Source organism: Trachypithecus francoisi, unplaced genomic scaffold (genome assembly GCF_009764315.1).
Source record: "Trachypithecus francoisi isolate TF-2019V2 unplaced genomic scaffold, Tfra_2.0 Lachesis_group5, whole genome shotgun sequence".
In the NCBI taxonomy this organism is placed as follows: Eukaryota; Metazoa; Chordata; class Mammalia; order Primates; family Cercopithecidae; genus Trachypithecus; species Trachypithecus francoisi.
Genome location: NW_022681470.1, coordinates 22,319,272 through 22,463,450, shown reverse-complemented (window position 1 = coordinate 22,463,450; position 144,179 = coordinate 22,319,272). Strand labels below are relative to the sequence as shown.

Genomic DNA, 144,179 nt, shown 5'->3' with positions numbered 1-144,179 from the left:
CAGCCGGAACTCACATGAGTGTAAACAGATGAGTGTGTGGTGAACACTAATGAAGCAGGATCATCCTCCTACACTGCTATCTACATAGGGGTCTAGGCTAGCCAGGCATGGGCCCAGCAGTGACAAGATATCAATCTGTGTGGGGCTGTGTGGTTTCATCAGCAGCCCCATGTGGCAGGGGCTACAAGAGATGACAGCAGGAAATGGGAGTGCGGGAGGAGGGGCTGCTGAACCGATCAGATTTCTCAATTATTTCTTTGTGCTAACCAATTTGGGCTGAGTGAGCACCTGGGGCTCTTTAGTTTTGGGGGAGGAGATCCCAAGAGAGGTGAGACTGGCCATCCTTCATTTTGGGCAGGTGGCGACTTGAGTGATTAATGTGCATATGAAAAACAGATATCATTTTATTTATCTTCCAAGCTGATGGAGCAGGTCATGCCAGTCACATTAGTTTTTAGAACAAAACAAAACGAAATGAAAAAAAAATAATATGTATGGGTCTGTGGTGGTGTTCATGTGTGTTGTATGATGGGGGAGGTGGCTGAAATCCCAAATCAATAAGGTAATTGAGTTACTTCCTCCAAGTGTTTAAGGCTATTACTTTAAGTGAACACAGGGCAGTTGACTGTGTTTGCTTGACTGTAATCAGCTTTGGGCTCATTGGGTATATTGATCTCTTTCTATGCTACTTGGTGTTCTCATTGAAATACCAGCAAAAGTCTTCCCCTCCTCCTCTCCTTTCTCCCCTCCTTCCTTCCTTCATTCTCCAGGCTTCCAAAAAGCAAAAATGCATTTTTTTTCCTACGGGCTAGGCTCTAAGTTTTCTGTTCCACATCATCATCTCTTGTTCTAAAAGCAAAATTCAATTTTCCAAGACTCTTTACACTTCTACACACACACACACACACACACACACACACACACGGCCTCTGTGCTCAACAATGTGCTTTTTAATATAGAAAAAAAAGCAAAAACAACAGGTCCACTATAGTCCTGCAGTATCCTCGGGCAGGGAAGCCATTCCCAATCCAGCAAGAGACATTGTCCTCATTGAGGCGGCTCTCCAGCTCTGGGAGGCTCACAATCCCAACCTTTGTGGTGACCAAAGAATTGTGGCCTGTCCCCTTCCCCTCGGACTCCACCCTACTGGCCCCCAAAGGTCACTGACAGTGATGTCATGGAAAAGCATGTGCTCAGAGAGCCTTTACTCAGAGGAAGCCCTGGAAGCTATTGGCGGGTGGCTGAATGCTGGTGGAGTTATCCTCCCTTCCGCCCAACCCCCAGCCCCAAGCCCTGGAGAATGTCTTCAGCTTGGAGAGAGAGCACTGAGGGAAGGAGTCCATTTGGACCTGAGTTGCCCAACTGGGAGATTCCACAGAGAGAGTGTGGGCAGTCCCCTTCTACACTCTCCATGTGCACCCACCCAGGCGACAATGAAGACTATGCAAGCTGGGCCCTGATCCCCTCTCCAGCCTTTCATCTACTTTAACCCTCTTTTGCACAGCTGGATTTTGCTCCACTTTTTTGCATTCATTTGCTCTATCCAACCCTCTTTTCCTCCTCCCTTCAGCATGAGCAATACCTACATAAGCATATGTGTGTGTGCACGCACACACACACACACGCACGCACGAACACATCCCCCAGGGTTCCCCATTAGCCTAGCTTTCTGTACGTGTTAGCCCTATCTCAACTCCAGGCCAGAAAAATCCAAGCAAAGCCTCACTGGAGCAGCGTCAGCAGTGCAGTTAACTAGAGCCTACACATGTCCCTTGCCTGTCAAAGATAGTTTCTACTTAAAGGCTCAGGGGGCATGGAACTCATGGGGTATTGTAGAGAGGATCTCAAATAAAACAAAATTTACATTAAAGTTGCATTGACTGAAGACTTCCTATGTACCAGGACCTGTCCTAGGTATTTCATATATATTTCCCACAATAGTTTCACCCACTCCAGGAAGGAGGTGTCGCTACTGCATTTTAGTGCTAAAGAAGATGAAGCACAGCAGTGAGGCCAAATGCATATGAACAGGTTTGAAACCAGGCCCTTTAACTCCAGATCTAAGACTCCCTTTACTACCTTGCAGTTCAGAAACTGCAATAGGTAACTAGGATCATTTACATTCTAGAAGGGGAAGGCTATGCAAATGTGTGTGTATGTATATGGGGGTGGGGTAGACAGTTTAAGGAATCTGGAGCCCAGGTAATGGGTGAAACAGCAATATCATTATGTTTTCCTTTAGTGCTTTCCTCTCTGATACATGTCTGTGCTTTTTGGGGATCAGGGTCTTTCAGCTGAACTCTGCCCAAGGCTCCACGGTGGCTCCCACCACCCCACTATTCTACTGCCACCAGAAAAGAGATTTGGCTTCCAATCTGGCCCCAGACTCCTTTCCACCCTCTCTTCTACTGACTCCTCTCTGCTTCCCTCCCCACTCACTCCACTGTTTATTACTTACTATGCCTCAAACATCCATATTCTTTAGGACTCAATCCTTTGTATTGGCTGTACCCTTTGCCTGCCATATCTCCTCCCTGCTACCCTTTTTGGTGACCTTCTATTATCTTTGGAATCTCAACTTGTGACACTTTCCCTTAAGCTCATCCCCTTTGTGTCCCCATGACACTTTGCATATCCATCTATGCATTCCAAGTCTGATCAGAGCTGTGTTTGAGAAAGTTCATTGTATTGGTAGGTGGAGGTTGTTAGAGAAGAGGCTAACGGCTGGGAGAACCTTAGGAGTTTGTTGCACTCATTTCGGGGAGAGAGGAATTAAAGCAGGGGATGCAAAGAAGGGGCCTGCCTGGGTTGGGGAGAGTTCCTGGAGATTGAGAGTACGAGGCATGGAGCTGAGTTTGATTCTAGGGGCAGATTAAGAGAGGCTACCACCTGCCCAAAGTGGGTTTCAGGAAAGTTTTGCCTCACTGCAGGAGACTTTCCTAGAAGACCTTTAGAAGACCCTTTCAACCCTTTAACCGATTTCGTTATAATTGTGGCATTCTTCGGGTTGCTCAGAAGGCAGAAGCTCTAAAAATAGAAAGCATTATTATTACCGATTAAATTTCTTTCCACCTACGGAATTTTCTGAAAGTAATAAGAAGAGGAAGCCTGAGTCTCTGCTTAAGTGTTCGGGGAGCAGAGATGTATTGAGAGGTGATGAAAGAAGAAGGAGGGTGTGGGGAAAGGGAGGCTAGGCAGGTAAGATGGGGTTAGGGTAAGAAAACACTGATTGAACCCACTGATGAGTAAAGGGAACTTTCAGTAGGCACTGACTTTTCCAGAGAGATGCACTGCATGTTAAAACAATAGAGTCCCCCTGAGGCCCACCATCTCAGCTGTAGCAGGTCCAGGCTGCCAGATGGAATGGGGGTTGCCCCTGTCTCTGCATGGGGGCAATGCAGGAATGCTCTCCATAACTCTGACAAGCGTGCAGCCTCCAGTGTCTTCGCTCTCTGCTTCCTGATGTATTTCTAAAAACCCATCTGCAAGGCTGCCTACAGCCTTGCAGTTTCTGAGGAGGGCACCCATAGTGACTAAGGACATATAAGATCACATAAAGAGATGATTTGGAAAATATCCAATTTTATATATGTACTTATTAATTTTTTTGGAAAAGAGGAGCCTTCAAATTGAATCAGCATCAGGTCCTACAAACTTGGATTCAACCTTGTGGCTCTATTAGAATATTTAGAATGATTTTAATGCCTCTTTCTTTTCTTTTCTTTTTTTTTTTTAAGATGGAGTATTGCTCTGTTGCCCAGGCTGGAATGGAGTGTGGTGTGATCTTGGCTCACTGCAACCTTCACCTCCAGGGTTCTAGCTATTCTCCGGTCTCAGCCTCCCGAGTAACTGGAATTACAGGTGCCTGCCACCATGCCTGGCTAATTTTTGTATTTTTAGTAGAGACGGGGTTTCACCATATTAGTTAGGCTGGTCTCGAACTCCTGACCTCAGGTGATCCACTCACCTTGGCCTCCCAAAGTGCTGGGATTACAGGCGTAAGCCACCGTGCCCAGGCTAATGCCTCTTTCATATGACACAAAGAAGTCCAAGTTACTTACCCTGTGTTTCCTGTATCTTCTCTTCTTCCATACGGCTTAGTTCATTGTCCTGGGTGCCCTCCCCAGTCATCCTTGCAGAAGTGTTTTCAACAGCATGAAATACATCAGGACACAGGCTTGAAACTGGGTTCTGCTAAGAACTGACTTGGGCTACTTGCTTCTAAAATTAAATTATTCCAAATTGCTATTTGTTCATAGGTTAAAAAAAATGGTTGAATAACAGCATTTACACATGGTTCAACATAATAATTCCTCTATTTTCTCTTCTACAATATGGAGATAATAAAGCCTGTCTCACCTGATGGTGGTGAGGATGGAATGAGATAATCTATGTAAAGTGTCACTTCCTGGCATGTGGTCAATGATCAATAAATGTTAGCATTTGTTAGTAGTATTAGTATTAATAGTTGTGGTTCTCCAAAGTGTCATCCTCTTTTCCCGAGCTAAAATCAAGTTGTCTCTCTAATAGTTAAGAAGGGGAAAAGCTATGGGGAATCATCACTGAACAGAATCGCCAACACATTCATTGTTGTCCTTAGGCTCCCCCTTAAGCTGCAATTTGTATCTCTTTATAAAGATAATAATAGCTAATATTCATCTTATGCTTTGTACTATGTGCTTAACACAAATGAGCTCATTTAGCCACATCAGAGCCCTCAAGGATGGGTATAATTATTTTCCTCACTTGCCTGAGGTCGCACAGCCAGTGAGTGACAGTCCAGATAAGGCCAAGTGTTGCAAAGTCTGATTTTGACCACTAAGTCACATGACCTTTACCCAGCTCGCCTTGCTGCAGAGTCTCTAGACCACTTTAGTTTAGACCACTAAAAATGATGGGCTCCTCTTGAGCCTGTGGCCAACTACAGCCCTATAGGCCTATGCTCCATAACACCTGGAAGGGTGCTCACGGGAGGGAGCTCCTGGAGGTTGCTCCTTACTCTACGGCTTTTCTGTTCAAACATCCTTCCTCTCAGAGAGCTCTGTGGCTGAGTCCCTTGGCCCAGAACTTCTGTTTATTTACATTTGCATATTCTTCACTCACTATTTAGTTAATTAGAGTAATATATGCACAGAGTCATAAGTACCTGAGCCATATAGAACAATATAAAACAAGATTTAAAATTTCCTTTTCCCCCTCACCTGTCTCTAGGTTTAACCATTTCTGTTTCTAGCTCTTTGGTGGTTATGTCCAAACTTTGCCTAAATGCTTATACTGCTTTTTCTTGGGTTTTCAACTTTAAACAGTGTTTATTTATTTTTTACTGTAGAAGAGGAAGAATTTAACCATTTATAGTAGCCTCCTGATTTTGCTTTTGCTTTTTTTTGTTGCCTACCTATGTGATTTTAAATAATATATTTAATTTATATTTTGAAAGACTATCTTTTTCGATATCTCAACTTCAGACAGTATTTCCTAATTCTGCACTATGAAATAAGAAAATCACCATTTCTCCACAACCTGTTAGCTGTTCTGTCACTTTTACATTGTTTAGGTTGACAATATTTAAATTCTATTCTGTAATTACCATTAAGTCTTTGTGTTTTGTGTATATGTTGATTTTATAAGTTGGAAATCAATCAGTATTTACATTATGATTATGTAATTAGTATTCTCTTCAGAACCAAGTAGTGCGATTAGACACACAGAGAGGATGCAATTCTATGTTGTTAAATCTCTTTTATTCAAGAGGGGGGTGCTCTCAGAATCAATGTCATATGTGTTCTGTTTTCATACACTCTACTCATGCTCAGAATCCTGTTACAGTTTCATTTTTGTATATTTAGACCATGATTTTCTTTTATAGCTCTTTGTTAATTTTCCTGGTGTTCTTAACTGTTTTTCTTTTTTCTTGCTTACAAAATAATGCTATTATTTCACCTTATCAGTAAGGTCATCTAGCTTCTTGTTCCAGTTACTTGTTAAAGGAAATTTTCTTGACTCTTGAAGACATTTTTCTCAAACAGCTCTGTTCTCTTTTCTAATTTTCTTGGTTACTTTCTAGGTGGCCCTCCAGAGAATTGCCACTCCAGGATATCAATTCATTTCCCTCTGGTTTACTCTCACTTTTTTTGGATCCCAAGTTCTCCTCTTAGATGTCTGTTTCGTTTGGTTAGAGTATGCTTTCAAATGATCTTTACACAAGGGTGCATTAGAAGTTAACTTTCTGGGTCTTTGCATTTCTAAAAACTCATCTACTCCCACCTCCTTGATTGGTTTGGCTAGAATTCTAGATTTAAGATGATTTTTTCTCTGATCATTGACTTCTAGCATATAGTTTTAGTAATGATGGTCTGATACTTGCTGCTTTGTAAGTGACCAACTCAATTTTTTCCTCTCTTAGAAACTTTTAGGATATTTTTTATTCTTGGTGTTTCTATTTACCAGGGGATGTATTTAAATGTGGACCCAGTTTGTATTTTTTTTGTAAGCTCCAGGCATGTGCTTGTTTTTCTTTCTTTTTAAAATTATTTTCTCTCTTCCATTTACTCTGCACTCATTTTCTGGAACTCTCATTGAATCAATCTACGGCATTGATTCTCTATGTTGCTTAACTTTTCTCTGATATTTTCTATCTCTATGTCCTTTTAATCTGTGGGTCTGGAGGATTTTCTTGAATTTGTCATCTAGTTGTTCTATTGATCTTTTTCTTTAGCAGCTGCATCTTTAATGTTCAATAACTCTGTTTTGCTCTTTGAATGTTTTATTTTTACAGCACCAATTTTTGTTTTTGGATGTAATATTTCTTTGGCTCTCTCTGAGCACACTAGTTAGAATTATTTTAAAAGTTCACTTCTATTTGGTTTCCCCTGCAGTCAGTGTTTTATTTGTTAATCTATATTTATTTGTGATGGTGATTTTTCTCAAATACCTAGTGATCCTTGGAAGTTTATTTATATTTTTTGAATGAAAGAGTAAATTGATTAATTTCTGAAGCCAGCACAAATTTGCTTTGTGGATGTATAGTCCTGTTTTCTTACCAGGCTTCTTTACTAAATAGAAGACAATGAAGGTCACAAAGTTTCTGCCCTCATGCTATTTATAATCTTAGGAATACACACGTCATATACATAACAGAATCAACAAATATAAAACTCTGATAAAAATTATGAAGAGAAATAACAGGGCTTTGTGAGGGAGTATAGCAGATTTGGGATAACTTTTCTAAGGAGGTGACATTTACATGGAGGTTTAAGGTGGCTTGGAGTTGCCTGAAGAGTGGGTGTAACAGTCTTCTAATCAGAAAGCATAGCATGTTCAAAGGCTCTAGAGCAGGAGAGAGGATGGTGTGTTCTAAGCACTGAAAGGAGGCTTGTGTGGCTAAGATGCAGTGATTAGGGCAAGAGTATATGAGGTTAGAGTTAAAAAAAAAAATAGCCAGGGGCTGGGTCATGGGAACCTCGAAGATTAAGTTACAGGAAGAGAATTTATTTCTCAGTGCAATGATAAATCATTAAAGGGCTTTAAGCATGGGAGTAATATGATCAAATTTATGATTTATAAATACTGTTCTGGTTATTTTGTGGCTAATGGAATGGAGGTCTTAGCAGTAGAAGCAGGGAAAGAAGTTAGGGAGTTTTTACAGAAGTCTAGGCAAAAGATTATGATAGAATAAGGTGAATACATCAGAGATAGAGAAAAGTGACAGGATCAAATGGTGGATAAGAAATAAGGAGCTAGGGGGAAGTGGCTTCATGAATGACTCTTAGATTTCTGGCCTGAGTAACCTAGTTGGGTCAAGATACCATCTGGGGCTAGCAGACCCTGGGAAAACCAGGTTTGCAGGAGACATCGTGAGTTTAGTTGGGTATGTTAGGTGTGAGATGATTATGAGATATCCAAGTGTCAATGTCTAGTGGGCCCCTTGACACTTGGATCTAAAGAGACTTGTGCCAGGAAGGACAAGTGAGCCTACTTCAGGAAGGGAAGGGAATGGTCAGTTGTGTTGGGTGATGTCACGCTAGTAAATAAACATAGATAAGATTTATTCAAGTTTGAAACAAAGGGATTTTTTTATGACCTTGGAAAGAGTGGTCCTATTAGAGTGAAAGCATAGAGGCCAGGCTGTGTGGGTTGAGAATGAAGTAGAAGGTGGGCGTGAGGGTTGCCTAAACAACTCCTTCAAGGGTAGCTGGGAAAGGGAAGAGAGGGCAGCTACTAAAGAACCGTGTCACATAACACAGATTTCCATATCAAAATTATTCATTAGACTGTGCACTCCAGAGAGCAGGAACCATTTCTTCAACTTCTTTCATCCTCTGGGCCAGCACAGTACCTGGCAAATGGTAGTTCATTAAACCATATTTATTGAACCTATTGGAAAATATGAATCCTTAACAAAGAGAACCATTCTATTGCTCGACAGCATGTAGAGCTGGTTCAATGCTTAGCACCCCCTGTTGTTGTTAAGACTGATGACAGATCCAGATGACTGCAGACTGTTGATAGCCATGGCTTGTATAAGTTATCCCTATCAGCCTGATCCCTTGGGGATTAAGCTGCTGAAGGTTCTGCTTGGGAAAAATCAAAAGGATCCAGTGGATGTCTTGGTTAACTCCAGGGACTGGTTTTAGGGTTGAACTGTCCTCTCAAAATAAGAATAGCTATAGACCTTCCTTATATTTACTGAGCACCTACTATGTATTGATCACTGTGTCATGTATTTTTGTACGCCTTAAATCTGATTTTCATAGTTATCATCCATATTTCATAGATGACAGCATGAAAGCTCAGAGAGGATAAGTATATTTCGGATATGGTTTGGCTATGTCCCTGTCTCATCTTGAATTGTAACTCCCACAATTCCCATATGTCATGGGAGGAACCTGGTAGGAGGTAATTGAACCCTAGGGGTGGGTCTTTCCTATGCTATTCTCGTGATAGTGAATAAGTCTCATGAGATCTGATGGCTTTAAAAATGGGAGTTTCCCTGCACAAGCCCTCTCTGCCTGCTGCCATTCATGTAAGATGTGACTTGCTCCTCCTTGCCTTCCGCCATGATTGTGAGGCCTCCCTAGCCACATGGATCTGTAAGATCATTAAACCTCTTTATTTTGTAAATTGCCCAGTCTCGGGTATCTTTATCAGCAGCATGAAAATGGACTAATATAATCTCCTATGTATTGTAAATAACTGAGTCAGGATTTGAACCCAGGTCTTCTAATTTCACTGGGCATACACTTTATGAAGGTTAGAAAATTAGCAGGATAGAGGAAGACCAAGACAGGCCATAATAATCCAAAAATCTTGATGGTATGTCTTTTCAGTGACTTTTGAGGGACATGAAGAGCAGATAATTAAATGATCGGGGTGGGAGGGAGTATAGAAGAGATGAGGAGGAGGAGGGACCACTGAAGGGTTTGATTCATTGATGGGATGAGATGTCTCATGTAATTCAGGTGAGTGGGCCTCTGAGGAGCTGTATCCAGGGATGCTCATAAAATGTTGGTTTTGTGCTCCAGCCTTTTTTATTTTTAATACATTTTGTTGTGTATGTTTAAGGCACAGAACATGATGTTATAGGATACATAGAGATAGTAAAATGTTTCTATAGTAAAGCAAATTACTATATTCATCATCTCACAGTAACCCATTTTTTTTGTGGCCAGATCAACTAAAATCTACTTATTTAGCATGAGTCCTATATGCAGTTCAATTTTATTACCTAAAGTCCTCATGTTGCACACTAGATCTCTAGGTGTGTCATCCTACATATCTGTAACATCTCCCCCATCTCCCCTACTTGCACCCCACTTCTGGTAACCACAGTTTTGTTATCTCTGTATATTTGAATTTTTTTTTTTTTTTTAGATTCCACATATAAGTGAGGTCACGCATTATTTTTCTTTCTCTGTCTGGCTTATTTCACTTAGCATAATGGCCTCCAGGGGCATTCATGTTGTGGCAAAAGACAAGAGCTCATTCTTTTTTAGGGCTGAATAGTATTCCATTGTCTATATGTACCACAGTTTTTTATCCATTTTTTCTATCAAAGGATGCTTAGGTTGTTTCCATATCTTGGCTGTTGTGAATATGTTATTGTGAATATAGCTTGGCTTCAGTGAACATGATGGTGCAGACATCTTTATGAGGCAATGGTTTCATTTCCTTTGGGCATATTTCTGGAAAAGGAATTGTTAGGCCACATAGTAGTTCTATTTTTAATTTCTTTAGAAAAGTTCCATAATGTTTTTTATAATGGCTGTGCCAATCTACATTCCCATCAGTGGTACACAGAAGTTCCCTTTCTCCACGCCCTTGCTAACATTTGTTGTCTTTGGACTTTTTGATAATATTTGGCTTCAAACTCATGGTGTTTTCAGGGAGGTGAGGATTCCAGGCTATTTTTGTTTGTTTGATTATTTGTCAACCGCTCGCTATATGAAATAGAATGTATGGAGGAAATGGGCTGTGACTTGTGATATACCAATGGCAAAATGAAACGAGTCAAAAGATTAAAGAATATTTTTGTTTAAGATTTAAAAATATTTTGATTATTTTTCTCATTGTAAATGTAATACATGGTCATAGAAAATTTGTTAAAATATTGAATACTGCAAAAGAAAATAAAAATCACTTCAAGATTGTGTGGCCTAAAGTTCAACATTGTTCAAATTCTGTTATATTTCTTTCCAGACTAAAGAATATTTTTGAAAAATCCAAAGCTACATGAAACTTAGATAAAATATTGAAAGGAATGATAGGCAGTTCTCTTTTTTATCTGCAGGCATATTTGTTCTTATACTAATGAAGGAAAAGAACAGTCTAGTTTTCCTTTAAAAATTCACAGAAAGAGGATATGTATAACCACCCAGGGTACTACCTTCCTATGGACCCTACAGCCTGGAAGCCAGGAAACTCTTTCAGTTTCCTAATCTAAATCACTCTTCTTTTTTATACCTACCTCCTTTAGTCCTGGCAGCAGTAGAAACATCTATGAAATAAACACACAAAATAGTCACACCCAACTTGCCTTTGAGGCAACTAATATTTACCAAAAGAGCTTAAGCCAAAATATAAAACCAAGAAGGAACTAAACTGTCTTCATTACTGTGATTGGCTCAGGACCTCAGTTATAAGTGAGGAAACAGCAGGAGGTAAAAACCAAAGCAAAGGTTAACTAGAAGACATTTAATGACCACATGAGGAGGAAGATCTTTTAATAACAGAATCACAAAAAAGTGTCTGTGAACCGATGTGCTTCTCTTTAAAAAAAAAAAAAAAAAAAACCCAAAGCTCTCACAGCTGGCTGGTGGCACGCTAGGTCCTATCAGACTCTCTGGCAGAAACTAATATGTCTAAGTGCCCAGTCCAGTGTCTGAAACATAGAAGGACTCATGAGGCATGACATTTTTTTTCTTTGCCCCGTCCAAGGTGCTTTTCATTGCACCAACACCCTTCTAAGCTGTGCAGCATGTCCTCAGATGGACCAGTGGTATTTAATAAGGTTATGAAGCTTCATGGCATGGACATTGGCATTGGCGTTGACATCTTCATAGTGCACAAATTTTCTGGTTCTCCACGTTGTAGGACTTACGAAAAACATCTTCAATCACAAGGCTGTTTCAAACAGTTATGAGAGAACTCGTTAAAATAATCCATTGGTGAATACAAAAAACTTGGGTTTCTAATTTTTTTAAATCACAACCTGGTTTTATCCAGACTTCGCATGTGCTTATGTGTTTAAAAAGCCATGGGAGCTCTCAGCTTAAGTACATGGGGATCTCAAATTGCAGTAGCACCAAAAAATCTGGAAATGTTCGAGAAATCCCTCAGATAGTAGGGCCCAGACAGGAGAGGCCGCTCTGAGAGACAGGAACCAACAATATTGTTTGTCCATTCCCTCTGGTGCTGACTCTATCTATCCACATTTGCGTTTTCCTCCACTCCCATCCTGTGTGCATCTCCACCCCCTTTTCCCATCTGCAGGCTCCCTATTCTTATCAAAAGCTGCTCCTCTTCTCCAGATCATGTAATGCCCGTTACCATAGCACCCGGGTACTTCACATTATTAAGACAATCTCTTTATTAGTAAGGCGGTTCCTCCCAGGAAGCCAGGAGCCTTGGAGCCCATTTGACAAGATGATGAACCTGTGTCTTGGAGGCTTAGAGATTTATCAGGGGGTCAGGACAGGCAGATTCAGAGAACTTGGACCTCATGCTGCACTCCTGGCCCACACCTCACTGCTTAGATAGGGACTGAGACTCCTCACAGCCATATTTCACTTCGTCGCCTTTTCCTTTTCATCATGCACTCACAGTAATTATGCATGTTATTACACTTCATGTTTTACAAAAGGCTTTCAGATACACCCCTTCTTTCAATCCTCACAATTTCCCTGTTAACTAAAAATTTTATGTTCGTTTTAAAGGCTAAAGAAACTGGAAACTGACATTTAGAGGGCCCTAACTACTCAAGATCATATAGATACTTGGGGCAAAGCTGGGACTCAAAACCAGACCCTGCACTGTCTCTACAACCACTTCTTTAATCCTAGACTACCAAACAGATGAACAGATAGATAGGCAGACAGATAGAGAGACAAAGAACCCTATACTTTTTACAGAAAGAGTGCTTAGTAATTATCTGTTGATTTATTGGAATAAATGTGTTTTCTTTTGAATCAAATGTGATTCCACTGACTCACCAACACATGCCTTAGATTACTTACCCATTAGAGGAATAGGTTTAACAGCTATTTGTTTGAGCACCTAATGTGGACAGGGCACTGTTGAAAGTGTTGGGAGAATATAAAGGGTGTCCTATATCACCTATATTCTTAAAGACAGTGAAGAGTGGATGAGACAAACACTGTGCACACAAAGCTATGATTGAATGCAGAGTGTGATAAATGTTATTCATTTATTCACCAAATATTTATTGCCTATCAACTATTAATACATTCCAGGCACTGGGAATTAAATGATGAGTAAAAGAGGTATGGCCTTGTCCCCATGGAGCTTCCTATTGTGGAGGAAGGCAGGTGTTAAACTACTGGTTAGACAGTTATTTAATTATAATTGTGCTATGTGCTGGAGAGGAAGAATGCATGCACAGTAAGAAACCTGTGTGGAAACACAGGTGCCAACTTTGGCCAGGATGGGAGGATGTGGGACACAGCTGGGAAAGTTTCCTACGCAGGAGACTTTGATCCAGATTGGTGGGAAGACACGCCTGGCCCCCAAGAAGGGAACTGGGCTCCCTGTCTCATTATAATTATGCTAAGCCCTTGGTGTGGAGGCTGAACATCAGCTAAAATGCAAAAGCAAAAGGCATGAGGAATGAGTTTTTAGTAGCAGCATGTTAAGTGATATCAGTCTGTGAGTATGCTTCACATTGAGAAAATTCAAAGGTTTCACAGCTTAGTAGCTAGTTGCAGATCAGAAATAGAGGTACATGGTGCTGGGGGCTGGGAGGTGGGGATGAGAGCTCAAGAGCAGGGAGAGACAGAGAGACAGAGAAAGAGATGCACAGGGATACACAGAGGAGAGAGAGATGGAAAGCAAGATAGAAAGAGGCAGCGACTACCTAGTTAGGAAGGATTAGGGAGAGGAGCATTTAAGACGCTCAGAGAAGGATGAGATGGGATTCATCTAATGGGGTGGGTAGTGGGGAAGATGCTATTTCGGGACGGGAAAGCAGTTTGAACAAAACCCGGGAACAAGGAATATGCAAAGTGTGTATGGGAAAGAGTACATGTGCACTTTTCTAGACACTGAAATGTGCTCAGTCAAGTGAGGGCCAAAGGGCATGGAGAAATGAGATGAAACCCAGCGTAGATATCTCTGTGGGCAAAGGAGAAGCCATTAAAAGTCTTTGGCTTAAGAGCCCAGCATAGTGGCATGGGCCTGTACCTCAGCTACCCCTGAGGCTGAGGTGGAGTAGTTCGCCACAGGCACATGCCACTGTATGCGGATTGCAAGAGCCCAGGGGTGCGAGGCTGTGGTGAGCTATCATCACACCACTGCACTCCAGCCTGGGTGATAGAGCAAGACCCCATTTCTTAAAAAGGGGAGAAAAAAAAAAGGTCTTCAGTACTAGGAGTCCCATCAGAGCTGTGCATTACGAAGATTAATCTGTCAGAAGTGCACAGGATAGGATGGGTGGGAGAGGTAGGAAGGAAGGGTGGCAGCCCCTCCACCTCCCTCACTGCGTCTTCCTGGTTTGCCACGGACAAACTGGTCAATAAATCGAAGTTTTAAAATAGTCCTCTGCCCACTCTTTCACAGGAAATGGGTGATTCATTTTTAGCGCTGTTCATTATTGCTTTTCTTAATTACCAGGCAGGACTGATCCCTCACTGGAGTATGGAGAGAGCACATCCCCGTCCCTCAAACTGTCAGGAAACCATGGCTGTTCAAGAACTACTTATTGAATTTCCTCCCCTTTTGCTTTCGCTTTTGCTTTTGATGGCCTGATGTCTTTGGAAGCTCTCTTCGTCTGCCAGGCTGTCAAGGAGAAGTCTCCTCCATCACCATTGCCATCTCCATTTCTGATTTCACACCCTTTCAGTCTTGGCTGGCTGAGGCCTGCCAAGGATCTGGACCACAGGTGTCTGTGCAGGACCAAGTGGCCTCCTGTGGAGGGGAGAGGGGGTGCAGCATCAGCCTCACATACAGACTTTGATTTGGCGTCAGAAGGGCTCTGGCCCCTAAATGTCTGTGTCCCAGCCTGCTGATGTGTCTAAAATTCCACCACAAGAGTTGCTGATGTTTGGGCCATTTCAGAAATAGCGTAGCATCCTTAACAGCTGCTTGTGGGTGAGGTCACAGGCAGCCAGAAAAGCCTTCCTCTCTGCCAAAGAATTGTTTCTAATCTTGACTCCACTACTAATAACTGTGACTTAGGAAACTGGACTAAAATGGCATTAATATCGACTCTTCAGAGTAACCGGAAGGCATCAACAAATAATCTCTGATGCTGTCATGTGGCATACCAAGTTCACACCTGGCTTTCTGTAGATACCATTCTCTAAGGCCGTGATTCTCACATCATGCTCATGGGTGGGAATCACTTGTGGAGCTTGTCGAATGGACGTATGTCCAGGCATACTCAAGCCCCAGATTCTGATTCAGAGAGTGGGAACAGACCCCAGAAGTCTGTGTGTTTAGCCACCTTCCAGGTGAGACTGATGTAGATGGTGCCTGGAGACTTGGAGCCACCCTGCTGCAGGTGGAATGTCTCAGAATTCATCTTCCTCTGCCTCCCATGGATGATACTACATGGTTGATACCAGCCAAACTGGGTCTAGTTCCTCTTCAAAGGCGAATATAATACACTAAACACAGAACTTTCTCAAACTCTGATATTGCTAAACATTCTATGTCCTTCTCTACCTGCACCCCCTACCAACCTTTTCCCCAATCAACTATTTCTCTACTTACAGCTATGTATATTCATTCTCACTACTGGACAGAGTTATCCAAATGCTGGTGGTTGGTGTGGCTTTCTCTCAATTCCTTCCAAAACTAAATGCCTTCTGGCCTTTTGGTATTAGCTGCCTGGAAATAGGGGTGGTTACAGAAGGGATTATGCAGTGTTTGGCTTTCAGCAGAAAGAAAACTATGTCTCTATTGAACACCTACTCAAAAGGCTTTCCCTGCTACAGAGGAAATCATTATGGCAAGATAAATTCTCATGTCCTAATATCCAATATCATTTCTGACTGTAGCCTTCTTGAATTCTGCTTTAACAAAGTTTTATACCCATTTATGAATGGGCTACAAAAGCATATTATAAATTATCAGGTGTTATACATGTAGACAATTTCATTATTTAGTTTATATAATTGCAAGACCTTCTTATGATGTAAATGCCTCAGAACAGAACAAGGTCGGTTTTGTCTAAGGCCTACCTTGTGACATCTACATGCTTTGCTCAGTGAATCTTTGGAGGGGGTCACATAGTGCTTTTCCTGCCATACAAAACCCATTCTCAGGGGCTCTTAAATGAAAACCAAGTCAAATAATGGACATTTGCCCTTGTGTAAATATAGCTGTACAAGTGGTGGGGGCCTTTGAGTTGTGCTGAGGTTAATGGTGAGGCTCCTGACGTCCCTGTCTGCCCCACCCTGCTCAGCTGCCAGCAATGATAATCGGCCTCCTGCAGTCACTGGATGGTATATTTAGAGCCTCTCCCCAAGAGTAAGTGGGATCTCAAAATAGACTGCTTTGCCTGTGTGTGATTGGGTTGCAGCCTCCAAATCTACACCTGAATACATGAATACATGTAGCCAGTAGCCAGTACACAGTGGTTCTTAGTACATGTCCGTTCAACAAAATCCAAATGGCAATGACTTGGTCTTAGAGGCTGGGCTGTATTTTAAAATTTCCTCCTCTCTCTCTCAGGGACTGGAACGGACTTAACTGAGCTCTAATGCCGACATCTACTTCTTTGGCTGGGATTCCTTGGATCTGGACCCAGTCTAGATTAGAGTGTCCCATATTTGCACTGCTGTCTCCTCTTTAGAGGGGACCAGATGTTTTCCCCTGGTCTCAGCCCTATTCTCTCAGTGTGGTCACAGTTGTTCTGTATTCTGAGAGCTCCCATGGGCATTGCAGCTGTGGTTGAGTTGTTTATGACAGAAAAGCTTTTGTGATCATCATTTGTCTGGGAACCGAGAGATGGCGGCATCTATGCAGTGGTTCCTTCTACCTTGAAAATTTTGTAACTGGGGTTACCTAATTTGGAGTTAAGGGTAATTATGTTACCCTTAACTCATAGCTTATAGCTCCATAAGAGCAGAGATAGCATCTGCCCTGTTCATTGTTGTAATCTCAGCATTACAACAATTACAATGTTGTAATTCAATAAGCATTTATTAGGCACTTACTGTGTACAAAGCAAAATGCTACATTCTTTGACAATATAAAGATGAATATATGATTGTCCCTGAACTCAAAAGAAGATTCCAGTTTAACAATTAGTTTTGATACCAAGGGAAATTAAATTCATGCTGTAATGAAGATGTAAGGATTTTGAGAGAACAATGGAAGTATTAACTACTTGTAAGGGAAGACTTGATAGAGGGACTGGCCTTTAATGAGCAAGATTTTGACAGCAGAGGCAGTGTTGTGGGAGCATGCTATGAGAAGGACACAGTGCCAGGAAACCTCAAGTCAGTAGATTCTATGTCTGCACAGCAGATGGCCATAGCCACCATATCTCCCGCTAAGCAAGAGCTTCTTGGGTTCATAAGCCCCAATTGTGTGTATTAGCAGATGGGAAAAGTGGATCTTATTAGTTCCTTGGAATTATCCAGGGAAACAGTTTCTCATTTTCTCCTGATGGGTTTTTCTTAGCTTGTTATGAGAATATTCTCTTGCTGCAAGTCAATGGTTCACAAACTCATCTGCACATTGGAATCACTGGGGTTCTTTTGGTAGTTCCAAAACCCAGACCACAATCCCACATTAATTGAATAATCTCTGGAGGTGAACATGGGTATGAGTAATTTTTTAAGCTTCCTGGATGATTTCAACTTGCAGACAAATTTGGGAATCATTTCCTTAAGGCAAATTCGGTCAGTTGATTTCACCAGTGACTTCAGCAACTAGCTATGATACAAACTTATAGTTGGTTCCTAAGCCACGTATGACACATTTTAGATTTAATTTGTGCTTTTGGACAGGCCTTTTGTAAACGGCTCGGTTTTGGATCATAGATGAAACTGTTCTAATTTAAAGCTAATCATCAATCTTTCTGATTTAGGCGCCTCATTTCCATCGTCAGTGAGTCTTAGTCATCAAGACTGATGTACCACACTAATGCCAGCATTGAACCTGTCCACATAGGAGTCTGCTTCCAGGAAAAGGAGCTCATGAAAATGAAAATTAGGCTGTTAAAAACTATTGGAACCTAGGAACGGGAACACTGACTTCCTCATGCCCAGTGCCCTGGAGATGACATGAGGACATCTCAGCATAATCAACAAACTTTTATTCTTTCATTCATCATGTATTTACTGGGTTTCTACTATGAGTTAGGTTCTGGTGTTAAAGGCTTTAGGAGCTACAAAAATGACTCAGACTCAGTTGCTAGTCATCTAGTAAGAAGGTTTTTCAGGTGCAGTCATGATAATCATACAAGAAGGAACATATTGAGAGACACAAGAATGGTGAGTTACTTGGGGGTGTCATAGAAAAATGGCGAGTCATTGATCTGACCAGCAATGAAGGTGAGGCAAAGCCAGAAAGGATGATTTTCTGGCAGCACAGAGCCCAAAATTGACACGGGCATGTCAAGCAAAGAATCATGGGTGAGACAACGAAACAATGGAACTCACTGGGGGTCGGGGGTGAAGGGTAAGAATGTTCAGAGCTCCCATGTTAATGGCCAGACCATGGTTAAACCTCCCATGTTAGATGGTTCCGATCTCCCATGTTAGATGGCCCAACCATGTTGGATGGCTCATGTTAGATGGCCAGACCATCTAACATGGGAGATCTGAACATTCTTACCCTCCAGCTTCTTGGACACACTGACTTCACTCCCTCCTCAGGGCTGTTAGACCAATTGTTCTCTCTTTCTGGTCCACCCTCTCTTCATCCTCCTGCTTTCTTCCCCAGATTGGATCATACTCATCCTTTAGATCTGAGTGTAACTACCATTTTCTCAAAGAAGTCTGCTCTGACCTTCCAATTTAAATGAGATTCCCCTGCTGCAATCTTTCATCTCATCCAGTTGTTTTCCTTCCTAGCTCTTATCATGGTTTATGCTGGTATATATGTGTCTGTGACTATTTGTTTAATATCCATCTCCTCTATTGGGATGCATAAGTTCCATGAGGTCAGGGACTATGTCTATCTTTCCCTTTAGTATATCCCCACTGGTTGTCAGATAATAAGTTCTCAGTAAGTGCTAGCTGAATGATAAGTGCGTAAGTGATTAACAGCAAAGACAAAAAAAACTATGTATAGGAGAAACCCCATCCCCATTAACATAAACATAGATAGGAAACACATCATTAATGAAAGAAGGATTGTGATTTCACGAAAGACACATTTACTAGATGGCAGAGTTGGGGACCTAGCTTTTATACCCATTTCTTTCACTACCTAGTTGTGAGACTAGATCCAAAATCCAATTTGTTAGAGTAACTGTCTTTCATAATCTGATTTCATAGTCTTAGTCTCAAATTGCCCATTTATAAAACTGGGGTAACAAAGCCTGCCCTATTTAAGTCTAGTATTGGGGATAGCACATTGAAACTTAATGTACTATTATGTAGGTAAGGTATTACAAAAATATAAAAATATTAATACATAATATTAGTATGGAGATATTTGCATCTAAATTCTACAGCTAATGTTTATTGGTCATTGTCAAATGGATGAGTTTGGTTTTTCATTTATATTTGCTGCAAAATACTATTTTATATCACCATGGGACAAAAGAAAAAACAAGAGCAGATGTGAAGCTATATACTTTGATTACCAGGGTGAATATAAGATATTATTGGCCGAATTTGTGTCAAACAGTCACACATACTAGTCAAAATCCAAGCTCTTTTCGTTTACTCAAAGGCACTAGTGGCTTTGTAAAAGTAGAGCATATTATTTAAGAGGACTAGATAATTAGCCTTGACAAGAAGTAGGCCAAGAATTCCTGTGAATGAATTAGCTAATTCCTACTATAGACATTGAGCATTTGGTCTTTCACTTGACATCCTAACGAGAATTCAGTAACAGCTGGCGACACTGTAGTGACCGAAGTCACTGGAATTGTTTGAGAAGGGCTTAGGTTAGAAATACCAACCACTTAGGATAACGTTGTTGTATCAATAGTGGTCTTAAGGAAGACATAATGGTGCTAAGAAAAAAAAAGTGGGTTAAAAAGAAAAAACCGGCCGGGCGCGGTGGCTCAAGCCTGTAATCCCAGCACTTTGGGAGGCCGAGACGGGCGGATCACGAGGTCAGGAGATCAAGACCATCCTGGCTAACCCGGTGAAACCCCGTCTCTACTAAAAATACAAAAAAAACTAGCCGGGCGAGGTGGCGGGCGCCTGTAGTCCCAGCTACTCCGGAGGCTGAGGCAGGAGAATGGCGTGAACCCGGGAGGCGGAGCTTGCATTGAGCTGAGATCCGGCCACTGCACTCCAGCCCAGGTGACAGAGCAAGACTCCGTCTCAAAAAAAAAAAAAAAAAAAAAAAGAAAAAACCACATTCATATTTCTTGATCTTATAGCAGAGCTTATGGTTTGTTATGGGATATTAAGCCATATGGAAAGTATCATAAGAAAAGCATACTGGGGTACTCTTTGGCATATTGTTTTTGACATATTTAATTGTGTAAAGCATTTTTGATACAAAAATATTTGTTGAGCACCTATTGTGTGTTTTAGCACTTAGGTGAGAAAACAAAGACACATAATCTGTTATCACTATATTTGAAGAGTTAATGTTATGAAGATAAGACATATTCAAACGAAAGATAAATAACCATTCCTTGCCATTTCACTGGGGATGCCTCAAGGCCATACACACTAAGTGTCACCTGAACACACTGGACAATAAGTTTTGTCAGACCAGGTTAGGGAGACATCTTTTTGGATAAGTGTGGTCATGGTGGGAACTGGGCTGGAACTTGAATGATAGGTAAGAATTTTAGAGATGAGAATAGGCAAATGGGTATGAACAATGAACTATGTGTTAGTCCTTTTAGTGTTGTCATAAAGAAATACCTGAGGCTGGGTAATTTATAGAGAGAAAAGGTTTAATTGGCTCACAGTTCTGCAAGCTGTTAAAAAAAAAAAAGCATGGGGTCAGTGTCTGTTCAGCTCCTGGTGAAGCCCAGGAGGCTTTTCAATTGTAGATTTTTTTTTTTTTTTTTTTTTTTTTTTTTTTTGAGACGGAGTCTCGCTGTGTCGCCCAAGCTGGAGTGCAGTGGCCGGATCTCAGCTCACTGCAATCTCCGCCTCCTGGGTTCACGCCATTCTCCTGCCTCAGCCTCCTGAGTAGCTGGGACTACAGGCGCCCGCCACCTCGCCCGGCTAGTTTCAATTGTAGATTATAAGACACTTGCTTCAGATACTACTATGGAGAAAATGGACAATTATGGAATGGGTGATGGATCAGTCTGCATCAAGTTTTAAAGTTGAAGGTGATATTGGAACCCATGTAGCTCTGCTCCATCATTTCACAAATGAGAAAAAGGACAGGAGCCACAAAATGACTTGCTTAAGTGATGGTGGAAGACAAAGGGAGAGCCCGTGTGTCACATGGTGAGAGAGGGGTCAAGAGAGTGGAGGGGGAGGTCCCAAACTCTTAAACAACCAGATCTCCTGTGAGCTAACTGAGCAAGAACTCACTCATCACCAAAAGGATGGCACTAAGACATTCATGAGGGATCCACCCCATGATCTAATACCTCCCACTGGGCTCCATCTCCAACATTAGGGATCACATTTCAACATGAGATTTGGATAGGGAAAACATCCAAACTATATCAAACTAGAAGTTGGAATGAACATACCGTACCCCTATTGTGGGCAAAACAGCCAGATCCGAAGGAACTCTCAGAGAAAGGGAAGAAAGAAAACCAGGAAAATATTAATTCTTTGCATTTGTTTTACAAAGCCATTGTATAGAACTTTGCAGTGTAAAAATGAGCATGTGCCCAACTCTCGTCACATATCATTCACAAAATCAAAACTAAAACCAGAAACCTTAGTAAGGCTGGCAGCATGGATGTTTTTCCCAGAGAGTGTGTATCCCAGTCCTTGTGATTACTACCCCAAAGCACTTTCCTCTACATAGAGCTCACATGATAGGCTGAGACACGCCACACACAGTGAGCCTTTTCCATGCCAGGTTAGGATTTGGTTTTTCTTCTGTAAGGAAAAGAAATAGACAATGTACTGAACTTAGAAAAAGGTGAAGAAAGAGTCTATCTGTTGGTGGATTAACCAACAGATCATCTTGACAATGACCTTGGACAAGTCTGTAGACTGTGAGTTTTAAAGAACGGTTTTTGAATACTTGAGTACGTGGAAAAACCCTTGCAAACACAAGTTCACCAAAAAACCAGTTTAAGTAACTCATTTCCTTTTCTGACATGCATACAATAGAAAACTGTAGATTACAAGACACTTGCTTCAGATACCACTATGGAGAAAATGGACAATTATGGAATGGGTGATGGATTAGTCTGCATTCAGTTTTAAAGTTGAAGGTGATATTGAAACCCAGGTAGCTCTGCTTCATCATTTTACAAATGAGAAAAAGGACAGGAGCAACAAAGTGAGTGAATTAAGGTTACATCCTCTTCCTCCTTGACCTCCTCCTCCTCCCCATCATTTGCATCAAATTAGATTACATGTATCGAGCATTTAGTATTTATCTGGCATATTTCAAGTGCTTAACATGTATTGACTCATTTAATCCTCACAGTAGCCCTATAAGGTAACTGAAGCTCAGGGAGATTTAGTCATTTGCCAGTATTATGAGACTGTAAGCATGGGAACAGGGATTTTTACCCAGCAAGGTTGGCTTGTGAGTTGGTGCTTTTACTATACATATAGCCTTTCAAGGCCATATAACTAGTGAGTAGCAGAGCAAAGTGTCTAAGGCACTAATGAATGGACTTTTTAGGATATAAGATGTTGTCTTTGCTATGTCCATGTCAACATTTTTATCAATGAGTTGAATAAAGTATGAAAAAGCAGTTCATCAGATTTTCAGAAGTCATGGAATAGGGGTATGAATAAGAAATACTTTGTACAACAGAAGCAGGATCCCAAAAGATTTGGGATGATGAAGGAAGCCAAAAAGTTTTAACTTCAGAGGAATATAGGAAGCATTTCATGTAGGTCCCAAAATCAATTGCCAGAGGATGGGATGAAGAATGTATATAAGAGAACACAACTTGGGGGAGGTAGGGGTGGGGGAGATTTTTATGAAGTTGGTTCTACATAAATTAACATGCAGAGCTGCCCAGCTAATGCAAGTGAGCAAATGGTCCTCCTGTATTCTACATTACTTATGTCCACTGGACTCTCATCCCAGCAACAGTCAAGGCAGTTTTGGGCTCTCCAAAGTTCTTTACAGTGATGGCCTGGATCTTTCTTCCTCCTTTCTGACATGCTTTTGCTCTGATTCCCCATTTTGACCTCCTCCTTTGTCGTCATGACTTTGTTCCTGTCTCTGCCTTTTATTCTACGCTTTTGTTTTGGCTTCTCCTAGCATTTGAATCTTGATTTTTTTTCTATGGGAGTCTGAGTTGACTTGCCTCTTTGACTCTCTATGTCTTGTGCTGAATCAGGAGAAAATCTCTTATCATTTTTCCAGCCCGTCAGAGCTCAGCCCATGAAACGGACCTTCAGTGAGTATGTTGACAGCATCCCATCACCCTGCCAACACGTATATCATGAGGAAAAGGTTTGGACCTTATCCAGAGGATTGCATCCAAGTCTGGCCAACCCCCTTCCTCACTGTGAGGGTATCTATGTAAATTGAAGTACATTATTAGAAAAAGGATAGGTTGGTAATAGACATGAACACTTGGTGATACATAGAATTACTGAAAGAGCCAGAGATGCTGAGGGAAAGGGGGATTATGGGCACAGCAGATCAATCTCAGGATATGCAGAGGATCCCACTGTGAAAGACTTTTTTTGTCTTTCAGGCTTCTCTTGTGTGGCCCCTGGGAGCAGTCTAGCACCTGTGGGCAGAAGCTGTAGGGAAAAAGAGCAGATTTTATCTCTATAAGAAACTTTCTTGTGGTGAAAACTGTCTAGAGATGGAATGAGAAAGTGGTGAGCTCCCCATTATTGGAGGTGTTCAAGTATAGGCTGAGCGGTGACTTGTCATGAAAGTTCTATGACAGACCCAAACGTCAACGAGATGCTTAGATTCTTTGATCTCAGGTCAGTTCCACACAAGACAGGCTCTGGGTCAGTGAGGACCCTGTGGTGTTTTTGAACAGGTGGCAGGATAACAATGGTATATGAAATAAATGCAGAGAAAGACCTTCACATCAAGCCAACCCCTCCTCCCTACCTGTAAGTTTTCCACCTGAGTGAGCTCTGGCTCCAACTGCACTTGTCAACCTCCCATTATTAGAGCACAGATAAATGCTTCAGGCCACCCAAGCAAGAGAGGCCCACCTCAACTTAAGGGCTGCTCTATTTTAGTTTTCCGTAGCTGGAGATTGATTGAGTATCACGCTTTTCTAATCTTGGGCTTCTGAAAGGGCCCTATTCTCAATTGAACCCTACCCCCTCCTCCTTTCACAGATCAAATACCAAGCACATTGGACAGATAGAAGCTCGAATGAGAAAATACATTTTAATAAAACCCCATTGATTTTTGTGGATGCAAGTCAAGGAACAGGCACCTAAAGAGTCTTCCATCCCCTGCCATCTCCCCCTTCTCTCCTGACCTACCCCGGGAGGTCATACATCGATTGGCTTCCCAGATAATAGATCGTGCCACCCGGCAGGGACCTCTGGGGACGCGCCGGGAGCTGGAAAAGTCGCACGCAGCAGCCCAACCCTGAGTTAATCAAACTAGCAACAGGATCTCAAGCAGCAGCGACGGCGGTGGCAAGAGTAGCGGTGGCGGCGGCGGCGGCGGCAGCATTATGCGTGATTACTGACAGGCACCAGCTGCTGCCGCCACAGCCGTCTCAAACGCACTATGTGGACTCTCCGATCTAGAGGCAGATTCCTGACTAATCCCAGAGGGCTGGCCCAGCCTGTGCTCTCCGGGCTGCTAGGAAGCGATGACCACTCTTGTTAACCCAAGTTGAAGAAAGCCAGGCTGTGCCTGGGAGCCGGGAGAGGCTGTACTATTTAGAAGCCGCACAGGAGAGGAACATGAACTGAAGAGTAAACATGTATGGAAATTATTCTCACTTCATGAAGTTTCCCGCAGGCTATGGAGGTAAGTATCTCCCTTGGGCTTCACTGCTTGGACTTGTATGAGAGACTGAGAAGAAATTGGGAAATACGAATGACTGGATTAGTATTGAATTAAAAGGAGAACATATATGTTTATATGCATATATAGTGTGTATATAGCGTTTCTGTGCGTGTGTGTGCACGCGTGCATGAGAGAGGAGAGGAGGCGAGAATGGTCGGTAGGTGAGGATACATTTGCATATCAGAATGAGGATATGGGGATATTCTAAGGAGAGAGTAAACCAACATGCTTGAGAATGTGTCTGAGACAAAGATAGAATAAGAGCATTGTTATAACCCAGTGTGTTTGTGTGGGTGTGAAAAGTGGAAGAGTTAACGGGGAATTACTATGATGTTCCTATTAGCCAACTTGTAATGAGAAAAAAATGTGATTAAAAAGGTTTTGCCTATCTTGAGGGTTCCTGGGATACTTTGTAACAAGGGCATGATTGTTTTACTCAAAAGCAGATTTCCCTGTAATTGGATTTTTAAAAAGAAAACATAGTGTTTTAATTTGTTACTGTGTTTTCCTTTCCCTGTTTTCTTTCCTTTTGATTTGCTAATAGCCTCTTCTCTCCTCCCCTGCTGCTGCCCCCAATTCTATTGCAAGGGTTGCTGCAATCACTTCCACTCTAGGGGTAGAGATCTGGGGATGGGGGGTTGGGGCTCTTAGAGAATTGGCAAACTGAAGATTCAAGTCACCGTGCCAGGCAGGGCAGCCCAGTCACACTTCACAGAAGCTTCCGGAGACTAGGTCCTCAGGCTGCCTTAACGCCCTAGCACATCCGTCCCAAGGATCCCTTGATTCAGTGACAGAAACAGTACAGCCGCCCAACTCTGAGTAAATGGAAGCAACAGCTGACCAACTGGCCTCTTGCTTGTCAGTTGGAGGCATGTAGCTTATGTTGCTGGGAGCCAAAGGAAGATTCTGGCAGGCAAGACAAAGCAGAAATTCTTATAAGGTCTTGAGAATTGAAAAGTCCCTGCTCTCTGGACTTCCTCCGTGGACCAATTCATCAGAAGCCTTGGGAGTAAAGCTTGCCTAACTCAGCTGGGCAGAACCCTCTGGGAGGCATGGTAAAACACTGCAAGGTAGAAGCGATCTCTGTCACCAGGAGGTGTTAGACCTGGGAGTTTGCACATTCATTCAGGGTAGTTTTTATGAAGCAGGCATGGTGTTGGGCTCTGGGAACACAAATGTGAATAAGACACAGTCTCTGCCCTTTGGGACTGGGGCAGGTTTGTTACACAGACACATTATAATACTGCATGGTGTGTGTAATAGCAAACGCCTGGGTAGGTTGTACTTGGACTTGAGGTGAGGGCCATGGAAATGCTCCCGAGGTGATGTTCAAGTTCTTTGGGCCAGTCTGATGACAGAGTGAAAGCGGTGGCCAATGCTGTGTCCTGGGCATTTGATCTCTAGTCTATGTTTGGGCTCCAGATGTGAAAAGCCTCCTCAGTTCCCACCTCAGTCCCATTCAGAGCTGAGAATTGCTTTTTCCTTTACATCTTAGTTCATTTGTGAGAGGTGCATGCTCATTTTTGGCCAGATTCGTGGGCCTCCCAAGGTCTGTGAGACTATGGCTTCATTAATGCCAAAGAACCCTTGTAGACAGTTGGGTGAATAAAAGAGTTGAAGCTAGAAATATTTAGGGAGAGAACTAAAGTAAGAGCCAGAGAAAGAAGATTTAGTTAAAATTCCATGGGGGCTGGAATCTTGGAATGTTAGCATCCTAAGGACCTGAAACAGTGTCTTAGGTTCTCATTTTATAGATGTGTAAAATGAGGCTCAAAGGAAGGCAGGGACTAGTCCAAGTTTGCATGAGGCTGAGCTGCAGAACATTTCCAGAAAACCCCCTTACTCAAATTTATATTATTGCTTCAATATAGTGAAAAGAGCACGAGGAGGAGGGGGCAGGAAGAGGTAGTGTACTGAGTTTGGTTCCCAGTTTTTCACTTACTAGCTGTGTGACCTTAGGCAAGCTAGTGAACTTCTCTGAGCCTTGGCACCTTTCTCTCTAAAATGGGATTTATAATCTCATCCTTAGAGTATTGTGAAAATTAAATGAGCTAGCATGTGAAAAACAGCTGCTACAGTGTTGTCCATATATTTGCTACCTAATACAATATTTCCTTCCCCTCTATCTTGCTCAGGGACTAATACACAAAATAGTTAAAAATCAGACATTATTGTACAATAATAAATATGGAATCTGGGAAAATAAAATTAAATCCACAAAGACCCTCACATTTTGCTGGCATAGATTTTCATAATTGTGGGGGCTCTGGTATTCAGTGTAATTAGATTTCAGATAGAAGGAAACACAGTGGTTCAGCTATGGAAGGAAATAGTTCAGTACAGCATAGGGAACTTGAGGGGAAAGGGTCATGTAGGTTGTCTACATGTCTCCTCTAACGCTACTTTTCCTTGTCATTCTTGAGGGAGGAGAACAATTATTTTGTTTAGTTCTGTTGACGTTTTCCATTTTGTTGGCATGCACCAGTTTAAGAGGAGGCCTAAATGCTGAGCCAAAGGACTCCACGCCCATCTGCAGGGAGGTCTGTTTGAGAACTTTCTGTGAGGAGGGAGAGGGATAGAGGAGGACTCACCAGCAGGCATAGGGGAAATTGCAGGATCAGAGTGGACGTCACCTTCGGCCTCTAACTTCCCCTGCCCCAATGCAGCAAGTTGCACTGCACTTATTAAAATATTTGGTGTATAACCGCCTGCCCTTTACATATTAGCACATGGAATTACAGAGGGTCCCCATGATTTGTATAAGAATCTCCAGGAAGGAAGGTCATCTTTTGGAAATAACACCAGAGATTTGTGTCTGGGACCACGCTTACCAGATGTCAGAGCATCATCTGACCAGTGAACAAGAGATTGCTCAGACTGGCCAAAGTGTGGTGGCTACCTGGGTGACAGTGGCTCCACAAAGGTGCCCAATCCCCCAGCTTTGGGCCCTACCATGTGATGATGAGAGAACCCTTCTCTTCTCCTTCTCTGCCAAGTCCAGGGTTTGCCAGCTGCTCAGTAATAGGTTTGTTTTTCTGGGATGAGACAGTTGCTGCCTCTTAGAAGATGGCAAAACAAAGCCTGTAATCCCCCCATCCAATTGTGTAGTAATCCTCAGGGTGAGAAGGAGATCAGGGAGAGAGAGGACTTCTCCCATTTCATTTAACAAACACACTGTAACACTAATGCTCACTGCCATTGTAAGCACTTTACCAGCCTCGGCTCATGTAATCCTCATAACAACCCTAGGAGTGGGTACTGTTACCATTGTTCTCATACTCCTTTTAGAGATGAAGAAACAGAGGCATTGAGAAGCTAAATAACTTGCTTAAGGTCTCATAGCTAGAAAATGACACAGCCAGGGATTTGAACCCAGGCAGACTAGCTCCCAGAGTTCACACTGCTGAGCTGCCTCTCACAGCTTCTGTGAGTGACACATTTGTTCTGCAAAGCCAGGGGCAGCAGCACACCCCCAGGGAGCTCCTCGTGCCCCAATCCGACCTCAGAAATACAGCCTCAGCACTGACTGGTTGTTGCAGACCCAATGGGCTGGTCATTGAGGAATAAGCTGCATGATAGGTTAAGAGACACTGAAGAGCAACAGTGATCTCTGCAGAATTAGTTGGTGGCTTCTCTTGGGGACATACTGATTTACAAAAGACCTGTCCAACTGACCCTGGCCATTCATGTAGAATAATTGCTTTTTCACCTGAAAATAGCCATAGAGAAGGGATTGAGTTGGACGTGCTTGTATGTGTGCGTGTGCATGTGTGTGTATATGCTAGAACATATTTTTCCCCTCCACAGATAAGTGGGTGGCTAATTGGAAACTATCGTGGGCATAAGTGGTTAAGGTTTATGTGGAAAGTAGTAACTGTTTATGAGATTTAGGAAGAAACATATTTAGTATAAACTATTTTCTAAAACATTTACAATCTCACCAAGATATAGAGAACTGAATAGCAACTGGGGGAAGAAATTGTGTAAAGAGTAATCTAAATGCCCCACCTCTTCCTTCCCCTCATTATGAAGCTTCTAGGTCTGCAGAGAACTTAGCCACCAGCATTGGATGGCGGGTGTGCCAGGGGCTCCCAGAGGAAGCTAGTGTTTTCTCCTCTTTTTAAAAGTAGAAGACATAAAGGCCCAGGGAATGAAGTGAATTTTCTAGAATGCATGGGCTTTGATGGCTCTCATGAGATTGACTCAGTCCTGGCTCAGTGATCCTCAGAAGAAAGTGAAAATACAGGTTGAGTATCCCTAATCCAAGCATCTAAAATCTGAAATGCTTCAAAATCCAGAACTTTTTGAATGCCAAGATGATGCTCAAAGGAAATGCTCATTGGAGCATTTTGGATTTCAGATTTCTTGATTATAGATGCTCAATTGCTAAGTATAATGCAAACATTCCAAAATAAAAAAAAAATCCTAAATCCAAAACACTTCTGCTGTTAAGCATTTTGGATAAGAGATACTTAATCTGTATCAACTCATTTCATAACTACAACGCCACTTTAAGGTCGATAGTTTTATTATCCCCATTATACAGATGCAAAAACTGGGGGACAGAGAAATTAATAACTTGCCAAAGGGAATTTGGTTACTAAATGATACAAGTGGCATTCGAATATGAGGAAAAGCAGCAGATCCAGATTTTAATCCCAGCCCTACCATGTACTATATTGTACTAGTCTGTAAATTCTTATAGCAGTTATCCAGCACAGCCCTTCCCACCCCTTCCCAATTCAATACTTGGCCTCTCCCAGGATTTTGACCCTGGGCCTTTCTCACTAGAACACTCCACAGTTTGACTCCAGCTCCTCACAAATTCAACTCCCAGTTTGGGTTCCCATCCTCAGGGCTCCCAGCGCAGCCTAATCTTCTTCTCCCTCCTCTTTCCACAAAAGAGCCACTCAGACACCAGGGATTAGCTAATATGCATTTCTTTTTCTTTTTCTTTTCTTTTTTTTTTTTTTGAGACAGAGTCTCGCTCTGTCGCCCAGGCTGGAGTGCAGTGGCCAGATCTCAGCTCACTGCAAGCTCTGCCTCCCGGGTTCATGCCATTCTTCTGCCTCAGCCTCCCAAGCAGCTGGGACTACAGGCGCCCGCCACCTCGCCTGGCTAGTTTTTTGTATATTTTTTTGTAGAGACGGGGTTTCACCGTGTTAGCCAGGATGGTCTCGATCTCCCGACCTCGTGATCCACCCGTCTCGGCCTCCCAAAGTGCTGGGATTACAGGCTTGAGCCACCGCACCCGGCCTGCATTTCTTATATTTGAATTATTATGAGCATTTTCAAAGGGACTTTCACATAAACATGTAGGCTGCACAATACCCTGGGATGGAATGGGAAGGTATTTTATACCTGTTTCACTGGTGCAAAGCTTTACATTTTAACAGATGTAGAAAACAAGATGTTAGACATTAAATTTCCAGTGAATGGGGAGCAGAGGGAAACTTTCTTCTGATGGGAAGGACACCTTCTCTGCTACAAAAGCCCTTTCTGGCTTCCTCAGTGGGGAAAATCAAGGAACATGTTGGGGAGTGGAGAGCATGTAGAAGAGGCCCTCCTTCTGCCCCTGGAGGCTCAGCCCTCTCAGCCTCTCAGTGGGAATGTGAGAATGAAAGTATGCATTAGCTGATGGGTTGATGCTGCTGCATGCTTCACGCAACCCCAGTTCGGACCAGCTGGCTAGCCTTTTGAAGCCACACAGGGCAGTTCCACCTGGATTCATGCAGCTCCCAGAGAAGGGCTGATGAGCTGCTCAGAGTGGGAGCTGGGGTTGCTTCTAGTACTTGAAGGAAGGGGGAAGGAGAGAGTGGCATCCCTGCCTCTCTCCCTCTCCTCCACCCCCCTCTTCCCCTCCCTCCCACTCCTCCCACCTCCCTTCACCCCCGCCTCCCTCCCCTAAAATCTGTAATGATGGAGGTAGTGAAAAGCAGGGAAAGATTGATAATCAGCCTCATTATTACCAGCATTATATATAATTATAGCAAAACCTCACTCATTTGGATCAATTGAGAGAAAAATCAGTCTAAATTCGTGACAAGTTGGCAGATTACTTTTAAATTACAATTTTATTACTTCTAAGTAACACATGTGAATAGTTTGTGTTTCAAGTACCACAAGCTAATGGTTACTCAGTGGGGATTTTAGAAAACCTGCTTTAAAAGATTCTTTTGTAATTAACACCCCGTTAATATGCTAATGTGCTCCTACCATGCTTTTCAAATTGCTTGAAAACGTATGTATCTTAAATAGACTCAACACTTTTACCATCTTATTTGCTCAACAAACATTTTTTATTATTGTTTTGTGAATGAACAAACACAAATTAGTTTATACCGTGACCAATTTAGTCACCAGTCTCAATTAATTATGTTGTAAATTAATAAGACCATGTTGGTTGCTTTTGTTTAGAAACCAGACTTTTAGAACTTGAAGAACCACCTCATTTTATGGAAGAGAGGTTGAGAGACTTGCCCAAGGGCACACAGGCAAAAACAGTAGGTCTTCTGGCTCCTGGGTCCAAGATTATTCCATCTGCTACATAATGCCTTACGTTCCCAAAACTCTTTATAAATATGTGCTATTTATTTCCATACCAATCACTGGGTTATCAGTCAAAAAATATTTGTTGAGCGCCTATTCTGTGCCAAGCCCTGTGCTTAATCCCCATATAATGGGGATAATAAAACTACCAGCCATAAAGTGGTATTGTAGTTATGAAATGAGTTGATACAAGTTAAGTATCCCTCATCCAAAATGCTTAACACCAGAGTGTTTTGGATTTGGGAATTTCTTTTTATTTTGGAATATTTGCATTATACTTAGCAACTGAGCATCTATAATCCAGAAATCTGAAATCCAAAATACTCCAATGAGCATTTCCTTTGAGCATCATCCTGGTATTCAAAAAGTTCTGGATTTTGAAACATTTCAGATTTTAGATGCTTGGATTAGGGATACTCAGTCAGAGTTGAGTCAATCTCAGCACTACAGATAGAGGGGCCCCTCCTGGAGGCCACCGGCTATTTCATTCAAACTTCAAACTGACAGTGTAGTCTGTAAGGCAGAAATTATTCCCATTAGACAGATTAGGAAACTGAGGTTCAGAATGATAAAGTGGCCCTTTTGAGGGCTTGCTGCAAATTGTTATAGACCTAGAATCTGAGTCTAGTCTAGCAGAATTTCTGTGAACATTTCTGCATATAATTAATGACATTTGCTTGCACACCACCTTTCCCAGCCAGCACCAAATTATAGACCTTGCTGGTACAGATGGATATTATGCCATCCCTAACAAATGAGAGGCTCCAGGGGATCCTGCTAACGAGGACCGGCTGGCTGTCCCTTTAAGCCAATTCCTTATACTGGTACATCATGTACCAGTTAGTCCATGAAGGCAGATGTCAATGAGTGTTTGAAGCAGATGCCAATGAGGGTGCCCCCAGTTCTCTCCTCGTTCTTGAAGTCCTTGAACATCAATTATGTGCACACCCAGCTCTTGAATCCATGACCTCTGTCCATTTCTCTCTCTGGATTTCTTGTTCAGATAGGCTCTCTCTATCTGAGTGAGGCAATTTCTATAGATTGTCTTCTAAAGATGGCAGTCATCTTAAAATACAGAGAACTATATTCCTAGTCCCATGTTACCACTGGGTAATATTCAGAACATGATCTGTTCTCAGGTTCTAAATCCCTGAATTCTTTGAATCCATTCACTTAAACTCAGCCCTAAGAAAAATTTGCAGAAATAATTAATCTCCAAATGTTTTGAAGGCGTCAGAGCTTGTAACTAGTTTATACATTCTGCCAGGACAGGGAATGGGCTTCATGCTCTTGGTGTCTTACACAACCCATGTACAAGCAGATGCTTAGCCAGGCATGCTGGCTGACTGACTGACTGGCATTCTCCATCAGTCTAGGACGTTCTTCCCCTCCTCTCCAACCTCTGCTCTCCACATCGCTGGGGCTGTGCAAACACGGATACTGTGAGCCCTGAACCCTCCAGGAGGCTGCTTCCCCATGACACTAGTGACCAATAAAGAGAAAAGGAGGAACAAAGGAGATGTTGAGTCACAGAAACGAAACCCAGGCAACCAGCCTATAAGAAACACTTCAAAATACTCATTAAGCACTTTGTTTCCCGTTCCTCTGACATCTTTTAAATGCTTTTTGAATTAAAGATGATAACAGGCCTCTTCACTTTTCAAGTTTGGATGTTAATTCTGAAATCCCAACAGGAGTTTGGGATTGACCTTTAACCTTGAAACTCTTGTTGTCCCCCACTTCTGCCCCCATCTGGTTACAGTAGCTGATAAAAGAGGCAAGGAACTCCAGGTTCTTCCATTTGCATTTGAGGAAATGGGCGGGGTGGGGGGGGGTCAGGACTTCTCAAGGTCACCGCCTGGGGCGAGGGTCTCCTGAAAATGATAGGAGTTGGAAGTCCCAGGTCATGGCTCCCTTTCTGTCTGACCTCATGAGTGCCTGCCCTGGGATGATGTGTGAAAACATAATTTTCTGAAAATGGTGCTCCCTCCGAGGCAGAATCCATGTCTTATTTACTTTGTCAGCATCTCATAGTGTGCCATCTGACACTTTAAGAACAGGCCAATCTCCTCTAAGAAAAAGGTACATACCAAATTCTAGCTAAATTTAGTGCCATAGTCTCCAGATTTTCTGTAGAAAAGGGAACTAACTTGTATTATGTGTTTATAATTTTCCAGGCTTGATTTTATTTAACCCTCACACTGTGGAAGGTTAACCCTTGTGGTTGGTAGCATTGAGCTATTTTACCAAAGGGTGGGAGGAGGACTCACTGTGGCTCAGCCCCCTCTACTCCCTTTCCTGCCACCCCAGGTGGCTCCAAGGGGACTCAGGGGAACTCAGTTTGAAGACCACAAACAGCCACAGGTCCTGGGCAAGCCGTACCTGCTTTCCCCAGTGTCCTTGCTTGTAACTGAGGGGTTGAACTCGATGATCTGCTGGCCCCTGTGTGTAGCTTTGACAGTCAATCCAGCTTGGTGACAGGGAAGCTGGAGGAAGAGCAGTGTGGTGCTAAGGTGTTGAGGATCACTACTAACTGAAGAGCAATCAGAAACGGTAATGGTAATAGAACTTCTCCAGAATGATCCCCTAGAGGTCTGCAAGCTTATTGGAATGCAGCCATATCTGTGTGCCTTAGCTTACACATTGACTGTGGCTGCTTTCACACTACAAAGGATATTGTGAGTAGTTGTCACAGAGACGGTACAGCCAGCAAGACTGAAATGCTTACTGTCTGACCCTTGAAAGAAAAAGTTTGCCAACCTCTACTCCAGAATGCAAAATCAGGTTCCACATATTAAAATAAGTTGAGGTCCACCTGGAAAAATATTTTAATCCTTGTTTTATTAGCAACTTTGGGGGCCCAGTCCCCTGCCCCCCACTCCTAGTCATTTTGTTCATTTGCTGCAATTATGTGTGTTCTAAAGGAAAAGAATGCATTATGATCCATAAGTAAGTTGTAAAGAGCATAGGGTAAGAATTGAGTATCTTAGTTGTTCTTACACATAGTCCACCCATTTCGGGCTTATCTGGGCTTACCTTCCACTATCTCTCTTCCACTCTGGCAAGTGGCAAGCACAGTGCAGGAGTTCAGCACAGCAGCCCTGGCACGAGACTGCCTGGATTTGGATCCTGGCCCTGCTTTTTACCAGCTAGAAGGTCTTGGCAGTTTGCTTAATCTCCCTGTGGCTCCACTTTCCTGTCAGTAAAATGGGGATGAGGATACTAATAGTACCTTATTTCCAAGGGCCCTTGAGAATATTAAACAAGATGATGCATGCCATGCCCTTGGAAGGGTGCATGGCACATAGTAGATGCCTAATAAATATTAGCAACTCCAAGCTGAGTATCCCTTATTGGAAATGCTTGTGAATCAACATATTTCAGATTTTGAATCTTTTTTTGATTTTGGGATATTTACATTATATACTTACTGGTTTTGCACTCCTAATCCAAAAATCACAAATACTCCAATGAACGTTTCTTTTGAGAGTCATGTCAGTGCTGAAAAAGTTTTGGATTTTGAAACATTTTGGATTTGGGATTTCTGGATTAGCGATGCTCAACATGTATAAAGTGTTTAGAACCATGTCTGGCTTGTGGCAGTTGCTCAGTAAATATTAGTTATTGTTATTGTTACACAACAGAGGCAGTGACAGTCAGTTGTTGGTTGAAGTGCCTGTGCCTGGCAATCTCCTGCTGACCTTGCTGAGCAGCATGTCTGTGTTAAGAGTCGAGCCGGGAAAGGATATATGAGTAAATTTGCTACAGACAAAGAAAAATAAGCCACGTGTCTGAGCATCCTGTGATTGCTGGGCTTTCATACCATATCCCTCCCTTGGAGGAACAGAGGCAGGCTTTAGTGTGTGACACTTCCACTGTGGGAGAGATCAGAGTGGGACAGGGCCCCATGATGCTCCCGTGACTTCATATGGAGACTCCTGACTCTGAAAAATGCCAAGTCTTTAGCTCTGTCCCTTTCCCCATGGGTGGGCATTAGCCATTATCAATGATTCATTACAAGTTTCCATTCCAACCTGAAGAGGGTTGCTAATGGGAGAGCAAACTCTCTACCCTTCCTGGCACAGCAGCAAAGGGGTGGAAACACCAAGCCATTTGCTACCTTGTCTGGCCAGTCAGAAAAACTGCATGCTTGACATTTTGCTTTTATTGGCTGAGGATGAGGTTGCTAAGCAACTTCCTTACCTTGGTAAGAATTCTGTAGTTCTAAGTACCCTGGCTTTTGTGTCCCCTTTCTCAGTAAGTCTCTCTCTCTCTCTCTCTCTCTCTCTCACACACACACACACACACACACACACAGACACACACACACACGCAATGCAATTCATTGTTTAGAGATTGGGGTTCTGGTAAACATCAGGGACATTGCTTTCTTATGCAAATAATTTATGTTGATAAACTTTATACCTAGTTATATACATTAATTAACAAAAAATTAATGACTTCATAGTCTCAGGAGCTCTCAGCAGTCCTCTGAGTTAGGCCTATTTGTCTCAATTTATGAATGAGGAAACTGCAGTTTATAGAGGTCATGTTCCTTGCTCAAATTTACATAGGTGGAAAGTGGCAGAACCTCAACCTAGAACTCTTTGACTTCCGAGCTCTTGTCTCCTCCTTAGTCCTGCATCCCTGAAACTATATTGCCATCAATGAACACAGGAACTTTTGGAGTCATTGTAGAGTTATGCACTCTACAGATTCCCTTCTCAGTTTTGGCTCCTGGTGACATTCTTAGCACCTTTAATTGGAATGCCAAATGGTTTGAAGGCCTAACATGGTCCAGTTGATGGTGACAGGTACCCCTCAGCACCTGGTCCAGACTCAGACCATTCCAGACCACCAACACCTGCACTTCTTTCTTTTCAGTGCCAATGAGCCAGGTCCTACCCAATGCTCATGAAACATTAGTGCTGGAAGGGATCTTACAGGTCACTGAGTGCCAGCTCCTTACTGGGGGAAATGAGACCCAGGAGGATGCAATGCTATTCTTGGGTATGTTACCAGGAGAGAAGAAAACCTTTTGAGGAACTCCACTAGCGCTTTTTCATTAGATAAGTTATTTTGCAAATAAAATCATTGCCTGAGCAAAGAGAATGAACTCTGCAGCCTACAGACTTGATGCATTTTCCAGGCATCTGGCATAGGTGGCTGGAAGATCAAGAGGGCACAGGGGAAGGCAGGGAGCAAGGTTGATGGGATGCCAGGGCCAGGGGTCACATCACAGAGTGAATTGGACTGAGAGACTGGATCAGGCCATTTGTGCTGTTGGTATCTTGTGCTACAAGATACCTCAGACTAGGTAATTTATAAATAATAGGAATTTATTGCTCACAGTTCTGGAGACTTGGAAGTTCAGGATTCCGAGTGGGTTCGTGTCTGGTGAGGGCCACTCTCTGCTTCCAAAGATGGTGCCTCACATGATGGAAGGGATGGAAAAATGGACAAATGGCGTATCCTCTGATGCAGAAGAGATGAAAGGGTCAGGCAGTTCACTGAAGTCCTGTCTTATAAGGGCATTAATCCCATTTGTGAGGGTGGGGCCCTCATGGCCTACTTACCTCCAAAACGCCCCACCTGTTACTACTCTCTTATAGTTTAAATTCCAGCACAAATTTTGGAAGGACACATGCATTTAAATCATTGCAAGGACCAAAAGGGAGCATTAGGGAAAACCTTGACTTCAGATTTGGACTAGACTTATCCTAGGCTGAGGGCTAGACAGAGTTTACCCTGGATCAATTTGCAATAAACACCACTCATCCTTCAAACAGGAGCCTGCCTACTTGCAGCTGGTGCTGAAGGGAAACCTGTCAGTTTTCTGCCTAGTTCGTAGCTTAACCAGAAGGCTCTTGATGGGGAAGGAAAAGAAATAAGATATAATCAGGTATCTGGAAAACTTGTGGTGCCTATTGATATTAGCTATAGTTTCGATGGGGCTGTGGGAAAAAAAAAAAGGAATGAGAGAGGCTGACAAAGACATCATAGACAGGTATGCATTAGTGTCTATTTGGGAGAATAGATGAATTTTCCATTGAGAAACACTTTTGTCATAAAAGTTATTGTTTTCCAACTTGTCTAAAAGCAAAGTTATTTATTTCTAAGAACTACTGCACTTTGGGAGGCCGAGACGGGCGGATCGCGAGGTCAGGAGATCGAGACCATCCTGGCTAACACGGTGAAACCCCGTCTCTACTAAAAATACAAAAACTAGCCGGGCGAGATGGCGGGCGCCTGTAGTCCCAGCTACTCGGGAGGCTGAGGCAGGAGAATGGCGTAAACCCGGGAGGCGGAGCTTGCAGTGAGCTGAGATCCGGCCACTGCACTCCAGTCCGGGCGACAGAGCGAGACTCCGCCTCAAAAAAAAAAAAAAAAAAAAAAAGAACTACTGGGCCATTGTGAGAGGCAAAGAACTAAAATGCATTTGTCTAAGATATATTTGCCTTTTAAAATTCTATTTTATTTTTTAAAATGTAGTTATAAAATAGCCCACCTCTTCTGGGTCATTGACTCAACAGAAATAAATCACATTTTAAAGGCCATTGATAGCCAAACTTTAACTCATTATTTCATTGTATCTCAACAATGTACCATTCTCACCACTGCCCCAAGTAGTCAAGTTGCCTTACTTCTTGTTAATAATGATAACAACAAAAATGTACTTTAAATTTCAAATCACTTTCACATCATTATCTCATTTTATTTTTGAAACAACTCATGAGTTCTTCAAAGTCCATATTTGTATATTTTTGTGCAGGTTGATGTTTCTTAAACATCATTCCTTTGCATACTATTTTCATGATATTTTATATATCCTCTGTACTCAGACTTTTTCTTAAATCAATTTACTGTTTTTAAGAAAGCTTAAATAGCTATCTTTGGGAAGATAATTTTATAACAAAAAACGAGAGCTCAGTCCCTCCTGATAAATAACAGGAAACAGAAAACATAAATATAAAACTATTAATTTTCTTTTAAGTTTGCTGACATACCACTTAAAATGTCCTTTGTCACTGGTGGCAGAGGGATCACACCCTGAAACTCTTGAATTGATGAGTGTGAAGCAAACTCTTGCTCTTGCCTGTCCCCTCAGTCTAGGCCGGATGTCAGGCTTTGGTTCTTGACCCTGGGGGATAAAGAAATAGGAGGCGCAGTCTCTCTCAGATCTGTTTAAAGCAGAATAAAAAGGAAAGTTGCAGGGTGGTCTGGTCTGTTTTTGGCAAGCCTAAGCAAGAAGGGAAAGTCAATTTCCTTCAGATAGCTTGGTCATGGGGGAAGGACAGCTGTCTTCCCAGTGGAATTCATGGCTCCTCACCCATTGAGTCAGGGCTGGCTCCTAACTCACCTGTCACACTTTATCTTAGTAACAGACTCAAGGTATACATTGGCTCGTTAAATGTCACAGCCCCCAGGGCCTCAGGAGAGTCTAAAACTGCTCTTTCCAATGAGTGGCCATCTGAAAAGAGTCTCTTGGTTTTCTTGGCTTTGAGTTCTTGAGTGCTGCCCTCTTTTCTCTCCTTCAGATGAACTTTCAGCTTGAGATCACTTCATAATTGAGTCATCTTGTACTCTTGGTGCAGATGGCTCTCCAATCATCTTTGCTGTCCTTGACAATAAACACAGAGGAGAGCGTGGGTTTCAGATTGGCAGTTTGAATCGAGGCTTTGCAACTAACTACCTGGGCAGTGCCAGGTAATCTGACAGAGATGGAGAAACAAAACTGGGTGTGATTTTTTCCTTTCTGTTTAGTGGGAAAGACAGGGGAATAAACAAATATGGCGATACAGTATAACAAATGCTAAGATACAAGTAAGGACAGACACTTTTAGGAGACAAAAAACGGCAGCAAACCAGACCAGGAACACCAGGAAAAGCTTCCTGGAGGAGGTGGCACTTGAGTTAGACCTTGAAGGTTGAATAAGAGCTTCTAGACAGTGGAGGCAGAGGTAAGTCACCCTGGAACGGCGAATGGTATGGGGTTAGATGGAACCTAAGTTTTCTCATCTGCAAAAGGCTGAAATGATCTTCATAGGCTTATTGTCAGGATAACATTATGGAAATTGCCTGATGCTATTGAGGACAAATAATAAATATTTGAGTTATTCATTTTAACCACTTTGTCACTCCCCTGTGGGCCCGCAGCATGTATTTCCTCCTTGATTGTGGTACTTAGGACATGGGGTGTTGGGATTTACCTGTTTATGAGGTAATCGTCCCTGATAGACCAAAGCTCCGTAGGTAGAACGAGGGTCACAGCTTCCTTGGAGTGACTTCCTTCTACAAGTAGCCCTTAACTAAGCTAGCAGAAGCTCCAAGAGAAACTGCAGGTTGACATTTTTTCCAGTGGGTTGTTTATGTTTAAGAATGGTTTCACAGTTATATTTCTGACACTTCCTGCTCTCCTCCAGAACTTGAAGGAAGCCAGTTTTTCCCAGCATCCTACTCCTAACACTACACTTGGCACCCACTGATGTTGCCCAAAGGCTTAGGACAATGCCTTGCATGTAGTAGGCACTCAAGAAGTATTTGTTGAATGAATAGTGAACCACATAAAGTTAGGCATATGACTTCCTCTACTCCTTATCACATCTGCTTGGCAAGGTGTCTGACCCACAGCAGCCATCTGAGAATGGGGTAACTTCTCCAGCAGGCCGTGCTTACTGAGCACTTAATCCTCTCCCTTTCTATCCATGTGGACAGCGTGGGTGCCATGGGTGTGCCGCTACTATGCACATGGCTTCTTCGCATCTTTTCTTGCATGCTAGCTGCACAGGGATCTAATGATGTGATCCATGGTAGGCTGCCCTGTGGTGTTTTCTAGTCTCTGCTTTGCTGCCGCAGATCCTAAAGTTTATAGCTCCTCTCTTCTGGAGAGAATGTTCCGTGCGGGGCTCCCAAGATGACAGGAGGGCACTCTCCTGTTTCATCTCGAGTTTGCTACTGACTACAGGGGAATGTGGGTTCAATTTATTGGAAGAAAGTGGTACTGATGATCTCCTCACCCAGACCCTGTTCTACAAGACACTTTTGGTTGCAGCATTCTACTCTTGGAGGCAGAAATGGTCTCAGAAGTCTGGTCTGCACTTGCCTTCCTGTGTTTCCTGGGCTTCTGTGGTCATAAAGCCGTGCCTAGCCATTCCAAGTCTTCTCCTCTGAGTGCTAATTAACCCTGTGCTATAGAGAAGGACAGGACAAGAACATCATGTACATAAAGCTTCAATAGATATAGGAAACTAGGGGTATGATAACAGCCACTGCCTTCCCCATCATTATTATGCAATGTGACCCCTGACGTCAACGACTGTGTGCTCTTCAGCTCTGAATCCCTAGCACCTGGCACCCTAATAAATGTTTGTTGCATATACATGAATGAATCTCAGCCCTGCCCCAATTCTCAGAGCAATATGAGTTCTAGGCAGGGAATTCTGGAGCAGCCTGGGAACCTACTTGCTCTCCCCATCTGAGGTTTGGTATAGACTCACCTTCCCAGGCCAGGCCACAGTCACTCAGGCCAGGAGTTTGTGGGCTGTGCCCCTTGTTGCACTGGCCATGGATCCAGCATCACCCACAGTGGATTCCAAGCTGGAACATCCACTCCAGAGAACATCCATGCTTATTTCTATGCTGGGCCAGGCCCTCTCCCCTCTGTGTCCCTCGCTTGTCTTTATACCACCAGGGTAGTGTAGGGGAGAGCACCCAGGGCTCACAGATGTGTAGGTGTGGCTAAAAAGAGGGGCAAGATACAGGAAAGAAAAGTGGGGCTGAGCCTCTGTCCCCCAGGGCCCATTTCGATGCCCCCCAACCTCCCACCACCTATATTCTTCTTCTCCTTACAGGCTCCCCTGGCCACACTGGCTCTACATCCATGAGCCCGTCAGCAGCCTTGTCCACAGGGAAGCCAATGGACAGCCACCCCAGCTACACGGACACCCCAGTGAGTGCCCCACGGACTCTGAGTGCAGTGGGGACCCCCCTCAATGCCCTGGGCTCTCCGTATCGAGTCATCACCTCTGCCATGGGCCCACCCTCAGGAGCACTGGCAGCACCTCCAGGAATCAACCTGGTTGCCCCACCCAGCTCTCAGGTAGGTGTTCTTCCTCTCCAAGGCCTTTCCAGACATCTTACATGGTCTCACCCAGGCTGCTCCTGGAGCAGAACCAGCACTCAGCAGGTGCATAATGTGTGCTTGGTGAAGGGGTTGGATGGTCTCTGCAGACATCCTTCAGGCAGGGCCTTCATTGCATGTGTCCTCAGGCTGAGCGGTCCTGAAGAACTGACAACTCCTCATGGTCCAGGAGACTGTGACCAAAAGGGAGCCTGCCTTGTGGTTTTAGTAGTTCAGCCCTGGCTGTGATTTCAACATCTCTCAGGGTTGTTTGTGTCATTAGCAGAGTGGACCTCTTTCATTCTTCTCAATTCAATCACGAGCACTTATGGAGTCAATGAAGTGCCATGTGCTCCTGTTAAAGGCAATGCAGAAATGATCAGGATATGGCCATCGCTTTTCAGGAGCTTACAACAGAGAGGAGAAATAGACAGGTATAGCAATGGATAAATTGAGAACAAGGCAGACTGTGTTACATGCTGTCTCTGGGACTATGGGAAGTTGGGAAGGAAACTTTACCTTAATTTCGAGTGCCTTCTGCTACGATGGAGGAGAAGAGATATTTGCATGGTACATGGTAGGTTGCTATGTACCATGTACCATGTAGGTTGCATGGTACATGGTAGGTTGCATGGTACATGGTAGGTTGCTCTGCAGAGCCTATAGGATGACCAGATGTCTTTACTTCCTTCTAGCAATACCACACTAAGGTCATCATCCTTCCCCTCTCGTAATGGTTGGCTATTGCTGCAATAACGCTGTGTAACAAAAAATTCCCAAACACTTATCTTCTCACTCATATATCTACCTTAGACTAGGACAGATGGCTCTGCTTCAGATGGTGAGCGAGTGGGCTCAGCTATAGGCTCCTCATGTTTCAGTTGGAGCAGCAGCTACCTGGGGCATGCTTTTCTCATGGTGTATCATAGAAATGCGAAAGTCCAAACCCAACCCAGAAAGCACAGTGAAGTCTCTGCTCAAATCATGCCCACTGATATTCCATCAGTGTAAGAAAACCAAATGACTGATTCAGGCCAGGCGCAGTGGCTCATGCCTGTAATTCCAGCACTTTGAGAGGCCGAGGCGGGTGGATCACGAGGTCAGGAGGTCAAGACCATCCTGGCTAGTAAAGTGAAACCTTGTCTCTTCTAAAAATACAAAAAATTAGCCGGGTATGGTGGCAGACGCCTGTAATCTCAGCTACTCGAGAGGCTGAGGCAGAGGAATAGCTTGAACCTGGGAGGCGGAGGTTGCGGTGAGCTGAGATCGTGCCACTGCACCACTGCACTTCAGCCTGGGCAACAGAGTGAGACTGTATTTCAAAAGAACAAAACCAAACAAAACAAAATATGACAAATTCCAACATTGGTGGGATAAGGAAGAAGGCTGTGTCTATACTACTGGGAGGTACTGCAGAGACAGGATGCAAATAATATGAAGAATGAAAAGGAGTGAAGTATTAATAACAATAATCCCATCTGCCATACCTTCTTCTTTCCCTGTATAATAGCCAGGGTTCCTGCTGCCCCAACTACCAGCACACCTAGAGGCAGAACTGGCAGGTCCTTTACATGTCAACTTGACTGTGCCATAGGATGCCCTCATATTTGGTTAAACATTGTTCTGGATGTTTCTGAGACGGTGCTTTTGGATGAGATGAACATTTAAATAGGTAGACTGAGTAAAGGAGTTTGCTTTCTCTAATGTGAGTGGGCATCATCCAATTAGTTGAAGATGTGAATAGAACAAAAAAGCTCACCCTCCTCTGAGTAAGAGAGAACTTTTCTGCCTATGACCTTTGAACTGTGACATCATTTTTTTCCTGTCTCTGAACTTGAACTGAAGCATTTGCTCTTCCTGGGTCTCAAGCCTGCTGGCCTTTGGAGTGTGCCGTGAGCTTTTTTGGGTCTCCAACTTGCTGACTCACCCTGTTGGTCTTGGGACTTATCAGCCTCCAAAATCATGTGAGACAATTGCTTATAATAAAATGTAAAATACATACATACACACACACACACAGGCACACACGCCTCCTATAGATTCTGTTTCTTTGGAGATCACTGACTAACGCAGTCCCAAAGCCTCCTTCAAATACAGTTTTGAAGAGGAGGCAGGGCTCCTTTTATGTCAGCATTTTCTGCTACTCCAGAGAGAACTTCAGTAACCACGCCTGGAGTCTCCTCTGAGATACCTCATATTCTAGGGTTCTGAAAGCAAATTCTTGTGGAGTTATAGCATAGAGCCAGTAAGGACTTCAAAAATGTATTGCTCCATGGATTAGGTAATTAGGAAACTGCCTTAGAGATAAACTAGTGTAGGGATTCCAGGAGCTGGGGCCAGTCAGGTAACACAGGTGAGTGAATGAGGAGGTGTGTAAGTCAATGGGGTGGGTGTGGACTGTGGAGAACTGCCCTGCTCCCTCAAAGCTGTTCAAATTCAAAGACTTTTAATGCATTCTTCAGGCCAAATAAACTACTTTCTTGGGTCTAATTTGGCCAGTCATCTTCACCCCAGTTTCTAATCTTATGGTTCTCACCTGTAGGACATTTTTCAGAGTACACGTTTCTCCCTCATCCCGTATTTTGGCCCTTGGGCAGGTAACAAAAGCCCCACAGGGATCCTAACTGCCCCACTCCTGCTCAAATGAGGATCACTCATTCTGTCCAAACCCTTTATTCCACAAATGAAGTAGCAAGACTTGGGGAGCCCAAGTGACTTGTCCGGCCTCACACAGCCAGTCAAAAACAGAGCCAAAATGAGAACCTGTCCCTGGGCTTGCAACCCTGTGTTCACGATCCTGCATTTTCCTAATGCTGTGATATATGCTGACTTGCACAGTGACCCCAAGATCTTCCTGTTGGCTGCCAAGGATTAAAAGATGAATAATCAGTGCTCCTGGGGAATCTTGTGGGAGAGGTGGCCACATTATGCAGACCCATTGCACTTCGGTGCTGCCTGTGTGCTGTCATAGACGCAGGGACAGACCTGAAGGGAGCAAAGAGAAGGACCTATAAACTGCTCAATATATATTCCTTAACCCCAGTGAGAGTATAAAACTGCTCGGAGGAGTGGGGATGAAGAAGCAGTGGGAGTTTACATGTATTTATGCCACGCACAGCCACTGTAATCAGCAGGGCCATTGATACCCTAGCTTCATAATGTATGAGGCTTGTTTATTCCCTTTCTTTCCTGTGAACGGAGTCCAGGAAGGCGAGTAAAATCTCGTAGTTAGAGACAGAAAGTACATTGAAGTTTTGGGATGAAAGTACAGTTTTGCAAAGGGCATTGACATTCATCCCAATAACTATTTATGTGGACCTACTGTGCGTCAGGTACTAATTGATATTGTCCTAGGTTTTAGGGATAAGCATGGAATAAGGTGGCCAAGGTCTTTACTCTCATGGCAATTACAAAATAGCAGGCAGGACACACAAAAACCTAAGTAATAAACAAGATAGTTTCAAATAAAAATCATAATATCTAAAAAGAAATAAAATAGGGTGAGGTGGTAGACAGATCCTATGGGTAGGAATTGGACAAGGCACCATCCCTCTGAGGCCACTTTTAGCCACCACACTCAAGTTTGATTGAGCCAAACCTGGCCAGTCAATTCATCTTCAGAGCTGTGTGAGTAGCAGGGCTGCTATTCCTGGACCATATGTCTGTACAGAGGGATTGGGGTTGAAAGGTCAGATGGAAGCTTTGGTCCTGGCCAACTGGGCTGTGTGCAGAGGCCAAAGCCAAGTTTGGCTGTGGGGAGCTATATTAAGCTTGCCAAGTGCCGGGGAATCTCAGCAGCCTGAGACCCTGAGCAGTGTTCTGGGCTTGGACTCCGGAACCACACTGCAGCAAAGCTTTGCCCAGTTGACGAGATGACACTGGACAAAAGGCCTTGGTGTTAGCTACAGTGAGCTGGACTCTGGATTGTCTGGGCAGATTATTCCTATGCATCCTGCCTTCCTCACCCAGGACTGGTCTGAGAGGGATTCATGATGGAATCATGTTCGTTCTGTGACCTGGGTCTCGCGTAAGTACGATTTGGGGGTGCAGGGAGGAGGAACTGTCTAGGGGTGGGAGCAGAAGGCAGGGCCAGTGTCCTACTCTGTGCTCTGCCATTTCGTTGTTTGTGCTTCTCTTTTTGCGGTTGTTGGATTTTTGAGCTTGAGGAGTAAAGAGATCGGAACTGGTACGACGAAGGCAGAAATTGTGTAATCTTTTGCAAACCACTTTAGCTTGTTTCTGTTTCAGTTTCCTTTTCTTTATCGTGGGGTTACAAATACTTGCCCTGATTACCCTACAGGGATCTTTTTAGGCATGTCAAATAAGATGTGGATTTAAAAATCACTTCTCAACATGTGCAGTGCTCTATAGCCATAAGTTGGTATTATTAGGATTATTCCCAGGTGATAGTATTATACACTTAGGTCATTCAGGTGTACTGTGCTTCTGAAAGGTTCTAGGGAAGTTCATTTCAACAAGCATTTATTGAACCAGGCCCAGTACTGGGCGTTGGAGATACCAAAAATGTGTATGAGATTCAGTCCCTGCCCTGGGGAGCATCTAAGTGGAGTGATGCAATTTCTAAAGACATCAATATATAATTGGGAAGATATTGATGTACTTTTTAGATAATGTGATATAGGAAACATTTTTCCGAGTGTGTTTGTGTGTGTGTGTATGTGTTTGATACTGCATCTTTGTCAGCATGATGTCTGCTGGCTGGACTCCAGAACAGGCCTCACAGATCTTTGTGATACTCCTGTCTTTTTCTCCCTTCCTGAACTCTGCAGCCTGACCTGGGCTCTATCACTGCTAATTTCTGCTTAGGTATTTATTGATAACTGAATTATTATCCTCTTAAGTCTGTTTGCATTTTTATAGAAAATAAATAAAAATTGCAAATGTTAGAGCTGGAATAGACCTTAAAGTTCATCTCGTCTGATGATTTGAAAAAATTAAGTCATCAAGTCTTCTTCAGATGAAAGCATATGTGGAAGCCCAATATACACATAAGATAAAAACAGATCTGGTTGAGCCAGGGACAAAAGACTTGAAGCCTCAGCCTCCCTCCCCCCCAGCGACACACACACTCACCTAGAAATGGGGAAATAGAGTCTTTGCTAAGTGAAGTGACCTGATTAGGAAGTGGCAGGTTTAGACCAAACCCATGTTGGAGGTTCAGGCTTATTACTCCTCATGATGAAGGCCCTAACTAAATTGAGGCTGTGCGAGTATAAGGGTTCTGCTCCCTGTAACAGGAGCGCCTGCCTGCAGCCTAACCTTTGGTGGAAGGATTTGGGCTGAACACAGCTCAGAAATGCAGGACTCAGTGTTCAAGGATGGCTCCAGAAGCATGCAGAATGAATTGGTTCCTGGCTGATTCTGCAAAAGGGAAGACAATCCGGCAGACAAGTATGTTTCTTTTCTGTTCTCAGGGAGCAGCCGGCTTGCGTGCAGGAGCAGATAGGAGTTGCCTGGTGAATCCCAGCTCTAAAGTGCTTATTTCAGTAGATTGTTTCTAATGGAACAAGACAGCCGGGAATGGGGGACTTGGGGACCAGGCAGCTAATGGGTTTATGCTCTGATGGCTGCCTTTGATCTCATCTGCCATTGCTCTGAGCCCAAAGCAAACCCCAAGCCAGCCAGAGAGATGGGCAGAGAAAATATCAACCCACCTGTCTCACTGCCCCTCCTGCCACTATCCACTCATGAAGAGGAGGAGTGTTGGAGAGGGACTGCTGGCTCAGACTGGGGAGAAACTGCCCCAGAGCAAGTCTACTCCTTCAGGGGCTCCTGGCCAAGGAGGTGGGGAAGGAAGCTGCTAGGGAAGGTGAGGGTTGAGGATCGCCTGTCACCCAAGGCAGACAATGTGGTGAATGGGGAATGATGATCTAGGATCCAGGATCCTGGGGTTCTGGCTCCAAGCAGTCAGACCTGGTAAGGTACCTAACCTGGTATCTGGGCAGGTGCAATAGCCTTGGATGTCTCCTTCAATCTTTCCTCATGCTCTACCTCATTTACTGTATTATTGAGATAGTTTCATGTAATTATTTCTCTGCTCCAAGCCTCTAGTGGCTGCTTATTGCTTCCCAAACTAAATCCGTTCTCCTAGCCAGACAATTCAGCTTCTAGGCTCTGTGATAGCCCACTTCTCAACATTATCTTCCATCCATCCACTGGACATGTTTGCTCCACAGACACCTGGGCTTCCCTCTAGGCCGCTGCTCTCAAAGCCTTCTGCCCATCACTAGCCCATCCAAATCCTATCCATTTTTGAAGGCTGTCACATCCCAGCTCAAATGCCACTTCCTTCATAAAGCCTTCCCTGATCTCAACAGCATGTGATCTTTCCTTCCTAAATGATCCAAACTGACTTTTAATCTCATTAATGGCCGGTTCCTTGAGGCAGTGTCTGCATCTCACTCCATTTTGGATCTCCATATTGTTCCTGAATAAACACATGAATAAACCCACTTTAAGGCTCATGTCCTTATCTGTAAATAGGAAGACCTCTTAGGGTTGTTGTGAGGATTAACATAATTAATCAGCAGTGAGCAAGCTTTCCACAGATGGTAGCAATGGCAATCATTACTCTCTGTGGTTGCTGCAGGCTGGTGGTTATGGAACTGGCCCTGCTGGAGTGGGGGGTAGGAGGAGAAGGAAGGGTGACGTCCCCTTGAGCCTCAGGTGACGGTAGTTTCTTCCTTATTCCCATGACTTTTCTTGTCCATCTGGGGACTTGGGGACAGAGCCATGGTCAACTGGAGAGCTCTCTCTGTGGGCTCATCTGACCTGAAGTTCTTCCATTTCATGAGTCAGATCCAAGTGCTAATCTCTGTTTCTTTGAGGCACTTGAGGAAAGTTATTGCCTAGAAGTCATGCTACAGCAGTGGTTCTTAACCCTGGATGCACGTTAATGTCATCTGGTGAAATTAAGAGATGCCAGAGCCGTCCAGGTGCGGTGGCTCTCCCCTGTAATCCCAGCACTTTGGGAGGCCAAGGCAGGCAGATTGCCTGAGGTCAGGAGTTCGAGATCAGTCTGGCCAACATGGTGAAACCCTGTCTTTACTAAAAATACAAAAAAAATTAGCCAGGTGTGGTGGCATGCACCTGTAATCCCAGCTACTTGGGAGGCTGAGGCAGAGGAATTGCTTGAACCAGGGAGGTGGAGTTTGCAGTGAGCCGAGATGGTGCCACTGCACTCCAGCCTGGGCAACAGAGCGAAACTCCGTCTCAAAAAAAGAGGGGGGGGGGAAGAAAGAAAGAAATGCCAGAGCCAAGGCCCTACCTCTCAGACTCATGGAATCAGAATCGCAAGACATGGGGTCCATGTTTTTTTCAAAGCCCCCAGGATTGAGAACCTCCACTTTTTTTTCAAAGCCCCCAGGATTGAAAACCAGTGTACTACATGAAAACAAAGCAAAATGCTGGTTACAAGCTCCACATGTCTTCTCATAGCCTTGTATAAAAAAAGGGGCGGTGCAAGAAGAGAGAGAGAATTCTTCTATCACATATGTGTTGTCATTTATTATGCAAATTAAGTTTAAAAAATTAATAGTGATGTTGATTTCAAAACAAAGCACCAAAGGCTGTGTCTTTTATTTTTTGTATCCCTCATAACGTTAACTGAGAGCCTCTGTTTGCCTCCTGTGCTCAATAAATATTTGCTTAGTGAATTGAAAAAGCTAGTGAATTTAGAAGGAACCTAGCTTAGGCTCTATTGTAGTTTCTGTTTTATTGAAACTTTTTTCTGTCCCAACGGCCTTGAATAGAGAGGAAAATCATACTTTGATTGAGTTTGAGAATTATTGTCACTCTGGTTAGGCAATATGATTCAAAATTCAGACATGAAAAGTCAGTGGTTCCTAACCCCTAAACGTTTACCTCTATTGGATACTTACACACATGCATATCCTGTACCACCTTCATTTGGACTTGCTTGTAAGTATTCTTATTTTTTTTTGTGTGCATGTTCTGACTCCTTGATGACATTGTACATTTTTGAGGAATGAGAGATATACCTTCTGGGTTTCTATCACTGATAGGATGACTGGCTCAAATTTATTCAACTTGCTTTCTTTGGTGAATATAAGACACTTAGCTGCAGTTTCTTAGGAATCTTCCCAAGAACACTGGGAGCTACAGGGATGGTGGTGGGGAACTGATATTAACTTAAAATAAGGGATGTATTTGAGTTAGCATCTTCAGTGTGCTTGCAGAGATGACCACTACACAGGTCCTTTATCATTTTACTGTGAACTCCTTCTGGGTGTGTATTATTCTTTGCCTTTGTACTCCAGAGCCTGGCACAGTGTCTGGCATGCTGAGTGCCCAGGGAATGTCTGTTGATTGACTAATGAATGAATTTGCATTCTTTTGCTTGGCTCTCTTAGAGTGTAAGTCTTTAGCCTGAGGGCCATAGCTCCTCTTGCAGCATGGCTGAATAGGCAGTCAATAGTTGATAAAAATTTAAAAATACACAGTTGATATTGTCCTGAGTGTGTAATTTGGCATGGATTTCTAGCTCAAATAAAACATACGAGTAAAATGAATGAAAGCAGAGAGACTCTAATGGAGATGTGTTGTGATTTTTGGTTTAGGTTTTGGTTTCTAGAAATAATTTTGTTCCTCCTATGGCACTTTTACCCCTCCCTTAAGTTCATCTCACAGATAGGCAGTTTCAAATACTCTGTACTTGGAAACTGTTTCTTGAAATAGAACTTGTTTTTTCTTGAGTGTGCCCTCATTGCCTTAGGCCTTGGGGATTGAGTTTACTCTGGCTCTGTGCTTTACAGTATTTTTTTCTCTTGCAGCTAAATGTGGTCAACAGCGTCAGCAGTTCAGAGGACATCAAGCCCTTACCAGGGCTTCCCGGGATTGGAAACATGAACTACCCATCCACCAGCCCTGGATCTCTGGTTAAACACATCTGTGCCATCTGTGGAGACAGATCCTCAGGTACATGCAGAAGCAGACAGCCCCTGAAAAGTGCTACAGAGAAGGGGTTGCTCACTGCCTGCCTGGATACTTTGTACCCCATGAAAGGAAAATGGCCCTTTAGAATGGGCTAACTGGGGACCCGCCTGTACATTTCTGTCACTGGGTTCATAGGTTGCCGTTCTGATGAATTTAAAGTATGGCTTTATTTTTTGAGGATGAGATTTGCAGGAAGCATTTCAGAAACCCTTCTCTGGAGTCACACTATTACACATGCATCTGAGCGACAGAAGCTGTTGTGATTATCAAGTATTTCTGCCGGGTGTGGTGGCTCACACCTATAATCCCAGTGCTTTGGTGTAGTCCCAGCTACTTGGGAGGCTGAGGTGGGAGGATGGCTTGAGCCTGGGAAGTCAAGCCTGCAGTGAGCCATGATCATGCTACGCCAGCCTGGGCCACAGAATGAGACCCCGTCTTAAAAAAAAAAAAAAAAGGTATTAAGAAAAATCCCTCCCAAATAAGCAATTGTAAAAATAATGTCCTAATGTAGAGGATTTGAGCAAACTAGAAAACTCCAAAGAAAAAGTTAAAAAATTACCCATAATGTCCCCAAGAAAGATAAACCCTTTAATATTTTAGCATATCTCCTGCTATAACATTCTAGGTTTTCAATATGTTTTTATAGGCAGGAATAAATGTGTTTTCACCAACTTATCTTTGATTCTCTTCTCCTTTTCTCAGTTATTTCTTTCCTTGCTTCTTTCCTCTCCATTCTTCCTGCCCCATATTTCCCTCCCCACCAATTTTGAACACATCTGAATCTCTGATTTGATTATTTGAAGAATAATAAGAGGAGGAGGTTATTTTCTTTTCTATAGCTGTCCATGATGGCTAACTGAATATTTCCTTAACCTCTTAATGTCACCAAAGCCACTACAGAATGTCACTCCATTGAAAGTTCCAGGCACCTAGAACTTACCTAGCTGAATAACTGATGTTTTCTTGCTCTCAGAAAATACTTCCTAAATCATGCAGACTTGGCCATTGCCATAACAGCACACCAGCCACAGTCCGACAGAGTGTTTACTCTGCTATGCTTATTCTAGTTGAAAGTCTATGAGGTTCATTTAAATATTGAAAAGCCATGGGAGTGACTATGTCACACAGTTGAAAAATTGGTCCCATATTTCTCTAAGACAAATATTTCAGAGCTGAGAGCACTGGGTTTTCTGGGCCCAAGATAAAATCCCGTATTTATCATTGCTGTGGGTTCAGCATTGTGAAAAGCCAGCCTGTAGTATGGTCAACTAATGAGGCACAGATTGGCTTTTCTTCAGGCAGGCTATCTCTAACCATCATTTCATCTTACAGTGGCTTCCTCTGAACTGTAAGCGCCTGAGATGCTGGAAACCTAAGTAAAACAGAATTAGAAAGTCATGTCACTTCTGCAGCTCAGTGACATCACATATTACATTCAAGAATCAGACATAAATATGTTTTGAGTGATTTGTTTCCTTATATTTTTGAAGTTCCGTAAGTTCAACCAATCAAGCATAATGCCTGGTGCATAGTATTGAGAAGACTTTTACCTATAAAAAGGATGGTGATTGATTCATGATGCCTGTGTGAGGATGGGCTTGGTGGTCCTCCTGACACAAATTAGCTGCCCCTGCTTGGGGTAATTGAAAACTGCATGGGTGGAGCAGGTAATAAGGGCAGTAAAATATGCAACAAATTAGTCTGGATTAGTCTGGATTAAGCAAAATCATCTTCTTTTTTTTTTTTTTTTTGAGACAGGGTCTTGCTCTGTCACTCAGGCTGGAGTGCAGGGACATGATCTTGGCTCACTGTAACCTCCGCCTCCGGGTTGAAGTGATTCTCATACCTCAGCCTCTGGAGTAGCTGAGACCACAAGCATGCGTCACCATGCCAGGCTAATTTTTGTGTATATATGTGTGTGTGTGTGTGTGTGTGTGTGTGTATATATACACACACACACACACACACATATATATATATATATATTTTTTTTTGATAGAGACGAGGTTTTACCATGTTAGCCAGGCTGGTCTCAAAACTCCTGACCTCAAGTGATCTGCCCGCCTCGGCCTCCTAAAGTGCTGGGATTACAGGCATGAGCCACCATGCCTGGCTGCAAAATCAGCTTCTATCAGATCTTTATGTCATAGCTTGATTGTCACATGATGAAATAAAGATCAAATAGCAATTAATTTCCTCAACAGGCAATAGCACTTAAAAATTCATAACTCAGAATTCTGTTCATAGTTTATGGTAAAGGATAATAAATTTAAATGGGTTTCCTAAGAACTTGGGTCTCAGTTATAGGAAATATTAGTTAAGTTGGGATTCTTTTCCTGCTAGGTAATATGTGACAAGCATATATATTTTTACTTATTATTTACACTAATGTTTTGAATGGAAGCAGAACATTTGCTTAACTAAACCCAAGAGTTGCCTTCATAAAATAAACGTAAAGAAAGCCTTAGCTTTAGGAATTTTCTAATAATTCTATCTGGAATTAGCAATGCAGAGGAAAGAGACAAGGAAAAGTGTATTTGCTCTGTCTGAGTTTGGTTCCTGTGATCAAGCCTGCATTCTCTGCTAGTTATTATTTGCTTTCTGTCCCAGTGCCCAAGTGATGTGCCTGTTTCTCTGGGGAAGAGCCAAGAGGTTCTTTTGAATGAAAGATCCAAATAAACACAAGAACAATCTATGGAATGTTCTTTTCTTGTAACCAGGAAAGCACTATGGGGTGTACAGTTGTGAAGGCTGCAAAGGGTTCTTCAAGAGGACGATAAGGAAGGACCTCATCTACACGTGTCGGGATAATAAAGACTGTCTCATTGACAAGCGTCAGCGCAACCGCTGCCAGTACTGTCGCTATCAGAAGTGCCTTGTCATGGGCATGAAGAGGGAAGGTGAGACACATTCAATTCTAATACTCGTGTCTGGAGAAAGGCATTTCCTAGGGCAAGGGGACAGTCAACCGTAATACGTGAGAAGTCATGGTGCCCAAAGTCATCCTAATTTCCCCTTCAAACTTCTTCCCCACAGGGCTTTAAAGAGAAGTCTGAATTGGAGGTTAGGATAACTTTGGGTACCATGACTTCTCGTGTATTGCAATTGAATGTACCCTTGTCCTAGGAAATATGTCTCTCCAGAGCAGTGAGGGCAAGAGGCATCTTCCTCCTCCACCTTTACCCATCCTCTTCTGGAGCCCAGATAGTGATCCCCAAACTGGACCATCTCCTTTTTTCTTCCAATAACCAGGCAGCAAGTCTCAGAGACAAGATTTCAGGGTCCTTATGCTCTGTTCTACCAATGGATCGTCAGACTGACCTTCAGGGTGGAGGTGATTTTTCTCCCTTAATCCTAGGTCTCTCTCTAGGGAAAACTGCAGGTTTGATTTCACTCACTGAGCTTTTTTTACCCAGGTCTTCTATCAATTATTTGATATTGGTATATTCCGTCATCTTTTGGCATTACTGGCATACACAGGTTTGATAGGCCTGGCCTTCCCATTCAGAGAGACCACCATTGTGTGTTGAAAACATCACATCTTTTAATTTTTAGTGTGGTTTAGCTGGATATTCTAGTATCAGAGAAAAAGCCTCAGAAGGTGCTTTCTGTTCCGTTAGTAGATGGAAAAGTGTTTCCATTAAGTAGCACAGATAAATTGAAGTGGGCAGTTAATTAACTAGCGAGCTCAAGCAGGGACATGGGGATAGTAGTGAATCTTAATAGATTTTACAGTAAGAAGGTCCTGCCTCTCTTTAGGAAATTAGAACAAGGAGTTCAGTCAGTCAGGCCCGGCACGCTCCTCATTCTTGAGGAACTTCTTTTCCGTGAGGAGAGGGCATCTTACTGAAAGGGTCAGTGAAGAGAGGCTCTTTGTGTCCCTGCTAAAAGTGAATGTCACCCACAAGCAAACAAATTATTGGAATCTTAACATGTCAAAATGCTAGAGGTGGCCTTACAGGGTGACCTAATCAACTGTAACCATCCGCCAGATGAGAAAACAGGCTCAGAGAGGTGAACGGAGTTTCTGAGGTGCCAAAGGCAGGCAACGAATTGACCCCAGGTCTCTGACTCTCAGATCGGTGCTAGTCTGTGTCTCCTTCCCTACCAGGTTGCGAAGGAACTGAAGACAGCCCTTGCCGTGACATCTAACAGCAACCTCAAAAGTGAGAGACCCAAATCTCAGCTCCTGATAATCTGCCTCACACCCCAGCCTGTTCCTCACACAGTCTTCCCCTTTCAGGAAATGGCCACTTATTTTCCAGTTGCTCAGAACAAAAACCATTGACTCCCCACTTTTTTCATACACCACATGTAGTGGGTGAGGAAATCTTGTCTCTTCCTCAACATATGTCCAGAATCTTTCCATGTCTTACTACTTTTACCACTAAACCCTCAATCCAAGCTACCCATATCTTTTGCAGTGATCTACATAGCATCCTAAGACATCTCCCTCTTTCTATCTTTGACCTTCTACAGTCTCTTCTTAGCATGGTAACCAGAGGGAGGCTTTGAAGAAGTAGATTGGGTCCAGGTATTCCTTCACCAAAATCCTCCAGTGTCTTTCCTTCTCACCCAGAAAAAAAGGCAAAAATCTTTGTCACGACTTAAGGTTGTACATGGTCTGGATGCCTTGTTGTCTCCCAGCCTCAGCTATCCTGGTCTTTTTGGTGGTCCTCAAATATACCAGGGATGTGCCCACCTCAGGGCCTTTGCACTTGCTGTCTGTCTAGAATGATTTTTTTTTTTTCAGGTATCTGCATGGCTCACTTCTTCTCATCCTTCAGATCTTTACTCAATTCTCACTTTCTTGGTAAAGCCTTGCCTGGTTATACCATCTAAAATTGCACCAGCCAGCGCCAACCCTTCCTTGTCTCTTTTACACATTACTTATCACTATCTAACACTTGTACTTATCTTGTTTACTGTCTGTATCCATGAAGGCGGGGGCTTTGTCTGATTTTTTCCCCCACTGCTTTATCACTAGTGATTAATACACTGTAGCCATTTAATAAATTGTTGAATGAATAGTTTAAACTGAATGCTGAAATCAGAAGTTTTAGAAGTGCAGGAGCTCCTAAAAATGACTCATTCATTTATTCATTGACTATTAGCTGAGTGCCTACTCTGTGCTTACGTCATACTTGCTGTGGCAGTGGGATCAATGATGTTACAGATTGGAACATATGATATGAAATACCTGCTGGTGAAGAACATCTTTTTTTCCAGCAAGATAGAATTGATACTCCTTGGAACTTCCCCCACCATGATTATCAAAATGAAACTAATGACTACAAGTATTTCTCCCATTAACAAGAACCCAGTGGCTGCAGGGTCATTTTTTCCTCCTAAAACACTTGAGATAAGTTTCTAGTTGACTTGGAAAAATAAGTTTTCATTAAGCACATGATATTGAATTAAAAGAAAATGAATGGTCTCAGTCAGAGAAACCATCATTTCTATTTCTCTAGAGTTAGTCTAATCCATCTCTGGAAACGCAGGCTGAATATCTCCAGCTCAGTTAGGGACAGAGTGGTCAATAGGTGAAATGTTGGGAAATGTGGTTTGTTAACTGTTGTTTAAAAAGGAAGGAAAACAGGGACATGTGAACTGTAAGAGACTGGGCACTCCTTCTTGTATGGCTTGAGTACTTTAATAGAAAATTGGACCCAGTTTTTGCTCCTGCATTTTTTAAAAGACTGTGGAGAAACAGAAAGAATAGTGAAAAGCTGAGTAGTAAAAATTAGGAGAGGGAAATGAGCTGTTAGGGAACTTTCTAAAGAGATTGGCACCATTTACCCTGACAAAGAGAAGGCAAAGAAGTGAATCAGTTCCTCCTCTTGCTATATAAGGGGCCACATTCAAAAGGCCACTGGATAGACTGTCCTTCACTGCCATCATTTCTGGTCTTGATTTATAGAATTTGGGGTTCCGTTTGGACACTTTCTTGAGGACAAGAATAATAACATCCTGGAGCAGATAGCAGAGAGACCATGGAAATCACACAGATAAAGAGATGGAATTGGGGTGGGCACAGAGTTTACCTGCCTGGGACCAGGGGCCAGGACTTGTTGCCCTTTTAGGATACATAATGTTAAAGCTAGAGTGGACATTTTCTATTCTCTAATGTAACACGTCCATTTCCTGAAGGACAAATAAGAGGTTCAGAGAGCCTAGGGACCCGCACAAGCTCACACAGCAAGCACATGGCAGACCCTGTATAGGACTGGGACCCTCTGATTCGTGGGCTACCTCAGGAATTCTGGAATGTCTATTTCCATGATTTCTCATCATATAAATGCAGTTTTAAGACTGGAGAATGGATTTTCTTTGAGGCTGTTTGTGGGCAGCATTGGCATCCTTGTGAGCCCCGTGTGGTCTTTATTACTAGACCTATCCTAGTACTTTGGTGGCAGTATTGAGAGGTTAGAGATGGGCCCAGGAGGAGCCATTGTGGATGTATGTGCTGGTTCCATCATGGCCTACCACGTGCCCTCAGATATGTTACCAGTTTCTCTGTGGCTTGTAATATGTCAGAGGTTATTGTGAGGATTAAATGAAATGTAATCTATTTAAAATGTTGAGCATAATTCCTGACACAGAGAAAGAGCTTCATAAATGTTGGCTATTGTAATGAGTGCAAAATAAACACATGTCGGATGAATGGCTAAAATCCTTTCCTAAGGCAGGAGTGTGGTTCTATTTTTGATCATCCGGGGTTCCCTGGATATACCCTGATGTGTGTCGTAGTAGTAGCTCAGAATGTCCGACACATAGAAGCTACACCCCAAAAACAATATATGACTCCTCATTTATGACAGGAGGATTTAAAGTGCAAAGAGGAAAAGTGAATAGCAAAGGGTTTGCTCAGTTAATGGCAAAACCAGAATTAGAATCGAATGCCCTGACACCAAGGATATTTCCTTTGAAGCTTGAAGGTTATTTTCCTCGAGTGTTACAAATCTGTAGAAGACATTGACTGAGGACCACGAATGAAACTTAACTTAGTTTGCTTTCCCTCATCTTTTAAAGTCAAGACAAATAGAAGCTCATAACCTACCTTTAAAAAATTAATACAAGAAGCATTCAACATTTCCCAGTAAATCCAAATATAATAAAAAAATACATATTGTAGTTTCTACATATTGCCAGTGAATGAAGGCTGACAGAGTGAGCAGAAAGTAAGGATAAGACAGAAAGAGGAAGAACAACAGGAGAGAGAGGAAGAGGCCAAAAAGGGAGATGGAGAGATGAGCCCAAGGGGGTAAAAAGACACAAAGGCAAAAAGGAAATAACTATTTGTATTGAGTTTTTATAATTGCTTCGTTCATCCCTATGATATTATTTCAGTTAACTACTGAAGAGTACCAACCTTAACTAGGTGCCAGCCTTAGCTATCTCAGTTAATCCCTGCTTCACAGATAAGGGAATTGGGGCTTACTAGGCTCAGTCACATGGCCAGTGCCATTTAGCAGGGAAGGGGTAGAGTTATATGTGAAAAAGGTTTCTTTGACTCTAAGGCACATGTTTTTTTGCCCTTCTTTTCCCTATTTTCTCCTCTCTGTTCTCTCTCCCTTCTCTTTCCTCTTTTTCTCACCCTGTTTTGTTGTCTCTTTCCCTTATTCATTTTCTTCTTTCTACCCTCTTTGCCTCTCTCTCAACCACACAGTACCATTCTCGTCTTGAAGCTTTGTGGTGTATCTCCACTAAGCTTGGGAGTATAAGTTGTGTTTTTGCAGTCATAGCCTTCTCTGACCTATCCTGAAAGACTGATATGGCTTGCATGACAAACGAGATGTTCAGCATCGCGTTTCCAGTCCATTCTGCAGCCTCTGGGGCTTGTTATCTCCTCAGAGAGTAGGAGGCACTCTTGCAAGTGGACTATGGGGAGGAAGGGAGAGAAACAGAAATAGGAGCTGCTAGTGGAGTAGCTGTCATGGAGTTTCAGGCTAGTCACCTGCTTAAAGGATAATTTTCCTGACTCTTGGGATGTAAAAAATGTGTTCTAATATTAAATTCTGTTTATTGCTGCTGTGAATAAGATGGAAACTACAGCCTTCTAGATGATGGAAACTAACCCAACAGAGACTTTTCTCCTGATGAAGAGCATAGAATTGGAGGGGACAGCAGTCTGCTTTCCATCCTAATGTATAGACATGGAGGGTTCTGAGAGTTGCCCTGAACCTTGATGAAAACCCTAAGCTTTGGAGAGGCTGAGATAATTTCAGCCTACACCTTTGCCTGTGTACCCTCCCCCACCTCCAAAATCAGCCACTGATTCTGAAATGTCATCTAGGTGACATCCCTCCACCCCTTCACTTACTAAATACCCACAGCTGGCTCCCTGAAAATCTTCCCTGACAAGTCAGATCAGGTGATGTTGTGTTCAAGCTGGTGCACTAGGGGCAGACCTAATGGGACGTGAATGCCAAGGATGATGCATAGGATCTGACAGAGGGAGTTTTTAAAGTAATGTGCTTGCTACTTAACTATTTCATGCTCACAATTTTTTAGAGGCAGCAGGTAGAGCAAGAATGTGGGGATCTGCAGGGATAGCAAGGAGAGGGTGGCCCATTAAAAGAGAGGATATAATTAGAGTTTATTTAAGCTTAAAATGCATACTTCTTAGTGTGATCACCATAATGCATTGGAAAGAATATGCACTAAAGAACCCCTCATTCTGCACAGGCGTAAGCAAACAGCTTTGCTTTCCTTGTTTCATCTGTCAACATTACAATATCCCCAATTCAGGATCCCCTTTCATAGATGAGTAAATTGAGTCTTAGGTGGGTCATAAACTTTCTCACTGTTGTCCTGGGCATTATGGTAACCTCTGCATGTCCTGTTGCATGTCAGCTGTGCAAGAAGAAAGACAGAGGAGCCGGGAGCGAGCTGAGAGTGAGGCAGAATGTGCCAGTAGTGGTCGTGAAGACATGCCTGTGGAGAGGATTCTAGAAGCTGAACTTGCTGTTGAACCAAAGACAGAATCCTATGGTGACATGAACATGGAGAACTCGGTATGTGCTCTTAGACACACATGTGTGTTCCATTTCTTGGGTAGGACTGGAAATGGGAGAAAGGGGTGTATTTGAGTCCTGGGACCTGTCCCTCACAGTACTTTGTTCCTTTTTCAGACAAATGACCCTGTTACCAACATATGTCATGCTGCTGACAAGCAGCTTTTCACCCTCGTTGAATGGGCCAAGCGTATTCCCCACTTCTCTGACCTCACCTTGGAGGACCAGGTCATTTTGCTTCGGGCAGGTAAAGCATATTGGCTGCCTTTTTCCCTGGGACAGTTTTGAAATTGCTCCCGGGATCCTAAAAAAAGTAACCTGATGGAGCTGCAACATGTCCAAGCTATGTACCATGTTGATGATGAAATAACCCTATGCAGGGCTGTTCATTCCCAAATGAAGCATTGTTAACGAGGGAGTGGGACTGTCTTCCCATGCAAATTTTACCATGGCTTTATAATTTGCATACATTTTAAAAAGACTATTAAATCATTTTTATTGAGGATAATTTGAAGCAATGCCTCATTATTGTAATGAAATTGGCAAATAGAGGTATTCCCATTTCATAGGTGAGACAAAGAAGCCAAAGATGTTTGCTCAAGCTTGTACTAGATGGGTTCCACGATCTTCCTATTTTAAGACTCAATGTGCTGTATTTTCTCTTGCCTCCTATTTCTGGGACACTTGTAGGCCATTGACATATGCCATATCTCCTATTTGTCACTGAGCCAGCAGGAAAATTTCATGAAGATTGGCTGAGCATTGGGAACCAGTCCACTCATTCATCCCTGTTAGATAATGAATACTCACTGAGTGTCAGCTGAAAGTTACAGACTGTGTTCGGTGTTACTAGACAATGCCAAAGAAACAAAACTAGGTTGTCAGGTCCTGGGGGCAGAAACTGCAAGGTATATTAGCTTTATCCACCATGGAAGCTAACATAGTGACCATTATCTGCTAAATGTTCAATCCACATTTGTTGACTGATTAAAAAAAAAAGAATCATTATCCTCAAGCTGTCATTCTGAGTTGTGTCTGAGAGAGACTGGGGGATGTGCAGAGCCATGTCAGGAGACCCCAGTCTTATCCTTTTTTTCTTCACTAATTAGCTGTGTCATCTTGAACTAATTCTTAACCTCTCTAGATTGTCAATTCTGCTTGTGTTATGTGGAATAATAGTACATGCCTCGGGTGATTATAAAGAAAGAAAGAATGTGGTCTGTTTTCCCTCAAGACCTCCTCTTTATCCTTGCAGGGTGGAATGAATTGCTGATTGCCTCTTTCTCCCACCGCTCAGTTTCCGTGCAGGATGGCATCCTTCTGGCCACGGGTTTACATGTCCACCGGAGCAGTGCCCATAGTGCTGGGGTCGGCTCCATCTTTGACAGGTGTCTCTCTTCTGCTTCCAGTATTTGTGTGTATTATATGTGTGTGTGTGTATACACATGTGTGTATACATGAATTCTCATGTGGGTATGAACCTCTGGGTAGTGCTGGGATGAAGGATGGGCAGCCCAGTTAGCTGCACATGACCATGCAGAGACCACTAGGCACATGAAACTATAAACCTGGGGAATGAGGGAGAGAATAAAAGAAAGGTTGAGATCACAATAAGATGGAACCAGTCAGAGGCCAGCACAGTTGCCAGGCAGATAGGAGAATCTGTTCTCCCAATGGGTTTCCCAGGGAGAGATTAGATCTTGACATCAGCTAGTAAGTTGTGGGTAGAGAGGGTGAACTGTTTATCCTAGGGGCCAAGGATGGGAAAGGGATCAGGATCTGTCCTCAAGAAGCCAGGCAAGATGGACTGTTTATGCCAGGCTCTGGATGATCTCAGAAGGAGGCCTGCAGCAGGAGCAAATCCATCTTGGTCAGGCAGGGACACCCTGACAGAAATTCTGTGCCTTAAATGATACTAAAGGAAAATTAAGCCATCTGACAAGAAGTTGAATAAAATGAGTGGTTAATAACTTGAGAGTGAGAGGATGGAGAACTGGTAAAGAGGAGAATTAAGTTGAAATTAATCTCTCTGTCCAATGCCAGGGCCCTGTGGCCCCTTTCCCCCTCCATTGTAAATGGTCTTCTTTGGTCATGTGCACATCCACTGAGCTGTCTCTACTACCTCCCTGCCCTATCCCACATGTTCCATGTAGAGCCCAACGTGGTGTTTGGAATGATTCATCCCTCTTCGTGGTGCCAGGACCTTTCTACCAGTTCACTGAATGCTGCCCTCTGCTGTGTTTTTCTAGACCTGCAATCCCCTTACTTGCTTTGCCTGTTGCGTTTTTAATTTCCAAGACGTCCATGATGACTTTCTGTTTCCCTGCATTCATTGCTTCCTCTTTGGAGCCCACTTGGACTTTGCTCATGGCAGCTATATTCCTCGGCGTCATGCTGCTGCTTGTTTTTATGTCTGTTTCTTTAGTTAAACTGTAATCTCCTTGCAATGAGGGGTTGCATCTTTTACATTTCTGTACCCCTAGTAACTGGTACATCATCTGGAAACAGGGTGGGCATATAAACATTTTGGTTGAATTCATTTTATTGGCTCTTCGCCTGTTACTCATGGTTTTCTCATTACCCTCTTGTTCCTATTAACAGAGTTCTAACTGAGCTGGTTTCCAAAATGAAAGACATGCAGATGGACAAGTCGGAGCTGGGGTGCCTGCGAGCCATTGTGCTCTTTAACCCAGGTAACCACCCTTGGACCCCAGGGGATGTGTGTGTTCAGCTCTCTTCCACTGTCAGCCTCCAGTGCTCCCATGTTGTTAGTCCTCCAGCTCAGCTGAGACAGAGACCGCAGAGCCAGGAATCCAGGAGAGCTCACAGTGTCAGCTAGAGCCATCTTGAAAAATGTTTTGAATGGGTGTGGCAGGCACGTGCCTGGGGCAAGTGGGGAAGATGAAAGATGATGGTGGCCCAGGGTGGCAGTGAAGGGGGTGGTAAAAAGCGGTCAGATTCTAGATACATTTCTAGGTAAAGCTAGTGTGATTTGCCGATGGATTGAATGTAGAATGAGAAAGAAAGAAAGGAGTTAAATATGACTCTCTGTTTTTTTTTTTTTTTTTAAGTTTTGTTTTCCTGAACAATGGGAAAAATGAAGTTCTCTTCACTGAGATGGGGAAAACTCCATGAGGAGCAAGTTTTGAGAGTGGGTGGGTAGGAATCAGGATCTTGTCTTTGGACAATAAAATAGGAGATGGGTAGTAGATATCCAAGAGTAGCTTCCCAGGAAGCAACTGCTCATATGAGCCTGGACTTCATGGGAGAAGCCACGTGCATCAGAGGGCTGTCAGCCTCTGCCTGTGTAAGGCCGTGACACTGGGGTGAGATCATCTGGGAAGATAGAGCAGAGAAGACGGCTAGGGACTGAGCCCTGGGGCATGCCAACATTTAGAGGTCAGGGAGAAAAGGAAGAGCCAGCAAAGGAACCTGAGAAGAAGCAGGCAGTGAGATAAGGAGAGAATCAGAAGGGTGGTGTCCTGGAGGCTCGAGGGAAAATAGTCTTTCAAGGAGGCGATCAGCTCCAGCAAATGCTACTGTGGTCAAGAAAGAGGAACCTTCAGAATTGTGTAATCATTCATGCAGAGGCTTTATCTCCAGAATTAGGCAGTTAGTTCATCAATGCAGGACATGTGCCAATTCAGCTTTTGTGCCCCATCTTATCACTTAGTCCATGCTTAGCACATAGTAGGCACTTGGTAAATGTGTGCAGGTAATATTTCGAGAATGGTTTGGATAAAATAAAGCTCTCCTCCTTAGAGTCAGTGGTGGGTACATTTGCCTATTCATGGAGTTTAAAATCTTTGCCCTAAGAGTTTTTTGGGTAAATTGGACATGGAAAGAAGAGCAAGGGAGCACGAATGACCAGCTTTGTTTATTTCACACTTGTCCCTATCCAGGGTGTCTCTAGCAACTCTAGGGAGGGTGGCCAGAGGGAATGGGGACAGCCTCTGCTGGAGGGTGTGTAATCAAAGGCTAACTCAGTCATCTATTTTAGATGCCAAGGGCCTGTCCAACCCCTCTGAGGTGGAGACTCTGCGAGAGAAGGTTTATGCCACCCTCGAGGCCTACACCAAGCAGAAGTATCCGGAACAGCCAGGCAGGTGAGAGAGTGCTGGCAGAATGGTAGTAACAGCAGCAACTACTCCCATTCTTCAACTACTGAGGCCCTAAAGTGCAGCAAGCACTGTTTAGGTGTTTTCAAATGTTATTTAATCTTCATAACAAGCTGAAAGCCACAAAAATGTTAATTCCATGGTGCTAGTGGCCTTATCTATCTTATTCACCATTTACTCCTCTAACCCCAACATGTAAAGCAGTGCCCGACACATAGCACACATCTTTAAATGGAGAATGAATAGCAAACAAATGAATAAATGTGGGAATTATTATCTCCAATTTCTATCAAAAAACAGAACCTCAGAAATGTTAAGTAACTTGCTGAAGACCATAATGCTAGCACGTGGTGGAGGTGAGATGTGAACCCAGTTCGTGTGATTTCACAGAGCCTGTGTTTGAGGTGTGACTGCATTGCTTTCTGGTCTGCCCCCATAGAAACCCCCATGCAGGAGGAAGTACAGGCTTTGGTAGCCAGAAGGCATGGCTGCTGGTCCCCAGGGTGCCATGTGTGTGGCATCTGGGAAGGTGCTGGGTCTGGGTCTGGGCTCCTCATTTGGAAAGGTGGATGTCGGTCTAGCAGATCTCTGAGGCCGTCTAGCAGTATAGGCATTTCTGAGTTATTAAAAGATATTCTCAAAAGTTTTTTCCAAAGTACAGCTAAGCCAAAGAGTTTTCCCTCTCTGCTAATGCCAGTTAAAATGAGAAAATATGATCCTCAAATCTCATAGAAATTGGAAATGAAACTGAAAAGACTGTCTTAAAGACATTAATTTTGTTTGAGGGATTAATTTTAGATGCTTCCAATGCTCACTAATTATTTCTATTCCTCTGTGAAGTCTAATATCTACTTAGCTGTTTATCCTGGATCATAAGCTGACATCTAGCAATTGTCCAGAAGAGACTGAGCTGTGTTTTTTGTTGGAGGCTGTGGATGAATTTGAGTAGGTGGGTTTTGGCCCTTTGGTGCAATGAATAGGCAGGGCCTAGTGTATTAGTGAGATTAAGCTGAATAGACCCACCAGGTGCCACCAGTTTAACACAAGCGTCTATTGCTTGCTCACAAATCTGGGTGGGCAGTAAATTCAGAGAGGTGGTTGTCTGGCATGCCATCACTCAGGGACCAAGTCTCCTTTTTTCCTGTGTCTCCACCATGACCCAGAGCCATACTGTGTTTTGCATCCAGATGATGGAAGCGGGAAGAGGTGGAGGAGCAGAGAGGCAAGGCCATATGAGCCAGACCTGGGTCTTAGAGCGCCCTCATCTTTTCCTTCACTTTCATTGGCTGATTCCAAGTCACGCGGCCCAGCTGGCCACAAAGGAGGCTGGAGAATGTACCCTGTTTTATGCCAAGGAAGAGAAGAAAAGATTGGATTTTTGGCGAATCTAGCAGTTCACTATAGATGAGATTGAGAGAGCCCTGATCAAGGGGTCAGGACCTGGCTGCCAGCATTGGCTTGGCCTCTGTCAGGTGTGAGCCCTGAGCAAGTCACTGAAGCCCTGAGCTGGATGCTTTCTATCACATCTTCCATTTTTCGAGCACATACTGTGTGCAGGGCATTAGAAATAATGAGTGTCATACATATCATTTTCCTGAAATTGGCTCTATGACTTACTGTTTTTCTTTAAAAACCAACAAAAAACTCCAACTCACTTTTTTTCCTAATTATAAAAGCAATGCATGCTTTGGTTAAAAAAAAAAAAACCCTTAGAAAACTATTTTTTAAAAATATGCGGTGGCTCACGCCTGTAATCCCAGCACTTTGGTAAGCCGAGGCTGGTGGATCACCTGAGGTCGGTTGTTCGAGACAGCCTGACCAACATGTAGCAATCCTGTCTCTACTAATAATACAAAAATTAGCCGGGTGTGGTGGCATGTGCCTATAATCCCAGCTACTCGGGAGGTTGAGGTAGGAGAATCACTTGAACCGGGGAGGCGGAGGTTGTGGTGAGCCGAGATCGTGCCATTGCACTCCAGCCTGGATGACAAGAGCGAAACTCCATCAAAAAAAAAAAAAAAAAAAAAAAAAAAAAGCAGATAGTAAGAACTTATTGTAAATATTTTGGTATATTTCTTTCCAGTATCCTCATGTATCTATTATGTCTTGTGTGTATCTTCGTGTATCTATTAGGCATTATGCATATCCTGTATGCATTTCTAGATATGAAATTATACAGTTTTGTGTGTTATTTTCTTCCCTTAGCCATTCTAGAAATTGTTTTCAATTATTGACAACTACAAATTATCATTTTCAATGGTTTTGTAATATGTTGCAGTGTGAACATATCCTAATGTATTTAGCCATTGCCCTGTGATTGACATTTGGGTTGTTTCTAATTCATATCACTTTGAAAATTTTGGAACTTGACTCTTCTGCCGGAAGACGACTGGTAGGGGGCTGGACTGCCTCCACACACTGGGGAGAGAGGCCAACATTTGTTGCCAGGACTAGGGCAGGACCTGGAACTGCAGAGAGGTAGCAGAGGAGGGGTCCACTGCATAGTCTCCTGGGTTTGTCCAGCACAGCTTGGACTGAGGGTGATCAAGTGTTCATAGTTGGCTCAGCAGGTATATCGGGGTGTCGCTGGCCAGGCATGTGGGTGTGCTGAGGGCTGGTCACCTCTGGTCGGCAGAACCTGGTTGAAGGGGATCCTGGCACAGCCAGGTAGAGGCAGATTTCTCAGTGGGAGAGTGCTGCCACTCTGTGGAGATGTCTCAGAAGTGCATGTCACAGGGGCCACATTCTGCTTTCGCTGTGATCAGAAAGCAGAGATCAAAAGTCAGGTCATAGAACTCACACACACACTCTCTTGCACACACAGCAGGCACCTTCAAAGGCATAAATCCCCCTTGCTGCTAACCTGTGGGCAAGGAATGCTGTGACATGCGTCTATTAGATTTGATCTCAGTTCCTAAATCCAGATCACACAACAAAGAGGGCAGTATGATGGCATACTTAGAATTTTGGATGTTGTAAAATCTTGGTCTTTTTAGAGTTAAAAACAATTTTAGAGTTAATCCCAGTCTAACTTTGCACTTACGGAGAAGCTGTTTCCTTTGCCTACTTCCGTAAAGCTTAATGTCAGAGGCACAGCCGGGAGTTCAGACTCCTTATTGTCTAACTACCTCTTTCCTGAATGGTGATGCCACTCAAATGCTTTCAGGGGCTTTACCACTGGAGGCTTTCGAAGTAATGTGTGGCATTGGCATAGATCTTTAATTTTTCCATATAGGGAAGCAATTTCTACTTTTTTAGATGGTGCCACTTTATTTTCTTTGTATTGCTACATTTCTTTAAAATGTCATATGGCATGAGTATAGAAATATATACATTTTCAAGGAACACTGAAATTCTCATTTGTAACTTTTTCATGAAATAATGCTGTGACACTCAGTAAAGATTCATCTGGAACCAGAAATCTCTGACTTAGGGCCATAGTGACTAATGTGATTTTGGTCCTTGAGCTTTTTATTGGAAATTGTGAGTAGAGTGACTTCATATCTAGTAGCATTAATAACATTAAAAATGAGTTGGCATTGCATTGTGCACAGAGGGCACAATGTCACAGAGTGAAAAATGTCACAGAAAGAGGTGCCCGAAAGGACATGCAGATGGGAGATGAATCCCTTCACACACTGTTCTTTCTCCCTTTTGTGAACCTCACAACAAATGTCTTCAGTTATCGAAAAATGTGTGTGAGGGTGTGTATGAGTGAGTGAGGGTGTGTGTGTGTGCATGTGTGCATGTTGTAAGAACATGTTAGAGTGTGAATGTGGAGTGTGTTTGCATGTGTGTATGTGTGAGTGCTTGCATGTACATGTGTGTGTATGAGTGTGCATGTGTACGTATGTGAGACCACAGGCATGAGATATGTGAGATTAAGTGTGTGCATGTGTATGTGTATTGTGTGTAATGTGCATGAATATAGTGCGAGAGCATGAGTGTGTGGATGTGTGTGCAAACACGTGAAGTATGTGTGAAGGTGTGTATACATGAGAGTGTGTGAAGGTGCATGTGCATGAGTGTGTGTGAAGGTGTGTGTGTGCATGAGAGTGTGTGAAGGTGTGTGTGCATGCACATGTTGTGAGGTCATGTGAAAGTGTACATGAGTGGGCATGTGTATATGTGAGGGTGTGTGTAAGTGCATGTGTGTGAGGGAATGTGAGAGTGTGAGAGAGTGTGAGTGTGCATGTGTGTGAGTGGTGAGGATGTGTGTGCGGGCACATGGGTGTGAAGCATGTGTGAGTGTGTATGATAATGTGTGGGTCAGTGTGTATACATGTGTGCATGTATCCTCTCCCCAAACAGACCATAGACTCCTCAGGGCAGAGACTATGATTTTCTATTTCCTCTTTTCCTAATTTAAGGGTAAGCACAGACTAAGAAGTTGACCATAAAAATCGGTAACAATTGGCCAGGCACAGTGGCTCACGCCTGTCATTCCAGCACTTTGGGAGGCTGGGGTGCGTGGATCACCTGAGGTCAGGAATTTGAGATCAGCCTGGCCAACATGGCAAAATCCCATCTCTATTGAAAATACAAAAATTTAGCCAGGTATTGTGGCGGGAGCCTGTATTCGCAGCTACGCAGGAGGCTGAGGCAGGAGAATTGCTTGAACCTGAACCTGGGAGGCAGAGGTTGCAGTGAGCTGAGACTGGGCCGTTGCACTCCAGCCTGGGCAACAAGAGTGAAACTCTGTCTCAGAAAAAAAAAATTGGTAACAATTGGTTACAAATTGGCAACAAAAATTTGGCGACTGTGGACCCCAAGGCATGTGCTGGTAGTCTCACCTACTTAGGAGGCTGAGGCAAGAGGATAGATTGAGCCTAGGTACTCAGGTCTAGCTTGAGCAACATGGTGAGACCTCATTCTTAAAAATATTTTTTTGTGGGGGCTGGAAACTGAACCAAATTGATGGCATGATGGCTAGAGTAAGGCTCTCAAACATGTTCATCTAATGATGACAGCTGCCATGGACTGAGCACATTCAGTGCCTCACGCTCGGCTCTGGGTGCTTCAGCAGATCTGTGCAGGTACCCGAGGGACACAGAGACTGTGAGGAGCCAGTATGGCTGGCAACGTGAGTGGACACAGTCATCTAGTTCTTCCTCTTCCCCACCGTGAGTGAGGGGAGCTGAGGGCAGTCCTGGGACGTGGCTACAGAATTGAAGATTCTTGAAGGGTCATGTGCTACAGCTTCTGCCTTTAAGGCTGACGAGCCCTCTAGCCTGCTTCTGAAGCTCTCTAGGCTTAGAGATTCTGTGACTCCCTTGTCTCCCCTTCCAGCTCTTTTATCACAGATTGGTAGAGAAGACCAAGTGGACGGCTTCCCGCCAGCAGGTGCAGGTGTGCAGTGCATGCCCATCCCTGTTCCTGATGCCTCTTGGCTTCCCTGCAGGTTTGCCAAGCTGCTGCTGCGCCTCCCAGCTCTGCGCTCCATTGGCTTGAAATGTCTGGAGCACCTCTTCTTCTTCAAGCTCATCGGGGACACCCCCATTGACACCTTCCTCATGGAGATGTTGGAGACCCCGTTGCAGATCACCTGAGCCCTACCAGCCACAGCCTCCCCACCCAGGATGACCCCCGGGCAGGTGTGTGTGGACCCCCACCCTGCACTTTCCTCCACCTCCCACCCTGACCCCCTTCCTGTCCCAAAATGTGATGCTTATAATAAAAAAAACCTTTCTACACATGAGACTTTTATAGGTGGACTTTTGTATAGATGTTAAAGGTAATACGCTTTGCTGTCTACAGGGCTGCAGGACTTTCTGGAAGTTCTTGGGAAAACTAACCAAGCCTCTGTACATACAATTGGTTTAAATTATTTTTTCATTTGCCCTGGAAAGCAAACAAATGAGTAATAAAATAATATATGTGAAATTGGCACTGCTGGAGCATGGGGTGTGTTATTGTGCTACAGGGAAGTCGACTCAGACATGGAGAAGGGATATCAGAGGCTGGGGTCCTGAGACCATAAATCCCAGAGCACAATGCCTGAATCTAAGCTGGGCTTTGCTGCACAGCAAGCTTTGCCCAGGGGCACATTCTGGGGAGACTGGGAAGAGATGCTGTCTTTCAAAATTAACTTGTTTTCTTGTTTGTTTGTTTTTGTTTTTCTCCTAAGAATAATGAGCAGAAAGAGACTTATTCTAAATGGAGGCAATTTAGTATAAGGCCAAAGGAGAGATGTTCTCTGTCCTGGGAGTTGGTGGAAGATCTTAGGTTCTGGGAGTTGGTGGGAGATGGTAACAAAGGAATAGGTTTTTCTGTTATATCATGAGCTAGCAACAATAGTCAAAAGACTAGAGTACACCAAGTTTGTTTTCCAATCTTATCTAACCCTGTGCAGCCTGTTCTTAAAGGGGAAAGAGAGAGAAGCTCTCCCACTTTCTAATCTAGGATGTCCAGATTTACATAGTCTTTAAATCCCAACCGTTGGCTGTACCATGAGCTCCTTGAAGGTACAGACTGTGTCTGACACCACACATAGCCCATATAGCTCACTGTCTTTAACTCACATTCCTGCCATCTGCAAGAATAGGGCTTAACAGATACACAAATCGATGTATGCTATGAATTACGTGGTACCCCCTAAGGTTGTAAATGTAAATGTGCAGCCTGAACAGCTGCACATGGCAGTCCTGCTTCACCTTTTCCATACCACCAGAACCTGACCCAGGGCCTGGTGTACAAAGCACAAAGTAATCGGTGTTGTTGAATTGGGTTCCACACAACTAGAAAGAATCCCCTAAAGGACAATGTGGATGACATTTGTCTCATTCCCCATCAATAACTTGTCCCCTCAAAACCCCCATGGTTAACTCTCCAGTCCAAATACATCCCTCAGTACAACTGTAAAAACTAACATTGCTTTATTACTAAGAAAAACTTAGGGATCTGTCAGTGTTGGACATTAAGCAATGGAATGTAAATCTTAATTCTGCTGCTCTTTCCCTTGACTTGTGTATCTGCATTTACTGTGAACTATGATGAAAATAGTTGGCAGTGGGTGTTAAAATTTAATTGTAGCTTCCTTGATCTCTTCCCTCTGCCAGCATAATTCACCAGACACATTCAACTGCCTTAAGGTAACAAGGGCGTCCCAGGAAAATTCACTGCCCCCCCACCACTGGGGGTCACTTGAGTCCCATTCCTTTTCTTTGTTTGTTTGAGATGGACTCTTGCTCTGTCACCCAGGCTGGAGTGCAGGGTGCAATCCTGGCTCACTGCCACTTCTACCTCCCAGGTCTGAGCCATTCTCCTGCCGCAGCCTCCCAAGTAGCTGGGACTACAGGTGTGTGCCACCCTGCCCGGCTAAGTGTTTTGTTTCTAGTAGAGATAGGATTTTGCCATGTCTGGCCAGGCTGGTCTCAAACTCCTGACCTCAAGTCCTCCACCCACGTTGGCCTCCCAAAGTGCTGAGATTATAGGCATGAGCCACCGCTTCCAGCCCCATTCCAATCTTTGATCCCTTTTCCAGCCAACCCTAGCTTTTGCCTGCAGCAAAACACAGACTGGTCAGGGCCCAGCAGGGTGCTGCACATCCATCAGGTGTGGTGTCTCCCGAACTGCTGCTAGGGAGCCTCACTGAGCCTGAACAGAAGCTTGGCAGGAGCTGGGCTGTCTTCGTTGCATGGGCTGGTCCTATCAGATTCAGGGCCTCAAAGGCCACCTCCTTCCTGAGCTCGTCCTCCTTATACCCTAGCAAGAGCAACTGAGTGGATGTTCAGCCCCACCTGGATTGAGGTTCACCTTCCTGAAGGCCTGGCTCCACAGAAGCCACGGTAAGTTTCCAGGGCCCCACATCTCTGAAGAGCAAGAGCTTTCCTCATTCCACATGCCTCACCTACAAGTGGAATCAGCTGTGTGAGGGGACAGCACGGTCAAGGCTGACAAATGTTTTTGGTGTCCCACACCCTGTACTATGTAGTCTGACTTAAAACAGAGGGATGAAGCCTTGTTTTTCACAAGTTCTCATAGAGCCTGAGCTCACAGCTCCGGGGTGAAAAGCTTATCACTCGGCTTAGGCAGCAGGAGCCTGACTCCTGGCTCTGCCAGCAGTAGTCTTGGATTTAGGGAAAGTTACTTACCTTCTCTGCCTCTTATTTCCTTCTTTTATTTGTAAAGGTCACATGATAATACCCACCTTATAAGGATAAAAAGATGAAAGATGCATAAAGCCTAGTGTAAGAGCACATACATAAGACATACTTGGGTTCTGAGTCCTGACTTTGTCATTCATGATGGACTTAAACCTCGCTGAGCCTCAATCACTGAATCTGTAAAATGGGATTCTTGTGAGGATTACATAAGCTAATGCTCTTAGTGCTGTGACTGGCATGGAAGATGGGCAAAAATGTTAATTTATTTTCTGCTGAAGAGTGAGATTGCAATTAAAACATAATCTTGGATTTTCAAGGAAATTGCCAGAACATTCTATCCTACAGCCTGGCTTGGATCATCCAATATACTGTAAGAGGGATCAAAAATTTCTAGTTTTGGTTTAACACTTTTATTCTAGGTCACATCTTCAGCAGGCAAATGGAAATGAACCACCCCATTTTCCTAATAAACAGTGCTGATAACAGGAAAGCCTGTGTGAGCTGCAGGCACCAAGCGAGTGCAGGACGCTGGTGACTGTGGAGCCTGCCTATGAGTCAGATTGCAGGAAATGCATGCAGGAAGGGGTCATGGTTACAAACACAGGCTCAGAGTCGGCCCAGCCGGCCTCAATTAAAATCCCATCTGATCACTGAGTAACCCTGGGAATGTGATTTAATCTTTTAGACCTTAGTTTTCTACTTTGTAAACTGTGAAAAATAATAGTACCTATCCACAGGGGCCTGTTGAGAGAAGCAGATGAGATAAGCTATGAACCATACACAGGGCTCTGTCTAGCACATGGTGAGCTCCCAATTAATTTTAGTAAACCATTATTACTATTCATCCAAATATCTTCTACAGGATTCCTGCTCTGGAAAGAAAGTCCAGACTTCATGGAAAAGCTCCGCCCTACACCTAACTCCTTCTCCACACCCTACCTAACCTGAGAGCTCTCCACACCTTAGCCCCCATCCCCCATGCTGACAACTCACCCGTGCAGTGTGGGCCCGCCCTTCCTCACATGGTTGGTGTGAAAGTTAAGTGAGATAATTTAATGACAGCACTTTGTACATTATCAAAGACTGTGAAAAAGATGTTGTTTGCACAGTATTTCTTGGCCTTGGCCATTTCTTTTCTTATCGTTTAGTGAAATCAACCAAATATTTGTTTATAATTTTATACTGCTTTCTTGTTCAAAAACTTTCAATGACTTGCTTTAGTCTATTAAGCAGTCTCAGGCCAGGCACGATGGCTTATGCCTGTAATCCCAGCACTTTGGGAGGCAGAGGTGGGTGGATCACCTGAGGTCGGGAGTTTGAGATTAATCTGGCCAACATGGTGAAACTCCATCTCTACCATGGTGGCAGGTGCCTGTAATCCCAGCTACTTAGGAGGCTGAGGCAGGAGAATCAGTTGAACCTGGGAGGCAGAGGTTGCAGTGAGCCAAGATCACACCGTTGCACTATGGCCTGGGTCACAAGAGTAAAACTTGTTCTCAAAAAAAAAGCAGTGTCACCAGGGAATAAGCGTGTCCCTCCCCACCCCCAGGGACATTTGGCAATATCTGAAGACACTTTTGATGGTCATGACAAGGGGAGTTCCACTGGATGGAGGCTGGGGATGCTGCTAAACATCTATAACACACAGGATGGCCCCACAGCAAAGAATTATCTGGCCCAAAATGTCAAAAGTACCGAGATTGTGAAACTCTGCTATAAAGTGTCACTAATGGAATAAAATATCAAATAGTACTTTCCTGTTGTTTTGGTATTTTGGCTAAAGCCCCAAGGTGAGGCCATGAGGTCCCCTCATGTCTTAAGGAATTATGAAGGTAGATGAGCTGGTTCTGTGACTTATTCCTCTTCTTGAGCTGATATTCATAGAAGATTGGAATTTAAGGAGAGAAGTCCTTAGAACAAGGAGTGTTTGGGGAGTAGAGTCATGGCTTTACCCTATCTCTTCAGGGTATACAGTGAGAGGGAGGGATCCCCATTCCCGTGGCAAATGAAGGGGGCAGAAAAGAGCAACTCATTGAGTGGGAGTGGGCACCTACACAATGGGGAGGCTGGCGCCTGGCATCCTGGCTGATGCTTGCCTAGCAGCAGAAACCCACTGCCCCACCTTGCCACAGAGGGTAGGGAGGGAGAGCTGGGAGGGGCCTGAGCTACCGTGAGCATCAAGATGGATGTCTCTTCTTGATAGAGACCTCTGAGGACAGGGGCCCATTGTGAGGGTGTAAGTAGGGAAGGAAAGGGAGAACACTGTATCCCACCGCCCCCCTCCCTGTATTTCGTTTGTCCAGGATGTGGTATTTTCTGTGAGCCAACTGAATTCCCTGAAAAAAAGTTGTGTTTAGAATATCCTGAAGGTACCAAGCCAAGAGAGTGGCCTCTCAAGGCAAGGGGACTCCCGCAGTAGGAGGCTGTGGGTTGAACTGCTGTGGGCAGGAACTAAGGGGTCAAGCAGAGCATTCGTTGCCCATACCTGTTACCTCGCAGCACAGAGTTCCCCATGGGGCCTCCCAAAAGCTCACCATGTGCAATAAGAAGAGCCACCTGTTGGTACTTGCCACATGGAAGGCATCAACGGCGCCACGTACTTAAGAGCACTTCTCTCTCATCTTTCCTCCAGGGCCCAATTCCCTGGTAGAGAGAGAGAGAGAAGGAAGACCCAAAAAGAGAAGGAGGGGGAAGAAGGTAGAGGCAGAGAGAAGAATTGACCACTAAGTTTGGGTTAGACTAGACTTTGTAACTACTGAAGTGAGACATTCTGGGCTTTGCCTGAAGTACTGTTAATAGGCAAGGAATGGGAATGGCACAGAGCTGGTTTGAAGTCCGGCTGGAAAATAATAAAGTTTTTCTGTTTGATTTCATTGACTGTAGAGGCTTCTCAATACCAGCTGCACTAGTAAAAACCCAGGCCCCAGGCATGCATCAGCTTGACTTTGCCTTCTTTGGTTACCAGTGTCTCAGACCTAGCAACATCATTTTCACTTCTGCCCCGGAAGAGTCTAGATGGCTTGTCTGAGCCCATCTGTCCAATATCAGTTGTTATGATTTAGTTCTGCCCCTGAGATAAGCCCCAGCTTTTTATCAGGGCAATCAAGGCTGTCCATGGCTAGGCCCCAAAGAAAAAGTTCCCAGCTCTCTCCTTCTGTACATCACACACACCTCCAGCTGATTTAGCTATTTCTCAAATGACCTGCTGTCTACGTCTTTGCTCAGACATTCCTCTCTGCCTGGCATGACTCCTTCACCAGCTGTATCTACCCAAGTCCTACTCATCCGTTAAGATCAGTTCAAAGGCCACATCTATGTGAAGCTCTTCCTGATCTCTCCATCTTTGTGACATTACCATTATTCTGTGTCTCCATTAGGAACCCATTCAGCACTGCGCGTTGCATTATTGACTGGTTGTATATGCTATCAACTTTACTTGTAAATTCCTTGAGAGCAGGAGATCATGTCTGATTCAACTTCATATACACAACATCTCTGAATGGAGTGCCCAGCCCAAAGTTGCCATTCAACACATGTTAGTGCAATTGGCACCTCTGGTTTCATTCCCAGTACATGGCAGCCCACTGAAAGTGGTGTGTTCCCATAGTAAGCCCAGGAGCCTCCCCACTGGAGCCCTGAGCCAGAAAACCAGTCCTGGGTAGGATGTTAAGAGAAGGTATGAGGTCTCCACTGCCTTCCAAGTTACTCTTCGTGGGCACAGTGGGCAATGGCCCAAGAACTTGAGGCATGTTCTTTGCCTTCAGGGAACTTACAATGGAGAAAAGCAGAAAGCACAAGGATCAAGGGGTCCTAAGCAATGATACATCTACAGCACTTTGAAGTTCACAAAGCCCATGCAAAGATCTGTGGTGGTAATCTGCCCTTGGAGAGGAAGGCAGGGGAGCTGTTGAGGTCTCCATGTTAAAGATAAGAAACTGAGACTAGAGATTCAATGACTTGTCTTAGGACACATATGGTGGTAGCATGAGGAACTCAACTACTCTCACAGCAGATGCAGAGCCAGTGCCACTCAACTCCAAGACCTCTGGGCCTATATCCTCAGTGATTTTTTTTTTTTTTTTTTTTAAAGTGGAGTCTTACTGTGTAGCCCAGGCTGGAGTGCAGTGGCACGATCTCGGCTCACTACAACCTTCACCTCCTGGGTTCAAACAATTTTCCTGCCTCAGACTCCTGAGTAGCTGGGATTACAGGTGTGTGCCACCACGCCTGGCTAATTTTTGTATTTTCAGTAAAGATGGGGTTTCACTAGGCAGGGGAGCTGTTGAGGTCTCCATGTTAAAGATGAGAAACTGAGACTCTAGAGATTCAATGACCTGTCTTGAGACACACATGGCGGTAGCATGAGGGACTCAGCTACTCTCATGGCAGATGCAGAGCCAGTGCCACTCAACTCCAAGACCTTTGGGCCTATATTCTCGTGAACTTTTTTTTTTTTTGAGATGGAGTCTCAGCCCAGGCTGGAGTGCAGTGATGCAATCTCGGCTCACTGCTACCTCCGCCTCCTGGGTTCAAGCAATTCTCCTGCCTCAGCCTCCCGAGTAGCTGGGATTACAGGTGTGTGCCACCATGCCCGGCTAATTTATATATTTTCAGTAAAGATGGGATTTCACCGTGTCGGCCAGACTGGTCTTGAACTCCTGCCTCAGTCTCCCAAAGTGCTCGGATTACAGGCATGAGCCACCACGCCTGGCCCTCAGTGAACTTTTTATATTCTGTGCCCATGGAGTATTCGTAGGTTGAGGGATTGGTATACATGAAGAACAAACATAAAATAATAAGGGATGGTGTTGTTTTAATAAATGTGGAACTTGGACAAACAAACCAACATTTAGCTAACATCTCCATCAGTTTTACTACAGTGATATTTTCCTTGGATAGTTCCCTTTTACATTTGTCTTCAGAGTCAGTTTAAGGCCACCTAAGATACATGATCTCATGATTCTATAGTAAAGACATTAAATAACAACAACTACAACATCTCTCCTGGTCCAGGTTCATGTAACATGCCCATCAATCTGGAATCCAGCATACACCAGGCCCCAGGCTGGCACATTCATATTCCCAGCTTTATCTCCTACATTGTTCAAGAGATTTGGAGCTGAATGGCATTTGATTATTTTTAAAAACCAAATCTACCCTCTATGAATGAAAATTTGCCACCACTTCTGTAATTAAAAAAAAAAAAACTGACTCAGGCTCTGGAAGAACTGGGTCTTGGAGCTAAATGATCTCAAGGCTTCAGGCAATAAATCAGTGCCTTTCCACTAGGAGAAAGCTTGGGGCGGCAGCTACAGGATTAATTAAGGCGTTACTGGGAGGGGCTAAGTGAGGAGTGGAATGGAAAGCACAAACCCCTTTTCTCCCAACGCAGGCAGGGAAGGCAGATCTGAATAAGAGGTTTGTTAGTTTATGAAGAGAACTGGAGACCCAAACTTTCCCAGCCAGGAAGAGCAGCTTTCACCCTCCTCTACAGAAAACTCCATGGAAATGTCTCCCGTGACAGTGCTGGCGCACACAGCCATCTCTCGCCACAGACCACAGACCACAGAAGAACTGGCCAGGCCCAGTCTCCCCAGGGGAGGCATCTCCCGTTGGGCAGCTGCGAGGGATGCTTGCAACCTGCCCCTCCCGGCTGCACACTTTGTGAGGGAAGATTGTTAGGCATGGGTGCCCTCTGCTGTCTGCTCAGGGCATCACATCCCCAAGAAAGCTTCCAGGAGGCCTGAGAGGGAAGGGATTTTAAAAATTGAAAACAAAAAGGGTAGTTTGAAAAATGAACCTCAAATAGACTCAGAGGAAAGGGTACCCTTAGTCAGATACTCACTTAGTGGAGTGTTTACTTCAGACTCTGGGGAAATGGGCTTAGAAGAGGAATCTCAAGGGGGGAAAGGTTGGAGCATCTCATAGAGAATACATGAAAAGGAGTCGGGTTCAGGCTGGGAAAGAACAACCTCCTCCTCACCTGTCAGCCTCCCCACTAGCTAAAGGAAACATAGATCTGTAAATGCCAGTTCACTGGCATCACATACAAAGCCGAAGGCTAATGCCACATCAGGACCGGTTCTTCAAAGTGGGCGACCACTCCGTACAACAACAGTGTTTCCACAGCAACATGACAGTCAGACCTCTTTCCCAGAGGCAGAATTTGAGATGTTTGAGACTGGCTAAATGTGAGCTTTTAATGGAAAGATGTTTTAGGGAAATTTTCTGTTGTTCTTTTCCTGGTTGTCATGCAGAGTACAAAAGTGCCAGATCAGCCCTTCCCAAATTTGCAGAGCCAGATGTGGGCATTCACAGCAAGCTGAAGTTGCAGCGCCCTTAGGAGGAGCAATGCTGATGGCAGGTGGCCCAGTGGAAGGAGCAGGAGACAGGGAGTTAGAGGGTCTGATCATGTAGCAGGTGAGTGTCTGACCTGGGCATGTCTCTAAACCTCTCAGGCCTTCAGCTTTCTCTTCCGTAAAATCGAAGATTCTAACCAGATAATCTCTAAAGTTCTTTCTACCTCATTGAATCAATAATGTCTTTTAGAGATGGGTTGACATTCTACTCCATTACCTTACATGAAAGCAGGGGCTTACCCTAAGCTCTGGGCAATGGTTTCAGAGAGAACTCTGACAAAATCCTATTCCTTAGAAAGCTCAGGATCTGAAGGATAAAACACACAGATTAAAAATTTATTAAATTATGAATTGAACACCTGCTATGGGTTTAGTGCTCTGTTAAAAGATAGATTTATAAGCCTGGGCAAGATAGCAAAACCCCATCTCTACAAAAAATACAAGAAACAAAATTAGCCAAGTGTGGTGGTGCACACCTGTATTCCCAGCTACTTGGGAGGTTGAAGTGGGAGGATCTCTTGAGCCTGGGAAGTCAAGGCTGCAGTGAGCCGTGATTGCTCCACTGCACTCCAGTCTGGGTGACAGAGTGAGACCCTGTCTCAAAAAAAAAAAAAAAAAAGAAAAGATATAATTTATAAAGATGGTTTCTAATCCCAGGTGAGGAGAATTGAGTTTATCTATCTCAGTTGATGGCAAAATAGACCATCCAAGCTACCTCTTTTGTTCATTCTTCTCCTGTCATCTGCTATCTCAGATCCAAATCTTCCTCAAAGATTCCAAGTTTCTATTTTTTTTTTCTAGTAGGTCCTTGAAAATCCACTTTCCACGGGTTTATTTCTACACATGACATCCATGGAAATTATATGGTATTACATTGTTGTTTTAAAACTGTATATGAATGACTTTTTTGGTATCAGTTTCATTTTATCCATTCTTCTTTGTTTCTCTCATTACTCTGCTTTGCCATCCATCAGCGATGCTCTGTGTAACTCTGGCCGGTTCCTTTTAATTGCGGCACAGTGTTTCAGTAAACATGTAGATGGCTGACAGCTCTTTACCATAACAGGCATTCTTGCATAAGTCTCCTTGCTTACCTGTACAGGAGTGTCTCTGGTGTGTAAACCCAGGAGTAGGACTTGCCTAATTGTAGAGTGTCCACATGCTCAGTTTCACTATACTTTCCTACTGTTTTCCAAACCTTCGCACCTATATATATATACATTATATACTCCCACCAGTGCATAAGGGTCTCATTTCCACACATCCTTCTTAGCATTCGGCATAGTTCAAATTTCTAATTTTGTCAGTGTGCTTCATACAAAGTCTTTCTCTGATTTGTCTTTCTCTTATTATTAGAAAGGTTGAGCTCCTCTCTTTCCTTATTAGCCATTCAGATTTCTTATGTTTGTCATATTGCTTATCTTAAAAGAATTACAATTTAGGCCTGGCCTAGAAGAGGCAAGTGCTTACTACATACTGCAAGGAACTGAATGTTTATGCCCCTCTCCCCCAATTCAAATGTTGAAATCTTAACCCCTGAGGCAATGGGGGAGGTGGGGCTTTTGATAGGTGATTATGAGGGCAGAGAATGGCATTAATGCCCTTATAAAAGAGACTTGAGAGAAATCCCTTTGTCCTTCCACCACAGGAGGACACAATCAGAAGTTGGCCATCTATGAGCCAGGAAGCTGGCCCTTATCAGAAACCAGACTTGCTAGTCCTTTGATCTTGGACTTCCCAGTCTTCAGAACTATGAGAAATTTCTGCCGTTTTATAACAGAAATGTTACGGGTAGTTTCTCCCAATCTAATACTATCTGTTCACTCGAGCAGAATCTTTAATTTTGATGTGGTCAAATCCATCCATTTCTCACTTTATGGTTTGCAATTTTGGAGTCTTGTTGGAGGAACCTCCTTCGTCCAAAGGTCCCAGAATCATTTTCTCATTAACCTAACAAGAGACTCAAAGAGCCATGTGGGGACCAAAGCATTTGCTTTGCAAGAGACCGATCTGGAATGGAGAACATGACAGGCCTTTCTACCCTCTTCCCTTCCTGAATTACAGATGTCCAAGTTCACCGTGCAGGGCCAACCTGACTTACCCATGCTTTCCCAGGTGAAGAAGCTGAAGAATGGGGACCTCCTGCGATGAGAGTGCCCCTCTTCAGGGGTTCATCCCATGGGTCCTGGAAGCACATGGCTCGCTGAACTTCAACACATGCAGGTCCAGGCAGCAGGTCAAGATTTTACTCCTCCACCTTGCCCAAGGCAGAAACATGGCTGAACAAATGGCTGCTTTTCTTAATCTCACCAATCGGACTAGTCACCTCTCTCCTATGAGGAGAAGCAAGTGATAGGGTGGACAGAAAAGCCAAAGGATTTCTTCAAGGACTTTTATGTCCAGTAGAAAAGCAGGAACCCTTCATCTTTGGGCTAAAATGGGTATGTGAGATTAGGAAGAGTAGAAAGTTCCTTTCTCTAGCTAATATTAATATCTTTATATTACAATTGAAAAGGAGTCTCAGAGAGGCCGAGTCACTTGCCCATGGTCACACAGCAAGTAGTAAAGCTGAAAGTCAAAACTAGTCTCTAAAGTGAGACAGACTCTAATTGTTAGCCACAAACTCTTAATTTCTCCTCTGTCACCAAAAACCTAAGTATAGACTGTGATTCCCCTATACTTTATTTCCTCCAAATCATAGATACTCAGGATGTTGCAACTTCAGCGGCCACTTCTTACTTCTGCCTGATCTAACTATAGAGTTCCTAGAGACCCAGAGGGCAAAGAGACTTGTCCAAAGCTGCCAGCAAAGTAGAGGCAGAAAAAATACATGTTTTCCAAACATATCATGAAGAGTTCTGTCTCACTGCTGGATGCTTTTAGTCTTGAGCTTCTTTTTTGAAGAGGACTAATGGAAATAACACAGATTCAACTCAATCTGATTTAAGTAAAATGTCTCACAAAACTGAAAGTCTTAGGACAGGACCAGCTCCAGGTACAGAGGGCCCAGGCACTCAGATGATACCTTCAGAACTCTTGCTATCTCTGGGATCTGTATTTCTCTCTGTTAGAGTCATTCTTGGCCAGGAACTCTAAGTTGACATCCTTGCGGGCCAGTGACCCTAGCCAAAGGAGAGATCGTCTCTTTGCCCATGTTCCAGCAGAAATCCTGGAGCAGATATTCATAAGCTCTACTTGGTTGGAATTAGGTCCCAGATACACCCGTGACAATGGTGGGAGGGAGGGATAGCAACATCTGAATCACATGGGCTGAACCTGGGAAGGAGTGGTTTCCTAAAATGAAAACTGAGGTGTGCTCACCAGAATTGGGAATGGATCCAGAAAGGCAAAAACCTAGATGTCAACACAACTGACAGATTCAACATGCAGCCATGTCTGTATATTTCTCTATTACTACCATTGCTCTACCCCCAGGCAACCTACATTGCCTGCACATGGTACTCCAGACACTGGACCAAGCATTTCATATGCATTACCTTATTTTATCCTCAGTGTACTTCTATGAAGTGGCTACTATCATGATCCCCATTTTAGTGGAGAGGATATCAACGCCTAGGGATGTTTTATTACTAATTCAGTGTCACATAGCTAGTCATGGGCAGAATCCAAACTCGAACTCAGGAATGCCTTAACTTAAATCCCATACTTTTAACCACTGCATTCTATTGCAAACAAAACAGTTAATACTAGGAAAAGAGGATGGTCTTTATTCTGCAGATAATGTAATGTAAGTCCCTCTCCTCCTGCCCCCCTTCCCCATCGGCAACCAAACCGTAGAACAGAAAGTACAAATCCTTACCATCATTGCTTCCGGTTTCTTCCTTGAGATTCTGGATTTCCACTGCATCCACAGACACTTCCTTTCTTGGATAAAGCTGACCACCCACACAAGAGAACCGATGCTATAAGGTGACAGTTGCTTTGGGGTTGTCCATAGCCAGAGATACATATTTTTTGTTTTTCAGTTGAAAAAGGATATTCTCTCCAAGTTGCCTGAATCCAAACTGGCTAAACCACTTTTGTTCAAACTTTCCAAGCAATTTCATCCCTGGGGTGGAAACAGAGCATGAAATGATTTGGAGCAAGAGGACAATTTTTGGGCAATTTTAAGTGAGTGAAAACAGGAGGTTATAATGGAAGTTGTTTTTCAACCCTTAACTCCAGCATTTTGTAACCAAGAATTCTGTCTCTCAGGTTTTGCTGGTGGGAATGTAATGCTGAGCAGTCGTCTGGAGCTGCTTCTAGATATTCAATAATTAGAAACAGCAACCCTGACTCAGAAGCCTATCAGCTGGCTTTCAGAGTGCCACTTCACAGAAGAAAAAGGAAAAAAAAGTTGCAAACTTGGTAAAGTAACAATTGAACAAAAGTCAATAAATATGTCATATACGTTTTAACAGTGGTTTGTACTTCTCCTTTAAAAATTCCATTGTCAAATATCTAATATAAATAAGTCCTATATGAAGAATGAATTGGAAGAAAAGTTGAAAATTTTTCAGTAATGATGAGAGGGCAAAATCTCTTATTTGGGGCCATGCGGTCAATGGAAGGAGACAGTGTGGTTTAGTAGTAATTCAGGTGACACAACTAGGAAGCTAATTTGTCTGCAAAATTGTCTTTTGAAATTTGGTCCAGGATGGGATCAGTCATGTTCCAATTTCCTCGAAGAGCTTTAAGAGCTGGAAAACACCCAGCTATTGTCCATGACTTAGACACAGGCTTCCTGGAGACAAAGAAACATTTTTTGGAGTGTCCTTTTCTACTCAATGATTTTTCAGGGCCTTTGTCTTTCCATCTTTCAATGGGTGTGATAACACAGAACATATGGAGAGGATACACACAGAGAGAGAGAGAGAGAGAGAGAGAGAGAGGGAAAGAGACTGTAATCGTTCAGGCACTAACACTGCTGTGGCAAATGGTAGAAGAGAGAACAAAAGGCAGAGGTGGAAGTAGAAAATTTTCCTACAGCATAGAACAGGGCCGGACTTAAGAGTAGAAAAGTTTTCCACTCACCTTGAGCACCTCCATCGCAGCAGCCGCAGACAGCTTAGCCACTGTTTTCTTTCCTGGGTCTGTCTGAGGTAGGTGGAGCCAGGAGGCAAGTGGGATGCGGACTCCTGTACCTGCATTTGCCACTCCGCTCCATTCCTGGGATTATTCTGGAAGTGGTCATGGCCAGGGCCTGGTACCCTGTCTGGTGCTTAAGTCTATTCTGAAAATGTCTGTTGAGGGATGAAAGATACCTCTCAGACCAGGGTTAGGGATCTGGCCTGGGGCTGTCCCAAATCTTCAATACAGACTCTGAACGCAAAGAGGCCTTTCTCCATCTCCAAAAAGAACTAAGTGGTGTAACACTGGCGCTGGAGACAGAAAGACTGTCTACATACATATTGGACTCTGGCCCTGGGGAGGTGCCACCTCCACCTCCTCCACATGGCTGGCAAATAGCGCTTTGTTCACACCTCTTGTCTGCACCCAAGGAGCTCACCAAAGCACACACCCAGTAGCAGAAGAAGCGGGAGAACCAGCTGCTGACCTCGGACCTGGCCCTGATGCTCAGCATTAGGTGGGTGGGCCTTTTGAGAAGTTTAACAAACTCAATACTCATCAACCTATACAGAGCAAACATTTATTCTATGAGTAATTCTATGCTAAGATTCAGGGCAACGCATAAAGTATGATTCTGTTTATGCAAAAAATACCCACATAGGTGATTTGTAAGGTTTATATAACTTCATAGAAAGAAGCTAGAAAGGATGCATACTACTAACAGTGGTTACTTCTGGGAGCAGTGTGGAATTAGAGGTAGTGCTGAAGTATATTTTCATTTTTTACTTCATCTTTTCTATTTCTTTTTTTATAATGAGCAGATTTTGAGATGCAAAGAAGGGAAGAAGGGGATTCTGGGTGGAAAGCTCAGAATATACTGGTCTCTGGAGGCAGGGAATCATGAGTCTTGGTCCAGGGCTGGTGAATGGTTTGCTCAACAGAAACCTGGGTGTTTACAAGAGAGGAGTGGATAATTCTACTTCTTGGTGTATATTCCAAAGAATTGAAAGCGGGAACTCAGATATTTTGAATGCTAATGTTTATTGCACCATTACTGACTATGATACAAAGGTGAAGGCAGCCCACATATCCATTAACAAATAAATGGATAAACAAAATAGGATTTATCCATACAATGGAATATTGTTCAGCTATCAAAAGGAGTGAAGTTCTGATACATGCCACAACATGGGTGAACCTTGAAAGTCATACTGAGTGAAAGAAGTCAGTCACAAAGGGACAAATGTTGTATGATCCCACATATATGAAATAGCTAGAATAGGAAAATTCATAGAGGCAGAAAGTAGATTAGAGGTTACCAGGGCTGGGGGAAGTGGGGAATGGGAGTTACTGCTTAATGATTGCAGAGTTTCTGTTGGGGGTGATGAAAAAGTTTTGGAAATGGATAGCAATGACAGATGCACAACATTGTAAATTAATGCCACAGAAGTGTCCATGTAAAAATGGTTATGATGGCAAACTTGTATCTATTTGTACCGTAATAAAAAAGAAAGACAAAAGAGAAAAAAAGGGAGGGGTGAGTTTTATAGCAGAGTGGGAGGTGGGCATGTGTGCCAAGCTGAGGAAACAGAAGTGGGTAATGGGGTCCCCTTCTTAGAGCCCTGTTCAGGGTCCACAGAGCCATGCCCTGGCTGCTGGGAGCATCATCTGCTGATATCTCTAAGCTGTGTTCCTCACTAGGCACTGCCTTTGGCCGTAGGGTGCTGTCTTGCCTGAGAATATGCCCCCTTTGTGGGGTGGGGTAGACGGTGACCTGTGAGTGGCTGATGTCTGGAAACTTGGCTCAATTTGGGACTACTGTGCAGGGCCATCCCAAATCCAGAACTTCCCACAGAATCAGCAGAGGCCTCAGGTACCACCACCGGTGGGCCAGCTTCTTTCTGGGGCCTATCCTGTCTTCCTTACTTCCTTACAGGTCTGTCTCCCAAGAGCATTCCCCAGGAAACTTTCTGCATGCAATTCTCCTGCTCAAACTCTATTTCCAGAAAACCTGAACTATGATGGAGACAACTGGGAATTTTTGTTTGTTTGTTTGTTTTTTAATTTAGTAGTGGCAGAATGAGAGCTGTGGCTTAGGGAGATCATCTTGGCAGAACTGCATATTATAAGTTGGAGGATGAGAGAGTGGAGGTGGGAAGATTATCTGGGATGCCATCACATCAGAGTCAAGCAAGAGGAAGAAAGGACCTGAAGTAGAATGATGGCAGAGGGAGAGAATGGACAAAAATATTAGAGCTAGAACTGGCAGAGGAGGGGAGTTAGCTGGATAGAGGCTGTGAAGTAGCTAATTTGCAGCACAATTCCATGAGATTCCTAGGAATTGGAATGTACTTGTGAACCAAGGCAACCACATACCTTGCCCTCTGCTGTGGGGCCTGGCACTAGGTCCAGGCAAGTACCCAGCAGCCTGACTGCAGCACACCAGCTGAGAGGCCACCCTGAGTTCTGCCAAGAGGCTGTGGGGAAGCTGGAGGTCTTCCTGCTGATTCCCTGGCATTGCTGCAATTTCTTCTTCAACCAAGCCCACAGCTAATGCTGCCAGTGTCAGGATGCCAGATTTAAAGGGGAGAGAAGTCCTGAGGCAGGGGTCTATTGAGAGGAAAATCTGAAGAAGCTTTGCAGTAGGCTGGCTAGTTCTGTGTAGGCCAGGAAAGCATTTCCTGGTGGATGGGATTTGAGAGGGAGCAATGTCCAAGGACCTGCTTTGTGATGAAACTGCTCTGGTCTAGAAGGGCTGTCTTCCATGCAAGTTTAGATGCTGTCTCAGGGAAGCCTTTTGCTTACTAATTTCCCCAGCCCCTTGACACTTCGTCTCACTTTCCTCACAATGGCATAGCTTGGGAAGTGGATTTGAAGCCCTGTGGAATCCCGCGGTCCCTCTGGAATTTCTGACTTTGAGTGGCTACTGGAGTTCTGGCACAGGCCTTAGACAAGTTTCCCCAGAGGTCTGGGTGGACTCCAGGGATAGCTAAAACACCTTTGGCAAAAACAGACATGTCATAAGGGTGCATGTCAGGCACCAAAACAACAGAAAGGGTCCTAGAATGGTCTAGTGTGGTGACGCCCAAATCTGCCTGTGCATCAGTGTCCTTTTAAAAGTTGTTTAAAACTACAGAGGCCTGTGTGCTACCCTTGATCTGCTGAATCAGAATCTCTGAGGCTGGGTGGAGATTTGTCTTTTTAAAGCTCCCCAGGTGATGCTAATGTGCAGGCAAGATTGGAATCCAAAATGTTTCTTCCATAGCTGGGAGGTGGGCCCAGAAAGGTGAGTCACCAAGGCTGACCGAGCCAGGCCTGGAACCCAAGTCTTCCAGGACCCAGTCCAACCTCACATTCCCTTTGCTGACTGTCAGGCTTCTCTGGACACGGACTGCACTGCCCAGCCCCCGACTCTCTCGCGCCCTCCCAACCTCATGCAGATGTGCATGCTCTGCCCTTCCACGTGTTCATGGTGTACCTGTTCTCTAACTTGCTTTTTAGGGTGAAAATAAGTGTTTGCTTATTTCTCCAATTACTTCATTGAATCATAAGGCCAGTGAGGCTGTAGACCACAACAACTCAAACCCTAATAAGCCACAGTTGCCGAACAAGGACTGTGGGCCCCAAATGATCCAGAGAAACATAAAAGTTGAATCTTCTTCAGAGTAGAAGACAACATAGTATAGTGGGAAGGGAATCGACTTTGGAATCCATTAAATCAACTTTGGAATCAGTTTTTGAATCTGAGCTTCAGTTTCGTCATCGGTGCAATGAAACTCACAGGGTTACAGTGGTCATCACATGACTTAGTGTATGGGAAAAGAACCTGATTTATTATAGGGATGCTATTGTCAGGACAGGCTGAGCTTCTGCTATAACAAACAACCCCAAAATCCCAGTGCATAAAACAAGGCTCACTTCAGGTTGAAGGGGGAGTTCGAAGGGAGGACTCTGTTGGTGGTAGACACTCTGAGGCCCAAACTGCAGTATCTCCACTGTCACCTCAATATCAGGCTTCAGGTTCATAGTGACAGGAAAAGACAGCATAGAGACTCGTGCTGGCTCCAAAATATTCTCCACCAGAATCGACAAACGTCATTCCACTCACATTTCACTGGCCAAAGCAATTCACAAGGATACATCTTACATTGAGGGATATGTGCTCAGAAGGAGAAGAGAATCAGAAATCTTGGTGAACACTAGTCATGTCCACATTGTATGAAAGGACTTATTACTGTCCTGGTGGCACAAAGAGATATTACCACACCAAGACTAGAACCTCATCTTTTGCAGCACATGGCGGCTACTAAAGGACAGTTAGCTGTTGTATAAATTCCTCTCCCTTCTGAGTCATTTGCCTTTTTTATAGTCAAATGCTGAAAAGAAACATTTCAGCATACATAAATGAGCGAAGAGAATGAAATTCCATGGTCAAACCTTCCAGTTCAAGGACTGTCCTTTCTTTCAGGGCTCATAACTCCTGTCATATTTCTAAATGGCTTATGCTTGTCAGCAATAGTACTTCCTCTGTAAACAATGAAATTTGGGGTTTGACTTACAAAAGATGTATCACTCTTCAATACATGCTTTTGACTTGGGTGCAGAGGTGCGGCGCATTGTCAGTGTACATCCTGGGTCCCTGAGTAGTCATTTGCAAAGAGCTCCTCTCTCAGACGACTTCCTCTGGAAACACCTCCATCATTTATACTGGAGGAGCCCTGGCTTTTGGGGGTGCCCTAGCTCTGTAGAAACCACTCAGGCACCAAGTCCACTGAAACTCTGACCCATTAAAATAAAATCAAAGAACTCAGTGGGAAGAGGGGAGACAGATTCAGCTATTAAACCTCTCCCAGTTTACATAAAATTCTTCCTTATGAGTCAAAAGCACTCCTGGAAGTTCTTTTAGTGACTGATTATAAATGCATATCATGTTCAGTGCCTACTATAAGTCAGGTTTTGTTCTGGGCTTTGGGATTCATCAATGAGTAAAATAATTTTCTGCTCTCATGGAGTTTAGAATCTGGGGAAGGAATAGAAGAGAAAACAAACTCATAAGTAAGTAATTCTACTTTAGGCAGATTACATGATAAAACGACTCGAGGTAAGGAGAGAGGATGCATAGACTGGGGGAGGGAGATTGCTATTTTAGAGAGTAGCCAGGAAAGACTTTCCTGATGAGGAGTCAGCCAATCAGAGACTTGAATGAAGACAAGGGGCTAGTAATGCTAAGATATAGCAAATCCACTCAGAGATATGAGGGGTGTGTGTGTGTGTGTGTGTGTGTGTGTGTGTGTGTAGTAATGCCCACAGGCAGGACAGGTAATACCAGTAACAGGTCCATCATATTTTATGCAGGTTGGTTGGTACATACTTGTGGTGCTAAGTTCAGTATGCCATATAGACAGGGGTAACAGCAAGTGTAAATGCCCTGTGGCAGAAAGTAGCTTGTAGACCAGAAAGTATCAGTGACCACTGCCTGCTGCAAGAGGAAGGCGGGGGGAGGAAGGGCCACAGTAAGATTGGCCTTCTTGGCCATAATAAGGGTCAAATTCTGATGCACCACCATGTAGCCCTTTCCAAAGCCCACAGTGATCTTCATCCCCCACAGCACCATCCTGCTGTACAAAAGGACCCAGCTGTGATAATCACTACAACTGGGGAGATGTTGGTTGTCACAGGCTCTGGGGGTCTGGGCAGGATAGAACTGAGCTCCACGTGACCTTCACTACCCTCCTAAGGCAATTTAGCATCACTCTGTAGCTGGCACAGGAAGAAGGCAGATCCTCCTCCCAACTTTACTCATTTCTTCCTACCTGACTCCACCACCCATCCTTATAATTTTAAGTGTTTTTAAATCCACTTTACTTCTGGGAAATTTCTGGGGCTCTCACTGAGTCCTGCTAAGAGCCTGAGGGAACTGAGAGAAAGAAAGGAGGCTCTCCCTTTTAGGAATGGATTGTGGGTCACTGAGGTTCAGTAAGTGGGGAGCTCTGGGCGGCCTCCAGCAAAAGACATGCTGGTCAACCCTGAGGTGGAACGAGTTCCGAAAACAAACCATTTTTGCCCCATTCATTCATGCCCACCAGCTGCTCCCTGAGCTCCATCGCCCTGGTAATTGTTTTTCTTGGCATTCCAGGGTAGTAGGTCACGTTAGATTCTTTTCTTTCAAATATTCTACTGACATCAAAGTGGAAGGGATGCAAGGTAAAAAGAAAGAAATCGGGGAGGATTCCGCTGTTTCACAACTGCTTTCATGTTCAGGATGTGCAAGAATGCCGGGGTGGGCGCAGATTCTCTTACCTCCCTCAGTTCAAGGAAGAGTGGTGGGTGGGAGTGTGATGTCCAAATGCAGAAATGATCTGGACTGACAGCAGGGCAGTAGGCTGCACGAAAGCAAGAGTCAAGGGCAAGATTTTTCAAATGAAGATAGTGTAGCGGATAACACAGGGCTTAGATTGAGCAATAAAACATGAAAACCGGTGGGAGGCAGCTGGAGGTGACAGCAGGAAGTGGAGAGACAGGAGCGAGGCTCCATTGCTTGATGTGTGCTCTTGGAAAGGGCATGTCCCCTCCCAGAGTCCAGATTTTCTCACTTATAAAGTAGATTCTGTATGTGTGACTTTTCCAGGTCTTAGATCTTCCTGAACAGTTCTGATATGGGGACAATTCATTCCACCCAAACAGCAATTGGTCAGCCAAAGAATCGAAAGCAGTTTCATTTTTATAACATAGCCTTGGTTCTTGGACTTCAGAGTTTGCAGTCTGATGGAGTTAGCATGAGCATGTTACAGAGATTGCAGAAGCCTCGAGCAGTGCAAAGTGAAGAAGCACCCAAAGTCTTCAGTAGAGAAGGGTCTTAAGGAGAGTCTTCCTGGAGTAAGCTGTAGAGAATCTGGGAAGACTCGACTGACTAAGACACTTTTAGAAGCAGGGGGCACTAAAGCTGGTAGAGAGAAGGCTGGTGAACAGCCAGGTTATAACAATTGTAGATTAGAGAGGGTATTGTTTCACGTCTGTTTTACTGAATGAGCCCATTATTGCATTGGCTACACAAGGCTCAAAACAAGTTTAATTTTTTAAAAAACTTCTTCCTGACTCCCTCTTTTCAGTGAAATTTATACACTCTTTCTATAGTGCAGTATACCTCAAGAAATTTCAGAACGGTTAAACACTTTCGCCCGAAAGTTCTACGTCTAGAAATGTATTCTAAGAAAATAATCAAGGCTATCAATTGCTACGTGCCAGGCACGACCAAAACAATTTATGTATATAATTTTGCTCTCACAATAACTCCATAAGGAAGATATTACTATCATCTTATCTATGTGTGAGAAACATGAGATCTAGAAAAATTTAGTAAATGTGGTTAAAGTTACATCCAGCAAGTGGTACAGACAGGATTTGCATCCAGGTCTGAATGAGTCAAAAGCCTATTTTCAATCTCCACAATTTTCTTCCACTTTAGGGATATGCACAATGACATATGTACAAGAATTGATTAAACCAATTATAGCTCCTTCATGTTTAATATTATGAAGATATGAAAAATGATGCTGTAGAACACTTCAATGCCATGGAAAATTATTTATAATACGTTAAGTAGAAATGTTATGACATACTGTATATAACATGAGCCCAATTTTATAAAAAGATACGATAATGCTTAGGTACAAATCAAATAAAATGCTGATATTTTATGCACTATATTGGGATTGTGAATTTATTATTTTCTTATTAATATATTTTGTAGTTTCAAATTTTTCTTTAAAAAATAATATATTTTTAATCAGAAAAAATAAGAAATGACACAGAACAGTTTGTTTTTAATCATAGAAATTAATGCCTGGTCAAAATTTTTAGAAATTGCCTAAAAGTAGAAGTAAAGAAGCAGGCCGGACATGGTGGTAAGTGCCTGTAATCCCAGCACTTTGGGAGGCCGAGGCTGGCGGATCACCTGAGGTCAGGAATTCGAGACCAGCCTGGCCAACATGGCAAAATTCCGTCTCTACTGAAAATACAAAAATTAGCCAGGCGTGGTGGTGGGCGCCTGTAATCCCAGCTACTCTGAGGCTGAGGCAGGAGAATCACTTGAGCCCGGTAGGCGGAGGTTGCAGTGAGTCAAGATCACATCATTGCACTCCAGCCTGGGTGATAGAGCCAGACTCTATTCCCCCCCTTCCAAAAAAAAAAAAAAAAAGGAAGGAAGGAAGGAAACAGTTATCCTATAACTATTTTGGTACATTTCATTTCAGTCTTTTATCTGTGCACGATCTGCTTATTAGTTTATTTTACATAACTGTGCTCAGATTTAGATGTGAACTATGTTGTTTTAGTGACAAACTGGAGCCAGAAAATTTCCTTGTTTCTGTTCTCACTTGACTGTAAAGTCTTTAAGGGCAGGATGATTTCCTTTGTTCGTTTTTGTATTTGCAGCCCGTAGTTCAGTGCCTGGAACCTTGTAGATGCTCAATAAATACTTGTGGAATGACGAAGTGGTGGGGTAGGGGAGGCAGAGGCTGTAAAGTTCTGCATAATCTGACCAGAAGTTTTGCACTGGAAGATTTTGGATAGAAGGCCGGTGAGACAGGGCGGGCAAGATGGGGGGCCATCGGGGAGGGCCTTGATGTTCATGGTTAGAAACTGAGATCTGACATATGAGACCCCTGGGACTCACTCTGGTCTTCCAAGTGGGGATGTTACATGATCAAAACCGTGGAACGGAAAGGCGATTCTGGCAGCTGTGCTGTGGATGGCTGCGTCAGGGGAGCCGCAGAGGGGACGGTGCTGAAGGCAGGGAAGTAGAGAGGCTGTCCTCGCTCGTTCCAGCCAACGGACGCTTGCACTAATCCCTGCCTGGAGAGGATGGGCTTGGACCGGGGCTGCGAGTGCGCACATTGAGAGAAAAGGGAAACGCGCAGCTCTGCTTCCAGGACCAGGCGGGGGCCAAAGGAGGCCAAAGACCGAACAGAGTCAAAGACAATGGGGGGCGGGGCTAAGAGCTTCTGGGGCTGCGGGTGCCAGCAGCCGGGAGAAACTGAAGTTAGAGAGCCCCCTCCTCAATCCCCCATTTCTTTTGGCTTTTTGGTTGCCTGGGTGTACAGAGGAACAAATTTGTGGTGTGGAAGGATTCCAGGCCAGTCATCTATCATGCACAGTGAATACTCACTAGGCGCTCATCACACGCTCGGCGGCCTCACCCTCTCCAAGAGAGCTCTGGCGGCGGTCCAGGGGCTGCCCAAGGTGACTTGCCAGATTCTCCCTTGAACTTCGCTCTCTTCCTTGCTCTAGTCCCTGTTTTCTTTTAATTCAGAAAAAGCAACAACAAACTGTTCCCAGTCCCCTCCCTTCTCGGGCCGTCCCTCCCTGCGGTTTGGGGGAGAAAGGGCCTCGGCAGTCCCTGAGAAGATTAGCTAACGCCGCGTGCTCGGGGCGAGCGGGAGCCGGCGGGGCTGGGCGCGGGGCGCCCCCGAGAGCTCTGCCCAGCTTAGCCCGCCCTCTGCTGGGGCCCCTCCGCGCGTCCCTGGCCCAGGCAGCCTGCGGTCCAGGCGGCGCAACGAGTTAGCCAGGCTCAGGGTCTTTGACCGTCAAAGGTGACAGACAGGCCCCACCCCACTTACTGGTCTGTTGTCCAACTCAAATGCGGAAACACTCATTTATTCAGCAATTGTATTTAATGTTATTAATTGTTAGTGTTAGTGTGCTCAAGCACGGCCTTGAAGGTAAATATAAGGAATCTGGCGATCTTCTTCCTTGTAGTGCTGTGCTCCCTCATCCTAACAATGGTCTTGTATGCTCATGTCCTAAAATGTCTTATGATGGTGTTTTCCACCAATTATTTGTGCAGTATTATGAACCTACAAAAAGAAAACGTTTTATGTTTTAAGAAGCAATGACATACACTACACGATTTTTAAAAAGCCTCCAAAATTAGAAATCCTTACCTAATAGACTTATAAAATTTAGCTCATTATAGACATACAGGATAGATGAAAAATGAAGAATTAATACCAAGTAAATGGGGATATAAGACAAGGGGCCACAGACAGAGTCACGTTTCAAGGACACCATGACCACTTTCTTTGAGGGCCTCCTTTGATGTCACTTTGGAATGATCGGAAAGCACCAGGTTAGGTCTTACTTAGAGGAATTGTCCTGTGCTCCCACCACACCTGTGTCTACCTGGAAGCACCCATTGCACAGACCTTAAATTTCTGCTTTCCTTGGCCACGGTTGCTGGCACTAAGCAGTCTGGCACCCAGTGCATTGGTCAGCACCACAGGGGCCACAGAAAGTACCAGAGACCATTGATTACTGAATGGCTTGGTGGGCGTGGCCAGTAATTACAGTGGAGGTGGAGGGCAGTGTGGAAGTCAGAGTGGTTTTATTTTATTTATTTACTTATTTTTTTGTGTGAAAGTGAGTTTATTAGGAAAGTAAAAGAATAAAGAATGGCTGCCCCATAGACAGAGCAGCCCAGAATGGTTGTAGGTGGATGGGGCAAGAGGGTCTTTTACCTCAATGGCTGGCTTTCCTTGCTTCTTTCCCCAAAACACACAGAATGGCTGCAGGGTCCCATCAATTTCCTTAAGCACTATAAAGGTGAGATTTTTGCTAGTGCAAATGACTCAAAAGGAAACAAGCTCTAATTGTTGTCAAGCTTGTCTTGAGATCGATTTGGGTGACTTCATTTTGGAACGTCATTAACTTGTGAGAATTTTTAAAATATGTTTTTGATTCCCCTCCCAGAGGGCTAATGGAAGTTACCCATGACGACTCTAAAAGCAGTTTAGGAAGTCTATCAGATGATTTCAGCCCAGGGGATCAGCCTTAAAAGACCAAACGTGAAACCTGCTGTCAGTAGTTCAAGTAACTGGGAAATCCACTGGGATTGAACTCCCAGTAGCTGGGTTTTCTCACCTACAAAACCAACACTACCGTGTCTGGCCTTTGTGCATCTCTCAGGGTAAAGAAAAATAGCAACTTATAACATTTCCCACAGGGAGCTTAGTGAAGAGACCATGCCAAGTCTGAGGTCTGTGTGCTTGGGTCCTGCTTGTGACTGACAGCCAGGAAGGGGAGAGATGAGGCCACTCCTCCCTCCCAGGTGGACAAGTCTGGTGACAGACAGGCACAAAGCTGAATCGGGTGGATCTTTAGAGTAAGTCAGTCAATTTGCTAAATGTAAATATCATCTTTTAAACAACACAAACTTGGAATAAGCCATTAAATATTTTTAAACTTTAAAACACACAGGGAATCAGTTCCTGTCAAAACTAAAATCTGTATGTTTCTTTTTATTAAAGAAAGATGTTCTGCTTTCTAATGGTAATGTAAGGGTGTTAAAAAATGTGTTCACAGAAAAGTAAATGGAAGGGAAAAATTTACTCTAAGTTCTACTCCTGAAAGTTTAACCATTGTTCACTTTGTGTGAATTACATAATATGCAAAAGTATTGGAATGACGCAAAACCTCATGAACAAGATCTTTAAACAAAGGCTGAATACAAGACTTCATTTCGCTTTGCTTTTGGAAGTTGGAATAATTTGGGTGTCCCTGTGGAGGCAGCAGCCCTCTGGGGAGCAAGGTTGATTCTCTGGTCTCTGCTAGGTCACCCACACAGGAAAAACAGGTGCACAAAGTTCTGTTTCTTAAGGGCACTGGCACTTGAAAAGGGAACACAAACGTCTGGAAAATGTCATTTCCCACATTTAGGTGCATGTGGGCATCACGGTGTAACGAAGACTTTGAACATCCATGCCTGGAATTAGCTCTGCTGGGGACAGACATGGTAGGATGACACCCCGGAAGTCCTGGCTTGTGGTTGGAGAGGGGAGTCCCTCCAGCACCCTATGAAACAGATGAGGCCGAGCTGGGCTTGTGGAGCAGTTAGAGATACATTCTTACCACAGAAATGTGTCCTCCAAGATCTCGTGGTACATTTTAGGCTTGGGGTCTGCCTCAAGGTGGAAGTGCTGCTGGGACCTGCAGCACGTGTGAGTGAGAGGCTTGGCTTCTGTGAGGTCCTTTGGGGCCACACCATCAGTTAGAGGAACCACTGAGGTGGATTTGGGAATGGAAATAATTCCTGAGAGCTGCCTTACAAATTACTCAATGAAACCTGGAGAAAAAATATCAGTCTCAGGTAGGAATGTTCAACACACTGTGGACCGGACATGGGGTGGGCTAAGAAGGGTTCTTTCAGAGGCTGTTTAGGATGTCTCCCAGGAAACAGCCTGTGCATCCCATGCTGCTCTGCAGGAACAGCTTGGAAAGAGCTGCCGCAACCTAAGAAGTTTCACTTGTTCTGCTTACAATTCCAGGCTGAGAGCTGACAGATTTCACATGTGAGTGGAAAAGGACCACTTGTCTGGCCCTAAACCTCCAAATTACCAGCCCATCCCTGCTCCTGGTGACCCCAGAGCAGTGGAGAAACTCACCTTCATGTGTAGTTCCTGCTTGCACACCAGATAGCAGCTATTGTCAAAGGATCGTGGATGGTCCGGATTTGAAAGAGAAATATGCACACGTACAAGCTCAGACCTGGTGATCATTCAAAAACGTCCCAACTTGAAATCCATATTCGCACTGAAAAAAGAAAATACTGCAAGCGAACAGTGAGAACAAATTTATGGGGAGATTGCTTAAACTACTTGAGGCCAAATAACATTCAAGGCATTTTAAAGTTATTCTTTGCAAAAAATAAATGGGCCGGTTATAACAATCAAAGAATGTAGTCCAGTCCTGCAATAACTTGAGTTGTCAACACATCTGGACTAGAAATTCTAGGCAAGTCATATTCTGGATACCTGGTTCATGACAATTCAAAGAAATTGAGTACTCTGTAGTCTTCGTAATCACTGTGGAGGTTTTATGGGGGAAGGCTGACTTAGGGACTCCCCAGTTATCGAACGGACCAACAGAACAGTGGTACCATAGAGTCACAGAGGAGTCCCAGCACTGAATACCCCTGCACTGGGCTTTCTATAAATGGTGTGTTTGACTTGTCTCCCCTCTTGGCCACTTCTGTTCTCCATCATCATCTCCTTTGATTGACAGCATATTTCCAATCTAAGTTGTAACTTCTACTTCTCTGGCCATAGACCATTGCTGTCTACCCAATTGTTCCTTGTTCTTTGTTTTTATTTCTGCCTTCATTATTGTATTCTCCATACCTCTGTGTCATCATCTATAAAATGGGAACAATAATAGCACGTACCTGATATGGTTGTTATATAGATTATGTAAGTAACACATGTAAAGCAATTGGAATAGGGTCATGTACTAAGTGTTCAATAAATATTAGTTGTTAATGTTGTTATTATTATTGTTATTACTGTATCTGTTTCTTCTTTTTTTTGACTTGGGTGCTGGCAAAGTTTTACTTGTATAGGCATTGAACAGTCAATGAGAGTAGCAGTTTCTTTTGGTTAGCAAAATAACTGAATCTCAGCAGATTTCCCTTTTGGGGCTATTTTTGGCTACTTTCATTGCTGCTGATGCCTGAAGGACTTCTTGATTATTTCTGGATTTGTGGCTTTTCTTGGCAGTTGAATTGAATTAGAGAGATATTAAGTGTCTGAGTGTTGAATAAGGAGGGTGCCCTGAATTTGAAAGTAATAAAAGTGTATTCTATTACAAAATTTAATAGTCTGGACTTTCCAGCAATTTACTTTTGCCTTATGTCCAATTAGCCTGAATTAGTGAGGCATTTTATATGTGTTGAGGACGTATGTTTTGTATGTTTGTATATATTGTATATTTTTGTGTTTCTATCAGCAAAAGGGAATAGGGATGTTTGCATTTACAGTTAAATTATTACTATGAACTTTGCTTGAGGTACCTAGGAATGCTGTATGAGGAAGACCTCACTTGGAGGTTGTCCACTTTTTGCATCTTGCCTCTGTTGCAAATCACTCCATGCAGAAGGCAGGTGGTTCCTCTGAAGAGTGAGGCAAAAGTTTTCCCCTTTACAAACTTCTTCCTTTGTTTATTTACCCACATATTCATTCGTCCATTAAGCATGCATTTATTGATGGCCTACTGTGGGCATTGTGGAAACAGCAACAAGCAGACCACAAGATGAGGCTCTCACGGATCTTATTTTCTAGCGAGGGAAACAGAAAATCAACTCTTTGATAACCAAATAATAGGTTTGATGGCGATTAATGCTATGAAGAAAACACGAGGTAAGAAGACAGTGTGGAGATGGAGGTGGAGGGTAGGGGCTTATCTAGAGAGGTCCAGGAGCACTTTCTCTGATCAGGTAGTAATTGAATGAGACCTAAAGTGAAGGCGGGAGGCATGGAGGCATCCGGGGGAAGAGGGAACAGGCTGAAGGGAAGAAGTGCAAAGGCACTGAGGTGGGACCATGTTCAAGAATACACCAAAGGAGCACAGATACCCAAATTTATAAAAAAGAGGAGATGGAGAGGAACTTGAGATTTTTACAAGGTCATAGCAGAGCCGATTTTGAGCTCAGATTTGTCTTGTGAATACTTCAGATGACAATTAATCACATATTTGTGTTTTGAAGATCCTGACTTTAAAATAGGCCAGAACTAGCCAGAAGTCTGGCTAATTCTGATTTGAAGTGGCTATTTTGTGTTCACTGTGGAGCAGGAATTTGAACAGCATCTCAGCTCACTGCTGTGATCAATGAGTTGATCTTTGATGGGAGCGTGTGTGTGTGTGTATTGGGGTTGGGGTAGCATGAAGGCTTTATATCTGCCATCCTGGAAATAGGGCAGTCTGAAGGGAAGGCACTTATCTTCCATCCAGGTCTCCAAGAGATCACCTTGTTAGTGGACACTGGAACAGAAGCTGGGGGAGGTAAGCCCCTAGAGTAATTCCTGCCCTCTCAGCCCCAGCTGGGTCCACCTGGCCTTGATCTGGGCTCCTCATACACCGGCACTGTGCACTTGACATCTCAGGTGGAGAGGGGTGCTTGAGAACTATTTGCATTTCCTCAAAATTTATTGAGAGGGGACTTGATTAGTCTGTTCTTGAGTTGCTATAAAGAAATACCTGAGACTGGGCAATTTATAAGGAAAAGAAGCTTAATTGACTCATAGTTCTGCAGGCTGTACAGGAAGCATGATGCTGGCATCTGCTCAGCTTCTGGGGAGGCTTCAGGAAGCTTACAATCATGGCAGAAGGTGAAGGAGGAGCAAGCACTTCACATGGCTAGAGCAGGAGCAGGAGAGAGAGGGGCAGGAGGAGATGCCACACACTTTTAAATGACTAGGTTTCATGCGACCTCACTCACTGTTGCAAGAACAGTATGAAGGGGATGGCACTAAACCATTCATGAGAGGTCTATCCCCACGATCCAATCACCTCCCACCAGGCCCTACCTCCAACATTAGGGATTACAATTCGACATGAGATTTGGTTGGGGAAACAGATCCAAACCATATCAGGGATTAAATCAAAGAATTTGAATTCTTAATGTTCATTAAGAAATGAAGTAAATTCTTGAGAAAGGAATCCATACGTAAGTGGGATATGGGTGGGCTGTGTTTACCCAGGCACACACCTCTTCAGAGCCATAGTCCGCAGCCCCCAGAAGAGGTGAAAGGGGTTGACCAGTTAGCTATTCTGGTCCAAGGTTTTCATAGCCTGAGGTCAGCTGGGATGGTTTTCTCAACGTAATTCCTGTGACCAATTCCCTATGGTTGCTTCTCTTATTCTAGGCCTCCATATCCAGAAAGCCTGAGGATTAGGAGAGAATCTCTTCTCTCCTAATCTTGCCCATCCCTGCCCCAACTCCCACCCCTCCAATAAATGCAATCACTTCCATCCATGATCCAAGAACTGCTTGTGGTAGTTTGAGGAGCCGAGGCTTGGTTGGGTTAGGCAGAGAGTCTTAAAACAAAAAGGGCACTGTGGTGAGGTCCAGCAGGGCAGGGGCCACATGCAGAACGGGATACAAAAACCAGAAAGAAGATGGAGATGAGGATGCCGAAGTCTGTTTAACACTACAAAACTGTGAAAAGAGAACAACAATTTGGATAAAACAACTTTCAAGTTTAAAGCTGCTGTGCACACATGTGGCGGGAGGATGTGGCAGGGAAGACGGCCCTTGTGTCTTTGCAGCCACTTGCCAGCAGGGTGCGCTCAAGTTCACAGCAATGTCCCAGTGCCGCTGGAGCCTTGGTGGGGGCACTCTGGGAAAGGAGGGGCAAAGTTTCATTAAAAGGAATCCCAGATAATTTGGTTGAGTGTGTATTTTCCAGAGATGACCGCTGAGGAGGTTCTGTTTTTTAAATGCTATAACCAGCACGATTTGTCATTTCAGTGGCTCCTGAAGAGAGGGCTTTGAAAGGAGTTGCTAGTCTGCAAAATGTCCAGCTTTGTTTTTAGCAGAGACACATCGGCCTCCTTTTCTCCCTCTTCATCCCCTGCTTGCCCTCTTGTCCCGCTCTTTCCCTTGTGCAGATCCAAATCTGCTGCTGGGCATTTTTAGTCAAGCTAAGCTGTCACAGAGAAGAGTTCTGCGCCTGCTTCTCTGTGCCCAAGGTGGCGTCTTTCTTCTCTCCCCAGGTAAGGTGCTGTCTAGAAATAATCATGCTTGAGAATGAGAGCTGTCTGCCCTTCAATAAGATCTATGAGTTTGACTCTCTCACCAGGCCCTTGTGGGGCAGGAGGTATTATAATTCTACTTTCTGCATTCCTTTGTCTGGATGGTGGGACTGGGGGGACTAGGTGACAGTCGGCCAGAGGAACAAGGAAGAACACATGTTGGGGAGGGAGGCAGCCAGTTGGCCTGCATTCTTTACCATTCCAAAGCACCAGTCATGGAGCTGCCTTGCAGGACAAGGCAAAGAACCAGGGTTAGAACCTTGGAGTACGGGTCAGGAGTAGGGGACCCGAGTTGATCAGCAGTGCCCATTTCTGAGCTTCAAACCAGTGCCTTTCACGTGTAGATGCACAGTGGGCATTTGTAGACTTAATTTTTCAGGTGGACTTTTGGAGGATCTGTGACCCAATGATCACAATTAAATCTCTCATTAGATTTAGACCTGACAAAAAGTATCTATCAGTCAGAGTTCAGTTAGGAAGCAAAAGCCACCCCCAGTTGCTTGATTAGAGAAAATTTAATATAAGGAATAGATAACTAGGCATAACTGAAAATGCAGGAAGAGAACACTAGGTTACCATAAATGGAGCAGTTGCAAAGGGCCTACCACCAATAGGGCTGTTGGGGCAGAGTGGAGTCAGGGGAGAAGGAAGAAGTTGGAATGATAAAAATTAGAGCCTTGGAGGAGATGCCTAGTGAACTCAGGGCTCAGACCTCTGAGGACGGAGCACAGGCAGCTGGTGTGAGTGTCTTTGAGGTGGGCATGGTGGAGCTAGCTCTGCATGAGTTGGGGAAGATGCTAGCTGGCTTCAGCTACTGTCAGGGGGATGCTACTACTGGGATGAAGAAGCATTTCTAGGTGTCACTCAGAACAACAGGTAGAAGTAAGGAAGCCCAAATAAGCACACTTCTAGGAAGGAAATGCCTCCTTCCTCCACCCTAACCTAGCGGAGCCTACCATGAGCCACCTGGCAAAGCACAGAGGAGGTTTGCAGGGTCCCGGCTTCAGCATTGCAAGGCAGGATAGAGAAGAATGGGGTTAGAGCTGAGACACAACCGCTGAAAAACTGGGGCAGTGTGCTGGGCTGGAATATAGCAAAAGAGGACTTGGGAGTCGGCAAGAAGAGAATGAAACTAGAATTTCTTTTCCTTTCTTTTTAAAAAATTCCTGACACTTCAAGAATAACAGATTTGACGATAAGCCACCAAGATGTTGGACTATCTGCCGGGGACCAGAAAGCTTATATAGGTTTCTGCAGAGTAAGATGGCCCCATTCCTGACCATCCAGCTAGAGAAAGTTCTATGGAGACTCAGCTAGCAAAGCGCTCAGGTGGGCTGACCGCCCTCCACAGCTGGGAAGGCCACCGGAGAACTGCAAACAGGAGATCTGCTGCCCTCTTGTGGACACCTGTGGTTCTGCAGGAGGGTAACGGGACTTGCAGCTTGCAGAGGTTGTTGGCTGGCCCACTACACCTGCCCATCTTGAACTCGAAGAATGAGTAGCTGAGAAAGGTTAGCTTGACCATCCTATGCAGATGAGAAATCTCTCAGCATTGGTTCATGGTGGCCATGCTTTTCTTCAAGAGGAACAAAAGTCTCACCACTGAGATCCTATTTGGCCAGGTATAGACACCTAAAGCTGAAAGAGATGCATCTGTTTCATCTGGACATCTACTCTGGGTCTTATAGTATCTTTTAAAACAGGGTTTGGCAAGCTTTTTCTGTGAAGGGTCAGATAGTAAATATTTTAGGCTTTCGACTTTGCAATTCCAACTATTCGACTGTGTTGCTGTAGGGTGAGAGCAGTCATAGGCAGTCACTAAACGAAGGAGCATGAATGTGTCCTAACAAAACTTTATAATGAATACTGAAATGTAAATTGTTCATATAATTTTCACATGTCACCAAATATTTTTCTTTTAATCTTAAAAGTCACTTAAAAATGTAAAAATTCTTAGTTTGCAGGCTGTGCAAAAAACAAGCAATGGGTTGAGTTTGGCTCATGATTGTAGTTGATGGACCCTGATTTACAATCTTGAACAGTTAAAATCATTAGGTGGCCAGCCAGTATGGTGGCTTATGCCTGTACTCTCAGAGTTTTGGGAGGCTGAAGTGGGAGGATCGCTTGAGGCCAGTAGTTTGGACCAGCCTGGACAACATAGCAAGACCGTGTCTCTACAAAAAATTTGAAAAATTAACCAGGAATGGTGGCACATGCTTGTAGTCCCAGCTTCTTGGGAGGCTGAGGTGGGAGGATCACTTGAGCTCAGGAGCTGGAGGTTACAGTGAACCATGATCATGACACTGTACTCTAGCCTGGGCAACAGAGTGAGACTCTGTCTCTAAAAAAAATCTTTAAAATCATTAGATGGTGCCATTGCAAGCTGAAATCATGAAAGCAGCTTCTCACTACCTTGCCAATCCTCAGGAAGCTGCATATGTGTCCACAGAATCTGGCTCCATAGATGAAAAGGTGGGGTCAACCAGGGCTATCAGTTCCCTGTGTTTCAGGTTTGAGGGGGTTTCTGTGGGAGGAACTCTGGCTCTAAATTTTACCCTTTTTCTCACTAGACAGAATAACCTGCTCTTATTTACATTTGTGTTTCTGGGGTCTAAAAAATGAGGTGTTAGCAAATCTGAACGGAATCAACAGTTTGGGGAGTAGCAGAGTATACCATTTCCTCATCGATAAGAAGATTCACTCCTAAATATCTTTAAACAACATGCCCCTTCAATGCACTGGAAATGTGACTACTTTAAAACAAATGTGATTTTACATGATTTCCCAGGAGCTCAATCATTTTTAAAGGCAAGATGCACCTGTACTGTGACTTACATTAAATGTGCGGTATTGTTTGTTTCATGGATAGTTAAACCTATGGGTTGAAGATTTGAATAGAGGGAGGAAGAATAAGAGAAACTTGAAAGATTTTCAAGGGCCTCTGTAAAAAAAAAGTTATGTTTTGGGTTACAAAGCGGGAAGTAAAGTATCTATATTTGTGTTGTGTTTTTTGGGGGGTATACTTAAAGAAATTGCAAGGATGCCTAATAACCTGCTACCTGGCATGTTATGTATCAGGGAGAGCTGGACAGAGAGCAGGGGCTGGAGGGAGATTTCGCGACATCCCTGTTTTTGCACCCTTGGTTTGTAAACCCTACTATAATCTGCATGTTACCTTCTTCATTTCCCACATCTGTCACCAGGGCCTGACTCTGGGAGGCTCTGAGGACACTAAGCTCTCTAAGTCACACATCTGTGTGTTTTCTAGTGAAGGAGGCAGGTATCTAAAGGAAAACTGGTGATGCCTTGTGATAAATGCTAAACAGCCTGCCAGGGCAGAGGAGGTGCTAATTACTTGTCTGAGGGCTTAAGAGGTGGGTTTTCAACAGGGCAGAGAAGAAAGGGAAGGGGACTCCTGCCTGAGGACACTGCTGACCGGGTAGCAGAGCACAGGTCTATGCCAGGAAAATGCATGGGGAGTGTCTGAGTCACAGTGTGTGTGTGTGTTGGGGGTAATGTAGAGCTGTGAATGCCTGGAGTTGAGTGAGGAGAAGGGAAGAGAGAAGGGGAGTGAGGGAGAGAAGGCTGGAAATGTTGGGTGGGACCAGCTTGTGCAGAGAAATTTGGATTTTCCTTGGGATGTAGGGATCCATCAGAGGCCCCAACATATATGTCTGAAAACCAACAGATGACAGCTGGGAGTGGTCGTGGCTACAGACCGGAGGCCCCTTATCTGCGAGGTGAGAGGCTAGACCAGCTCTGCGCTGGAGCCCCGTCCAGGACTGACTTTTTATAACTAGGTCAGTGTTTCTTCTCTTTATGCAATCGCTCGTGCCATCCAACTGAGGCTCAGCCAGCAGCATGCAGAGCCCTCTCATTAACTTCCTGCTGTCCTAAGGAGGTGAGAAATATTATCTGCCCCATTGCTCAGGGGAGAAGTTGCAGCCTGGGGTGAAACCACTTCCCTGTGCCTGGAAGTGAGTCAGTGGTGAAACCAGAGCCTGCTACCCAGCGGGAAGAAAGATGAGACGCTAAAGAAACTCCAATGGCTGTGCTCCTCCCTCCCCACCCTGCCCAGATGTTCTGGGAGACTCTGGCTGAACTCCGGGGCACACCCATCCATGTTCCTGGCAAGCATGGCAGGCCGCAGTGTTTGCACTACCCAGCTTTTAGCTGCTGCTGGCTCAGAGCCAGGATGGGGTGACTGAGCCCTGGCGAAGGTTTGGAGCTGCCTGGAGAGGGCAGGGCACCTGCCAGTGGGGGTCCTGGTGCTACCAGAAGGATCAAGGCACAGGTTTGCTTATTGAAACTTGGCAGCTCTAAACAGGGGCAGAGCAGTTTTCAGTTGACACTCAGGGTGGATCTCACTCTGCTTGCATATGAAATCAATGAGATAATGGATGGGAAAACATTTTGAAAAGTCGCCAAACTTCTTCTTGCACCCCTTCCTGCTGCTTTCCTCCTGTTACTGCCACACTGTTCCCCAACACTCTTTGTTTTCCCCTTCATTTCTCCCCACTTCACAACTAAACAGATGCTGAACTTTATGACTTGATTTCCAATATTGCTCTTACATTCATCTCCCTCAATGTCATTTCCCTGCCCTGGGCCAGGCCTTACATTTCTCACTTATACTAGAGTAACTAAGTTTATCTGCTCCACCTCCATCTTCTCCTTTCTTTGAATTCATCAGCCACACTGATACCAGAATTAATAAACGTAGACCAAACTCCTGATTATTTTACTCCTCCAATCCCAAACTTTCGAAGACTCTCTATGGCCTGTGGAGTTAGAAACTTAAAGTCCAGTATTCAAACCTCCTGCATTGCCCCATTTCCTTCTGTGCACAGAGATTCTCTAACTTACCTTGACTTTCTCCCCGGATGCCTTTGCTGAAGCCATGTCATCTACCTGGAATACCTTCGCCTTCGATACCCTCCTGAGAATTTTCTTTCCTCTCTGAACTTTAAGGTTAAAAAAGGATTGGGGATAAGAAAGGAGGAAATGGAATCATGTCTTAGATGCATCAAAAAAACCTTTATTTTAATGACCTTATTAATATATTCATGCAACAAATATCTATTTTATGCAAGGCACTGTGCTGAGGAGTGGGGTGGAAAGATTCACTGTTTGCCTCCTTGGGCACTAGAATCTAGAGGTATGAGGATTAATGGTACATTTTCTTTTTTGTTTAATCAAACAAATCCACAATTACCACTCTAATCCAGGTGCAAAAATATCTGTAAGGTGATTATTTCTCTTTTTGCCCTAGCCACCAGGAAACTCAAAGGCAAATTGGACTCTCATTCGTGGTATTCATTTGCTCAAATGTTCACACATAACAAGTGCCAAGTATGTACTTAGAACTATGTTAGGTTGAACCATGTTATCATAGTTGCTACCCTCAATGAGACAACTGTTAACTCTTATATTTAATATTATCTGTTTTCTCTTTTCCTGGTTTTGTAGTTCTATCTTATTAACTTGTTGTATATATCATTTCTTTTACATTTGCTATAATTATTTTCACAAAAGGTGAGATACCGTCAATAAACAAAAGTAAACATTTTCAAACACTGTTCATGAGGTCACAGGGCTGATCTCCATTGTCATGAGTTACATATGTTCTTTCATTACAGACTCTGTCCTAAAGCCAACTAGACACATAAATGTTGTTGGAAACACAATTTGATCAGATTATAACAATTTTGTAAAGCTTTACTTTTCTCTGTTTCATCTTGTAAACACAGAGTAACATTTAACATTCTATCACAATTCAAATATTTATCCCCACATTATTATTTGGGTGGGGGAGAGATTTGCTTTTCTGCTCCCAGTATATAATTTTAATTTAAATAATCGTTTTCACTATTGGTAGTATTTGTATGTCACCTCAAATCCTGTTTAGAAACTAGGAGAGATATATTATATAAATAAATTAACAATGGAATAAACAGGGCGTATCCATCAGAAGAATGAGGATGGATGTACATTCAAGGGCAGAGGCATTCTCAGTCCCATTGTGGTTTAATGCCCTTGGTGGGTGAAGACACAGGTAGAGTCCCTTCCTGAAAATGCCTGTAGGAAACTGGAGTCTTGCTACTGGCTTGATGGAGATGGCCTGTGCACCTGTTTCAACACAGTGCTAATTCAGGCCAGCTGCCTCTGCCCTAGGCATTGCCTGCCTGTGGGGCCTGTTCCTACCTGTTGTAGCCAGCACAGGGACACCCCAATGATGCAAAAGGCTTCAGCCAGGCTCCCAACTGCTCGCTGTGCATTGTCCCCGAGGACATCTGCCAAATTCATCCATACATTCATCGCGTGATAACTGAGATGTGGTGGCACATGAACCAGGCCCAGGAGCTAACAGACCTCACCTCTTCACAGATCTCTCCCTGTTTTGATGTCTGGGGGAGTTCACTTTTCACGCCCCAGTCTCCCCCCATTATGTCCAGGTTTCTGGTATTTGGTGTGAAGTATCACACATAGATGTCAAAAATAGGGTTTGCCAGAGCCCATGAGTGAGGGCCTCATGCAGGAAGCCTGCAATCTGGGGACTTGTTAGGGAACACGTGGGATTGCTCCAGGAGAAATGCCATCTCAAGTGTGGGTGGAACCAAGAGCCAAACACTACGCTAGCCTCACTCAGCACCAGGGACTGTCTTCAGTTCAGTTCGGTTTAGGTTAATTCAAGTTACATTCTCTGGACACCTATGTTCAAGTGCTGGGTACCACAGATGTAAATAAAACATGGTCCTAGAGCTGCTTATTGTCCAATAATGATGACAATGATCACAATAGCAGCTACAATTCACTGAATCCTTACGATGTTCCTAGCATTGTGCTAGGTATTTTGTATTTATTATTTTATTTAAACACACAGAAAAGCAGCTCAGTAATTTCCTCAGTTTACCAAATGAGGAAATGGAAGCTCGGAGAGATTAAAGAACTTGTCCAAGGCCATCCTCAGTGGCAGTGTCAACAACCAATCCCAGGTCTGTCTGACCCCAGGGACCGTCTTCTTAACTGCCCTACAATGCCATGAGCCCAGCCATGGAGGACAGCCTATCCCAGGCACAGAAACCCCTCAGTTACACCATGATAACTGCTGTTACTAGGCACAGGGACTCTGCCTGAATGCTGGCATGGTTCCTGTTTACTCATAAGAACAGGGCAAAGCCAAGGTGATTTCCCTTCAGAAACTATATGCACTCATTTGGAGGGATGGTAGAGGAGAGTTACACAGTCTGAACATTAAGTTGGTCAGATTATTAGATGTTTCACAGCCATTGTCCCTATTAACTCTCACAATAACTCCAGGGGAATATCATTCCTCTTCTTGTACCAATAAGGAAACTGAAACTTGGAGAGGTTGAATAATTTAAGATTAAACGGCTTACTAATGTCAGCACTGGGATTTGAACTCAGGCCTGTCTGTTTCCAAAGCCCACTCATGCTTAATCCAGCCTGCTGAGTTATGGCATGAAGTAGACTATGACTTCAGGGCACTTGTACTTAGTCAACAAATATTCACGGGACCTCTATGGTATGCGAAACATTGTGCCACGTGGAGGAGAATCACAGGGGAGTCTGACATGGAACCTTCTCTTAACGAGCTCATGGGACAGCAGGAAGATAAAGTGGGCATGTAGATAATTCTACTGCAAGGTTCAAAGAATGTGCTGCTTTCAATGGTACTCTTGTTAGCCTGGACAAGTCTGCTCCTTGCTTAAGGCCATCTTTGCCAGGCTAGAGGGAGCCTTTGCCAGCCTTATGATTAGGGAGCAATATCCACATTTGCATTGTCAGACTTTCCTCCTATTCCAGCAGCTGGTTTGGGATGTCCCTTTCACCCTAGAAAGTGAGAGCCACCTGGTCCTCTAGCTCTGTTCAGAGATCTGAGTGTCAGCACAGGAATGGGGGATTCACATGAAAATAATCCAGGTAAGGGTAGTGTGTAGTTCAAGTGTGTCCCTGCAACCATGAGCCAGTCTTTGGCTGTCCTCGTTAGAATATTGCCATTCTAGGCGGTAATGTTCCTGCTTCTTTTCCTCTTGCTTGAAACGCACTTTGACATTTTTAAACAAATAACACAATTTTTCCTTTGTTTTTCCCTTAATAAAACACAGAAATGAGAGCAAGAAAAGGAAAGTAAAAAAATGTGTTCCTGTCATCTCCACTCTATAGCAGGATGTCTGTCCTCCTCCCTTTCTTTTTTTTTTTTTTTTGAGACAGAGTTTCCCTCTGTTGCCCAGGCTGGAGTGCAGTGGTGCGATCTCGGCTCACTGCAAGTTCCGCCTCCTGGGTTCATGCCATTCTCCTGCCTCAGCCTCCCGAGTAGCTGGGACTACAGGCACCCGCCACTACACCCGGCTAATTTTTTGTATTTTTAATAGAGACAAGGTTTCACCGTGTTAGCCAGGATGGCCTCATCTCGATCTCCTGACCTTGTGATCCACCTGCCTCGGCCTCCCAAAGTGCTGGGATTACAGGCGTGAGCCACCGCGCCCGGCCCTCCTCCCTTTCTTCTTCCCTCTCACCAAGCTTTGATCTCTGACTTCTCTGTCCTCACTCCTCTCCCCAAATCTCAGCCACAAAGACTCATGCATCTGATATTTTTGCTTCTCTGTTTTCTACCATAGAAGGGATAGCTCCACAACTATTCTGCACATCCCACCCTCATCTTCTACAAATCGCTATTGGACTGAAGACAGATGACAGAATTGGAACAGGATCTAGAAAACCTCCTACTTGGAGAAGTATCTCCAAGTTCCAAGGTCTCACATACCCCCTGGGACCCACAGATACACCCACCCATTGGTCCCGGCCTGTCTTCCTCCAATGATGGTGCTTCCAGACCAACTTGGCAAGGGCCACATATTTCCCTCTCAAAACAAAGCACTAGGCTTAAAACATAGTTCCTGGATCTCTTGGGATCTGCTTGAAGTTGCAAGATTTCTGAGACAACAGCTACCTATCTCTTAGCAGGGATACATTTCACACTTGGATCAGTTGTACAAATGCGATATGGCAGAGATGGGCCCTGCTAGCAGACCATGTGGAAAAGGACTGAGGAGGTTTTGTTAATGACACATACAGTGTCAGTCAACAGCAGTTATTGAAAATGCTCACACAAGGCTGGACAGGGTGGCTCACGCCTGTAATTCCAGCACTTTGGGAGGCTGAGGTGGGTGGATCAAGAGGGCAAGAGATCGAGACCATCCTGGCGAACACGGTGAAACCCCATCTCTACTAAAAAGGCAAAAAAATTAGCTGGGCATGGTGGCAGGTGCCTGTAGTCCCAGCTACTCGGGAGGCTGAGGCAGGAGAATGGCGTGAAACCGGGAGGCAGAGCTTGCAGTGAGTTGAGATTGCGCCACTGCACTTCAGCCTGGGCGACAGAGAGCGACTCCATCTTAAAAAAAAAAAAAGAAAATGCGGCACGTGTTATATTGCTTGAGAAACACCCTGAACATACTATCACTGGAAAGTCACAGCAGGCCTGGGTGCCATCGTTTATAAGAGACAGAAAAACTGGATCAGATTCAAAGAGTGGGCAGGAGAGGGAGGCCAGCTCTGCCTACATCTGAAAGTTTTAGAGGCAGGATTTGACTTCCTGAATGGCTAGCCCTGAGGAATCAATGGAACAGAGGGCAGAAACTTTAGAGAAATGAATTTTGATCCATTACAAACTAAATGGTTGGACCACATGAGCTTTAAAATCATTTCCAACTCTAAATGTGTAATCTTTTGGGTCCCCTCTGAAGCCTATTCACCTCATTCCTATGAATTATCAGAGTACTTCTTTTTGATAAAAGGGAGAAGATGGCTGATTCTTCATAAATGGCTTCTGGGCAGTGGCTCTGTGGCATCTTCTTTCATTTAAAAGGTAAAATAAAAGCGTTTGAGTTTAAACCACAAAGAAAAACACGAGGCACAGTAGGAGGATCTTTCATAGAGGGGTCAGAATGATCCACCTGTGGTTGTCCCACCCATCCATGTCACTGAGTTGACGAAGGCCAAACTGAAACAATCCTGGGGTAGGAGTGGGATTCATGACATTCACTTCATTGAAAGAGGGCAAATAAATCACAAAAGAGAAGGCTCCAGATAAATATGTTTCATCTTTATTGGTTTAGACACATCACTTAAATACATCAGCCAAGACTACACCTAGGCAACCACTGTTCAGCACCCCATACGGATATGCTGGTTCTGTTGCCTACCCCACTGGCCAAAGCCAGTCTGATTTCACAGACTTTAGACTGTGAGGGCCTGACCAACCACATAATGTAGACCCTTCATTCCAGAGAGGTATTGACATCTAAAGAGGTGAACTGATGGCCCAGACCAATTCAGTGGCAAAGCTGGGAATGGAACTGAGGTGCTTTGATTCCTGACCCTTCACTGCAGTGCCTCCTGACTGTAGTGAGAGCTCTACTCATTCCTCAGCCAAGTAAAGGGCATTTGTTCACCAATTATATGTGTCTGGGTCTGCACTAAAAGTGATATGACTTATGATGTGACTTTGAGGCGCAGTCCCCATCCTGAAGTGGCCCATGGCTGGGGGGACATTCTCACAAAAAACCTCTGTGATCTACACTAATCAAGCTGCCTTGTGGGTGGATATAAGAATTGTTTGAAAGATTTGGGTTTCAGGTCAAATGACAATCTATCCACTTTCAGGATATTCACTAAAAGGAACAGTCTTACCACTAGTTAAAACAGATTTCATACATTCAAGACCTCAAGACCTTTAGTGAAACCCAAACTCTGCTGAGTATTTAAATAAAAATATTCCTTACGGTTGTATCTGCCCTACTCCATTTTTTTCTTGCTTAACTTCTATTTCACATATTATCCTAATAATACTTGTAGTTTGCATTTTTTTTACACCCTGCTATACCTGGGGTGACAGAAAGGACAGAGGTCAGGTGTTAGGAGACATGCCACTAGCCATCTGGGCAACATCAGGGAAATCTCCCAGCCATGCTAAGCTCCAAATATTCATCTGAAACAATGGATAAAACTGTTCTGCCTACTTCACAGGTTTGCTGTAAGGATCAAGCAAAATCGTGTATGTGAAAATGCCTGAAAAGTGTAAAGCAGCATTCAAATATATCGTATTAGTCTCTTTGCCATTTGCCCTCGTTCGTCTGGAGTCATATTCAGTGTTTGGCTTGTGCCTGCTGGCGGAAAGCACTTAGAATGGCGAGTGGGGTCGCTGCTCCTAAGCACATTAGAGCAAGTTGCTGCCAGCACTTTTTATTTAAAAATAAAGAAGTGCCTCTGTCTCTGGAGGAGGTAATAGAAAAACCCTGGCTATGTGGCATCTCCTCTGCTTGAGTTCACCATGTCAAACGGCCTGCCAATTTCATCTCAGTTAGTTCAGTTTAGGAACTGAAGGTGCCCCAGAGAATCACACTGAATTGAACTGAACCTTCCCATGATATTCAGATGATGGGACTCAGATTCCATAAATTCCCTTACATTTCCCTCAACTGTAAGACTGGGACATCAATTGTCTCCGCTTCATGGGGGTTGTTGTAAAGATTAAATGAGGTGACTATGTAACAAAGCTGGCACAAAATAAATGATAAACGCCAGCCAGCATTGTAATTTATTTATTGAGCATCCACCTGGGGCCACACAACATGCTTACCTCCTGGGATATACAGACGGATAAGGCCTTATTCCTGCTCTGAAGGGGGCTAAAGGTCTGTTACTGCAAATTAAAGTTAGGAGGTGCAGATAATTCACATTTCCCCACAGAGACTTTGTTGCCCTAACAATGTCCCTTTACCTGATTTCCTGTAGAGTGTCATTGCAGGTTTATCATCTTGCAGGGCAGATCTCACCTAGTGTCTCCCAAGAGCGTGATTCTTAGACCATGGGTCCCATGGCCTCTGTATACCCCATCAGTGAATACGGTTCCAGCGTAAAGGAAGTTGGGAACTGGCGAGAGCCCTCGGATGATGAGGGGTTTGAGGAGCTCAGAGCTGCTGGGTCCACAACCACCGGCGCTAAACAGCTTCTCAGCGCTTCCCAGGGCCCGGGCAAGGATTGCAGCGCTTTTATTGCAGCAGTTGGAGAGCGGCGGGAGAATCCTCGAGGCCGCACCGCGGTCCAGGAGGCGCCAACATCTCCTCAAAGGCCCAGTTGGGGTGAGGGGCATTGGGGGGCGACCGGGCCGGAGAGCCCCGAGGTAACAGTTACACGTGGAGGGTGGGAAACTTTGGGTGTCCGAGAGCTCCCAGAGGCGGAGGGGCGCAGAGGGCCGCGGCCGTGTGGTGGCCGCGCCGCTAGGCTGGGAAAGGGAGCTCCACAGCCCCGCCACGGGACGCGCTGCCAGCCCCCCGCCCAGCGCACCCCACCCCCTCTCCTCCGACGCGCACGCAGCGCCGCGGCCCCTGTCAGAAGCTGCAGGATCCGCCCCGGCGAAGCAGGGCCGACTCGCACCCAGGACCCTGGGCCTCTGCCTTCCCTCCTAGCCTCGGAGAAGCAACCGGCCCTCTCCCACTGCTGGGGAGCGACGCGGGCTGGTAGGACGTCCCGGGAAGGCCGGCAGCTCGCGACCACGTCCCGGCCCTGCCCGGGCGCGCCGAGGAGCAGAGCCAGGGGCCGGCATTCGCTCCGGCTCCCTCCCCGGCGCTCCGGAGCCGAGGGCGGCTCCTGCGGCTGCAGTCTCGGGGGCGACGCCTTCCCGGGCCGAAGCTTCCAGCAGCGCTCCGCAACTTCTCTCTGCTCCAGTCACTGGGAGAGAGCTCGCCTATCAGGTAAGTAAGGCTACCCGTGCCTAGGCTGTCGCTCGGGCGGGCGTGTTTCTGAAAGTTGATTTGAAATGCATCCAAGACTGAGCTGGGCCAGCCGGGGCTCCTCCCCGAGGCGACTCCTTTGCTTCTGCAGACATTCTCGGCACTGGCTGACTGGCGGGAGGACCTCCCTGCGCGTCCCGCACACCGGCTCCCGCGCGCCCCCAGCAGAGTGCAGCGCCAAGAGTCCAGAAGCGGGCGGGACGCTCTCCGGGTCCCTTACTGTGCCCCTTCTCGACCTGGGGCAGGTGAGGGCCTCAACGGGGCGGCTGGGACGCGGGATTGCAAACCCTATCGTCCCGCGTGCCTGGACCCCGTCGCGCGAGGGAGGGAACCCACTCTTTATATACCCATTATACCCCAGTAGCTGGGTTCCTGCAGAGACGTCCCGAGGGCCCACCTTCGTATAGGTTGGGGCGGAGTCGGATTCGGGATGGAAAACCTGGGGCAAGGGATGGAGGTGGGGGGGGGGGGCGGGCAGGAGAAGGAGAAATGCAGTTGGGGGGCGGAGGCCTAAGTACATAACGTGTTGACTTCGAGTGAAATCAGATCAGTCAGAGCAGTTCGCAGTGACTGATCTCTCCTCCCACCCTAGATTCTCTTGGCTGGACTCTCTCCTCCTGGCTGATTCTGGTCGCCGTGGACACTCCTTCTGTTCTTTCCCAGGAGTGCGGTGGCTGCGGGAGCCGAGTCCCAGCGGACACGGACGTCAGACGCATCGTTTCTTCTCCTCTACAGGTCCTCCCGGCCCGGCCCGAACATGCTGGACGGCCTAAAGATGGAGGAGAACTTCCAAAGCGCGATCGACACCTCGGCCTCCTTCTCCTCCCTGCTGGGTGAGTGTTCAGGCTGTGCGTCCTGGGCGCACTCTCATTCCCGCCTGGCCCTGAGGTCTGGAGCCTGGCTCTCTGGGACCTGGTCCGCGATAGGGGAGCTAGCGCCCCACTTCATGCACTAAACGGAGCCCCATCACTATCTGTCCGTCAGTCCTTGTGGGTCGTCCCTATCCAAATAAATCCAACAAGCCGCCCCAGGCCTCACGCACCGGGCACCGAATTCCCCAAAGCCGCGAGGGGCGGGCGATCTTGTTCGCAGGAGTCTGAGTGGCAAGTGATTAAAAACACCCAGGGCTGGATTTTTAATCTCGGAGCTGATCGACGTCTCATAAATGCCGCCCTCTTCTCACGGCCTAGAGGCAATAGCATCCGAGACCCGAGGCCTGGAGCGCCCAAGTTCGAGGCGGCTTCTCTCCCGCACCAACTCCAGCCACAATTTCAGCCATAGGCACGGCCGAGAGAGACTTTTCCGGGCCGGTAGGCAGCTCAGCGCGGGGATTAGACCGCGCGGCGGGGCCCTAGCCTCCGCATTAATTAACTGGAGCTGGATGCCGGGTCCTGTGGGTCCCCCCTCACAACTCCTTTGCAGCTACAGAGTAGGAGTAGCGAGTCAAGGACCCCGGAAGAGTGTCCACACACGGGTCTTGCAGAGCTGAAGCCAGAGATTCTGGTTACGGCTTCCCCACCCACTCCGCCCTCGGAGCTTTTCAAGTTTGGGAAGCCCGAGTTTTATTTTATTTTATTGTATTTTTAGCAGGAGGGATTTTTCGTTCTGTCCTTTAAACTTCTTAACTCTTTCACTCGGAAGCGCTAGAGCGGCATAAATGTGGAGGATGAGACAGTTCTGCTGGAGAAACCAAATCCAGAGAGGAATCTCCCCACCTCCAACACCCCAGATGAAACGAAATCACGTGCACTGAGCGCCCCTCTTTGAACCCCCCTTTCGGGAACTTTTGGACTTGCCCAGCCTCAGAAGAGAGCGGAGGCCAGAGCAGGCAGTACCCGGACGGGTAGCGGGTGCGGATTTATGTATACAGCGGGCGTCGCTTTTTGCTCTGTGCCCTCCGTCCGGCCCACGTTCGCTCTCCACGCCCAGGTCGTGGCCCAGGACGCGGAGACCCTACCGAAAGAAAATAGAATTGTAAAATTGAGATCTATCTCGCTGCTTCTCCTAACCTTCCTCGTCCGATCCCCAAAGCGGCAGGTCCAGCTCCCGAGCGGGTGGCCTGGCCTCTCGGAAGGGGAGAGTGGACAGAGAGTGCAGCCGGGAAATGGGGAGCGCAGGAGTGTTGGTACCGGGAGACAAGCGCAAGAGTGTTGTTACTGGGGGACAAGGCCTTCTTTCAATAGCTGTGAAAAGTGCCAGTAAAGGTGGCCAAGCGTCGCCACCTGAACCACCTCTCCGCCCCCCACAAACTAAAGGAGCAAAGCACAAAAAGTCCAAGGGGTAGCAAAGAGTGGATTCCCTGCCTCCGCTGAGTCGCTTTGAGGCCCGTTTCACCCTCAAGCACTGCTGCCGAACGCGCCTGGCATCGGGAATCCCGGCCGGGACACTCCGCGGCTTACTTCTTCCGCGAATTTTTTCCCTCCCTGTGTTTTGACGCTTCTTAGTTATGAAAAACTCATGTGCAATTTGCATGCCAGTCAAGACGCAGCGGTTTGGGGTTCATCGGTTTGAATAATATTAGGTTTGCTTCGGAGTGAGACTACATTTTTCTGTACCCCCAGGACTTTTTAGGAAGAAAAGAGAAAATTTTGTTTCCCCTCAAAAAATAGAACAGAACTCTGCGTTTTAACAAAGAAAAATCCAAATTGTTCTTATGCATTCTCAGTTTTTAAAACAGTCAGAGACAGGCATAGTGATTTAATAATTACGACGTAATAAACCTGAGAGCACAAATTTGTATGTAATTTAATCTTACAGGATGTGCACACGTTTGCGAGCATACCTGGGTGTGTTTGTTAATTGAAGGCCAATTACTGATTTCTGTACCCTCCCCCGCTAGGAATTAAACCTTCTCACATAGTCTCCGTTTGTTAGAAACGCCACTTGGTTTGATTTTTTCCAAGTCTCAGCTTGGTTGATTAGCAGAGACTCCCTGGGTTGGGGGGCGCTGGGGGAATCCGTGGGTGTGAAGGGATCAGGAGCGGGTCCCGGCCAGGTTTGGCATGGTCGACCTGCCCGGGCTGCTCACCCGCGAACGTCTGTTGCGGCTACAGGCAGAGCGGTGAGCCCCAAGTCTGTCTGCGAGGGCTGTCAGCGGGTCATCTTGGACAGGTTTCTGCTGCGGCTCAACGACAGCTTCTGGCATGAGCAGTGCGTGCAGTGCGCCTCCTGCAAAGAGCCACTGGAGACCACCTGCTTCTACCGGGACAAGAAGCTCTACTGCAAGTATGACTACGAGAAGTAAGTGGCCGCGCCCCCGCAGCGCTCCCCACGCACTGGCATCAGTGTGCGTCGAGGACTTTGTCCTCCTTTACCCAAGTCCTTTTCTGGAAGGCCCAAGAGGCACGCCCAGCGAGCAGAACTTCCCTTCAGCCCAGTCGTGTACATTGCCTCTCACGGGAAGGTGGTAGGGCAGAGATCCGCGCGGGTGCGCGCAACAGTGGCCGGAGTCCCGCAGAAGTGCGCGCGACGGCTCTCCTCCACGGTCTGCTCGCCTACTTTCTAGTCCTCCCAGGCCCCTTTCTCTGACTCGGCCATTCCCAGAGGCCACTCTTTGTTAGCCTTGGAATCCCTCAAGCTTGGTCTCCCCCAAGCTTGGTCTCCACTTTTTACCGGGGTGCCCTGCCGGTTGCCAGTGACCCCGTGTCTCCTTGCTGGTTCTCAAGCCATGTTACCCAGGTGTCCGCGCCAGCTTCGCGCCTGTGCCGTGCGGTGAGACTGTACTGACCCCGCAGCTTCTGTCCCCTATGCCCTGTGCGCGTTTCCCGCTCGGGTTTGTTGGCTGGAGTCCGGACAGTTTGGGCTCGGAAATGGCGCTCCTGCCATTCGGAGCTAGGCGCACAGCCCGTTCGCCCTTTCACTGTCGCCTTCCTGGTTTTCTCCAGAACCTTCTGGTGCAGGGGCTTTTAGGACAGTAGTTGGGGCCTGAACTGAAGCCCTCTCCTTCAACCTGTGCCTCCACCCTAGTTCAGGTGTGGGTATGCTCTTCTGCCACGGAGCAGGTTCAATTCCCTCCTGTCCACACGAACGTTCTGGTACGTTTAGAGGAGAACTGGGAGGCGGGCATTTAAGAAAGTGGATATTTCGAAACTAGATTTTTATAACACCAAAGCCTGGATGAGGCCAGAAAGTGGGAGGCAGAGAACTTCCTTATTCTCTCCGGGCGTGCCGGGAGGAGCTTAGGAGGTGTAAGGAGAGGGAACGGGTTTTCCTTGCGAAATGTTTAATTAATAAGGGTATTGGCTTTGCAGAGCTTTGGAGATGATTGAAGAAAAGTGGCTGATCCAGAAGTCTCTTTTTTTGTGCATTAGGACTGGTGTAGGTTGACTGTGTGGACGCGCGCGTGCACGCGCAAAATTCTGCATTTGTCACTGGTGAATGAAAGGAACAGCATTACATGAAGATAATCAAAGGAAGGTTAGAGTGCGAAAAAGCAGTTCTATCATGTTATTAAAAACACAATGAGAGGGGCTGAGCGGGAGAAGTCTCTGTATAGCAAAAAACACTGAGAATAAATAGAAGTATTTTCTTTTCCTGTTGTCTGGGGCTACGCAAGTTTAAAACCTTGACAAAGTGATTAGACCCTGTGACCAAACAAAAAAATTGTTTCGGCCACTCCGCCTTTTTGCCCAAAAATGCTCGAATTTTACCCCCATGTGGAGAGAGTACTAGGCATTTTTTTTTTGTCGTTTTGAAAAGATAATAGCTTGGTTTTTTCCAGAACTAAAAGAAATGTGTGCTCGATTTTGGAAGAATTGGACAATACAGAAATATATAAAAAGTGAAAACTCCTTATGACGACCTATGAAGTGATCATTATGGACAACATTTTTGAAAGAAGATATGCCTGTCTCTATTCTTGGTTGTCTGTTTATTGACATGGTGTCTGCGTGAAAAGTGTAATTTTTAGGTAGTTAAATAGATTTAGCCCACACAACTTCAAGTATCACCTTTGAATAAAGCTTCTGGCTGATTGCTCGCTTTTTTCTCTCTCGCTTTTCATCGAAAGGTTTTGGTATTGTGTAGACCCAATCTTTAACTTTCTGCTTATAGATTACTGAAATGTCCACATCCTTCAGGCACAACACTGGCAAATTCACAAGTATTGGGGCTTAGGAAAGGATTTGGATTGTGAATTTCTATTCTGTTTGTTAAAAAAAAATCACGAATCAAAGAAGGCTTAAGGGTCAACACAGCTGTCTGGCCAGTCAAATCTTCTTTAAGGAAGTCAGGCTGTGTCAAGAGGAGAAGAAACAGTTGTTGTAAAGTACTTAACACAACAATGTCCCTTCCATTTCAGCCCTCCAGGTTTGGCGCGGTTTGGGCTTATTAGCCCAGGAGGGTCAGTTCTCTCCTCACAAAGCTATTTCTGCAAAGGGAAAATTGCAGGGATCAACTTGCCAGCTGTTAGCCAGAACCAAGAAGATTTTACAGAGGGATGTGAGCTACATTGTTCAGAGAGGTGCTGACATTTCAGTGAAGGATTTTAATTTTATTTTAAAAATATTTTTGGAACCATAGATTTCCAAAATTGAGTTTTTTGTCCTCTTTAGCTCATGGCATCATAGCAGTACTGGCCTGTGCTTAGCCCATCAATTGCTTGTTAGGTTAACTCATTCCTTTTTAAAAATTCCTTTTTTCTCTTCTCTATCCTCCGTTCCAATTATATTATTTTTCCAATAAAATCGGGTTTTAATATATTTCATAATCTTAATGGTCTTAGTCTCTGCATGGTGGTATCTGTAGGAGAAAAAGGAGAGAGATTTTTATTTGTTTATTCTGTAAAAAAATTAGGCTCAGGACACACTTCTGTATTCAGTAAGCTTTTATGGAGCTTCTATATGCAAGACGCTAGGCTAGATGAGGAGAGGACAATGAGAAAAAGTCTCAGAGCCTGCCTTCAGGAGGCTTATAGCTCAACACTTTTTCCATCTGTGTTGTCCTTGCCATCAAGTATTTATCAAAGCCTTCTTCCATTTAGAGTGTAGGGCTAGATATTGCACAGAAGCTATCGGGAATGGCCAGATATTTATCCTCCAGAGGGAACACAACTCAGTTTTAGGCAATAGTCCTGAAGCAATTACAAAGAGCATTTTTCCTCTTTAAAAAATACAATTGTAAAAATAGCTTTGCTTTTTTTTTTTTTTTTTGGTGGATCTTTGAAAAATTTGAGGCCAAACAAAGTAAATGGGAAGAAAATGAGGTGAAAGTTAAGTGGTAAGACCATGTTGATGGTAAGTTAGGGAGCACTTAATAAAAAATGAATATGCAGGCAGTGCCTTGGTTTCCAAATTTCATGAAATTCAAATGCTGTTTCTACACATTTGAATGAAAGAATATGTAGTGAATGCACAGTTTTCAGTGTCAATCATAGACATAATGTTAACAAAGCAAGTTTATCACATTTATCTTAGTCATCTGTATGTGAATTTCTTGCTGTTGGGCAGTTTTGCATTTGAATTCTTAGCTGTCTGTTTATGGTGTTAGGCAACCAGTTAAAAAGTTAAAATTTCATTCTCTCAACTAGTTGTTACACCTTCACAATGTCAAACACCAAGTTTTTCTAATTAAAAAAGTAGAATTGACAGTGACGTCTTGCACACACAACTGTTCATCGGAAGACTTCAGGATGTTTTATTAAGTATTTTTCTCATATACTGCGATGCCATTAGGAATAATTTATCTTCTGATTACCCCCAGAAAATGAGCATTTAAGGCAAGAGTGTGGAACACTGACTTACTAATGTATAGAAATTAAGAACTGAAGGCTATCTTTGTTATGACATGTCAACATGGAAAAATTGCTAGTTTGGTGGGATGACAACATTTACACAATTGATGAATCTGTACCATGTCGTATGAAACATGAGGATAACATAGGTGTAGATGTTTTGAAAGTGGATTCAACTGTCTTCAACGTTCCTGAAACTTAGCAGACAACCAGAATATTTTCCAGCCTAGGGAACTTCTATTTATATAACTGTTGTTCCCTATTTAACTGAGTCCTCTATGATCTGGTTAGTTTGGAGTTTTCCCTGAATTTGTTCCAAACAAACACTGCAGTTGGACTTCAGTCTGAGACAGAAGAGACTGCTGAATAACGGGAATGTGGTAATACAATAGATAATTAAGCCCTCTGGAAGGGATCCCACAGTTAAATCAAGTTTTTATTGTTTCTTTCATGTGCCTGGCTCTGTGGGTCAGGCGGGGCCCTCTGCCCTCACATATGAAGTTTATCATGATCCCTTGGATTGCTCTGGACATCCTAGGAGCAGTGTGGGATAGTATTGCTGTCATCAGGGCTGTTCTCACAACATCATAACTCCCCGCATGTCAGCAAATCACAGGCCTCGGGAAACCTTTCCTCAAAGAGCCAGTGGACGTTTTCTTCCCTTTCTTTTGGAGCGGACCAATTTTCCAAAGAAAGGGACTGAAAAAGGGGAAAGTGGCTGTCACACTTAGAGCTTTCTCTGCATCTTTCTTTGGACCCGCTGATTGGCAGCTCCATGGTGAAAAAGACTTGGGTAATGATATCTATTAGCATCAGTAATGAACTAATTCTGCATTTTATCAAGGTAGTCGAGGAAGTGTGTGTGTGTGAGGAGGAGTTAGTTTAGTTTTATTACTGTGACATTACTTGGAGATCAAAATTGGGCATGCAGTTCCTCATGAAAGGGGCCGGCAGATGGAATGGCAGAGGCAATTGTTATATTTTTGCTTTACTTTATCTTTTGTTGGCCCCACTCCTGGCACAATAAAATTTCAGGAATATAAAAATCAAACACAGCTAGGCAATAAATTGATGTCTGTGTTAAATTGCAGGGGGCTTAGCTCGGCGTAAGCACCATCCATGGGCTGTGGTTGTGTTTGTGCAGGCACTTAATCTCTCTCTCTTTTTCTCCCTTTTTAATTTTAGAGGGTGATTGGAAACATTCCCTGCTCGGAGGTGTTTTCTCTTTTCATATGTATTGGTCCCTGGGAAAGACTTTCTTGGAATCTAAGACTTAAAATTTTGAAATAAAATTAGATAGCAGGAGTAGATATTAATAGTATTCTGGGAATTAAAATACTAGGTATGAACATTCCTTTTTACAGTAGGCTTATGGGAATCTTTTGATCCTTACATAAATGGAACACATTTTTGAAAGTTATTTATTCAGTCTAGTTTTACATATTACACCTACCTGGCTAGGAAATAGCTTTTGATATTCAGATTTTAGTGCCAGTAACTTTCCTGATCGTTCATTGTGCTCTTGCTTTTTCATTTTTCTTATTTATAACATTTGTATTAATCGAAAGACCACTAATTTCAGGGAAGCCTCTTCATTATTGCTTTTTAATTCTGGGAAGGTTTTTGGAGATAGTGGGCAGGAGCTGTTTCTCTAATGAGAACAATTCCAATTATTTCATTATCAGCTATTTTTTCTTTTATAGTCAAATTATTTAGGTCATAGTGTTTAGAAGGGAGAAAGTAGACAAAGGTTTAAAGTACTCATGATATGATCAGAAATTTACTAAAGCATCTTAGAATAAATGCATTTTACAAAATGTCATTGTTGGATTTTATGAAGTTCAAAATAACCAATACTGAATGTTATGATCTTGGTTATTAAGTACAGATATACAACACTGGAAAATGAATTATGAGGAAAAAAGCACAATCACATCCACAAGAGAAAGATTTAAAAATAATTTCTGCTCTAACTCTGAAACCTTAGCTCTACATCAGTGTTTTTCAATTTTCTTTCTTTCTTTTTTATAAACATTTTTCTGACATGAGTTTGTAAATGCTCTTTTGCATCTTCAGAGAGAAGTTCCCATATGAGCCACTTGGAGGGTGAGCTAGAGGGTTGGGGGCTGAATGGGGTGAGATGTGTCTCTCCTACTCTCTGCAGAGAAGCAGAAAGGCTCCTATGTGGGAGGGCTCAGCCCTATTTCCAGCATGGCTGAGGCTTCCTCTTAGGAATATTCTATATGTTTTTCTTCAAGAAGTGTCTTAGGAACATTAGACAGTCGCTGCCTTTTCAGATTTGGTTGGGGGAAGTTGGTAATTTTAAGAGCAAAGTGTAGAAAAGGTTCTGGAGCAAATATTACAGAGGACAAAGAAAAGATGCCTTTTTCCCCTTTGGGCCCCCTTAGAAGGGCCTGTTTTCTGAAAGAGAGGAAGATTCTAGTTTGGTACCCCATAGGATCAACATTTTCTCCTTAGTCTCCTTTGACTAGCATGATATGAGGTATTTTAGTCATTTTATCATAACTGAAATTAGTTACGTTAGCATTGACCAATGTTGACTGCAGCTTTGTGTCTCCTTGTCATATCTTAAATAAAATCTGTCCAACCATCTTGCTAAAATGAAGCGAACACCCCCCAAATGTCAAATTGTTATTTTAGTAAAGCACAATTATCTGTCTATATTTTTAACCAAGATGAAATTAATAAAATTGCTATGGCCCTGGTGTTAATTAACGGGAGGATTAGAGCTATATCGGCTAAAAAGGAGGTGTAAACACAGTAATCTTGCTACATGTTTGTTTTCACACTACTGAAAATAAATAAAATGAGACTTAGGATAGGGATTAAGTTTCTTTTGGCATTAGACAGCAGATGCAACTGGAATGCAGTAGAAACCCTGAAGTATTAGTGAAGACATGGTGTAAGGAAGAAAACTGTAGCCCTACATCGGTTTCCTACCCTGTGGGTATACTTAGTCCCGTCACAAATAGCCCCATCTGGGTAGTTAAAAAAGGATTTTGAAAGCCTACCCCTGTGCTGTTCTTTACAGTGGTGAACCAAGGCAACCAAGTCATCCGTAGAGCTTGTCGCCTTGCTGCCATGCACAGATTAGCTAGAATTTAATGAAACGATTGCCAGATTCCCCATTATTGCACCATAATATCATAACAACTAAAAATACAAAGTGGACTGTGCTTTTCCTAGTCCTCTAACTGAAGTCACATGAAAGAGTTTGATCTCTTCCAGCCTTTCAAGATTCCAGTTTGGGAATCCTATTTTTGGATAACAGCAAATATGTCTGGCCTTTCTGACTCTCTGGGCCTCCAGTGTATCCTCACACCAATGGATTGATCTGTGTTTTATTATTATTGTTGTATAATAGAGTGACAGATAGAGCTATCTACCTCTGAGAGCTATCTATCTCTGAGACCTATCTGGCCACTATGGATTGGACTGCCTTATCCTACAGGTCCGATTGAACTCCATCTGTATTAAAAATATCTTAAATGTCCACTGTTGCTGGGAATGGACCACATGCTGTATCTGGACTTCACATCTGCCTCTGTCCCCTTCTCCCTCCCTTATACCCTGTAGAATTCTATTATCTTGACTCTTGCAACCACCTATCAGATGTTGCTTAAACTCCATTTCGTCAACTGCCTCAGTTTTTGCCCAAACCATTTTTGTGGACTGTTAGTGTTCTTTTGATTTTCTAATTAGCCATTTATTTATTTAGTAGAGACAGAGTCTTGCTATGTTTCTCAGGCTGGTGTCAAACTATTGGCCTCAAAGCGATCCTCCCACCTTAGCCTCCCAGAGTGCTGGGATTATAAGCATGAGCTACTGCACCTAGTCTAATTAGCCTTTTAGATACACAAAATAACAGTCACATGGCCACTCAGTTGGGTGAGGCTCAGGCAAATAGATGGTGAGTGGCATAACTCTCAAGTATGCATGACCTCATGACCATTACTCTTTGAGTAACCATTTAGGGGCCTCTAAAAACCTTTCTGACCATGCCTGGTACCTTAGTGGATGCTGGATTATGTCCTGCTACTACAGGTGGGTGTGTTTTGGTGAGTGAGAGAGGTGCCAAGTGCCTGAGTCTGATGCTGTCACCAATAAACCAGGAGAGTCATTTGGCCAGAAGCCTGGCATTCGGTAGGACGTAAACACGTCACTCATTCTCAACTCTGGCTACTTCTTTGAACATCACACTTCTCCAGCCTGGAAAGAAGCATCCTTCATCTCTTGAGCACCAGGTTCTACTGCTGCGATGAGAGGAGCTCTTTGGAGCAGCTTCCTCTCTAATTCCATCCCGCCCCTTCAGTTGCACAGCAGCCACGCCTTGACTCACAATTCTGTTGCCTCCTCCCTATCAAGCCTCAGGAATCTTTAAAAGGACTTTTCGAAACAAAACAAAACACCCCCTCCTGAACTCCAGATTAGCCTCTTAAGCTCATTAAAGTTCCTTTAAATACCAAAATGTTGGGCTCCTGGGGACTATCCCCCCAAACCATATTTTCATTCTTAGCATTGTTGTCATTCATTGTGCAACAGATTAAGGCCAGCTCCCTCTGGGCCCAGAAATAGGCCCCCTGTCTCTGCAGGAGGGTCCGAATATGTCTTTGTTTGAGCACCCGACAGCCTGAGCCTGAGTGGGAGCTGATGCCAGCTTGGCCTGGGGCCCCCAGCTCCAGGGCGGGGAGAGATCGATGTCTCTCCTGAGCATGGGGCCCTGAAAAGGGAATGGGCAGCTGAGAGGAGAAAGTATGAGTTTTTGCAGTTTTGCAGTTTCACAAGCTTGGCAGTCATTGGGTCCTATCCCAGTCACTGGAGAGAATCAGGAATGGGCAAGTGCTCTGATGGCCTGGATTTAAAGAGCTGTCCTTGTCCTAAAGAATCAGGGTGGCTTTAGGAGCCTTTGAGAAACACTAGAGCCTGGTTTCTGTGCATCCCCCAGGCATTCCTGGTCCATCACAGTCTACAGGTGGATTTTTATGGACATGCTTGTCTTTTGCCTAATATTTCTTCCCTTATTTCAGCCTCCTTTCCAAAGAGCTTCCTTAATAACATCCCGCCTCCTCTCTGTCATTGCAGGCTTCCTTCTCTAAAGCTGGCTCTTGGGGAGAGCTTTCTGGTTTTGACAGTGGAACAAATCCTTTTAAACATAACCATCTAGAGTTTCCTCCCCTGCTATTGGCTACCCCCTCACTCTTTCTCCTCTTACTCCTCCTCACATTGTGGCAGGAATTCCTGCTGTGCATGTGTTCTCCGGTAATGACAGCCACCATCTTCACAGGGATGCAGGCATAGCTCTTCAGGGATGAAAACCAGTTGGCAGTGCCATGAGATAGACTCTGGAAACCCAGAAGGGAAGAACATCCCAGGAGACCCCTCTCTGCCTCTTTTACACTGGAGTTTTGATTGCACATCTCTTTCCCCTGGAGCTCTGTGCACCTTGAATTTCTGGATTCACTTATTTTTCTAAGCCTCATTTTCAGAATCTCAGCTTGGCTGTGCCTTCTTGCTTGTCTCATGCTCTGAACCCATCTTGTGACCTTTTATGTTTCATATTGCTTTGTGTGCTGGCTAGAGTTGGCTCTTAGTTAGCTGTCAAATTGGGAGAATGTTATGAAATAATTCACATTGGGATGGACAAGATAATGTTCTATTCTTCTGAAGATACTTTTTAACTGGAAGGGTGTTCAGTCAAAGGAATGACTATCTTAGGGTAGAATTTTAGGCTCTAGACTGGAACCACTAGTGGAAGACATAGTTTTGTACAAATAACACTTTGTAGGAGGCTTCCCTGTTTATCTATATGAATGGCTGGTCAGTTTTATGCACCCACTTTTTTCTTCTGAGTTTTATTTTCTTTATGCTTCATCTTTGGTTGGGATCTTCCATTTCAAAAAACCCGTATTCATAGATGGAAGGGGATAGACAGGTGGGTATGAGTGGTTTGGGCACTGCATCTCTCTCTCCATTACTGAAAAAATAATTTGAAAGACATATGCTACTGTCAACAGGTGTCCAAGCAATGGTTTTCTCATCTATACAACAGAATGTGAGAATAATGACCTCATAAGGTTATTGAGAAAATTAAAGAAGATAATGAACCTGAAAGGCCTTTTGGTAAAGTGTATAGTACTCTACAGGATTGGGTGTTATTATTATTATTTATACATGAGTAAAAGCTTATACATAGTTTTAGAAGCTGTGTATGATAAGCCAAGACAGTGTAGTTGTTAAGAGCATAGACTTAGGAGCCAGAGCATCTGGGATCAAATCTTTGTCCCACTGTTCCTTAGCTGTGTTACCACGGGCAAGGGTCTTACTTGCTCTCTGCCCATTTCTTCTCTCTAAAACAGGGATAATAACAGTACCAACCTCAAGGGTTCACTTTTGTTTAATATTTGAAATGCATGCCGATCAATGCTTGGCTCACAGAAAATGCTGTAAAATAATTCATTGAAAAAATGTATCCTTCTCAATTTTCAAAGAACCTTCATATATATTATCTCTATTGATCCTCACAACAGTTTTAAAAGTTAAGTAAGGAGAGGTTTTCGGTTTTCTCCTCTTACACTTTATAGCTGAGGAAATAAAGGCTCAGGGAAGTTAACAACTTGCCCAAGGTCACGCTGTTGGGGAAGAGGAAACTGGGATGCTGTCCCTAGCTTCTAACTCCTTTTCCAATGGCCTTTCCACTAAATCACACCATCTGCTGCTTGAATTCTGGTGTTCACACCCCAGTGAGATCACAATTCTCAGTTTGTCCTGTTGAACCAGCTCTTGGAAAACAAGTCCCCACCTGCTAGATACTTGAGCTTTCAGGCAGCCTCCCGATGGTCAGCTGTTTATAGTATTCTGTGGTTTTAAAGGAAGTTTTTAGGATTTGGGGATTGCCTCTATGTGTGTATGAGAAATCAGCTCATGTACGATCATTGCTCTTGTTTATCAAACTCCTTCACACACAAAGCTGTCCTTGCCCATCCTTTCCTATCCCACACTATCCACATTGATCTCTATTGCCCCCTAGAATACAGCATAGCTGTTCTTCCCCCCAGGCCTCTAGAAGAAGGACAAAAAGGCAGGCGGAATCCATTTTCTTTCTCTCCAACTCCCAGGGTTTGCTATTGGTGACTTTTGTCCCGGGAGCTTGTCTGCACATTTGGCAGTAGAACTGTTGAATATCATATCCGGAGCTTCCAGCATAACTTCCATCGGGACCAGCCGGCAGCTGTCCATCCATTCCTTGCATAACCCCTTTCCAAGTTTTCTTCTGAACTGTGTTGTATTTTCAAACAAACCTCAGCCTTAGCTAGAAAAGATCCCACTGTGCCCCCAGTGGAGGCTGATTTCCAGAACTGTTGACATCCCTCTTGTTTGTTACTTGGCCTGGCTGTATCAAAAAGTGATAATGGAATCCCAGTTTTTAAGGAGTATTCCTGTATTGTATTATTTCTCTCACCATTGCTGAAATTTTATTCTCTTACAACTAGTTCTAGTCCATTTTGGAGAGGTGAAATATGTGTCTGAATTTACTATGTGTAAACTGATATTTAATGAAACTGGAGATTTCGGGTAACATATGAACAACTGGAATGTACTTTACCTAGTTGCATGTGGAATTTTCTAATTTAGAGTTAGACTCTTATAAACAGTTGGTTCATTAATTAAATCACTCATTCATTCATTTAATCATCAAACATCCGTATTAAATTCCTGTATGTGTCCGGTATGTAAAAATGAATAAAACAAATCACTGATGTACTAAAGGTCTAGCAGAGACTATTTAGACATGTAAATTAAGCAGATGTTTGAAAAAAAGAGTAACATTATTTTAAGAAAGGCTGGCTACAGGGATAGAGAACCAGCTTATCTAAATTCCTTGGTTCTGTATTACCATGTGCTATTCATCATCTTCAAGGCACTTACTACAAATTGAAATATATATATATATATATACACACACACATATATATACACACACACACACACATATATTTGGTTTATTGTCTGTCTGTGTCACTAGACCATAAGCTCTATGAAGGAAGACACTTCTTGTTTTTGTTTTGTTTCATAACCCCTGCATCTTCAAAATCTTGCACAGTATTCAGCGAATACATGTTAGTTGAATAGATAAATTAATGACATGACTTGCTTGGGGTTGTTTAAAAAGCTTCATGGAAAAGGTGACATGTTAACTGGCTCTTGGAGGATGAGTGGGACTGTAGGAAAAGGGGAGAGGATGGTAGAATCCAAGTGGAGGAAGAAACATGTGCAAATGGATGAAGTCCTGAAAAGGAAGTGTGCTAGTCACTGTGGTCACTGGTCGTGGACATGGTGGTGCCACAACATCAAGTGCATTTAGGGTATGGCTGGTTGTGGACTGCAAAATCATGCCAAGTGGCTAGGAGTGTTGTGTAACATGCAAAGAACGTTCAGTTTCATACTGTGGTGAGTAGGCAGCCAGCAGGGATTTCTAAGCATGAAATATTGTGGCCATATTTATTTTCTGGAAAGGTAATTCTGGTGGCAAACAGGGGCACTGGTAGGAGCCTGGGTAGAGACTGGCAGAGACCACTTGGATAGCTGTTGCTATAGTCTAGATAAGAGATAATAAGGATATGAATTAAGGTGAGACATTGGGAATGAAGAGGACAAACATGACCTGGAAAATATTCCTGACGTAGGATAATTTGAACGTCATGACTTTTGACTGAGGAAAGGGATGATAAGGAGAGAAGATTTGATGATGATCCAGAAGGGACAAGGTGGACTGTCATGTCAGTACCTGATAGAGGGAATTTAAGAAGTGAGCAGGAGACAGGCAGAAGCGGACAATGAGAATAAGTGTGAACATGTTATGCTAAGTTACTGGCGGGACAGTCAGGTGGAGATATCCAGGAGGCAACTGTGAAAGAAGATCTGGAAACTAGCCAGGGCACAAGACTTTGGGATACATTGTCATATAAATATGAGAAGAGGAGAACGCCCAAGGGTGTACTACGTGAAAAGAGAGCCAAGGTTCACTCTGTGGGAAACACCAGAATTCAAAGAGCTTTGGGAGATTCTGTAATGAGATGACACAGAGGCAGGGGAGAACATCGGAGTGAGTGGAGTTCTGGAAGGCAGGGCAGTAGTAGGGAATTTCAAGAAGTAGGGCTTCCTGTTTGCCCTTATTAAGAGTAGTTTTGGCCAGGTACAGTGGCTTATGCCTGTAATCCCAGCACTTTGGGAGGCTGAGGTCGGTGGATCACTTGAGTCCAGGAGTTTGAGACCAGCTTGGGCAAAACATTAGGCAGGTGTGGTGGCACGTGTCTGTGGTCCCACTTGCTTGGGCGGCTGAGGCGGGAGGATGGCTAGAGCTCAGGAGTTCCAGGCTGCAGTGAACCATCACCACTGCACTCCAGCCTGGGCAACAGAGCAAACCAAACAAAATTAGGTTTGCCCGAGGCATAGAGGGTACAGGACAGCATTTTATACCATATAGAAGCTACATAATGAAAAGAAGTTGAAGAAATAGGGGGAGTGATGTGGCCATTCTTTCAAGAAGATGGGTAGTGAAAAAAAGATGGGGGGAAAAGATAGCACTTGGGGTAGAGATAGAACGAAGGGAAGATGCTTAGAATGAGGTAGTTTTGAGCCTGCTTGATGGCTAAGGTGAATTTAGCCAGGGAAGGAAGGAAGTTGAAGATCCAGGAGGGAGAGTGGGCATCCATTTGATAGAGGAGAAATCTGGGGAAGGGTCAGGGACACATCTGGGGCACAGGTTCTGCCCCTGCTTTGCTCCTTCCCAACCACTCCTTCCCTTTGTTCTTTTGTGCATTTCCCTGTGGATTGGTTGGAACTGATCACTGCAGTACAGGGGCTGGCAGTGGTGGGTCTGCTTTCCATCAGTCCTCAAGACCACTCAGTAGGTGAGAGCTTCTCACAGAGCTGCTTTGGCAATGCATTCCTGGGTCATGGGCCTGGGAATGGCAGTAGAGTGAGGCTCCCACCTATTTCCTTCTTCTTCAGATACCATTCATCTCAGTGGAAAGCTCACCTGCCTGACCTCTTTTTGTATTTGCTCCTGATCCATGCAGAGCTCTATTGCGTGTTGTCCGAAGTACACCACCACATGGCCAATTCCCCAAGACAGGTCTACAAGCCTCCCCAGGCCGGGAACCAGTCAGCTGTGCCTATGTGCATGCCTGTCAGTTGAAGAGCTTTTGCTTTATGTGATGCTTAGGAGGACTCTCAAAACAAGAGAGTTCAGGGTGTGGGTACCATCTTCCTTGTTTACCAGACTGTAGTGACGCAGCCTGTACCCAGCTATTGCTGTTTTGTAGCGTTATCCACTTGGTTAGTTAATACGTTTACTTCCCCAGACTGGAGAGTAGGGTGACTAATGGATAACAGTGGGTTTTCAGAATCTTTGAGCTTTAATTCTGTCTTTGCCTCTGCTTTGGCTTGCTGTGCCTGGGCAAATCATTTAACCTCTTTGAGATGATCCCATTTATTGCAGTGCCTTTACCTTGAGCTCTCTGAGGTGTGGAACATGCTCACAAACTGCCTGATGTGTGCAATGGTGGAGAATTAATTGTTTCGACAGGGAGAGGGAGAACAGTGTGTGGTCAGGTGGGAATACTTCCCTAGGTCTAGGGCTATCATATCCATATAACCATAGAAAAGAAACAGTGACAAGGTCATAAGGGGCCAGACCTCTGAGCTTAGAAGGGAATTAAACTGAACTTGGTGCTACCAAGGAAGCCAAGTATTTTCCAATGGCTCTGCTTCTGTGGCCAGCAAATTCAGTGGAAAATATGTTAGTGACGGGTTATTTGATATCATAGACATCCAACTAATTCATGGAATGGATTTTTCTACTTGTCAACTGGTTGTTAGACCTTAGTTTGGACTGAGCTCAATAGAGCTAGAAGGGAGACTTGGGTAGAGAACTGTAATACAAATTGCAATACTTAATGATGTATTATTTTTCAATTTCCCTGTTGACAGTTAAAGAGCAAGGGCCAAATGAAATGCACTCTTTTAAATGGCAACATGGACACAGTGGGATTCTTGGAAAGCCATTAGTAGGCAAACCTAGTTAATATCAGCTCAGGTAAATGCTCTCCATCACTGGCCCCTTTCCCCCAACTCAATTATTAAAGGATTAAAGGACTTTCCCAGTGAACTCCCTTAAAAATTTAATGATGTGCAGTATTGCAGAGGTCAAACTGTTACGATGAAGCGATTTCAGCTTTGCCCTGACATTGCTGGCTAATCAGAGAGAGAGAAGGTTCTGAAGCTCACATTACCTGCAATGTGGTAAGGCCCACCATCAGTAAAGTCACAAGCTGTGGAATCCAGGGAGCTCATATTCCTGACTTTTACCAGATTGTGCTAATTTCTGGGGACAAAACGGAGGGAGAATATGTCTTTCTGGTAGCCTTCCAATTAGTGTGGCATCTGTCCAGATAGTACTTATTCTTTCTTAGAATTGAATAGTGTTTTTAAGAGATGCTAATGGAAAAAGATGTGTCCCAGATCTTGGTTTGATGTTAAATTGTGCATAAGGGGTGAATCAGTCCTCAATGGCTGCTGGCAACCTTCTTAAACATGGAACATGTACTTTGAGTTGCCGTTTTTGAGGTAGTAACACACACATACACACAGAAACACACACACACACACATAGACACACTCTGTCCACTAGCACAATTGAGGATATGCCTATGTGGGGTCGGTGGGCAAGTTCAAAGCTGTAGCTTCTGGCCAACTGAAACTAAGTTAACTCCTCTTGGTGTCTTTGGGGACCCAATCCATATCCTTAGACTCAGGAACACCAAGAGGTAAATAATGGAGCTAACCAGCCACAAGCAAGCTATTTTAAAATCCAAGGACATCAGTACACAGTGAGTGCTCTGGAAATGCAGCTCTGCAGTAGGGAATGCAATCAGGGGTGAAGATGGCACTTCTGGATTAGTGGCATCTGTCTTACTAAGTCTCAATGGCAAGAGACAATGCACCTCATGACAGCCTTATTAGTGAGTCACTTAGCATGGAGAAGTCCCAGATTTCAAGGATCATTTCTAATTTTAAAGCCTGTTTTGGTATAGGATCTGCTATTTGTTTCTTTGTTTTCTAAAACCCATTCCTATTTGGTTCTTTTAGAGTTGGAGTTCAGATTATTATCATTTTTCATGCATAGCTGCTTTTCAATCTTCCCTTCAAAAGGTGAATCCATTGTGACTCAGCTTCTTTTCTCTATGCTCTGAAATTATCATTTAATTAAGGATATTGTTATGTTTAGAGTAAGATTTCGAATTGTGGCCTTAACCCTCAGTTTCAACTTGAAAGATAAATTTTAATTCATTCATTTATTTTGTCTACCAATACTTATTGAGCAACTACTATGTATGAGGCATTGTTACAGTTACTTGGGTTACAGCAGTGATTATATTCTAGATGGAAAGAAAGAAAATAAGCAAAATATCTTTCTCCAGATATCCACAAGTTTGACTCCTCCCTCATGTGTGTACTAAATGTCCATATTCTCCTACTCTGACCACCTATTTAATATTTCAACCCACTCCTACTCTCCCCATCTTCCCATAATTTCTGCATAGTTTCTCTTTTCCCAGACCATTAATTATCTTCCAGAATATGCTGTAGTTTATTTCTTTAGTATTTAAATATATTGTTTGTTCTCCCCATCAGATTGTAATCTCCGTGAATGCAAGGACTATCGTTTTGTTCACAAGTCTGGTGCCTGGAATAGGATAGGCATTAGGTCGTTAAGGAAGGGCTGGAGTAATTGAATGTGAGAGTGAATGAAAGTGAAGACAGAAGGGTGATTCCAAGATATTTCCCCTGAGCCGGGTGTGTGGTGATGACCTGTACTGAGATGGCAACAGTGTAGGTAGAGGGCTTGCAGTAGAGGTAAATAATTAGCAAATTTGTTAAAGAGGCTTATGGAGTAGGGGTAGAGCAAGGCTTTTCTTGGATGTGGACAAGATAGTATTCTGCTTCTTAGCACCATTACTTTATTCTTTAAAAACGTCTTCAGAGGCCAAAAAGAAAGGAGAAGTGTAAAGGAGGCAAGCAAGTGAAAAATCCAGTGATGTTGATATTTGCGGGCTCTGGTGTCTGTTTGTGTCTGTTTCTGGGGAAAGGGCCCCTAGATTTGAGTAGATCTTGAAAGTGTCCTATGATCCCGAAATGGTTAAAGGTTAGTGATCTGGAAGGAAGGAAAAGTATTAAGTATTAGGCACATTCTAACAAGGAAATAACATTGTGAGAAGGAAGGACAGAAAGATACATAGAGAACCCTCAACCCCAAACCCCAGCCCATCCCCGACAACAGGGACATGGGTTCAAATCCCAGCTCTGTTAACACCTGGGGAATCTCTTTCCTTATTTCTAAAAGGCAAGCACTAGCTCTTTACATACGTTTTAGTGATTAAATGTATGTATGCTATAAAGCATTTAGTAAAGATTCTTGATAAATGGGAGTTAATTATACTAATAATTTACTTGGTAATGTTTAGCAATACCAACCAATTGCAGAGTAGGCTCACGTGGGCAATTTTATTCTCATACCAGTGGCTTGTTTCTTTCATTACCTCTAAACCTCAGCATTACTTCTTCTAAGAATTCTCAGTGGATATACCTGATATTATAAAAGGATGTAAAAGCTGACAGATTGTCTCATAAAGTAAAAACATACATCAGATTCAAGAAAAAAAAATCAAAAACAAGAAATACTTGGTTTAAGTTCAGGAGCTTCAAATAGAAGATAAAATATACTTACCCTTGTTGGTTTATACAAACTGACTGATGAACTTAAACTGTGGTCATCCAGTATTTATTTGGTACATTAATCCCAAGCTGAAAAATAATTAGCAAATTTGTTAAGGAGGCTTATGTTTACCTTTCTTTGCTAATTGTGATCATTTGTTGGTAATCGAATGTCGAACTGTGTTCCACTGACTTGATTATAGCTGTCAGGAGGGAAATAATGCACTCGAATTTCACAAATATGTGTGAACTTTACGTGTCTTATACTGTATTTAAGAGAGGCCCACTCTCTCTCAGAAGGTATGCATAATGACAAGATTTATTGAGTTATTGATCATCCTTTATAAATGAGACCACAAAATGCTCCCTAATTAATCCATTTGTTAATATTAATTTAGTGAATGGAAATACACTCAAATGATCAAATGTGTCTATAACAATTGTTAATTTATGCATACATTATGTATTTTTGCTTTTATAAGAGTTCAAAGTCTTCAAATTTTTATTTTTTAAGGAAATCATGTACAGTTTTCTCTCAGCCCTTCCAAGATTCACTTTGAAGATACCATGCAAAACTGTGGGCAGTGAATATTGAAAGTTTAAAAGAGAAGAAGGTCATATTTTAAGTAAATAATACAAGTCATTCCTAATTTGTAATCCTATATTCTGTCTTTCCATTTCAGAACCCAAACTAATTTACATAGAAATATTTTCTTCCAAATTTGAACCTACAGTAAACCTCCTAACAAAGGAGTGGTGTTTCAGCAATACAATTCAAGGTAAAAAAAAAATCAGGACTTGTGGGAAGAATTACTCCATCAGGGAATACTCTAGGACAGAATTTCCTCCCTTGCCACCCTTGAAGGGTGACTCTAGACCTCCTGAGACTGACTGAGGTGGGCTATAGCTCCCAGGCACAGTGGCCAGAGACTGGGCATTCCTGGAGGGCTTCTGCCCTTCTCTCAGGAGATCAAGAGACTGGTCTTGGGCCACTGAAAGAGATCTCTTCCCATAGCTTGTTGCACTAATGCCTCTTCAGTTATAGACTTGCTGGGTGTAAAGAAGAGTGAGGTTCCTCTCAATTCCTTTCATGGTCAGGACAACATCAGCATAAAAAGAATTTAATTTAAGCAACGTGGCACAATATTTAGGTTCCTCATAATTAGTCATGTGATTATGTATGCTTACTTTGGAAATAATGTCAGGGTATGTGAGAGTCAGACCTGGTTTGAAACTTGTCATTTATTTGTTGTGTGATCTTGGATGGGTATTTGATATCTCTATGCCTCAGTTTCTTCCCATTTAAAGTTAGTTACCAACCTCAAAAGAATGTTTTGAGTTTTAAATGAGATGATGGATGTAAATAATTTAAAACTTACTGTTACTAAGCTGATGATGAGTTAAAACTTAACTCATCATTATCATCATCATCATTATGGAATTGGAGACAGCTGTGATTGTATTGCTAGACTATTCCGTGTCTACTCATTTTTGCTTGTGCCTTTTCAACTGAATTGCAAGCTGGTTAGTTGATTGCTATCCAGCAATCCATTCATTGCTTTGTTCATATTGTCTGTGGGTCAGTCGGCAGTCTCATGTAAATGATTCATACTATCTCAATCTTGGATTTAGTGGTGCAGCCGTTTTGTGTGTCTTGACCCAGCTCTGTCTATGTGAGTCCATTTATCAGTCACTAGGCTACCCTTCACCTATGTCTTTGCCAGTCACTGTGTTTAATTTTCCTTAGCTTGATTTATTCACTTCTATAAGGGAGATACTAATCAATTTATGTCACAGGTGGTTGTCATATGAGACATTCTATGCAAAGGTGCTTCAAATCTGTGGAAAGCCATACAGCTGTGAGTTCTTATTAATATTTAAGAGTCATAGACAATCCCTACAAGGGATATTAGAAAACACCTAATGTAACTGCTTCTTTTTAGAACAAGGAGCCCAAGATCCAGGGAGGTCATCATTATTATTGAGCCTGGTGTTTTCATTGTGTATGTGTGCATGTTTGTGTGTATGCTTGTGTGTGTGTATAAACGATGTCCTTGGGCTTCAAGAACTGTAAAGTGTTTTGGAGGGCGAAGGTGTATAAAAACAGAACATGTAGAGAACAAATGATTTTTATCATTTAGAGAAAAACTGTGCAGAAGAGACAGTGAATGCAATGGGAAATTTAAAAAAATTTTAAATTCGTATTTAAAAGGGGGAGATTGATGCTGTTCAAAACTTGGAGTATCACCATGAGAAAAGTGGCCTTGAGTGAATCCTTGAGGGATAAAAAGCAAATGTTGAGAAGAAAAGGGGGCCTGACACGGTGGCTCACGCTTGTAATCTCAGCATTTTGGGAGGCTGGGGCGGGTGGATCACCTGAGGTCGGGAGATGGAGACCATCCTGCCTAACATGGTGAAACCCCGTCTCTACTAAAAATACAAAAAATTAGCCAGTTGTGGTGGCTCATGCCTGTAATTCCAGCTACTCGGGAGGCCGAGGCAGGAGAATCACTTGAACCCAAGAGGCAGAGGTTGTGGCGAGCCGAGATTGCGCCATTGCTGAGCAACAAGAGTGAAACTCTGTCTCAAAACAAATCAAAACAAAACAAAAAGAAGGAAGGCAGTCCAGGCAAAGAGGTAAGAATAAAGGCCTAGTGAGTCAGGAAAGCAGACAGTATATCATGTAATTATCACCATAATCTCATTGGAGATAAGGAAATTGAGGCTCCAAGAGGCTAAGTGATGGTTCCAATGCTGCATGGTTTCTAAAAGAGGCATAGATGGGAGTGAGGTTCAGGTTTTCTAGTGGCAAGTCCGGTGCTCTTTGCACTGTGTCACAGCTGTTTTGTGTGTAAGACAAAGCCCTGGAGATGCTGTCTGCTTCAGTCACCATGCTATATGGAAAGGTTATGCCAACTCTTTCCATGAAAATTTAAATGCAAATCGCTCTGAGGCAGTTCTGTTGCTAAGAAGATAGGCTTAAGTCACTGTCTAAGAATAAGTGAAGTGATTTTTCTAGATACAATTACCCCAAAACTCCATCTTCTTACTTGATAGAATGAATGTTGAGAAACAAAATAAGCAACGGTGGATGTGTTTGCTTGATACATTTTCTTTTCCACAATTTCTTCTGGGTTTGGGTGCACATTAATTTGACCATTAATTATTGTAATTGTATTCTGAGTATAAAAATATTTAACATTATATACCTATGTGTGTATATATATGCATATACTCATATACAGGTGGAATCATTGGACTTTATAAATGGAAAGTACTTCATATATTATATATAGTGTAATAGTTAAAAATAGGAAACAGATTGCCTTATTCCTAATCTTTGTTTTCTTAAGTATATTTTCTGTAGATAGTAGGTAGCTGAGTCTTGTTTTTTTTTTTTTTAATCCATTCTGACATTTTATCTCTTTCTTTTAATTCAAGTGTCTTTTTCATTCATTAACATTTAATGTAATTATTGATACAGTCAGAGCCAGATCTACCATTTTGCTAGTTACTTTGTATTTATGCACTCTGTTGCTTGTTCTGTGTTCCTTTCATGTCTTCTTTTCGTTTATGGAATTTTTAAAGAATTTTATTTTAATTTACTTATTATTTTTAACCTATATCTCTTCACATTATTGTTAATTTTTTAGTGGTTGTTCTCAGGATTACAATATACCTCCTTAAAAATTCACAGTATACTTAGAGTTAATATTGCACATAACATGTAAGAGCCTTGGAACTATATACATCCATTTACTCTCTTCCTCTGTTCCTTTTGCTATAGTTGTCAGTCTTTTCCCCCTGTGTTCTTTATTTACTTATTTATCTTTATTTTATTTTATTTTTTCGAGACCAAGTCTCACTCTGTTGCCCAGGCTGGAGTGCAATGGCACGTTTTGGCTCACTGCAACTTCCACCTCCTGGGTTCAAGCAATTCTCATGCCTCAGCCTCCTGAGTATCTAGGATTACAGGCACCTGCCACCATGCCTGGCTAATTTTTGTATTTTTAGTAGACACAGGGTTTTGCCGTGTTGCCCAGGGTGATCTCGAACTCCTGGGCTCAAGGGATTCACCCACCTTGGCCTCCCAAAGTGCCGGGATTACAGGTGTGAGGCACCGGGCCTGGCCCCACCTTGTGTTCTTTAGATTAGATAACTTCTGTTTGTCTGTCTTTAAGTTCATAAAGTTTTTTGTCATTTCCAATCTACTGTTAAGCTATTCTGGTGAATTTTTTACTTCAGATATTGTAATTTTTAAGTCTAGATTTCCATAGCCTAGTAGCCATTAGCAACATTTGCTCATTTAAATTTAAATGAATTAAAAAGATTACTTTAGTTAGATGCCACATTGCCAGTGCTCAATAACTACATGTGACTAATGACACTGATGAGCAGCAAAGATACAAATATTTTCCATCATTGCAGAAACTTCTATTGGACGGTATTGTTTTTGAATTTTCATTTGATTTTTTATAGTTTGTATTTCTCTGATATTTCCTATCATTTCCTTTTTTGAGCATATTTTTCTTCACATCATTGAGCATAGTTTTAATAGATGCTTTAAAATCCTTGTCAGCTAATTCCAGCATCTGGGTCACTTGAGGGTTGGCCTGTGTTGATCATCCTTCCGCTTGAGTATGGGTCATGTTAATAATTTTTTTTTTTTTTTTTTTTGAGGCGGAGTCTCGCTCTGTCGCCCGGACTGGAGTGCAGTGGCCGGATCTCAGCTCACTGCAAGCTCCGTCTCCCAGGTTTACGCCATTCTCCTGCCTCAGCCTCCCGAGTAGCTGGGAATACAGGTGCCCGCCACCTCGCCCGGCTAGTTTTTTTGTATTTTTTTAGTAGAGACGGGGGTTTCACCGTGTTAGCCAGGATGGTCTCGATCTCCTGACCTCGTGATCCGCCTGTCTCGGCCTCCCAAAGTGCTGGGATTACAGGCTTGAGTCACCGCGCCCGGCCCATGTTAATAATTTTAAATTGTATCCTGGACATGACACATTATCAATAACCTGAATTGTTATGTTCATTCAAATAATATTTATATCTTATTTTTGAAAATTTCCGGTAGGCAGTTAACTTGGCTGAACTCAAACTGCAAGCTCTTCCCTGTGGGGAGCTCCAGGGAAATAATCTACAGGGAATCTCAGTTCAGTTCTTTGATCCTGAATTGGGCTGCTTGGAGTGTGTGTGTAGGTCAGGGCTCAGCTGGACATTTCGATAAAGCTTATATATAGAATTTGGAGCTCCTCCTCTCTGTGTCTTTCCAGGTTTATTCCCTCACTTTCTAACTTCTGTGTTTACCCCAGATTCAGTCCTCTGGTTCTTCTAGTCAGTAAAACTATGGGTTTTCCATCTGAGTTTCTTAGTTACCCTGTATGACAAAAGACTTTAAGAACAGGAAAATCAAGTTCCAGTCCCTTCCTCCGTGTGGTGACTCCCTTTCAATATCTGCCTACTTTTTGTCCATTGTCTGCTATCTTCACATAGTTGTTTCCTATATTTGTCTACAGTTTGTAATTATGTGGGAGAGATTGGTCTCATAGGAGCTACTCAGCCTTTACTGGAAGAGGAAACTTGTTTCAGATTTTTATTTTTTATTTGTTTATTTTTGAGACAGGGTCTTGCTCTGCTGCCTAAGCTGGAGTGCAGTGACCAGATCTTGGCTCACTGCAGCCTCAACCTCCTGGGTTCAACCAATCCTCCCACCTGAGCCTCCCAAGTAGCTGCGACTACAGGCATGTGCCATCGCCCCCAGCTAACTTTTAAATTTTTTGTAGGGACCTACAAAATATTTTTGTAGGATCTCTCTATGTTACCCAGGCTGGTGTTGAACTCCTGGGCTCAAGTGAACCTTCAACCTTTGCCTCCCAAAGTGCTGGGATTACAGGCATGAGCCACCATGCCTGGCCCCACATCTTGACTCAGCCACTTATGTAACCTTGTTGTTAACTTCTTATGCCTTAGTTTATTTATTTGTAAAAAGAGAATAATAATAACTGCCTTAAAATATTTTTGGGAAGATGAAATAAGTGCAATTATATAAAACACTTAGAGTTATTTCTCGTACAGACTAATTGCCCCATGTTAGTTGTTGTTAACAGTAGGATAAATTCAGTCTTCTCGTTTCGCATATAAGGAAGTCACATTGCTAATGAGCAGCAGAGCCAGCACTGGAACCCTGATTCCCAGCTGGGCCACACAGATAGTCCATAGACATACTCAAACAATGCGTCAGTCTTGGAGATAGTGATTTGCCTAACAATAACATTTTTTATTGTTTGATGTGCTCTAGCTTTGTACATTATTTTATACTTCCACAGTTTTTGATTTTTTGAGAGGTGAGTGAGTGGACAGTCTGATAGGTTTTACTAATAACAGCCTCTTCTGTCAGACTCCACCAAAATTTTCTGTTTCCTCTGATTTTTTTTAACCCCTTATTCACCCATATCACTGTAAGGCTTTTTTTTTTTTTTACAGTGGCAGGAGTAGGGAGATTGCATGTGAGCACTTACTGCCTTCTGCCTTCAACTACATTGTTCTGTTCTCTTTTCCCATTTAGTGGGAATGTTCAATTTTACTCCCTTTACTCCAGCATGAATTAGCTTTCTAGACTATGTCATGCTGGTTGCCCTTCACTGAATGGCCTTTGGTTTGCTGACATGTTTTGGGGACAGAGAGGCCCTGTCTTGCTTGGAGATCAAGCAGTGTATTTGCACATCTCCTCTGTGTGGGAGACTGATATGGTTTGGCTCCCTGTCCCCACCTAAATCTCATTTTGAATTGTAATCCCCATAGTCCCCACATGTCAAGGGCGAGACCTGGTGGGAGTGGATCATGGGAGTGGTTTCTCCATGGTGTTCTCATGATAGTGAGTGTGTTCTCACAAGAGCTGATGGTTTTATAAGTGTTTGACAGTTCCTCTTACACACGCTCTCTTTCTCTCACCTGCCACCATGTAAGACATGCCTGTTTCCCTTTCTGCCATGGTTGTAATTTTTCTGAGGCCTCCCCAGCCATGCAGAACTGTGAGTCAATTAAACCTCTTTTTTAAAAAACAAATTACCCAATCTCGGGGAAGTTCTTTCTAGCAGTGTGAAAATGAACGAATACAGAGACCTCTCCAATTCTCAGCTCAAGGCTCTCTTTTGCCATGGGGAGGTATGCCCTGATGCACATTGATACCACAATGAGCATATTTTGTATTTTGAGATTTCTACCCCAGAGAGATAAATTGCATTATTTTTCCTGACAATTGCACTGTGAGCTGAGATTATTTCTGGAAGCCATGTTCTTTCCATGTGGGATAAGATCCTGAGATGACAAGAAACACAAAGGAGTAAGATGTCAATAGGACATGCCTTTGCCTTTGTTGTGCAGGAGGAAACCTAGAACTCACTGGAAAATTAAGGTCTGCTTCATGTTTTATTCTAGTTGTACCTCTGTGAATATGACTGAGTTGAATGGGGCTGAATCTCTCCGTTGGTCCACCTCCCTGGGTCTCACTCATGCTCCTGTGCCTCCAGCAGGATGCCATCCATCAAGGGCACAGGTGCATTGTAAATATGGCCCTGTTGGGTGGATCACATAGTTCAGTCTTCGTTGGGTTTCTGGCCAGATACTGGGACAGAGTTGCAGGTAGGTGGGAGTGCTGCAGAGGTAAAACAGAAAGCTTGCTTCCAGACTGCAGGGCTTGTATCAGGCTCACTTGTACCCGCTTGTTAACTTTTCACACTGTGGACATAGCACTATGGGACAGCCTTGTGCCCAGCAACAGATGTAGATCTTTATGTGATCTGTTTATGTCACATGCTAACAGGTTGTTACTGGATCTAAAATCTAGATGAGTGAACACTATGACCTCAACACAGATCATGGAACAGATACTTTGCCTGTGGGCAACTGACCATAATCCATAGGTTTCTGTTTGAAACAGTGAGAAAGGACTAAACAGGGGTGAAGGTTGGTGTTTTTGTTAATGCAATTTTCTTTCTCCCGGCTTGGGCCATATGCTCTCCTCCTTATCTCTCCTTTCACTCTCATTGTTCTTCCTTTTCCCCCTAGTCTCAACCCTAGAAGCAGAGTAAAGTCATGCAACTTCCTCATTTCTATATTAGATAGAAATATTTTGCCATTAAAGTTCCTTGCTGGACTCTTTAAGTCGAGGTGGTGGCTGTCGCAGCTTTGCCCTTTCCCCATCTTTGAGAATTCCCTGGTAAAAGCCTCTTAGTGAGAAGGATTTACAATGGAGACAATGCTGCTTTCAGAGCTTTTAATTACACTTGACTCCTTCTGAAGCTTCCTGCTGGCAGCAGCTACCTTGTTGAAGAGGGACTGGATTTGGGCTGTGATCAGTGTGGGAATCCCTCCCTTCTTGCTTGGGCAGTGTGTCCAGACCCGAGTGGCTCCTATAGTCCAACTTCAGCTTCATTCCCTGGTAGTGGAGTGCTGTGGGGCGAGAAACCTGAGGCTGTCAGTGGGGAGGGGATTCCTAAGCACTGGTTGTTCAGAGCCGTGGAGGAATGGCTGCCCTTGTGTCCGTGTCCTTTCTGGATGGGTTCTGGGATAGGATCTGGAGTTCAAGACTCAGTTCCAGGATTTGGCAGCAGTTCTGACCTTGCCTTCTGGTGATTCTGCACACTCAGAAGGCCATCTTCAGTGGCCCTTTCTCTAAGTCAGGCTTGGCTTTATTGGGATCAGGGTGACCTGGGGCTTTTTCTGGGTGTCCCTATCTACTGCAGTAGTCCTTTGAAACATAGCTTGGGCCTGTACTTGGTTGTATTGCAAAGGTAGAGTTAGCCCATTGTTTGGGTTGCACTTGGATTTCTTCTCTCTTTGGAGTACTGCTGCTTCCTCCTTTTGGTCCCTCTGTGGCCCTTTCCCACAGTTCTCTCCTTATATCTCTTTTGCCTACCTTTTTCCAACCAATGAACTTGTCCACTCTCCCAGTTTCAGCTGGCATCCCAAGAGGGTGACTTCTGGATCTCAAACCTACCAAATCCATCTCTGCCCTAGTCTCTAGATGCATGTTTTCAGCTGCCCAACAAGGACATTTCAAGGTAATTGAGTTGTTGAGCCATGGTGGGTATAGTAAGGTTTCTCTGTGTCAGTACTATTGCCATTTTAAGCCATATGATTCTTTGTTCTGTGTGTGTGTCTTGGTGGGGAGGGCTGCCCTGTACATTGTAGGGTGTTTAGCAGCATCTCTGGCTCTACCCACTTGATGCCAGTGGTGATTGCAGTTGTAACAATCAAGGATATCTCTAGACATCAAGAATCTCTCCTAGTTGGGGATCACTGGGCATAGTGATACAAGCCACTGAAATAGGAACTGCATGGAACTGAGCAAGTTTGGGGGAAATGGTTGAGTTTGACAGGAAACAGGATGAAGAGGGCCTAGGAAGAGCTGGGGAAGAAAAGGATGCAGCCACTTGCAAAAGGAAGGTGTGCTGGAGATCAACAGGCCAGGGGGCCAGTCTAGAATCTCCTCTTAACCAGCTGGCCCAGGCACACTTGACTTTGTTGGGCTTCAGTTTCTTCATGAAAGAAATGAGAAGTTGGCCTAGATGAAATGTAAGGCCCTGCTGCCCTGTGATCCTTTCCCCACTTGTTTAATACCATTGACCAATTCTAAAAGAATACCATCTCCATTGATGAGTGATTCCTCCAAAGGCAAAGAAAGCAGGAGAGAGAGGAGTACATTTGCAGGGAGTCTGCAAAGCAGTTGCGGTTAATACTACCCTGATTTGCAGACATTCCTAGTGGATCCTAAGAGAATCATGCCTTGCCTAGAGGGTGCAGGGAAGTACTGATCCTCAGAAGCCATCATATGGACATCGGACTCAGTGACAGCTCAGGCATGTCCAAAACCCAAATGTCTTCTCTCCTATCTCATCTACCCCCTTCCCCTCCTCCCCTTCTCTAGCTTCTTTAATCATCATTTCCACCCAGCCTTCTCACGCCTATTGGAAAGATCTGGGAGGCCGGTGATGGATTTGACTGAACAGTGTGTAATATAAAAGGGCAGAGCTGGGCCTGAAGGGACCAGGGGCTGCACGAGCTCCAATATTGCTTCCTCCAACAGGGCAGTGCCGGGGAGCCCCTCTGGGATTACTCACACAATATTACTGCCACTGGTGAGGATGGGGGAAGGAAGGGGAGGCAGGCAGGCACGGGGGAGGGTCTTAGGGTAGCTGCAGATGAGGCTGAGAATAACAACAACAATCATAATGGCAATATTTTAATAATAGTAAAAGTAGTGATAATTGTGTTTTCCAGGTTTATTAACTTTGGGAAGTCTGGTTTATTAACTCTCCTGGCTTATTAACTTTGAGAAGTCTTTGCTTGTCACAGCATATGCCTGAGGCTTGCTGGTGTTTGAGTTCATCAGTCTCAGGCTCTCAAAGAGAAAGAGGGGCACAGGAGAGAGGGGAGGGGGGAGACATGGTGATATTTGAAGTAATTAGAGAGACTTTATTGAAATCAAATGCACAGGCAAGAAATGGTAATTAACTGAGAAGAGGATGCTCTGTTCTCTCTTATCCAAGGACTGTGGGGCTGTCACAGATAATCCTCATCTTGGGGGCACTGGATAGCTTGTGAAAAGGCAGAGTTGGAAAGAATGTATACACACACATAAGTATATATGTGTGTGTGTATATATATATATATATTTTAATGGTGATCTAAATTGAATAATGAAGGAAAGGAATTATACTATCCTCATCTAGTTATCATTGGTACAGAATACACAAAAGAAAAAATAAAAACAATAGAATGGTTTAATTAGAATTTATAGTTCTGTTTCTCCAGTTATTCACTAGTACAGATAATCCAAGAGTAAGTAAGGGGAACAAACTGATTTTACAGGTTTGGGGAGGCCAGATAGAGATCTTTTAATGAGAATCACGGTGAGGAGCAGGATCTTGTTTTGAGACCGGTATCATGATTTTGGGAGTAAG

General features: G+C 43.9%; 2 protein-coding genes across 3 annotated transcripts; both read left to right on the top strand.

Annotated features, from left to right (window-relative positions):
* The first annotated feature begins 24,290 nt into the window (after nucleotides 1-24,290).
* RXRG (retinoid X receptor gamma) lies at nucleotides 24,291-69,459 on the top strand. Of its 2 annotated transcripts, XM_033197685.1 has the most exons (10): nucleotides 24,291-24,942; nucleotides 41,382-41,629; nucleotides 50,464-50,608; nucleotides 53,347-53,526; nucleotides 59,483-59,643; nucleotides 59,761-59,890; nucleotides 60,899-61,031; nucleotides 62,245-62,336; nucleotides 63,644-63,749; nucleotides 69,163-69,459. In XM_033197685.1, exons 1-10 carry the CDS (start codon nucleotides 24,894-24,896, stop codon nucleotides 69,308-69,310), a joined length of 1,392 nt encoding a protein of 463 aa, XP_033053576.1. In that variant the 5' UTR covers nucleotides 24,291-24,893; the 3' UTR covers nucleotides 69,311-69,459. The 2 variants fall into 2 exon arrangements, with proteins under 2 accessions (XP_033053576.1, XP_033053577.1); XM_033197686.1 differs by lacking the exons at nucleotides 24,291-24,942; nucleotides 41,382-41,629 and adding an exon at nucleotides 45,437-45,677.
* A 43,833-nt stretch (nucleotides 69,460-113,292) lies between these two features.
* Nucleotides 113,293-116,196, top strand: LOC117076546 (LIM homeobox transcription factor 1-alpha-like). Its single transcript, XM_033200182.1, has 3 exons — nucleotides 113,293-113,524; nucleotides 115,745-115,931; nucleotides 116,025-116,196. Exons 1-3 carry the CDS (start codon nucleotides 113,449-113,451, stop codon nucleotides 116,194-116,196), a joined length of 435 nt encoding a protein of 144 aa, XP_033056073.1. The 5' UTR covers nucleotides 113,293-113,448.
* The last annotated feature ends 27,983 nt before the right edge of the window (nucleotides 116,197-144,179 follow it).

Coding starts and splice junctions, on each gene's coding strand:
- LOC117076546 (XM_033200182.1), top strand. CDS start 113,449: ATGCTGGACGGCCTAAAGATGGAGGAGAACTTCCAAAGCGCGATCGAC. Junction 113,525..115,744: donor CTCCTTCTCCTCCCTGCTGG/GTGAGTGTTCAG, acceptor TTGCGGCTACAG/GCAGAGCGGTGAGCCCCAAG. Junction 115,932..116,024: donor TGCAAGTATGACTACGAGAA/GTAAGTGGCCGC, acceptor CTTTTCTGGAAG/GCCCAAGAGGCACGCCCAGC.
- RXRG (XM_033197685.1), top strand. CDS start 24,894: ATGTATGGAAATTATTCTCACTTCATGAAGTTTCCCGCAGGCTATGGA. Junction 50,609..53,346: donor CTGTGGAGACAGATCCTCAG/GTACATGCAGAA, acceptor TCTTGTAACCAG/GAAAGCACTATGGGGTGTAC. Junction 53,527..59,482: donor CATGGGCATGAAGAGGGAAG/GTGAGACACATT, acceptor GTTGCATGTCAG/CTGTGCAAGAAGAAAGACAG.